At 39.4% G+C, this 131,430-nt stretch overlaps 16 protein-coding genes, 1 long non-coding RNA gene and 2 pseudogenes across 33 annotated transcripts; 10 read left to right on the forward strand and 9 right to left on the reverse strand.

Annotated features, from left to right (window-relative positions):
- Positions 1 to 2,677: 2,677 nt before the first annotated feature.
- Positions 2,678 to 6,151, forward strand: LOC121742026 (annotated as a pseudogene).
- A 1,660-nt stretch (positions 6,152 to 7,811) lies between these two features.
- Positions 7,812 to 9,864, forward strand: LOC121742027. The gene is made up of 5 exons (XM_042135039.1): positions 7,812 to 7,965; positions 8,075 to 8,236; positions 8,679 to 8,760; positions 9,096 to 9,212; positions 9,518 to 9,864. Exons 1-5 carry the CDS (start codon positions 7,856 to 7,858, stop codon positions 9,566 to 9,568), a joined length of 522 nt encoding a protein of 173 aa, XP_041990973.1. The 5' UTR covers positions 7,812 to 7,855; the 3' UTR covers positions 9,569 to 9,864.
- A 386-nt stretch (positions 9,865 to 10,250) lies between these two features.
- LOC121741941 (acetyl-CoA acetyltransferase, cytosolic 1) lies at positions 10,251 to 14,619 on the reverse strand. Its single transcript, XM_042134923.1, has 14 exons — positions 14,454 to 14,619; positions 13,900 to 13,957; positions 13,270 to 13,368; positions 13,007 to 13,180; positions 12,767 to 12,872; positions 12,501 to 12,639; positions 12,255 to 12,332; positions 12,108 to 12,173; positions 11,851 to 11,936; positions 11,615 to 11,714; positions 11,356 to 11,508; positions 11,134 to 11,220; positions 10,886 to 10,991; positions 10,251 to 10,526 (listed from the first exon to the last, which is right to left on the reverse strand). The coding sequence occupies exons 2-13, from the start codon at positions 13,931 to 13,933 to the stop codon at positions 10,902 to 10,904; spliced, it is 1,212 nt and encodes a 403-aa protein (XP_041990857.1). The 5' UTR covers positions 13,934 to 13,957; positions 14,454 to 14,619; the 3' UTR covers positions 10,251 to 10,526; positions 10,886 to 10,901.
- A 5,291-nt stretch (positions 14,620 to 19,910) lies between these two features.
- On the forward strand, positions 19,911 to 20,495 carry LOC121741398. The gene is made up of 3 exons (XR_006037850.1): positions 19,911 to 20,022; positions 20,149 to 20,258; positions 20,385 to 20,495. It is a non-coding gene; the product is annotated as an uncharacterized LOC121741398 (long non-coding RNA).
- Positions 20,496 to 23,711: 3,216 nt separating this feature from the next.
- On the reverse strand, positions 23,712 to 30,517 carry LOC121741544 (protein ACTIVITY OF BC1 COMPLEX KINASE 7, chloroplastic-like). Its single transcript, XM_042134367.1, has 17 exons — positions 27,184 to 30,517; positions 26,954 to 27,097; positions 26,754 to 26,885; positions 26,483 to 26,570; positions 26,312 to 26,405; positions 26,139 to 26,232; positions 25,927 to 25,981; positions 25,741 to 25,832; positions 25,480 to 25,650; positions 25,353 to 25,409; positions 25,169 to 25,252; positions 24,873 to 24,957; positions 24,594 to 24,655; positions 24,440 to 24,514; positions 24,241 to 24,345; positions 24,014 to 24,155; positions 23,712 to 23,936 (listed from the first exon to the last, which is right to left on the reverse strand). Exons 1-17 carry the CDS (start codon positions 27,733 to 27,735, stop codon positions 23,863 to 23,865), a joined length of 2,106 nt encoding a protein of 701 aa, XP_041990301.1. The 5' UTR covers positions 27,736 to 30,517; the 3' UTR covers positions 23,712 to 23,862.
- A 1,455-nt stretch (positions 30,518 to 31,972) lies between these two features.
- On the forward strand, positions 31,973 to 33,906 carry LOC121742234 (nitrile-specifier protein 5-like). The gene is made up of 2 exons (XM_042135320.1): positions 31,973 to 32,099; positions 32,827 to 33,906. Exons 1-2 carry the CDS (start codon positions 32,070 to 32,072, stop codon positions 33,757 to 33,759), a joined length of 963 nt encoding a protein of 320 aa, XP_041991254.1. The 5' UTR covers positions 31,973 to 32,069; the 3' UTR covers positions 33,760 to 33,906.
- A 219-nt stretch (positions 33,907 to 34,125) lies between these two features.
- On the forward strand, positions 34,126 to 36,361 carry LOC121742235. Of its 2 annotated transcripts, XM_042135321.1 has the most exons (5): positions 34,130 to 34,295; positions 34,403 to 34,495; positions 35,499 to 35,569; positions 35,673 to 35,735; positions 35,798 to 36,361. In XM_042135321.1, the coding sequence occupies exons 1-5, from the start codon at positions 34,220 to 34,222 to the stop codon at positions 36,059 to 36,061; spliced, it is 567 nt and encodes a 188-aa protein (XP_041991255.1). In that variant the 5' UTR covers positions 34,130 to 34,219; the 3' UTR covers positions 36,062 to 36,361. The 2 variants fall into 2 exon arrangements, with proteins under 2 accessions (XP_041991256.1, XP_041991255.1); XM_042135322.1 differs by lacking the exon at positions 34,403 to 34,495 and having other exon boundaries at positions 34,126 to 34,295.
- Positions 36,362 to 36,967: 606 nt separating this feature from the next.
- Positions 36,968 to 37,492, forward strand: LOC121810858. Its single transcript, XM_042211574.1, has one exon. It carries the CDS (start codon positions 36,968 to 36,970, stop codon positions 37,490 to 37,492), a length of 525 nt encoding a protein of 174 aa, XP_042067508.1.
- An 8,208-nt stretch (positions 37,493 to 45,700) lies between these two features.
- Positions 45,701 to 46,316, forward strand: LOC121741159 (F-box protein SNE-like). Its single transcript, XM_042133855.1, has one exon. The coding sequence runs from the start codon at positions 45,806 to 45,808 to the stop codon at positions 46,241 to 46,243; it is 438 nt and encodes a 145-aa protein (XP_041989789.1). The 5' UTR covers positions 45,701 to 45,805; the 3' UTR covers positions 46,244 to 46,316.
- A 4,059-nt stretch (positions 46,317 to 50,375) lies between these two features.
- On the forward strand, positions 50,376 to 54,020 carry LOC121742388. Of its 2 annotated transcripts, none has more exons than XM_042135511.1 (2): positions 50,376 to 50,621; positions 51,420 to 54,020. In XM_042135511.1, the coding sequence occupies exon 2, from the start codon at positions 51,453 to 51,455 to the stop codon at positions 53,697 to 53,699; it is 2,247 nt and encodes a 748-aa protein (XP_041991445.1). In that variant the 5' UTR covers positions 50,376 to 50,621; positions 51,420 to 51,452; the 3' UTR covers positions 53,700 to 54,020. The 2 variants fall into 2 exon arrangements, with proteins under 2 accessions (XP_041991445.1, XP_041991444.1); XM_042135510.1 differs by having other exon boundaries at positions 50,379 to 50,621; positions 51,341 to 54,020.
- Positions 54,021 to 54,421: 401 nt separating this feature from the next.
- On the forward strand, positions 54,422 to 56,283 carry LOC121742506 (transmembrane protein 256 homolog). 2 transcript variants are annotated; one of them, XM_042135664.1, is made up of 5 exons: positions 54,422 to 54,669; positions 54,740 to 54,804; positions 54,890 to 54,970; positions 55,057 to 55,100; positions 56,014 to 56,283. In XM_042135664.1, exons 1-5 carry the CDS (start codon positions 54,630 to 54,632, stop codon positions 56,111 to 56,113), a joined length of 330 nt encoding a protein of 109 aa, XP_041991598.1. In that variant the 5' UTR covers positions 54,422 to 54,629; the 3' UTR covers positions 56,114 to 56,283. The 2 variants fall into 2 exon arrangements, with proteins under 2 accessions (XP_041991598.1, XP_041991597.1); XM_042135663.1 differs by having other exon boundaries at positions 54,434 to 54,669; positions 54,734 to 54,804.
- A 462-nt stretch (positions 56,284 to 56,745) lies between these two features.
- On the reverse strand, positions 56,746 to 57,712 carry LOC121741309. The gene is made up of 3 exons (XM_042134030.1): positions 57,571 to 57,712; positions 57,079 to 57,322; positions 56,746 to 57,007 (listed from the first exon to the last, which is right to left on the reverse strand). The coding sequence occupies exons 1-3, from the start codon at positions 57,621 to 57,623 to the stop codon at positions 56,939 to 56,941; spliced, it is 366 nt and encodes a 121-aa protein (XP_041989964.1). The 5' UTR covers positions 57,624 to 57,712; the 3' UTR covers positions 56,746 to 56,938.
- Positions 57,713 to 58,851: 1,139 nt separating this feature from the next.
- On the reverse strand, positions 58,852 to 64,719 carry LOC121741934 (pentatricopeptide repeat-containing protein At1g63080, mitochondrial-like). 13 transcript variants are annotated; one of them, XM_042134917.1, is made up of 4 exons: positions 64,126 to 64,719; positions 61,667 to 64,038; positions 61,390 to 61,526; positions 58,852 to 60,874 (listed from the first exon to the last, which is right to left on the reverse strand). In XM_042134917.1, exons 1-2 carry the CDS (start codon positions 64,547 to 64,549, stop codon positions 61,817 to 61,819), a joined length of 2,646 nt encoding a protein of 881 aa, XP_041990851.1. In that variant the 5' UTR covers positions 64,550 to 64,719; the 3' UTR covers positions 58,852 to 60,874; positions 61,390 to 61,526; positions 61,667 to 61,816. The 13 variants fall into 13 exon arrangements, with proteins under 13 accessions (XP_041990851.1, XP_041990847.1, XP_041990848.1 ...); XM_042134913.1 differs by having other exon boundaries at positions 61,672 to 61,717; positions 61,808 to 64,719; XM_042134914.1 differs by having other exon boundaries at positions 61,390 to 61,489; positions 61,667 to 61,717; positions 61,808 to 64,719.
- Positions 64,720 to 67,375: 2,656 nt separating this feature from the next.
- On the reverse strand, positions 67,376 to 68,396 carry LOC121811415 (chlorophyll a-b binding protein 37, chloroplastic). Its single transcript, XM_042212272.1, has 2 exons — positions 68,191 to 68,396; positions 67,376 to 68,103 (listed from the first exon to the last, which is right to left on the reverse strand). The coding sequence occupies exons 1-2, from the start codon at positions 68,334 to 68,336 to the stop codon at positions 67,452 to 67,454; spliced, it is 798 nt and encodes a 265-aa protein (XP_042068206.1). The 5' UTR covers positions 68,337 to 68,396; the 3' UTR covers positions 67,376 to 67,451.
- A 619-nt stretch (positions 68,397 to 69,015) lies between these two features.
- LOC121742019 (nuclear pore complex protein NUP133-like) lies at positions 69,016 to 76,727 on the reverse strand. The gene is given in 9 exon segments (XM_042135030.1): positions 69,016 to 69,811; positions 69,940 to 70,007; positions 70,247 to 70,580; positions 70,814 to 70,966; positions 72,233 to 72,951; positions 73,087 to 73,286; positions 73,288 to 74,920; positions 75,006 to 75,130; positions 76,443 to 76,727. Coding segments are annotated over 9 exon segments (3,984 nt in total). The 5' UTR covers positions 76,628 to 76,727; the 3' UTR covers positions 69,016 to 69,244.
- A 5,737-nt stretch (positions 76,728 to 82,464) lies between these two features.
- LOC121741240 lies at positions 82,465 to 85,722 on the reverse strand. Its single transcript, XM_042133951.1, has 4 exons — positions 85,568 to 85,722; positions 85,350 to 85,432; positions 83,463 to 83,655; positions 82,465 to 82,785 (listed from the first exon to the last, which is right to left on the reverse strand). The coding sequence occupies exons 2-4, from the start codon at positions 85,404 to 85,406 to the stop codon at positions 82,655 to 82,657; spliced, it is 381 nt and encodes a 126-aa protein (XP_041989885.1). The 5' UTR covers positions 85,407 to 85,432; positions 85,568 to 85,722; the 3' UTR covers positions 82,465 to 82,654.
- A 5,554-nt stretch (positions 85,723 to 91,276) lies between these two features.
- On the reverse strand, positions 91,277 to 95,220 carry LOC121741898 (vacuolar protein-sorting-associated protein 11 homolog). Its single transcript, XM_042134847.1, has 5 exons — positions 94,819 to 95,220; positions 94,426 to 94,599; positions 93,955 to 94,281; positions 92,102 to 93,868; positions 91,277 to 92,029 (listed from the first exon to the last, which is right to left on the reverse strand). Exons 1-5 carry the CDS (start codon positions 95,029 to 95,031, stop codon positions 91,640 to 91,642), a joined length of 2,871 nt encoding a protein of 956 aa, XP_041990781.1. The 5' UTR covers positions 95,032 to 95,220; the 3' UTR covers positions 91,277 to 91,639.
- Positions 95,221 to 121,112: 25,892 nt separating this feature from the next.
- On the forward strand, positions 121,113 to 123,730 carry LOC121741197 (scarecrow-like transcription factor PAT1). Of its 2 annotated transcripts, none has more exons than XM_042133893.1 (2): positions 121,113 to 121,270; positions 122,023 to 123,730. In XM_042133893.1, exon 2 carries the CDS (start codon positions 122,085 to 122,087, stop codon positions 123,636 to 123,638), a length of 1,554 nt encoding a protein of 517 aa, XP_041989827.1. In that variant the 5' UTR covers positions 121,113 to 121,270; positions 122,023 to 122,084; the 3' UTR covers positions 123,639 to 123,730. The 2 variants fall into 2 exon arrangements, with proteins under 2 accessions (XP_041989827.1, XP_041989828.1); XM_042133894.1 differs by lacking the exon at positions 121,113 to 121,270 and having other exon boundaries at positions 122,023 to 122,098; positions 122,226 to 123,730.
- Positions 123,731 to 123,813: 83 nt separating this feature from the next.
- LOC121810859 lies at positions 123,814 to 126,442 on the reverse strand (annotated as a pseudogene).
- Between the last annotated feature and the right edge of the window lie 4,988 nt (positions 126,443 to 131,430).

A 131,430-nucleotide genomic window follows, 5' to 3' on the forward strand; every position in this document is an offset into this window, starting at 1 on the left:
AGATTTGGGTCCTTATAGTGTCGACCCAATAAGAATACGAAGATAACGGGTTGGGTCGGGTCGTGTTCAGGTCGGGTTTGAGTTATACGTTAAGAAAAAAAAAATTTATTTTTTATTAATAAAAAATTTATTAAACTTTAATTTTAGTTATTTTTGTTGATTAAAAATATTATACTTTAATTTTAATTAATTAAAAAAAATATACTTTAATTTTAATTAATTAAAAATACTATACTTTAATTTTATTAATTAAAAATACTATACTTTAATTTTATTAATTAAAAAATACTCCCTCTGTCCCCTAATAGGAGTCGCTCTTTGACCGGGCACGAGTTTTAAGAAATATAGAGAAAAGTTGGTTGAAAAAGTTAGTGGAATGTGAGACCCACATTTTTATATTGGTTTTATAATAAAATGTGAGGGGAGTGAGTTAGTGGAATGTGAGGTCTACTACCATTTATGGTAAAAATGAAGAGTGACTCTTAATGGGGGACGACCCAAAATGGAAATTAGCGACTTTTATTCGGGGACGGAGGGAGTAATAATTAATTTTTTATGAATTTTAAGAAAATATTATGCTTAGATTTTATTAAAAAATTAATTTTTAAAATTATTTAATATTATTATTTAGATTTAATATTACTATAATTTAATTTTATTATTTTGATTAAGTTTAATTTGGTGATTTTATTTTATCGTGTAATATCATGTTTAAATCGTATAATAACATTATATTTTAGTCGTTATCGTGTCGTGTCAAGCTAGCTTACTATCATTAACAGAGAGTTGACTTTTTTAAGTACACGATAACACGCACGAACCCAATACGAACCCGTTGGGTTGGGACACGATAAGAACCCGATGATTTCAGGTTGTGTTGGCTTGGGACACGATTGGGTTGGGTCAATAATGGGTTGACGATAACGACCCAACCCACACAATTTGACAGCCCTAGTACGAGCTATTCATTTTCACCATTAAATCGATATAAAATTACATTTGAGGTCTAATTTTTTGATAAGATGGATAGGGGTAGATTAACGTAAATAATCAAACTAATCCAAAGATTAATTTCCTTGAATGATCATTTATCAATCACTTCTTTATCGGATTAGCATATGAAGATTGAGATTATTAATGACTCGAAAATAATCATACGGAGAGTACTATTATAAGCAAAATAAAAATCGAAATATGTGGCATTTTTCAACTTAAACCAACCTAAGACCCATCTTTCATATTGTTATAGAACTTTAAGAGTTAATTAGAATCACAAAATGTCATTCAAATAATCAACAAATATAGTGGATTTTTACCTTGTGGCAGTAGGGAGGAGCAGCATACTATAAACCAAGGGCCATAAACCCATTATATACCACAAAGCTACCAAGACTTCTCATCTCATCACCTTTCAAATTCAGCAAATACATATCTGTGACCTAAAATTAAGCCCAGTTCCACAAAATCACACTACACACAGTCAGATAATCAGATTACTACCGAATTCAAGAATCCAATTTCATCATCACCATAAAAAATAGAACTGATCGAAGCAACACAAGCTAATCTACCGGTGTCTGATCAGGAGCGAGGAAGAAAACATAGTACAAGAGACCTGCCCAGAAAGCAAACAGCAGAAACGAGAGAATCAGAAACAAGAGATGGGTCTTGCGGGGATTGGGCGTTGAACGAGCTCCGGCGCCGCAATTTCGCCGGCTTGAGGGTTAAAGGAGGGATTTTTACGAGCTCAGAGCTGAGGTCCAAGTGGATAGGGATTGATATTGGGGATTTGGGAAGGAGAAATGAAGATTTTGGGATTTGGGTTTGAGTGGCGGGAAAGAGGAGTTGCAGGAAATAATTTATGTGTTTGCTGCTATCATGTTCGTTTTCTTTGGGGGTAGAAAACATTCCAACAGTTGAAGTATATTTCTAGCTATGTAGTTTTCATAATTGCAATTGAGGCCCTCCAATGTTTCAATGAATTTCAGTAGAGTACATGATAGTTTGATGTTGTAGATACTAGTGTGATTAGATGAAAAACGACCTATCAAATGACTTACACTACATTATTGATAACATATCAATTCATTATTTATAAATATGTTCAAATGGATGATCAATTTTTAAATCACATAATTCTAAAAAAAAAATCCAACAAGCCAATAAGTAGCACAATTTCTTTAGGAGATATTGTATTATTATTATTTCTTATTAGAATGCGTACGATATTAAGAAGATTGGTAAGAAAAAAGATAATGTAATTTACCAATATTTGCACTACTTGGTAGCTTCACATTGAGCATGAAAGGAATTGAAATCACAAATTATTTTGAACGAGCAAATGCTTCAAAATATCATTTCAAGAGAAATCCATACTAGAAAAAAATATTACATCCATAGATAGATGACAAGAAAAGAGTCATAGAAAACATAAACATGTCCAATTTCATGTTCGAGGCAAAGGCAAAGGCCAATGGCAAGGAGCATGAATAAGCATTGTCACGTTCCATCTATAACTTCAAGCTTACATTCATAGTTGTGATAGTAGAAGTCGCTCCAATTATTTTTATGAAATTAAGTGTTGAGAATTGGGCATGTGAAAAGAGGAAGTAACCGAAATTAGCATTAGGTGATTCCCGATGGACGAATGAGCAAATTAAAAAATGGAAGGCTTTAATAAACTGTTAAACTACCAATCATCACTCGAAGCAAGAAACAGATAAGCTAGAGCTATGGCAGGAGCTTCAAGAATCCTGCAAACGACGCTCCTACCCACTTTCTCAAAAAACCCATCTCTCCACACCACCAGATCCCACTCCCACGGCTGCTGCGTCCCACCAACCGCCAAAAGAGGCGCCTTTTTCGACCGAATCCGGTGCTCTGTCGCCGCCGCCGCCGCCGGCGAGAACATCTCCATGGCAGGCGTGCCGTGGGGATGCGATGTCGATTCCGTGGACAACGCGGCGGCGCTGCAGGCGTGGCTGTCGGAGAGCGGGCTGCCGCCGCATAAGATGGGCATACAGAAGGTGGAGGTCGGAGAGAGAGGGCTTGTTGCTCTCAAGAATGTTAGGAAGGGAGAGAAGCTGCTTTTTGTGCCTCCCTCTCTCTTAATCACTGCTGATTCTGTGAGTTTTATTATACGCCTACTTGTTTTTGTAAGAATGGATTATGTGTTGTTTTTTTGTTTGTTTAGTACTCCACTAGGTGTTTGAAGTTGAGTAGCATTTTTATGTGCTGATTTGCTAGTTGGGGAGATATGGTTATGGCAGAAGCATTGTATTCTGACATGGTTTAGATTCTCTCATCTCTGTCCCTCCATGATTTGGATTGAGTGTGTCTCAATTCATGTCTTTTAGTTCTAATTATGGATTCATATGTCTTCTAACATGCTTTCATTTGATCATTGGATGTCATTTCTGAACAACTATTTAGGCGAATTTTGTGCTGATAAGTTCATTGCCCTCTAATCCGTTTCTTTTGTTTTTGTAGAAAATTTAGATCATACATCATTGTTAGTGTATCTAATAAGCTGTCCCAATTGGACATTTACAGATATATGTTTCTCTGTTAGTGGTATTTTAGCTGTTGTGTTTAAGAAACTTGTTCAATCAAAGAAAATGGGTCTTCTTATGAGAGGAAGAAAGATACTTTGATTACTTTAGTTACTTAACTTGTGGCTGCTTTTGCACCGGAGACGTGGCTTTACAGCTGGAGCTGTCGTGAGGCTGGTGAGGTGCTAAAACAGTACAACGTGCCAGATTGGCCACTGCTTGCAACCTACTTGATCAGCGAGGCATGTCTCATGAACTCTTCAAGATGGAGCAACTACATTGCAGCCTTGCCGAGGCAGCCCTATTCACTTTTCTACTGGTAATTACATGCATTAAATCTCCCAAGGCTGCACACTGGGTTATCGCTCAGTTGGTTTCTCTACAGCTGCTCCATGTGATTTCAGGACACGTCCGGAGCTAGACAGATATCTTGAAGCCTCACAAATAAGACAACGTTCAATTGAGAGGATCAACGATGTTACTGGAACGTATGGCTTCCTGCATCAGATGTCGTTTCAGTAACATCGTTGATCTACTTGTTTCCTACAAAATAGATGTCGTTCAATCTTTTTAAGACCTATCTTAACCTCTTGTGCAGATACATTGACTTAAGGGACAGGATTTTTTCCAAGCATCCTGATTTATTTCCTGCAGAGGTACACACTCCATTTTCTCTGTCTATGTTTGTGCCTGGCCAACATTCTTGAATCTGCACACTCCGTTGCTTGTTTGAGTGATTGAAGACATTTTCAGAATTGTTGGTTCTAGGGAGATTTATCCTGAGAAGTGAGTTTCTGTGTAGCATAAAAAGACAGCAACTCCGAAAATCATCTGATGTGAAGCGAAATGTCATCTTCTTTAATTTTGCATTACGTAGTCACAGCTCCATCCTAATATAAAAGGAGATCATGTGATGGTTATGTATACTACTTGCTTCATTTGACTGTTGCTATGTGTTATGCAGGTCTTCAACATGGAAAGTTACAGATCGTCATTTGGCATACTTTTTTCTCGCTTGGTATATCTATACTTTCATGACTTCTTCAAGTAGCTTTGTCATTTATCTATCATCTTGAGAGTTCCTGGTTTACATCAGGTTTGTCTACCCTCGATGGATGGAAGGGTTGCTTTGGTTCCTTGGGCAGATATGCTTAACCATAGCTGCGAGGTAAGGCTAATCCGATGTAGCACGTTCATTCATTCTTGCTAATTTTTGCGATACAATCTCTAATCTCAATGTTTTGTAACGAACTAGGTAGATACGTTTCTTGATTATGACAGATCATCTCAGGGGGTAGTTTTCACTACAGATAGAGCATATCAGCCAGGTGAGCAGGTACTCGAGCTTCAAGAATCATGCCATTGTGAAAAAATAGACCATAAATTTGTGCAAGAAAAAATGGAATATGATGTGAGGTGGTTTACGACTTTATGGTTATGAATTGATGATGCAGGTCTTCATATCATATGGTAAGAAATCCAACGGGGGCTGTTTCTTTCATATGGATTCGTGCCCCGGGAAGAGGCACCAACCCTAGCGACTCCGTTGAGCTGTCTCTTTCCATCAGCAAGTCCGACAAGTGCTACAAAGAGAAGGTGGCAGCTCTCAAGAAGCAGGGACTGTCTGCGTGAGTGTGTTTTTTCATCAGATGCCTGACTAATCTAAAGCACGAAACGTGCCTCGTGACAGAAATCCATCGTGTTTATTCTAACAGGACGCAGTGTTTTCCTCTACAAATAACCGGCTGGCCATTGGAGCTGATGGCCTATGCCTACCTAGCAGTCAGCCCCCCTAGCATGATCAGCCAGTTTGATGAGGTCTTTTCTTGTCTATTTTTCAAAAGATCGGATGTTTTGAAATGTTAGTGACAAGGTTTGTGCAGATGGCTGCTGCAGCGTCAAACAAGACGACATCCAAGAAGGACATCCGGTATGGTGAAATAGAGGAAGACGCGTTGCAGTTCATACTCGATGCTTGTGAGGCCAGCATATCTAAGTACTCCAAGTTCCTTCAGGTTAGTTGAGTCCAGAGACGCGATTTCTGTTGTTGAATGAACGAATGTGTGAGCTGATATGTTGTGGTGGTCGACAGACGAGTGGATCAATGGATTTGGACGTGACAAACCCAAAAGCGTGTTCCTGAAGCAGCTTGCTGTTGATCTGTGTACCAGTCAGAGGAGGATGCTGTTTCGTGCACAATATGTAAGCGTAGCCTTTCATACGATGTTTTTATACGACAAAAAGAAAGAAAGAAAGGAACAAATGATGATGTTTTTGCTTTCTTGATTTGTTTTGAGGCATGAGGTTGTTTGATGTGATGAACTGTTTGATGGGTTGCCAACAGATACTGAGACGGCGGCTGAGAGATATCAGGAGCGGCGAGTTGAAGGCGCTGAGGCTGTTCGACGGCTTGAGGAAGCTCTTCAAGTGAGGTTTTGGCTGCTTCTTGGCTTACATTTGGCTAAAAGGTTGCTTGAGAATTGTTGTGGTTTTGAATTTGATATCTTGTAGTAGTACTGATAAACTTACAGGTTTTTGGACCTAAAAAATGTATCAAAATCACTAAGTCAAGTGTTGATGTTATTTTGTCATTTTGGTTATCGATCATTTGCTATCGCACGCGTGGCCGGATATATCGGTCCGACGGTTCCGGCCAGGAACTGCATTGTACAGATAGTTGGGCCGGTTTGTTGGCCTTGACAAACACATTGAGGCGTGGCCCATGAACACTGAGCATATGAAGAATTTAGGCCCAACCCAGAAAATCATGATCATAACCAACCTAAAACTCGATTCTTTACGATAATATGCATTTTTATTCCAACCGGTCTGAGCAAGTAGGTCAAAACGGGTGATTTTGGCCCAACCCATCTCAAAATTCGGAAAGGTTCGTTTAGTTAGATCCTCCTTTGCAGGGGCGGCAAAATGGGTAGCGGGTAATGGGTAATTCTCATCTCGACCCGCTACCCAACGATAACGGGAAACATGTAGTGTGTTTTAAAGTTTTGCAGGTAGCGGGTATACCCATTAGTTCCGATAATACCCGTTATTATTAGTATTAGCCATATTCCACCTTTTAATGCTCCATCTGTTCTATATTAATAGAGGTGTTTCAAATAGTTAAAGTGGAGAAAAAAAAAGTAAATAGTTATATAATAATAGCCATATACGCACTCATTTTGAAAGATTAAAAATAAATAGTTAGAACCGAGAAAAAATAAAGAGAGATAATAATGTAGAGAATAGTATTTATATTATTATATTTTCAAATTGAATGAAGAAAATGAAATGTCTCTATTAAGGCGGAACAGTGAGAGTACTTTATATAATCTAAGAATTCTTTTAAAACATTTTTATATTCCAACGAACATACAATTGAAAACTCACCGGAACTACCTATAGAGTGTCCCCTCACTTTTATTCTCAATCTATTCAACGTTTACCATCAATATTAATAAATAAATTAGGGAACATTGACGATTATTATGGTTTTCAAATTTTTTATTATGATTTCGGGTCGGGTACGGGTACCCGCAATGTCGGGTACGGGATACCCGACACGGGTATCAGGTAATCCTTGTATGTCGCAGGGTGGGTATTGGGAAAATAAATCTGGCTAAAATAGGGTACGCGTACCCGACTTGTCGGGTGCGGGTTCCCGTGGGTAACCCGTTTCGCTACCCCTACTCCTTTAATTACCCCTCTGTCCCCAAAGAATACGCACTTTGGGTTCGACACGAGTTTTAATGTAAAATTGGGAAAGTAAGAGAGAGATTGAGAGAAAAAGTAATTAAAGTATTGTTAGTGGAGAATGAGTCTCACCTTATTAGATAGAAAATACTTTTTAAAATTAGGAAATGCATATTCTTGTGGGACGGATTAAAAAGGAAATAGTGCATATTCTTGTGGGACGGAGAAAGTATGACACATCTAGTCTCACGTAGTGGGAATGTAATCAAATGCAAACTCTAAATATTGGAGTAGTATAAACTTCAAACTATGATATGGACTATTGAAAAATGTCAACAAAGAGAAATATCAACTCAGTATCAATGGTTGATGTTGTGTTAACATATTCTGACACTGTGCTGACATTTTTTATTATAATTTTATCATCGGTTGACATTTTCTAATGGTCAAGGTCATAATTTAGAATTTGTACAATTAGAGTTTGCATTATATGTAGCATGACTCATAGTATAATTGATTAATTAGTAAAGTGGAGAAAAGGAAAAAATACTACTACTACTAAAATATGAGAGATTAATAGAAAAAGGGACGAGAAATTATTTTCGCCCAAATAAATGTTTAAAATAATTAAAAGAGCCATTTTAAACCGTAGTGTCATATCTCTGTCCCCACTCTCACAAAACCTTTCTCCGGTGAGACTCCGACGCTCCATCTCAAATTCGAGGTTGGTATTCTGTTATTTTTCATCCTTTTCATTTATTTCTCTTTAATGGAATGCGAATTAGGTGTTTGATAAAATGTCTGATTGAACCCCTACATTGTGTTTTTATTAGGACTGTTGATGTAAATACCTATTCCGCACCATCGAAAATGTGGCAGAGGCTCCGTAATGGCTGGTTAGAGATTTTGAACATTCAGAAGTTCAGGAGAATCGTGTCTTACACTGGCTTTTACTGTTTTGCTACGCTGATCAACTTTGCTTACACCAACAACACGTCAGTATTTATTTCCTTGTTCTATTTTGGGGGATAATTTGGAAGTTAGGAGTTGAAAACCGTTGTCTTTAGCAGCTATTGGAGCTCAATTCTATGTTTAGCATAACTGCTATTCTGATCTTGGACCAAGGTGTTTCAGTTTATGCTTATTTGACTTTGATTTAGGTTTAAATATTGTAGTGTGAAAGTTGGTTACTGGTAATACTGATGTGATTGTGTAAATGGTTAAGGTTAATTTTAAAATAGAAGAGATAGTTGTGGAAATTTTGCTCAAGCTCTTCTGCACTTTTTTTTTTCCATTTCTTCAATGTTTTAATTAAGTTCTGATTTTGAAAGTGAAATTCTATCAAGAAAAGAAGCAAAATTGGTGTAATTCGTTTTTTTTACTTCCTTTCTTCTTTGGTGTACTATTATCAAACTTCTTATGTATATGTCTAATTAGGACAAGGGCTGGACACTCGAGGGCTGATCAATTCTATGCATCTTATCCAGCTGGTACTGAGCTTCTTACCGATACTGGGAAGGTACGTCCACTCAGGTTATTAAGAAGAAAAACGGGTTTTTTTCTTTTTCAGTTTTGGTTCTGGGTGAAGGAAGGGGATGTTTGAACTTTGCAGTACTGTTTTCTAGTATATAGAAACGGAATTATGTAGCTTAAACTAGAGGCCACATCAGTGTCTCGAAAAACAGTTTGGCTGTTTTAAGTTCATGTGATATATGTATATTGTGTTGTGCTCCTGTGATTACAGTATCTCAGTTTTATGTATCTGATATTCTGTACGCCGAATAGTATACTGCTTCACTTGGATATTGAGATTTAATTTAAGTTTGGCTAATAGAGCTTTTGATGTGTTTTTAGTTGTATAAAGCTGCACTCGGCAATTGCTTTGAAATAGAGGAGTGGGGGCCGATTGAATGGAGCATTTTGGCTAAACATTTTGAACGGCAAGGGAAATCACCGTATGCTTACCATTCAGTAAGTTGATACCATGCCTCTTTGTACTTGTTTATATATTTGTGTCGTCTGCTTTTGGTGCATACGACCATTAAACAGATATCCATTAGTTAAATTTAAGAGGATAGATGGTTTCATGCATTTTTTTTAAGAATGTTTGATATTGGTGTTCCTCCCCAACTCCACTTCAAATGAATCATTTTGCTTTTTATAACTTGGTGAACAAAAAAAGCAGAAATGAAAGTTCAAATTTCCAATAATTTTGTGGAACAGATGCTGCTTCTCTGATTAAATATTGAGTTTCCTTTTTTCTTGCAATGTTGCAGCAATATATGGCACATCTGGCCTCCCTCGGGCAACTGGATGGAAGCGGCTAGCTGAAGGATGACGAGTATCCAATATGATGATCTCAGGATCATATCTGAGTGACATATGAAGTTGTTTGAGACGCATAGCAACACAAGCCACTGAGAACACTACACTCAGTGTGTGCCCTCTTAGTGCTTAGGGTTGTTACTGCCCTACGTAAGTACGTATTCATACCTAAAACCGAGTTGTAAAAGTGCAGCCTTATACTTGAGTTAGATTTGTAGTTCCCCTTCACCTAATGGTAGATCGATCAGTTTCGCATTGGATTATTTGGTTTTGAATAAATTGATTTAAGTGTGGATAATTTATGGTTCTCCCAAACGAATTGAATGTCTGAAATAGAAAAATACTGCAGTTACTCTTGTAAGTACTTGGTAAGTATACCAAAGAATGTAACATAATTACGAGATTTGTGCATAGAAATCCCAAAGAGGGCTAACATTTTTTTAAAAAAAAAACTCGAGCTTTGGGGGCTCGAGCCCACCCTAGTCCCGAGGGCGTTGTACAAAGCGATTTTGAGCCATTAGATCTCACAGGAGCTAGTTCTTTCCTCTTCAAAATGCTTTTAGCACACAAGTTTGGGACGTCTAGATCTGAAAGTCGCACGTTGCAGATGCCTGAGGGGATTCGCTTCAAGGGTGGATCTTTTCGTAGTATATCTCATATTTTGATTCATCGAAACATTATAAATTGATGAAATAAATTACGAAATATGTTTATTTATTGAGATAAAAGGTACACACCAATATAAGTCAGAAACACACTCACATGTACTACTATCTAACTTAAATTCATTGGCTCAACAAAGATAGGCAACACACAGAAAAAACTCTTAAAAGGATTTTGATCTAAAACTGAAAGATGGTACAGATTAATCTACTTCCCTCTGCTTTCTCCATCTCTTCAATGGTGCTAGAAACCAGGCATAGCTGCTTCTGCTGCCGGTCACATCGTCCGAAACGAAATCTGCCATGTTAACGAATGTTAGTCGACTTTACAATCAGACATCTTTAGCCATACAACAACTGCAATTAACGTATCAACGCAAAAGCTTGGGTCAAAGGGTACTCATATACAGATTTTCACCCGATTAAACAGTCTGACACAACACTCCTCCCCCCTATGGCTTTGTGAATGTAAACTGAACTTGAAAACGAACCCGACAGATTTTTTTTCAAGGTGCGATGAAAATAAGATTGAAGAAATCAACTAGGGGCGACATTTCACCTCCAAGGCCTAAAGGGAGTTCGATGGCTAGCTTTTTCAGTCGTTCAAAGCTACCATTGAAACATGACCAAGTGATGCAGATTTGAGCCAAGGCTTACCACAAACTGGGGAGGATTACACGAGTTCTAAGACGAGGGCCGAGGCGCCTCCTCCTCCATTGCAAACACCACCAACACCATACTTTCCGTTCTTTTGCCTCAAAACCTGAAATGACACGGTTCGAACATCAATGAAAATTGATTTTAACTCAGAAACGAATCAAGCAAGATGCACAAAATCTCCAAGCTGAATGGTCCACGAGGAATTTGTTTTGAATCGAAAGATTAGTTGAGAGAGGATAACATACCCCCAAAAGAGTGACCAAGATACGAGCACCACTGCAACCAAGAGGATGCCCCAGAGACACAGCTCCACCATGTACGTTAACTCTTTCCTGCAAATAATATGTGCATATAAAACTTTAGAACAATGTAATATTTCTATCAAAAACACATACAGGTAATGGAGTGTAAACATCTTTACTTTTATTATATTGTTTTACTTAGTAAATTTAAAGGTTAGAACTCACCGGACTAAGATCCAATAGCTTCTGATTTGCAAGAGCCACAACTGCAAAAGCTTCGTTGATTTCGTAATAGTCTACTTTAGATGCTTCTATACCAGCATTCTTGAGTGCTTTGGGGATTGCTAGAGCTGGGGCAGTCGTAAACAGTTCCGGGGCCTGAAACAATACAATGTAAACTCAGCAATCACAAACTGATGAGCATGCTGCACGCAGGAGATGAGATTGCTCGAGATTCACAAAGAGGACGTATAAGCACACATACATGAGCGGCATCAGCATATCCAGAGATCTTAGCAATGACTCTAAGCCCGAGTTCAAGAGCTTTCTGTCCACTTACTAAAACAAGAGCCGCGGCACCATCACTGAAAAACCAGATCAAATTCATTACTTAATTAATAAATTAAGTTTCAAGGAAATTTGCCCATATTTAGTGCAATTCTACAGAGTCGCGTAACTAAGATTAGCTGTAAAGGACAAAAGGAAATGTGCAGGACGTGCCTTATGCTAGAAGCGTTTCCAGCTGTGACAGTTCCGCCTGTTTCCTTGAAACTCGGCCTTAGCTTCCTCAATTTTGCAGCATCAAACTGACCAGAGAAAAAGGACTAGTCAATAATGAAAATTCATATATTTTACGTATTGAGATATACTGTGGCCTAATGAGATTAACATTGCAATGTTTAATGGATTTATAGACTGTTGAATAATGACTTTTGCTAAAAACAACAAATTTCTGGTAGTATATTTTTAGGTTTCACCTTTCCAAGACCTTCATCCTTGTCAACAATGGTGGATGGTCGTCCTCTCCCACCGGAAACTTCAACCTGAATCCACAAAAAGGACATTTATACAGCAACAATATAAAAAATGAACTGCATCTATAGGTCAATATCCAGTTATCTTACTGGAGTAATCTCCCAAGCAAAGGAATTGGCATCTTGAGCAGCAATTCCACGCTCGAAACTTTGGACTGCGAAATCGTCCTGCACAAAATAAGAAGTGTTATAAACATAATAGTATAATACCAATAGCAATTGGCTGCAAATTTGGGAAATCAAATCAATAAAATATTTCCTTTAGAATGCAAAAACTTGCAGTGGAAGTGAATTTCGGATAATAAAATTTGTGGAGTCGAAGCAACAAAGAAAAACCTGCTGCTCTCTTGTAATGCTATGGTGCTCAGCACATAATTCAGCGCACACACCCATGCCCACGTCGTTGTAAACATCCCAGAGTCCATCTTTCAGCATTCCATCAACAAGAGAGTCGTGCCCAAGTCGAGATCCTTTCCTAGAATATGCCAAGATAAAATGAATAAGTGGCTCATTAGCATGGCAACATTTCTCATTTTAACCAACACTGTTCCATAGAATAAGACTATCAATATTTATTTCCTTAATGTGAAGTGAATACCAACCTCGCCTCTGCGATGTATTTTGGGGCGTTTGACATGCTTTCCATGCCACCGGCCACTACAACGTCATTGAGACCCAACTGGATGCTTTGTGCTGCTAGCATGGTTGCTGCCATGCAAACAGAGAATATTTAATGTCACGAGACTCTCGACCAAAACAGAATACCACCAATTAAGTGATACATTGAAACACGATCAAAATTCTTTAGGAGATTATCGTATCTCAGATGCTATGAAACTGACCTTTCATTCCAGAGGCACAGACTTTGTTGATGGTTGTACAGACTACTGAATTTGGGATTCCGGCACCCAATGCTGCCTGGCGGGCAGGAGCCTGTCCTAAGTTCGCACTAAGTACATTTCCAAAGAAAACTTCTTGTACAAGTGATGGATCAATATTTGCTCTCTTTAAAGCACCTGAAAGTTGGTGGTAGGTAGAAATAATAGATTAAACACCCATAAACTCTGGCATTGAAAGACGCTATTTAATCTGGTTGTCGTCTTACTCTGAATAGCTATAGATCCGAGCTTTGTTGCTGGAACTGATGAAAGTGAGCCAAGAAAACCACCCATAGGTGTCCGAGCAACACCCACGATGCAAACATCTACGTTACAGAAAAGACAAGACAATAAGCTTTTGTCAAGAGTGTAGTGTCAGACAAATGTGCAAGAGTACATCAAATACCAACAAAAAAAGAAGATGCTTTAAGGGTTTGAACTATAAAGGGCCATAAAACAGAAAAGAGAAGCTTTTTGAGCAAGGAAGGGAATGCTATACAAGAACAAGATCAGTTACAAAATACTAATATTAATATGCAGCAGAATGCAGATACAGATAAAGCAAAGGAAATAATACCGATACATATCTAACTCGAGAAAAAAGCCATACTATACATGTCTACATAATTACTATTTTAAAGCACTCTCTTAACACGTAGTAGTATAATGGAATTCTTCATGTCATTGAGCACTCTGTAAACTCAATATGAGATACTTGAAGCTTAATTAATGACTGAATATTGGCAAGTACAAGCACCTCATGATTCGACAAAAAGTGCTAACAAACAGATATGGAAGCAAAATCTAGCATTAGCATGTATTGCAGCTAGTTGATGTTGATGCATACAAAAAGGTACCTTTTGGATTGATTGAAGCAGCTTCTGGTGCCATGATCAACCTTGAGCAAAATTAAGCCTGTTATAAACGAAATTCATCGAGATTAAATGCAAAATTGATACAAATCAAAGAGCGTGAAGCTGCAGAGGTAAAAAACACAATCTTGTGCATGATCCTCAAATTTCTAAAAGATTTAGTTTTTTATCTCTTCACAGAACAAGCATGTTGTTAGCTGTTAGGTAATCAACAATCTTCAAAAGTAGTCAATCAGAAATAGTAAACAACAATTCAAATAACCAGAGTCACAAAAAGCCAGCTGATCTAGTCTGATTTCTCTTCTAACACACACACACACAATAGCACGTATAGATCTCCAACAGAGTAAACAAACGAACAGCTTCAAAAAAACACATTGAATGGTTCGAGAATTAGATCTATCTAAAAACAAGAAATCAAAAGGGAAAACAGACACTGAGAAATTTGCAAGAAACATAAAAGGCCATTTTAAAGAAAATCTGATCCCAGATAAGAAAAAACACTAAAATCGTACACATTTACAGAAACAAATATTTACCTGAAGAATGGAGCAGCCACAAAAGAGTGTAAGCGATGATGGAACTCCAGCAAAGCTCGTTGTCGCCTATATATAGAGAAGGGGTGGCTTGGTGGGTGGGTGGCTTTACTGTGTGTAGTGTGTGAGTTGGTGGAGTTTGAATAGTGACTCAGTTAACCGGCTTTCTTGACTCCACACTCAAACAATCGCCATTTTTTATACTCCTTCAAAATATTATCTTATGATTATCTAATCTAATTATAGAGTTTACGATAAAGATTGGATCTTTGTTTCAAATGTTTAGAGGCCAATTTGTGAATTGGGATTTTAGTATTCCTAAATGGGATTTTTTTTCTTATTTATATGAATATCATATTTATTTGCAGGCAATCAATAACAATTAATAGCTGTAAATTTAGATAAATAAGTTTTCATAAAAGCATCTTTGATGTGATTAAGTGAGATATGGTTGAGAGCTTGAAGTTAATATTAGGGGCATGAGGTGTAAAAGAATTATATTTATAAACAACGATACATAGTTTATAATTCTACTTTTTATTTAGTACTCTTACTACTATATCTTATTCCTAATTACCATAACTGAGCGTGAGTCAGATTAAATGTAAAAATATTATAATATTTATAAACTAAAAGTTACAATTAATTCATTATTTGGATGAGTGGATAAAAAGACATGGTTCATTTTTCATTTTAAAATTAGTGTTTGCTCAGTTAATTTTATACTCCCTTTATCTTATAAAAATAAAATAAAATTTAAGATACTACATATTTTAATGTAAAATTAATAAAGTAAAAAGAAATATAAAGAAAAGTGTGTTAGTAGAAAATAGATCTCAACTTATTAGAAAAAAATAAAATTTCTAAAATAAACTGTTTTTACTTTTGGATGGTGAATAAAAAGAAGAATTTTTAAATAACTGATTCAATATTAAACTCTTGGGATTTGATTTATGGGAAAAGTAAATGTGTGCCTCGAAAAGTTTTGCATAGTTTTTGTCTACTTGCAGTTACTTAATTTAATTTAATAACGCCTACCTTATATGACCTACTCAATTATTTTATTGTATCATGCCACCTCTACCGCATTCATATGACTTTTTAAGTGATCAAGTATTTTTGTAATTACTCCGAATGGTCCATGCTCCATATCAAACTAAATATTTTTTTGTGATACTAGTATATTCATATACAATTAACCAAGGCATTAAACTAAACAACAAATGGTCATAATTACTCTAGCTTTTTAGTCATTAAAATACAAACAAAACTTACAATAAGATTGAAATTCAATTCCCTCTTAATCTCTTATTGGCAAAAATATGATGGAAGTGCTCTTTTTTAACTGCATTAAGAATAAAATTAATTTAACGTGCAATATATACATGACAGAAGTTAAAACATTATATTGGTTGATAATAAAAACTCAAAGTTTAATGTGTTGAAGAGGATAATTTCTCAATACTCCAAAATCAGTAGGAGTATAAATTATTAATACACACGTGTTAAAAAATAAAATTATTGCACATGCAAACAAATCACTAATTGTCTTCAACCAAAGCCCACTATGTTATGCTATGCAAGGGCATTAATTATAACATGTGCGCATATAAAATGATATAGCGTAATAAAAAAACAAAAGAAATGAAGAACAATTATAAAAAATAGTATATTTTAAAAGACTAAGCTACGAATCAATTAACAAAAAATTAATCAGCGCATCTTAATACGGCAGAATGCACACTGCAGACTGTCACGATGCGAGAATGGATCAATCAATTTACTACGAATATAAAAAATAAAATATAAAAAATAAAAAGAAATAATCGAATATAGACACGTGATTTTTAAATCATACCAACCTAACGTTATATTACGATTATTATCCTTAAATTGTAGTAGTACAAATAAATAGGAAAATACAACCGTGGAAAATATATTACTCCTACTATTTGCTATTTATGAAATTATGAACATATTATATGTTCATCTAGTACCGATCGAAAAAAAAGATTTTGTGAGCCTTAAAAATTTAGTACTAGCACATTATTACTATGATTATTTATTTCTATTTTAGAAAGTACAATACGATAGATGAAAAAAAAATCGTGAAATTATATCCACCAAAATAATAGGACAATTTAATTATTATTGCCTATTTCATGTCTTATAAAACAATTATTCATCGTATTTCATAATACTAGAATACTCGTGTCATATAATAGGGGGTAATAAAATAGATTTAACTAAAGACTAGAATATTTATAAAATGGCCAATCCTGATCTAATTCCTCTATATTGATATAAACTAGTATTAACACCCGTGCTATGCACGGGACATAAGTGTTTTAAATAATTAATGCAATATCTAATGAGAATATATAAAATAAGAATTCAAAACATATGCACATTTACAGACACTGAAATATACTCCCTCTGTCCCACAATAAAGGTCCTATTTTGCCATTTCAGTCCGTCCCACAATAAGAGTTTTATTTCACTTTTAGGGCGTGGGGTGGTAGCCCTAAAATAGACTGAATTGGTCACCATCTCTATCTATCATTTGGTACGCTTGAAAACTTGAATGACAATTTTAGATCAAATGTTATTCAAGACATTCAAAACATTAACACTTTATGACCAACATTATGTCCACCCAAGACTTTTTTCATTATATATCAAATTTTTTTATAACAACATTATTAATAAAAGAATATATATAATAAAAAATATAATATAAAATTATATAAATCCAAGATATATTTTTACAATAAAAATAATGTAACGCAGAAATAAAATTAATCATATATACAATAAAGTGGAAAAAAATACCATGAATGCAATATGTCTTTCAACATTCAATTACATGATTGCAAAATTGCTACTACTATCTTATTTCAGCAAATTCTAGAGAGAGAGAGAATCGCACGGTTATATTTAATCTATCTCGCTCTATTTCTTCTTTACTTTCATTAGTCTATTTCTTGTTGGGCTTTGCAGATTTTTGAAGTTGTTTGTTTGGTGGCCTAAACTGGATACACGACTTTTAGAGAATGTGGGAATTGAATAAGAGTGATCAAGATCAGGAAAAAAGTGGCAGAAACTTTCAAAAGAATTGTAAGACTTAATTCTCTACAAAAAAAAACTGCATTCATATTCACATATATTCATATATGGGTATGTTAAAGAAGCTTCTCTAACAAAATATTGATTATGGCAGAAAAACAATTGAAGAAGCATTGAAAAAAATAAAGCAGGAATGAGATGTGGGCTCGTCAGAGTAAAGCTCGGCCTCCGGTATATGCCCTCAGGTACGTAGAAGCTCAATCTCTTGTCTATGTAAACTTTTAACAGCTTTTTAATTTTAAGAGTGCTTTCTTGTTGCTGGTAGTAGCCAGACGCCCGCGACATTAGGGTTTAATCGCTTTCCAACGTGCTTAATGTGTTTCTTATAATCGGCTTCAAGTGTGCTTGCACTCTGTAGTGTTAGCATAAGTGTGTATCAGTGAATATGCTTTTTCTTGAGGGCATTACCTATTCATAAACCCGGACACAATGGACTTTGATGATACAATTATTAACTTTAGGAAGAAGATTATCAATCAAGGTAATGAAGGGTGTCATTCTTCAGTTGGTGCTTTCTGCAATTAAACAGAGGAAGTAATTAAGACACAACATGTACTTATATCTTAAAATTGGTGATGCAAAGTATCACTTCCATTTTAATAAGATTTGTCAAAACCTTTGCCTGATTTTAACTTGGCCTAATTTTGTCAAAGTCTTAAATCATTTAAAATAAATAAAATAAACTTCACAATCTCAACAGAAGATATGTACATCAAACAGTATATAATGGTTATGATTCTGAACACATGCACATCTTCTATATTGTTGATAAAATTTTGCATAGCAAATGTTACACTGATGTCTCATCGGGTAATAAGGTAAAACACGTAAACCTAGATGAGTTTCTTGAGTTGTCAACTGTTGGATGTTTGTTCTCAAAAGAGGGGAAAAATCACACTCATTTTCTATGTACCTTTTAAATAGTTATGTTTTAAATATATCTTACATTTTTCTTCAACTACTTTCTATCATTGTATATTATATTAAGCAAATAAGAATGTCCTTGTACTTAACTTACTCTAAATGGAATATTTTGATTGTCAAGTGCTTGAAGCTCTCATAGAGACGACTTCAACCAGAAGGTCTAATCCTACTAAAAAATGGTACTCCACATGTTTAATAGAGTATTTGTACAGAGACATTTTTCCTCTGGATTGTTAAGCAAATTATTTTAACCCATTTTTAGCTGAGTGCATGCCAGAGGAAGCATTTTCCATAGCTGGTGACCACACCACATTTTGGAAGTGGAAGCCCATTCATTTCGGTATGTTTTCAGATTATTGTACAGTATAGCTTGCCGTCTCAGAATTTTCATTTAGTTTTGTTCATGTTTATAATTTCAACGGAAGTGGATTTGAGATACTATAATTAATCCTTGGTCAAATGCATAAAACTACTACATGCTAAAGTGTGTTACTCATGCAAAAATCATGGAAAAAATGTTTTTTTTTATAAATTTTGATATTTTGGACATTGTGCAGTAATTGCATAATTATAACTTTTAAATGTATACTTTGTTAGTCTCTGCACTGCTCAAATGCTTTACCTGAAATCTGCTTCAATCCTATCATCATTTAAATACCTAATCTCCTCCACCTTTGCAGGTATTGTCATGAGAGGAACACAACACAACTTACACTTAAAGATTGCATTACAATTTTACTATTAAAGGTCAACTCTTTATCTCATTATAGTCATTCCATTTTAAAGAACCAATGTAATAATAATACATCATATGACAACTATTTCGTTTCCAAGAGTTTGCAGGAAATAAGCTTCCAAAGAAGAAAATGGATGGCAAAACAGGAAAGTCAGGCTGATACTGTCAAGATGAAAAAAGTAACAAAAGGTGACTCTATAAATTGCTTTCTGAGATAGAGACTCAATCTAATTTTTTTTTGCAGGAACTGACCTCAAAACAGAAAAATAGTGGTAGCAGATAATTAAAGCAGATTTCAGACAAATATTCATGAGGTAAACAATAATCTAATTAAAATTAATTCAGTACTTTTTAAAAATCATTGGAACTTCAGCAATAGCCAATAGCACAGGAAGAACTTACTCTAGCCAGATATAACATAATCTCAATGGTTTTTGCAGGGTGATATCCAACAATAACAAAAAGCTTCAAAGACAGGAACCAATGTTGAATCATAATACTGGATGAGGTAGCAGATAATTAAAGCAGATTTCAGACAAATATTCATGAGGTAAACAATAATCTAATTAAAATTAATTCAGTACTCTTTAAAAATCATTGGAACTTCAGCGATAGCCAATAGCACATGAAGAACTTACTCTAGCTAGATATAACATAATCTCAATGGTTTTTGCAGGGTGATATCCAACAATAACAAAAAGCTTCAAAGACAGGAACCAATGTTGAATCATAATACTGGATGAGGTAGCAGATAATTAAAGCAGATTTCAGACAAATATTCATGAGGTAAACAATAATCTAATTAAAATTAATTCAGTACTCTTTAAAAATCATTGGAACTTCAGCGATAGCCAATAGCACATGAAGAACTTACTCTAGCTAGATATAACATAATCTCAATGGTTTTTGCAGGGTGATATCCAACAATAACAAAAAGCTTCAAAGACAGGAACCAATGTTGAATCATAATACTGGATGAGGTAGCAGATAATTAAAGCAGATTTCAGACAAATATTCATGAGGTAAACAATAATCTAATTAAAATTAATTCAGTACTCTTTAAAAATCATTGGAACTTCAGCGATAGCCAATAGCACATGAAGAACTTACTCTAGCTAGATATAACATAATCTCAATGGTTTTTGCAGGGTGATATCCAACAATAACAAAAAGCTTCAAAGACAGGAACCAATGTTGAATCATAATACTGGATGAGGTAGCAGATAATTAAAGCAGATTTCAGACAAATATTCATGAGGTAAACAATAATCTAATTAAAATTAATTCAGTACTCTTTAAAAATCATTGGAACTTCAGCGATAGCCAATAGCACATGAAGAACTTACTCTAGCTAGATATAACATAATCTCAATGGTTTTTGCAGGGTGATATCCAACAATAACAAAAAGCTTCAAAGACAGGAACCAATGTTGAATCATAATACTGGATGAGGTAGCAGATAATTAAAGCAGATTTCAGACAAATATTCATGAGGTAAACAATAATCTAATTAAAATTAATTCAGTACTCTTTAAAAATCATTGGAACTTCAGCGATAGCCAATAGCACATGAAGAACTTACTCTAGCTAGATATAACATAATCTCAATGGTTTTTGCAGGGTGATATCCAACAATAACAAAAAGCTTCAAAGACAGGAACCAATGTTGAATCATAATACTGGATGAGGTAGCAGATAATTAAAGCAGATTTCAGACAAATATTCATGAGGTAAACAATAATCTAATTAAAATTAATTCAGTACTCTTTAAAAATCATTGGAACTTCAGCGATAGCCAATAGCACATGAAGAACTTACTCTAGCTAGATATAACATAATCTCAATGGTTTTTGCAGGGTGATATCCAACAATAACAAAAAGCTTCAAAGACAGGAACCAATGTTGAATCATAATACTGGATGAGGTAGCAGATAATTAAAGCAGATTTCAGACAAATATTCATGAGGTAAACAATAATCTAATTAAAATTAATTCAGTACTCTTTAAAAATCATTGGAACTTCAGCGATAGCCAATAGCACATGAAGAACTTACTCTAGCTAGATATAACATAATCTCAATGGTTTTTGCAGGGTGATATCCAACAATAACAAAAAGCTTCAAAGACAGGAACCAATGTTGAATCATAATACTGGATGAGGTAGCAGATAATTAAAGCAGATTTCAGACAAATATTCATGAGGTAAACAATAATCTAATTAAAATTAATTCAGTACTCTTTAAAAATCATTGGAACTTCAGCGATAGCCAATAGCACATGAAGAACTTACTCTAGCTAGATATAACATAATCTCAATGGTTTTTGCAGGGTGATATCCAACAATAACAAAAAGCTTCGAAGACAGGAACCAATGTTGAATCCTAATACTGGATGAGGTAAACGATAATATATACTAATAAAACTTAGATATTAAAAACTAAAGCTGTAACCAACCAGAATAGATAATAGGAATATCTATGGTACCATGAAGGAGAACTCATATCAATGAACACGATGAAAACATGGAATTAAAAAATGAGTGACGGTTAGAAAGTTGAATACATTAGGTAAAACAACACATACTGGAGATCAAAAGAGTAAGCAACTTGAATGCACTGAAAAATCTGGATAGAAACAGAAATACCTAAACTGAAGAAGGTAATATTCAGTTTCAAATTTTGTTGCAAATGATACTATGCAATTCCAGTAACTAAATTTTGTTGATTGATCTTGGTGATTGAAAGTGAAAGGGTAGAGAAGGTATTTATAGGGCAAGGAATGGTGAGCCTACAATTTAAAGAATCAATGCAGGTTCCAAAAAAACACAATAATTGGATAGACCTTCCATATAACAAATAAAAAAATCTGGAATATAGCACATGATAACATATAGACTTAATAAATTCTTGTAGAAAGGTTTCTAATATATATACATATATAACATCCAAATAAGAAATTAATAATAATCTATGATAAAATATAAAGAATGATAGTGGTAAATTTCGGCCCATTTAATTTCATAACCTTATAAACATATAACCTTATTCTATGCCAATTTAACTCCTTGTTTTAGTACTGTACTATATATACAGGTGTCTCTACAATGGTAAGTGAGAGAAAACAAAAGTAAACCATAGAGAAGCACAACCGCCTCTATGGATGGAGAAAAAGGAGAAAGGGGAGGAAACCCTAAATCTAGGAAACGCCAGATAACAGATAATCATTACTCCCTCCGTCCCGGGCTACTCGCTCATTTCCTTTTCGGCTCGGAGATTAAGGAATGAGTGTATAGGAAAGTAAAAAATGACGGTTGTAGGTGAAATTTTTTACTAAAAATGGAAAGAGTGCAAGTAACTTGGGACGCCCAAAAAGGAAATAAGTGCGAGTAGTGCGGGACGGAGGGAGTACAAGTTATCTCCCGCGTGGGAAGCTATGTCAACCTACAATATTCAGAAAGAAGTGGGAAGAAGATAGAAGAATAGAGAAGGTATGTAATAAAAAAAAGGTCTGCCTAATCCATGCTAAAAGACTCTGACATATATTCTTAAATCTGTCGATAATCGACAAAAAAATGAAAATTTGTGCAGTCAAAATTAGATTGCATTTAGTTGTTTCTGTTTCAAGATTTACTACCTTTGCATTTAAAAATTCAATTAAAATATCCCAAGTCTCTTGTAGATTAGGTAATGATATTAGCACTTGGTTCACAAAATCAGATCGAGATTGAGTAAAAATTAATATTTCTTGATTTTCAAATTTTAAAGTTTTTTTTTATATTCTGAAGTTTTAACTTTTGAGCATTACAACAATATTGTACTATAGATCTATTGTTAATTGTGATTCAAAATCGATTTTTTCTGGACATCAATAGGTTATTTTCTAATATTTTCTATCCATAATCTGCTTCTTGATTGCATTCTTGTAATTAATTAGTTGTATTAAAGATGTTTTGTGGTTAAATGATTAATGAATCTTCTCTGTTGTAATTTTTATTAATCATAGTTTGAGGTACTTGTTTAAATGTTGTCTTAAATTTATTGTTGGGATGAACAATTGCAGAAACAATGTGCCTAATGTTTTTTTTTGCAGACACATGTGCTTAGAATGAAGCCAAGAAATGGAAAGATTCATTGCTAGCTTTAGAAAATGAAAGAAAAATATTGTAATAGATTAGTAGATTCAACGGCAGGCTCTTTAAAGGTGTTTCGAAACTTTCTCAAGAAGTTAGAATTTTATTGAACAATACTCAAAATAAAATAAAGAAATAAAAGTTACTTCATCTCTCCATTTTCTCAAAATGACCAAAAGGGTAAGCAAAATAGCTTCACATTTTCCCTCCAAAAAGGTAAAATTGTCCTTTCATCAAACTGTCACTTTAGATTAGTATAGATATCTGAATTGCTACTAAACAATTACCGAATTAAACTGAGAATTTACAATTCTAAAAACAACTACAATAATTAAATCATGCAACATTGACCAACCAAAAGAATGTTATAAATCATCATCCAGCACAACTATTCATCTATTTGTATAAATCTAACAATATGTATGAAAAATATATGTAAGTATAATTCCTCGTAATGCGACTTTACAATAAATTTGTACACAAGGATGGATCAAACATCATATCATTTTCTCAAATTTGTCAAGCCTTTTCACCCTTTGCATAGATGTGATGAGCAGAGTGAGGAAAACACCTACATTTCAAAGAATCATACATAAACAGATGAACTCATTGAGCAAAACAGAGGTTTCATGGCTCTTGAGAGCTCACCTGCAACGACGAAAGATCCATTTGCTATAGCTTCACTGCCTTGATTGACGAACGCGACGCCAAGATTCAAGAAGGTGCCTCCACAGACTGTGTACATAGTTGCCATTTGCAGTATGGTTGCTTTCCGAGCTGCTCTCTCCGACTGCAAAGGTTCACTAGTAGTGTCAAAACACAGAATCGAGCCCAAGTTGGTTCGTCCCTACACAAAGAGGGAGAGAGATAATAACCTCCAGTACTCGGACTCTGAGCTTCAAATCTCCGGATTCAAGCTGTTTCACGATGTCTTCTATGCGTTGGATCCGGTAAGGCATGGAGATCGTCGTTGATCTTGCCTAGACCAGTACAAAAGTTGAAATTTTTGGAAAAGAAATCAGAGTGTTTTGAGTATTTTCCTTTACAAATGAGAACATGAAGGAAGTTTCATACATCATCAGCTTGTTTCCTTATTTCTTGAACGAGCCGTGGTCCAGTTGGGCGTTGCTGTCTCAAGTCTAGGAGCTCCTGCACACGTTATACATACCGTATGAATGATCTTGACGCGTGTTTTACATAGTTGAGGAGATCAGCAGAAGTAACGAACCTGAGCGTATGGTGCAGCAATCTTTGGGAAGGAAAATTCCGGATTCAGAGTGTATCCAATGCCTGCAGCAGAAGAATCTCTGTTAACCAAGCGAAATGTTCAAGAAATCACGAAGCTCATGCTCAAACTTTGAAGTTCTTGCAACTTTGGGCGTATCAAGCTCTACACGAGCAAGATAAGTAGTCGTTTATCTGAAAAAAAGGCTCTCAATAGCCGTGGCTAGCTTGTAACAAGCCAGTTTTCGCCTTTGTCTTCCTATTCAAGAGCACAAGCACTTGCCTTCGAGTGTTGAAAACGCCCTCAGCACGAACGTGAAGGTGGAGGGAAACCGGAAGGGCTGGTCCGTTGCTATTGCAAATAGATCCTGCGAAAGAGAAACAAGAATCTTGAGCAACAATATGATCTTATTTATTCCTCCCTACTGCTCCACCATTGCTCTGAGTTATCTGTCAATTTTCTCTATAAAAGTAGACATCATGCTAAAATTGGCCAAATTTCTGTGTATGTAGCAATTATTGGTAAAAGAAAGAAGAGTACTTTTTTTCAAGTGATGGATTAGGAAAAAGGAAACATACCTCACCAATTGCAGAAAGAGTTTGCTGCTGATCTGGTCTTTGATTCAACAAATTATCCAAGAAGAACTGTACTGTTTTCCTGACCTATCCACATATTGTTTTCATGAAAATGTGATAATCAGAAATGCCAACGTACTCGATTTTCCTATTTGACATAAATCAACCATTGCTTTAAATAGCATACCGATGTCATGTCTCCTGTGGGCTGAAGTGCACCAAGATCTATGAGACCTTGCATCACCTGCACGGACATGTTACGCAAAAATCCCATTTTGCACGACAGTAGGTAAATGATCTAGCAAGAAACAAACCTTTTTTGCATCCTTCTCATAAACGGAATAGAAAAGATCCAACAGCCGCTCCCTTGTGAAGCTCTTGATCTCTCCCATCATGCCAAAGTCATAGTATATGAGGGCTTCATCGACATCAATGGCAAGATTTCCCGGGTGCGGATCAGCATGAAAGAAACCAGTCTTTAGTATCTGAAATGGTTGCCACAATGCAGGGAGTTATGCAGAGAGTTGAAAAGGAAAAAAAGAGGAAAATTTGAAAATTGGCAGCGAGAGGATTACTTGAATCAAGTAGGCTTCAATAGCACGCGAAGAAATTCTAGATCGACTGTAACCACGCCCGTCTATCAGATCCACCTGATTTATCTTAATTCCTGATTGAAATGATAAATGTCAACACACATACATGAGATTGAGGTGACATGGATTTTTAGAGGGAGGTATGAATGTAAAATGAGAGTAATATACCAGGAACATACTCCAATGTCAGCACTTTCATTGCTGTATAATCCCAGTACACCATCTGGAATGAGAAAGAACTATATCCATAGTGAACAACATAACGAACATTGAAACACATTCGAGGAAAAAGATTGGTTTTTAGGCAATGGACCAAAAGTGAGGAAACATGAATTGATTGTATGAATAATATAGCAAAGCTATGAAAGGAGGAAACATACAGGAACTCGGACCCACTTTATATTTCTAAAGTCACGACGAAATCTATCAGCATTCTTTCCTTCATTAACATAATCGATTTCCTCATACAAGATCCTGAAATTACCGAGAATCAATGAATGAAACATGCCACATTTGGTAGTAAACTTATGGTACGTTTTTCTGTGTAGCTTACTTTGCACATTCTTCGTATATTCCGACCCAATCCCTTGTCGGGCCACCAAGAGTTTCACTCTTTTGGAAGTACTCAGCAATTAGCTTTAGATTTTCTGAAGAACGAGAGTGTTACACACATAACGAGTAGCAAAGCTACTTTATCTGATATTATTGAGTAGCTAGCACTCACTAAGATCAATATCGAAGAGCTTCTTTAGCCCCGGTCTTTGGACTTTTACCACCACCGTCTCTTCGTTATGCAAGATAGCTCTGTGCACCTATCAAGACAATCAGCACGGCATGTGAAAATGTGTAATTTTTTTGAAATTTTCTTGATTTTGTAGTTATGTATTGGAACTGGTATGAACAGAAATTCCCTTCAACCCTATTCGTTGCCACCAAACTGCTTCGTTTCACTTCTAGTGTAGACAAAATCGAGACAAGAGAGGAAAATGTAAAGCAAACAGCTGACCAAGGCTAGCAGCAGCTATAGGGAGGTCTTCAAACTCCTTGTATAACATATAAAGAGGGGCACCCAATTCCTTTTCTATGAAGGTCTTTGCTTTGCTTGGTGAAAATGCCGGTACTCTATCCTGAATCACGAGCCAAATAAATTCGACATGCTCAATCGTGAGGGGAGAGATGAACTTGTAAATGGTACCTGCAGCTTAGCAAGCTCATCAACAAATTCTTTTGGAAACAGATCAGATCTCGTTGAGGATAATTGGCCAAGCTTGATGAAAGTCGGGCCAAGTTGCAGCACACATTCCCTTAACCACGAGGCAGTTTTTCGTCTCCTCTCCACCTGTGCTTATACATATATGCATCATGAATCCAATCTGATTACTAGAAAATGATTATGTTATATGTTAACCAATCAACCAACTCCACCTGCTTATCCTCGGAGAAGCCTCCAGTGTACGTCCACTTGGCATTGTCCAAGTAAACATGCGCACGAAGGGAAAGAACAAAGGACCACACATCTATACTCCTCTGGACAGAGTTGTAGTTCTCATTTGCCCAACTGAAGCCTTCATCCGAAGGCAAAACTTTCAGCCCTTCAATAGGCGGAAGCACGCTGGTTCTTGATGTTTTCGGGGGACTCTTCACGAGCTTCCCACTATTTACATTCCTCGTAGAGCCATTCACACCCTGTGATGGACTAACGGACACTGATTTTTCCTTCATGAGCTCAGTCGTTGGCACCATTTTAGTTGCTCGCCCGTTTGTACCAACTTTTGTGGATAACTCTGTCTGCTGCATAGAGACTTGCAACCTACAGAGCTTTCGGGTTTTGAAAAGGGCGTACACATCTTTGTCAAATCTTGAGAGGTCATGGTTTGATATGTTTCCTGAGAAACTAATATCTTCTCCTAATCTTCCTTGATTTGTCCGGTCCCCTACGCGGTAACCACAGCTAAAGGAAGCTAGAATTGCAGCCATTAAGGGTTTAATGCCTCCAACAAAGCAAAATATTTGATCAAACAAAGTGTTAAAAATGAAAGATTGCAATTAGAATCAATTGCTCAGATTAGATGATTAACATAATAGTGTGTAATTAATGATCTTATAATGTACATTGTCTCCTACACCCTACTTAAAGGGTCCTCTATACAATTGAAAGATCTATCCCATTCAATACAAATTAACAGTGTTCTCTTCTCTCTAATATGTCGATTACACCATTTACTACTGATGATGTAAGTGTGAAGGAAGAAGCAGGCCACGATGTGGTGAACACGGATGAAGAAACCAGTGGGGTAGAAGAAGTCGAAGGAATTGACCCCGACACAGGGGGGTACATTCTTCCATACCGGGCCAATAGGGGAGTTCCGCCAAAAAGATATACCCCATAGAGGATTATCAGGAAGGCTCGCTACTCTGTGGCTTGCCTAGTTACGAGTCATCTGTCAGAAATGGCTCAAGCATTTGAGAAGGCACTGTATGAGGAGGAAGAGATTCCACAATCATGGGAAGAGGCTATGCGGCATAAGCACTGGAGAGAGGCAATGCAAAAGAAAATAGATGCACTGATCCGGAACAATACTTGGGAAACGTGCATCTTACCCAAAGGGAAGCGGCCTGTAGGATGTCGATGGGTCTTCATTATCAAGAGGAGACCAGATGGCTCAGTTGAGAGGTACAAAGCATGGCTAGTCGCGAAGGGCTATACCTAGACATATGTGGTAGATTATTCAGAAACTTTCTCCCCAGTGGCCAAGATAAACACAATTCGAGTCTTATTGTCTGTGGCGGCAAATAAAGATTGGCCACTGCATCAATTCGATGTGACGCTTCATAGTGAGCTAAAAAAGGAAGAAGAGGTATATACGGAGGCCCCTCCAGGATTCGCAGCAGACTTCAAGATAGGAGAAGGATGTAGGCTGAAAAAGACTTTAAATGGGTTGAAGCAGTCCCCAAGAGTATGGTTTTTCGCCGGGGCAATGATTAGTTATGGATACAAACAGAGCAACTCTGATCATACTCTGTTTCTGAAAAAGAGAGGGGATAAAATCACTTGCTTAATCATATATGTCGATGACATGATTATCACAGGTGACGACTTGGAAGAGATTGAGAACTTGAAGAGGAATCTGTTTCAGGAGTTTGAGATAAAGGACTTAGGGGATCTCAAGTTCTTCCTTGGGATCGAGGTGTTGAGATCATAGAGAGGGATCTTTTTGAGACAGAGAAAATATATTCTGGACATTCTTGCAGAAACGGGGCTCCTAGAGTGTAAACCGGCAGATACGCCTATAGCAGTTTATCATGGATTGCAGATTAATGATAAAGCCGAGTTGACCGATCGAGGTCGATATCAGGGACTAGATGGAAAGCTCATCTACCTATCGCATACTAGGCCAGACATTGCCTACGCCATAGGGATCATGAGTCAGTTCATGCATAAACCACAGATGGATCATATGGAGGCAACGCTCAGGATTTGTCGATATCTGAAGGGGACAACAGGGCATGGAGTGTTATTTTCTAAAAATGGGAACCTTGAGATTCATGGATACACGGATGCTGATTGGGTGGGGAATCCGAATGATAGGAAGTCCACCGCGGGGTATTTTACCTTTGTTGGAGGTAACTTGGTAACTTGGAGAAGTAAAAACAAAAAGTGGTGGCTCTTTCTAGTGCTGATGCAGAGTTTCGTGGTATCAAAAGTGGACTAACTGAGATAATGTGGCTAAGAAGGTTGATGAAGGAACTTGGTCTCTTTCCATGAAAGAAGTGTAGACTATACTGTGATAACAAGGCCGCCATAAGCATTTCAGAAAACCCGGTTCAATACGATCGGACCAAACATGTCGAGGTGGACAAACACTTTATCAAAGAAAACATTGAAAGGGGAATTGTTGAGCTACCATTTGTTCGCTCAGAAGATCAACTTGCCGACATGTTGACGAAGACAGCCAATACAAGAGCTTTTGAATATGCTTTTTGCAAATTGAGTATTGGAGACCCCACCACTCAATTTGAGTGGGAGTGTTAGAAAAAGAAAGATTGCAATTAGAATCAATTGCTCAAATTAGATGATTGACATAATATTGTGTAATTAATGATCTTACCATGTACATTGTCTCCTACACCCTACTTAAAGGGTCATCTATACAATTGAAAATTTTATCCCATTCAATACAAATTAACAGTGTTCTCTTCTCTCCAATATGTCGATTACACCATTTAACACAAAGTAACCACAAACAATACTTAGTCTAAAATGTCTAAAACAGAATATACTACTAAGCAAATTAGTGCTTCAAGTTGCAACACAAAATGCCCCGATCACAACCAAGGCAAAGCAAAACAGTCCCAAATTTTCTTCTTGTGAGGCACAATCAACATTTGATTACCATGATAGCAAGAACTCTACAAATATAATAACATGTGTAAACTATACTAAATGATAAAAACAATCACCATATAAAGGAAGAAATTACAGCTCAAATGGTGTCTAAATTCATCACAGAATCAAGCTAAAATGCCCAATTCTAATAAAAGGAATCAGTAAAAATCCAACCTTTTTCAGCATAAACCAATGAAGGGAAGAAATTACAGCTCGCAGCTCAAAATTCTTGAAAGAAAGAAAAATGAAGGGATCACGCAATCTCCAGAACTTTGCACTACGCTTTGCTTTGAAAGAGCAACCACTACTAAAACGTTGGACTCATATTGCGTTTGTGGGCTCTTCATTGGTCGGAATTGCATCTGACGTGTTGTGTTTTACTCCTCATAGTGAAAATCCAAATCGTGATTGATATTTGATGCATAGATTCTTTACGTTATTTAAGCCTTGCTTGAAAATACCCAATAACCCAATTCTTAATTTTTTTTCGTCAGTATTATCTGTCACTCAATTCTTGATTTTGGTTAGACCAGCATTTTTGGTGAATAACGACTTTTATGATAAATTTTATTTCTTGTATAAAAATCAATGTAATAATAGTACAAAATAATTATACAAATTGTATAGCATAATATAAAATTATTAAAATTCTCATAAATATAAATACTACTATATGTTTCTCCTTCCATCAATAAAAGTCACTCATTGTTTTGTTACTGAGTGCATTTTTTATTAGTGAGAAACATATATTTTCTCTGGTCTTAATTAGATATCCCATACTTGATTGATGCAATTTTAAGAAGTTATTCAACTTTACGAAGTAAAATGGATAGAAAAAGTTAGTGGGTATTAGTCATACTTTCATATATTAATTTTATAATAATTGTGAGAATAAGTTCATAAGAATGCGGAATCCGCTTACTAAAAATAATAAAAATAAAACAATATTTATTGGAGATCGTTTAAATAAGGAAATAAGAGACATTTAATTGAGGTTCATATTTACTGTTTAGACTTTATATAAGTTATAGTTGAGCCAATTTTGTCCAACTTACAAAGACACTGGATTTCAAAGAGCTCTTATTAAAAAAAACTTAGACCAAAATGAATTGGCCCATATCTTCAATAAAGACCAGACGAAAAAATCATTAAGGCAGCCCAAATGAAAAGAATATAATAAAACCTAAGACAATCATAAACTTTATATTGTGCTCTAAAAAGGTTAATTGCTTGCATTACTAAGCAACCTAATCACCCATTTATTATACGACGAAGGCAGTTCCATGCACGACAATAAACCCCACCAAATATTATTATTAAGTGACATCCCTTTCTTACTTTTATTTTCATCAAATTCAATTGAAAACAAAACTCTCAATCATTAAAAAATTAAAACATAGGTTGGTCATCACATCAAAATATTAGGTTGCTGAGGTGAGTGACTACGTAAGTTAATTGGATTATTAATATAATTAATTTCTTCGACCTTAAAAATTACTCCAGTATATGCCACATATAATAGAATACTATATGGCATAATTAAGTGCATTATTCTCTCATTGATCTTTTTTTTATTTCGTAGTAATATTATTATACATTTGTCAAAATACTTCAAACTACCAAAAACAAATTATTTTCAAAGATAAAATTTACTAAAATAATGAAGACTATATGATGAGTTACAATTTGGGCCAAAAATGTAATTTAAAAAATGGTTTTCAACTGAAAATGTTTTGGAGTTCTTCTTTATTAATTTATTTTAATTTAATTTAAATGAAATAAGACACTCAATTTACCACTCCACTTAAATTAAAATGAAATAAGACACTCAATTTACCACTCCACTATTAAAGAAGTGTCAGCTTTGCTCTTAAAAGCTCGTCTCTCAGTCTGCTGCGAAAAGCGAACAGTTGAATCTCCGAGCATGGCTCTTCCACAAGGCAAATGGATCAAGGTTTTTCCCTTTTTTTGCGTTTAATTTTTCCTTTATTTTATTTACAAGTTTTAGAAGAATTGCGTTTTTGGATTCCTAAAGAATTACTTTATGATTTTTGAATTTTTTTCAGAAACCTGTTGTGACATGAGATTCTAGTTTTTTATATTTTTTTCTGGAAAATTGTTAGCTCTGTTTCGGCCTTCAATAATTTCTTGTTTCTGGGTAGATAACGATGGCTTCTGATTCTGCGGAAAATCACATAGGTTTTGATTTGTTGTTAGGTTTGTAAATGATGGGATTTTCTCTTGACTGGAAATGTGTAAATTTTATTTATGTACTTTCATGGTTTTAGGGTAAGAAATTGTAAAACTCGAAATTGGGTAACTTTACTCTTTTTAGTTTTTACCCTTAGCAATTGCACAGAAAATGGATCAACTAAAGAATTTGCTTTGAGAATAAGTGTAAAATAGGCAATTTGATGTTAATTCTGTAATAGTAGGATTATGGAATCGTGGTTTTGTGGAAAAGTGTGTTTGGAGTAATGATCTGACGTTTCACAACTTTAAAATTTGGAAGTATGTTTGGATGACTGCAGATTTTCATATTGTATGGCAGAAAACTCACTATAGTCATGATAAAATGCAGCTAAACTTGAATAAAAAGATAGTACTTCAAATTAAATGATTTGTATTTACATTGATTTCAATAAAAGTTGGTTTATTACAAGTGATTCCATCATTTGCAGCTGGAGCAAAATGGGGCAGGGCCTGGTGCAAGAAGCTCTCACGCCGTTGCTGTTGTTGGGAACAAGGCGTATGCATTCGGGGGTGAGTTCTCGCCCCGAGTCCCCGTGGACAACCACCTCTACGTGTTCGATCTCACTACCCGGACATGGAAGGTGGCCGATGCCAAGGGCGACATCCCTCCCCCTCGCGTTGGCGTGACAATGGCCTCCATTGCTGAGACCATCTACTTCTTCGGAGGTAGGGACGCCACACATAAGGAGCTAAACGAGTTCTACTCCTTCGACACAGCCACGGACACGTGGACCCTCCTCTTGTCCGGCCCCCCTCACCGGAGCTACCACTCGATGACGGCTGATGGGAGACGCGTGTACGTTTTTGGAGGGTGCGGGGATGCGGGAAGGCTTAACGATCTGTGGGCCTACGATGTTGTGGATAGGAAGTGGATCGGGTTTCCCCTACCCAGGGAGAAGTGCAAGCCGAGGGGCGGCCCGGGGCTGGCTTCGGTTCAAGGAAAGATTTGGGTTGTGTATGGGTTCTCTGGCGAGGAGCTGGACGATGTTCACTGCTTCGACCCAAGAGCAGGGAGATGGAGCTGCGTGGAGACGTCGGGCGAGAAACCGACTCCTCGGAGCATGTTTTCAAGTGTAGGTATAGGGAAGTATATCTTCATTCATGGTGGAGAGATTGATCCAAGTGATTTAGGTCATCTTGGAGCAGGTAAGTTCTCCAAAGATGTGTATGCTTTGGACACTGAGACAAAGGAATGGAAGCGTTGGGACAGCGACGAGCCGGGTTTGGCTCCCGGGGAGCGAGGTTGGTGTGCCTATTCCGGTGGCTGGTGCGATGGGCGCCCTGGGTTGCTGGTGTACGGTGGCAATTCGCCAAGCAACGACCGGCTTGACGATATCTTCTTCTTCACTCCTAGCATTTGATGGGACCCTAAACCCATGGTTCTTGTAATTAGATTTCTTAATTTCACTGTGTGGTGTGTGAAAATTTGGTAGGATTAGATGATGACTGGTTGTTTTGAGGGATCCTTTTGTTCGTATTTGCTATAGCCCTTCGGGGCGTTTTCTATATTGATTCGTGTTTCGTTTCATCAATAATTGGAGTAGAATGCTCATCCCTAAACCCAAGATAACAACAAAGACCGAGTAGTATTTTTAAGTTCCACACCAATCTCACATACAAAATCGATCCAAAAGTTCAAGAAATTTTAAGACGATTACGTAATAAGTATACTATTTTAATTTAAAAAATTAACTATGTTAAGCCCAATAGTAGAACATTATTAGCATAAAGCCCAAATAATATCTACCCACTTTCTCGCTCGCTCGCTCGCCTCTCTTCATCGCCTACTCTCCCTCTCTTTCTCTCCTCTGCACAGTTTCAATGGCGGAACACAGTAGTAAAGACCTCTTGGAGCTGGAGGCCAAGCGAGGCGGCGTCTCTTCCACCTCAAACTTAGGTAGCAGAATCCATTTCTCAACTGATCTATATTCCTTTCTCTCTCTTCAGCTTTCTTGTTTTGCCTTCTTAATGCTCAGCCAAGATTTGCGTGCGCCAATTTTGCAGAATCACTCTTTGTATGCAAGAAAGATCCCACCTTTACTCCTTCTGATGCTTCTCGTCAGAAGCCCACCATGGCTCCTCTGCCCAAGAGCCAATGTATTGAATGATAAGCCCTTTGTGTTTTCTTGGAAATTATCGGCTGTCTTGTTTTTAATCAATAATTCACTTCAGATTGTTGGTGTATTGCCCAAAATTGTAGAAAATATCATTGCAAAATTGCTGCCTTTGCTTCTGTTGTTGACTTTTAACATTCAGAAATCAAGCTCATGTTTTGGGAAAATAAGTTAATTGATGTTTTTAATTAATAATTTACTTCAGGTTGTTGGTGTAGTGTGATGCTTGTAGAAAATCTCATTGCAAAAATGGTGTGTTTGCTTCTGTTGTAGATTTTTAACATTGTTTAATAAAGCAAGCTCATGTTTTGTGAGGATAGGTTGATTCATGTTTTTACTCTGATTATACCAAACACAAAAACTTAGACAAGCTGTTTAGGGTTATGGGTAGCTGCTTTAGGTTTGATCTTAAGTTTCTTGACAACTTATCATCAGATTGTTAGTTTAATGCTCCACCTTTGATTGTGTGATCCGGGTGCTGCAAAAAATGGCATTGCTTGATATGTAGACTTCATGTAATAGGCAATTAATACAAATCAGTTGCATATGATGATGAATTTGATCTGTTTGAGCCTTGAGGTGAGGTACCTATTATAATATGTGGGGCTGAAAAACCGGCAATACTTTTATGCATGGAGATGTATAGATTTGAATGGAAGAGGCTGTTGATCCAACCAGTTGCATGTGATGAAGTGATTTGCTGAAGTTGTTAGTTTTGAGACAAGGGGCCTATTATGTTCACCGGGTGCTGAACACCAGCATTTTTTTGCATGTATAAACGTCTTGTATCGTATGAGGTTTGATTTGTCATCGAAGTTCATCTGGCCGGGGTTCTTGTTTCTTTAAGTGTTTCTACCATTAGATGATTGCATTCTTGACTATTTTGTTTGCTAATTGTGCAACATGTGGTTTCAATAACTGAACTTGTGTGTCCTTGGGTGAAATCTGGTTCAATAGTAATGGGGGAAGTCTCTTGCTACTTGCAGTTCTGGGAAAGGTGAAAGACTTCTTAGGAGTTTTATCAGAATCGAACAAGAAACTGATGGAGGATGCAAAGGCACGATCTTGCTTCCCTTTCTAGTTTCTACCTTTTATACTATTTGATTGTTAGTTTCTCAAACACGAGCTCTGACCGTGGTTCCTGCATCTACTAAATGCAGGAACGCCCCGAAAACTATGACATTGAAGTGATCAGCGGAGACGAGTCTAAATACATCGAGATGGTACTACTGTGTTAAAGTTTGAGACTTTATGGTTATATTTTCTTACTTAATCTTGTTGACAGGATCTGATGTTGGGTATTGCTGATCTTCACACCCCGGAGGCAGTTGCTGCAGCCGAGTCTGCAATGGCCGGTTATCAGCCACCAGCTCGTCTGGAGGAGAGCAGCAGTGGATCAGAAGACGAAGATAGCAGTGATGACGAAGAAGACAGGAATCACAAATCAGATTCTGAAGCCGGCTCAGAATCTGCGAAGCTCAGGTTGAAGGCAGGAGATTCTTCATGTCGAGAATCGAAGAAACGGAAGGCCAAAATCATCGAGCTTTAGGATTCACATTGGCGAAATTTGCACAAAAGTCTCAAGAATTGACATTGTTTCAGCTATGGTTTTTGGTGATGCTGAGTATTAAGCATTTGGTTTGATCATTTATGCTTTAATTTTGAGTCATAATATTTCTTATATATATAGTATCTAGGATTATCGACGAACTTCTTCATTTGTCCGACTCTACGGTGTTGTAGCTCCGCCCCAACTAAGTAGATGATATCTATGTTGAAGTTATATGACATAAAAATGATCTAAATTTTGTATTCTTATCATGTTTTATTTATTTATCTTCTCTGCTAACACGTACTAATTTTTTAAATTGTCAAAATTAATAGAGTTCAACCAACCAAATTGAAAATTTGAAAGTCTAAAACGCCGGTACTAAGACATTTATTATAAGTGTGTGTCGGTTGGAGTTTTGACTATCTTTTACCCTAAATCAATACTACCATCTTTTATTTAATAAATAATACTAGTATTATTGACCATCTTTATAATGTATATTATCTAATTAATGCAAAATATAAATATATAACGGTAACAAAATATTGTTTATGGGAACTAATTTGTTAGTAGTATCTATGGGACGATTTAATCCTCTAAATTTCTAAATATACCCAGATCCCATTATGACTATGATAATTTATTAGTTCCCTTTTACTATGATAATAAAAAAAATCCCTATTTATTGAAAAAAAAGGGAAGAAAATTTCCTCCTAAGTCATTTTATCCCAATAAAAAGAAAAACTGTCTGCTTCTCCTAAGTCCTAAGTCATTGTTAATTAAACCCAATTTCTACTCCAAAATACTTTATACAAACCATTGAATATATATCACTTCACCTGCCACAATTAAAATTGCAACCAAAAGTCTTCGCTCACTACATTCTCTCTCTCAAAAAAAATCATGTCTCATTACGATATTGATCAAATGAAAAACCATTCAGACAGATTCAAATATCTCAAGAAGATCACTCAAATCCTCCTCCCACTCTCTCTTCTCACTCTCTTCCTCTCTCACTCCTCTCTCACACCTCTCTTTCTCCAATCCTATGACTATCTCTACTCCAATTTCAACTTCAACTTCAAATTCAAGCTCTTCACATACACAACTGAGAGGAACTGCATCTTCCTCTTATGCAATGGGATTCTTGTTTTCATCATACAATCATCCGGCCTCATTAGCAAGATCACCAGCTCGAGAACTCGGGCTGAGAAAAGGGGTGTTGAGAAAGTAGATATTCTTGAAGAAAAAATCAACCTTGATGCAGATTTAGTTGAAGAAGATTTGCACATGGAAAAATGGGATAAATGTGATGATGATGATGATGATGATGATGATGAAGACGATGAAGGGATTGATAGAGAAGAGTTGAAAAGGAAATGCGAAGATTTTATCAAGAAAGTGAAGATGGAAATTCAAAGTGCATGAAATCAATTCAATAGTCTATATATGTAGCAATTGATTTTGTTTTTTCTTTATTGGTATTCTATATGAATCTCGGTATTTCTCGATTTTCATATTATTTTATTTCATTAGTTCACGTCAACACTGTATAATCATTACTTATATAGATTAAATAATTCAATAATTGTAGAAGGAGTGAACGAAATTATACTAAAAGTGCAATAATAAACAGGGAGGAACTTTCAAGGGCTGGGACCGTCTGTTAGGGTAGAATTGGTAGATAGAGATGAAATAAAACAATATTATTAGGGCCCCCCTTCATAAAGATTTATTAATGTTCATTTTTTGTAGTTAATAGTATTTGTTATAGGAAATTTAATATGAGTTGGGATTAAGATTGATTTTGAAAAGCAGTTGAATGATATTAAAATTTTGGTATTGAGAATCCTCAATAGAAAAGACAGCCATAGTTGGGAAATTAAGCGAGTGTGGTATATGTGGGAATATACGTACATGCCTTAGCTTGTTAGGTTAAATGTGATGCAATTCAACTCCATTAATATTTGAATAGTAGTAGTAGTAGCTTTTAAAAAATTGAATGATAAAGCTTTGCATATTTATACAATAATGAATAAACAATTTATACAACAATTAATAGTTGCAAAAATAAAACCATATGAAAACACATCTAACAGGGGGAATATCAAGTCTTAAATTAATTACTACTTGTAGCAAATATTTCTAAGATTAGCAAAAGTAAATTTGAGCTGTTAAATTGATTTTTTTTTATATAATAGTACTCCTATCAACGACCAAATTTGTCTGAATTTGGGACACCATATTCAAGTTGATAGAATCCAAATTCACAAGTTGTTATATTATAAAACTATACTCCCTCTATCCCACAAAAATATATGGATGTGTGATATGACACGGAAATTAAAACAAAATTAGTAAAATAAAAGAGAGAAGAGAGATAGTTAAAATCATTGTTTTAAAAACCGGACCGGCAAGCGAACCGGCGACGTTACTGGTTCAAGGTTCAACCTGTCCAACCGGTCGAACCACCGGTCTAACCGTTTTACTGTTGCAAATATATATAAAAATATATTAAATTTAGTAAATAATTTACAATTAATAATATATCACAAAACATTAAACCTTATAGATAATTAGCGATGTATAAATATAAATAATATTAAAATTTAGTAAATATATTCAAATATATATTTAATATTAGTTAGTCTAGATAAAAAATTTAATATTTCATGTATTAAAATAGCTAATATTTATATTAATTTAAGAAAATTTATTTCGTAAAATAATATATAATTAAATACGAATTAAGTACTTATTAATTAGTTTAGATAAGATTATTCATTAATGTCAATAGCTATGGTATATAAATTAAGTATGTAATATAAAAAAATTATTTATAGTACATAATGAATCTTATATGGTACTAATAATAATATAGGTGGTAAGTAGAGCATCATTAAAATATAAAGGATGATAATTATATATATTATAATTAACAATTATATTAAAGAATAATAAAATTAAAATGAATTATTAGTTTTTGTAGATAAAATTAATGGTTAATGTATAAAAATATTTAATGTTTAAATTGTTTAATGAGCCTATGTAGTGGAGTGGTAGAGGTTTTCTTAACTAGAAGAGAGGTCATGAGTTCAACCTCTACCAACAACAAATTTTAAAAAATTTTGAAAAAAAATTAGAAAACCGGTTTCCGGTTCACGGTCCAACCGGTCCGACCGGCTTGTTCCACCGGTTCACGGCGGTTCAATGCAGTGGTGGTTTAAAGGGGTGAACCGGAGCGGAATACGACCGCGAACCGGCCGGTCCGGTCCGATTTTTAAAACATTGGTTAAAATAGTGTTAATGGGTAGTGGAACCCCATTATTATTAGTGTTTTGATTGTGGTATAAGTTATAAATAAATTGATGTATAAAAATAATAAATTGGGATAACTTTTCATATTTGGAAATGCCCATAATTTTATGGGACATGTGAAAATGAAAACTTTATATATTTTTGTGGACTGCAGGAGTATATAGCTAAACTATAATGGGGCAATTTAAAAGTAGTAACAAATATACGAAATAATATAGTAAAATATATGTATAGACTTAATTAATTTATTGTGATGTTTGTAGTAATGTGTTCTATACCCCCTGTTTTTTTTATTGTCTCCTCTATTTTTAATTGGGCTAACTTCACCACTTAGAAAATCCCAAAAGGTAATTCCATGATTTAAAGATCCAATAAATAAAATTGGCCCATTATTTACTAGTTAGAAGAGCCCAAAAGGTAATTCCATTATTTCAAGATCCAATAACTAAAATTGGCCCAATTTAATTATTTTATAGTAGTACTAATAGTAGTAGTACTCTTATTTTAAAACAACCTACTAATATTTTTCACTAAAAATTCTCCCTTGTTTATAATATGCTAATGATAGTGATTTTGATCTACTAAAAATTCTCCCTTGTTTATAATATGCTAATGATAGTGATTTTGTTCAATAAATCACATGTGGTGGAATTGTTGATATATCATGGTGTTTGAATTTCGGTCCGTGTAAGTTTTGGCACAAAATGGTGAATATAAGATGACAATCTCTTAGATGATTAGGACACATCAAACAGTACATATTTTGGCTATATATTGATTTACAAAGTTCTGTTTTTTTTGCAATTTATGATGAAGAACTTTCCTTGTAATTTTGTGGGGAAGAATTTGCCCAAATCAAATGCAGAACCCTTTTTCTTTTAGAGCATCCGCAGCGGTGCTCGTGCCGACGGACGACGTCCGTGCCGCTGGCACGGCACAGCCCTGTTCGCCGCTGGCACGGCGCTGCTCGATGCATCGAGCACGTTCGTGCCAGCGAGTAGCTGACGTGGCATTTCCTGATTGGCCAACGGCAATGCCGTTGGCAATTTCTTTCTTTTAAAAAATATTTTCACACTTCCCAAAAAATTATATCTCTTTTCTCCCCACTTTTAATTTATTTTACAAATTTTCACCTAAAATTCACATTTTCATCTATGAATACCCCCACTTCCACATAAAAAATTTCACACCACACAACACAACACAATTCTCATCTAAATTCTCTCATCTTCTCTTATCAATTCTCAATCTTTCACTCATACTTACAAAAAAAATGTCTGGCTCCGACGATCACCCCTCCGACTCCTGCGGTTGGAACCACGAATGGTTCGGCTCACAACCATTTCCTAGTCCGGAAACGCAATCTTCGGTCCCTCCTCAAACCCAAGGTTCTCAAGTTCCGGGTCGCTACCGGCCTTACCCGGTGGACGACCAAGATGCCTCCGATGGGCGATACGGGTGGGCAACCAAACCCAGATCGGGAGGGAGCGGCGGCGGCTCTCAAACTCCTCCTCTTCCTACTCCTCGTGGTGTCAGCACCCCGTACACTCCGGCGGAGATGGATCAATTATTCAAAGCCTATTTGATTATCTCTGAAGATCCGGAGATAGGCACGAACCAAAGCGGGGATAGGTTTTGGTGCCGCGTCTCTCGCCGATACAATGAAAACCGCCCGGCTGGAACCATCGAGCGCAATGAGAGTATGGTGCGCAATGCCATATTCAGAGCCAACGAAGAAATCCAAAAGTTCCAGGGGTATTACCTCCAGGAAGAGCGATCGGCGGGGAGCGGTAGGAGCGAGCTCGACATCATCAGTGCCGCCTTGGCGACCTACCAATCCATAAATTACAAACCGTTCAAGTACCTCAACGCTTGGCATGAGGTGCGTGTGCATCCGAAGTATAGGGGAGGCGTATCATCCTCCTCCAGCTCCTCCAGCAAACGGTCGAGGTCGGTATCCCTATTCGACGCCGGAGAGGATGAGGTGGCTAGCCAGCTCGCCGAAGCTAATTTGGGTAGCCCCGACGCCGGCCCGAGCAGTTCCCAACGCCGGCCGCAAGGAAGGGAGAAGGCGGCGACTCCATCCGCCCCCGCTCCCGCTCCCTTTGTGCCACCTCAACCCCCCACCAACTCATTGTGGACCCTTTTGGCCCAACTCAATTTGGCCGATAGGTCAAATATGACCCCCGAGCAACTTGATTCACATTTGGCAATGATACGGGGTCTCCGAAGAACATTGGACATTGGGGATAGGGCCAGAGGAATAGTCTTCCACGGGAGGTATTTTTAGCCTTTAATTATGTATTTTTTATTTTTTAGGGTTTTAATTATGTAATTTTAAATTTTTAGTATTTTAATTATGTAATTTTTAATTTTTTTGTAATTTGTAATAGTATTCCGGATATTTTAATGCATTTTAATATTGTGAAAATGTTTTTATTTGAATTGAATAATAGAATAGTGGGACCCTTGAGCATGTCCTTGCGGAAGAGCATGGATGTGGGTGTTGTGTTCTTGCCTAAGAGCATGGAGTAAAAAGTAATAAAAGTGGGTCCGGGCCCACATCCGTGCTCTTTGGCAAGAGCACGAATGTGGATGCTCTTATGCTCTCATGCATTAGACCACTAAGACACAAGCAGAAATATATATATATATATATACTCTATAGGGATATATATATATATATATACTCTATAGGGATATATCTATATATATATATATAGGGATATATATCCATATATATATATATATATATATATATATATAGCGTTATTCTCCTATTCATCCTTTAGATCATTTATTCTTCTTAATATGGGCCGTTAGATCTCATTCATCAACGGTCCATATGATCTGCATTATTACACTATAATGGTGCATTATTAGTCGGTGTGCATTATTCAATTGAAAAGCTGCATTATTACACTATAATGGTGCATTATTCAACTGAAAATCTGCATTATTAAATGACACGTGGCACCAATCTAACCGTCGGATGACAAAATCGTGGGGCTGAGATTAAAAAGAACAAAGAACAAAAGATACAAAAGGAAATGAATACATCCCTATATACATAGAGTCCCATTATTCACAAATCCACTCTTAAAGACCGAACCACCGAACCATACCAAATTAGGGTTTTTAGATCTAGTTTTTTATGGATGAGAGACACAAATTTATCAATTATTTTCGCCTTCATCACGAGCCTCTTTTAATTCATCCGAAGGTAAATAAGTCATACTAACATGTTACGAAGATTTAACTTCATTCCAGTAGGATTATTACTTCATTCCAGTACGTAAATGCGGTTTCGCCGTCGCGTGCCGTTCTTTCTCTCTACAATATCTATCACCACCGCCACAAAGCTGATATGGTGTAATAAACACATGGAATGATGTAATAAATTATTGGAATGAAGTACGTGTAAAAGCATTTGAAGTCCTACTGGAATGAAGTAAAAATCTTATCCAATGAAGTAATAATGTTTCTGAATGAAGTAATAAACGCACTTGAATAAATTGCATTTTTAATGTAAATAAAGTAAAAACTCAGGTCAATGAATTCAAATGAAACATATGTTGAATCATTTCAAAACCTACTGGAAGAAAGTAAAAACATGTTGTAGTTTCAAGGTATTACGTACGGAATGAAGTAATAAACCTATACAATGAAGTAAAATGGGCTTGTAATGAATACCGAAAAATTTACACAGCAGCACATCTCATAAAAAAAAACTAGATCTAATGGCCCAGATTTAATCTCTAGTTCGGTCTTTAAAATTGGTTCGACATTGATCACAACTCTATTTATATATATATATATATATATATATATATATATATATATATATATATATATATATATATATATATATATATATATATATATTTGAGAAGTAATGCCTTTTGATTCTGCAGTCGCATTGAGCTAGGAGAGTAGTCGGAGTAGTCTCTGTCTCTACTTACATATACATGTGTGTGTATTAATTTGTTTCGTTTCCTAAATCCTTTTGTGTTCACCATGTATCTCCTTGTTTCTTTATTTTGTTTCACTTGATTATAATCACCTGCTGAGAGATTATAATCTTTAATTTATGCAAAAAAAAGCTGTATATGTGTGTATATATATATGTAACATTTTATCTTGGGGATTAATATTAGTGTTGGACTGATGCTCGATATTAGGTGCATGCGTTGTTACTCTGATCAATCGTAAGTCAACATAATCATTAAATTTAATCACGATGTATTATAACTCCATATATAGACTTAAATATTTCAAAACTTTTGCTATGGGTTGTGAATCAATTTTCTCTGTCAATTTGACTCTTGTATATTTGTTGGTCGATTGTTCCACTTCTGATTTCGAGGTCCTATATATATGATCAGAAAATTAACATTATTAGATGAGTATATTGAGAGTCGAGATAAATATTCAATATATACGAACATATGATGCAAAAACCTTCGAATAAATACTTTCTAACTCCTAATTAAAAGTGGGAGGCAAAGAGAGAGATGCCCATGAAGGAGATGGGGAGAGAGAATAGATTGAAAGAGGAAAAAATAGAGTTATTAGACGAGAGAATAGAATAGGAGAGATATAGAACAAAACATAAGGTGGAGAAAGAGAGTGTTTGTTGTTTCATTTCTTACCATTTGCATGACACGTATTTGTACCATTATACAAAGATTTGGAAGAATATATCATATCAACGGGAATAAATCAAAATCAAATACTCTCATACCAACAGAAATAAATCAAAATCTGAATTCTAACTATTTAAATTAAGTATGAAAATAAATCATAAAAATAGGATGCATATTCTCATGATACTCATGATTCCATATCCTGTTGCAGCTCATGTATGTTCTACTTTTCGATCGGCCCATTTCATCCATAACAGTCGAGAATCGAATATTAGTTTAATACTTCTAAATTCATTTCTTATTATCGGCATGACACGTATTTGTGGAGTACTCCTACTTTTAAAGGACAAAAAAAGTTTACAAAATGGGAGGATCGATCCCATGAAAATCGAGAATAAATTAAATTCAAATCCTAACTAATTATATTAAATATTGAAATAAATATTAAGATAGAATGACACTCTCAAACATTTATGGGACTTTTCTCTACATATTATAATACTCCTATGTTTTTAATTATAATATCTAAAATTTTGATGTCAAATCACAAGATCGCTAGGCGTCCACTCCACAAGATTTACTTGCAGAAAATAACCATTCAGAAAAGGGTTCATCAGAATCACCAAAAATTTCCTTACAAAAATTAAAATTTATGCGTTTGACTTTTACTCAAATTTGGAACAACAACATAGTACATATGATAAGAGGGTGAGCAAGTGAGATCCAATAAAATAGTGTAAGAAGAAAAGAAAAAAAAAAGGTGGTCACACTTTTTGGGGGGGCCTTTCTAGTAACCAAGAATATTTATATAACAGTCACAAGATTCATAAAATACACACATACACACGCGTGTGTGTGTGTGTGTGCTTGGGAATGTGAGTCCAAGAAACAAGAATCCAACCCAATAGAAAACAGTGAAGGGTTATATGACTGTTGAGAAGTCTTTGTATGTAGGAAGATGTGTTGGAATCTTGCAGGCTCAGATTTTAATGGATCTTTTTTCTCAATCACTAGTAATTTTTAATCTTTCAATTAGATATATGCTTTCTGTTTCATAGAAGTTTGGAATTTTATATTTGTGGATTGGAAATCCAATCAGATGGAGACTGGACTATGACCATTTTATTGCTTCTCTTGCATATGTTTCTATTTGGTGGGATCTCAACATTGCATCATTTCAACATGTATACACAACACACATATGGAGTATATAAAGGAAGGTTACCAGTGTAAGTTCCTCCCACCTAATGGGCTGCTGAGGTACCGTGTTTGAACCCCTCCATAGCGATGTCGGGCCGGGTTATGGGGGCGCCTGGGGTGAGCGAATCACCTTTTTTGTCCCTAAGTATATAAAGGAAGGAAGGTATGGTTTTATATTTGGCACTGGCATAATCACACATATAGATACGACTTTTTGTTAATTAATTAATAAATTGCAGTATGGGAATAAGAACAAAAACATGTAGACTTTGAGACGATCCAATGCAGAAAGACCACCCAGCATACATATAACAAGTCATAACGTTTACTTTTTGACGTAAATCCCAGCTGGAGCAACGGCCCTCTAAACTAAAAAACAAGTAAAAACAACAAATAAGTATTACTTTGAAATACTACTCTCTACCCCTACCCCCTCCCCCAGTTTTACTAGCTAGCTACCATCTTTGTCACCTTCTCCTTTGGCCTCTTCTCTTGTTCCTCAGATGCCTGCCTATATCTAGGACTATCATATTCATATATACTGTATATTTCTCTCTCTCAACAAATTGATATTGATATGGATATGGATATGGATATGGATATGGATACTAAGAAGAAGTGTACAAGGTTCTTCATCAACGACAACATGGACGTCTTAATTGAGATCTTAAAGCGCCTGGACGAGAAATCAATCGGCGTGGCCGCCTGCGTCTGCCGCCTCTGGTGCGCCCTAACCAGAAACGACGCCCTGTGGGAGCACCTATGCTTCCGCCAGCTGTCTCCGCCTCGGGAGGGTGTGAGGACGGTGGTCGCGGCGCTCGGGGGCTACCGCCGCCTCTACACACTCTGCGTCAAGCCTGTGCTCACTCGCCTCGGCAAGAGGAAGGACATGTGGACCACCCATGAGGTCGACCTCTCCCTCTCGCTTTTCTGCGTTGATTATTATGAGAGGCTCTTTCTCGCCGGCGCCGCCACCCCGCCTTCGTCCCTCATCTTTCTATGCAAAGCTGGATGACCCACCTTATATTATTTGTTTCGATATTCTATTTATTTATCAAATTCAATATAAATAATCACATTCAATTCTTCTTTCCTTTTCTCTCTACAACACTTTTATTTATGTTAATGTATCACTTTTATTTCAGAACTAATTAATGCTTCAAACTCTATGCTTACTTTAATTAATAATTAAAATTTAATAGTATCACTAAAATTATTTAGAGAAGAAATCCCTTCCATCATATATAAGTTCCTCCCAATTTTATATTAATATTTACATAAATGAAAATTAATTATACTCCTACTGCACGAGTTCTTCTTCCAAATGTCCAATATTGGACTATTATTAAGTTTTAAAATGTTTGACATCCTAAAAAAAAGGGATGGGATAGAGGTAGTAATAATTTTCGCAATCCAACTCAGTTCTAGGCCACATAAGAGCATCCGCAACGGTTTTATTACGCTGTCCGTCCGTCCTTGTCGCTGGCAAGCGAGCAAGGCGATGTGGCGCGTTTCTATTGACAGTTGACATTTTCTTTTTTTTTTCTTTTTTTTAATAAAAAATAATACCAAAAATTAAAAAAATATATTTTTTCGAATTCTAAAAAATATAGCCGTTTTATTTCCATTTTTTTGAATTTTTTTTGAATTTTTTTAAAAACATTTAATCCCAAAATTATTTATAAATACACACATTCATCATCCATTTGGACGAAATTCGGCCACTTATGAATTTAATTATGTAATTTTTAATTTTTAAGACTTTAATTATAAAATTTTTAATTTTTAGGATTTTAATTATGTAATTTTTAATTTTTTAGTAATAGTATTTTGGGTATTTTTAATGAATTTTAATATTGTGAAAATGTTTTTATTTAAATTGAATAATATAATGGTAGGACCATTGTGCTCGTCCTTGCGGAAGAGCACGAATGTGGGTGTTGTGCTCTTGCCTAAGAGCAGGCAGAAAAAGTGGATCCGGGCCCACATCCGTGTTTGTTGGCAAGAGCACGGATGTGGATGCTCTAACTTACTAAGAAATGAAATGTAGTCCATTTTATAGAAGAGTAAAGGCCATTTTTTGTCCTAAACATATGACGATTTTATGATTTTGGTCCATAACGTTATCTTTTGAATTATTACATCCTGAACAAATGAAAATGGTCCGGATTTAGTCCATTTTGGATGGAGCCGTCAAAAATTGACGGTCAACGCCAATTATGCATGTTTTGACTTGATTAATTAAAATAATTAATTTACCAAAAATTTAAATATACTCCTATTATTTACCAAAAAATTCTCATTCTCATCACTGCTCTCTCCCTCAAATTGAAAATAGGGTATTCCAAAAATTGATCCCCCCTCAAGTCAGCACGCAAGTTTGGGGATCCCCCGTCGCTAAGAACGAACCTTTAATCGAAGTTTGGGGGCTGTCGGACCAAGATGCGAGCCGACTGTTCGAATAGCCGAGAGAACCAGCGAGGAGTTAGGGACTGACGGTAGGCAGCACCCCACGGCTGAAGCACGAAGGACACGATGGCGTTGGCTGAACTGCCACAATCGAGCTTCATCTCTGATTCGCGATGAGGATAGAGTGAGGGCAATTGGAAAAAGAGGAGGGAGACGCCTCACCGCCACACGCCGGTGATGGACCAGACGAGGAGAGAGGCGAAGTAGCGGCTGTGGTGAAACAGAGAGAGTTTTAGCTCACACGCCGGCCACGGTTAGTGCCCCGTTGGAGTCGGTATGAGGGCAGCGAACGACGGTCGGCAAAATTGACAAAAAGGGGTAGAGGAGGAGCGCTGACTTGAGGGAGGAGGGATGCTTCATTAATTTCAGTTTGAGAGGAAGAAAAACAACGAGAATAATATTTTTTGTTGACTAATAGTATATTTTATTTTCTGGTAAATTAAATAAATTAATTATAACTTGTTAATTCAGTCAAAATAGGTTTAATTAACGTTGACCGTCAATTTTGACCGCTCCATCCAAAATGGACTAAATCCGGGCCGTTTTCATTTGTTTAGGATGCAATAATTCAAAAGAAACTGTTCTGAACTAAAATCATAAGATCGTCATATGTTCAGGACCATAAAAAATGGGATGGGATAGAGGGAGTAATATTTTTCGCAATCCAACTCAGCCTAGCGGTAAAGGGTGCTGGATACCGCGTCCATCCTGGAGGTCTCGAGTTCGAACCCTGGGTGGCGTAATTTGTCTTTCCTCCTTGTTATAGGAGTTGATTTGTAATTTCCTCCTTCATATATATGATATAAATATATGAAGTTAATTAAAAAAAAAAAAACTTACTAAGAAATGAAATGTAGTCCATTTTATAGAAAGAAATCCAGCCCAGGCTAGTCCACTTCGGTGATGCGCCTGGGTTGGGGAGGGCCGTTCTGGTCCATGGTGGTGCTAGGTCAGTCTAATCTATTTGACAATTCTAATTTTACTTTGATATACTCCTGCACAAGAATATGCACTCTTTCCTTTTTAGTTCGTCCCACAAGAATATGTACTTTCCAGTTTTGAAATATCTTTTCTCTCTAATAAGGTGAGACCCATTCACCACTAATAATACTTTAATTACTTTTTATCTCTATTTTTATCTTATTTTACCAATTTTGTTTTTAAACCTATGCTGAACCCAAAGTGCATATTCTTTGGGAATGGGGGGAGTATTTAATTTATAATAAAATGTGAGTGAAAAATTAGTGAAAGTCCAAATACTCTCTCCGTCTCATAAAAATATACGCATTTGAAATGACACGAGAATTAATGCATAATTGGTAATGTAGAGAAGAGTTTATACATTATTCTCTTTCTTACTTATCATTTTTCCAATTTAACTATTTATTATCATTTTTATAAAATGAGTGCTGAAAAATTAAAGTGACACCTAATGTGAGACGAAGGGATTATTTTTTACTATGATGGGACAATTGAGGAAAAAATATAAATTTTTTATTCTAGCTTTAAAAGTTATGAGATTAACTACAAATAAAAAAAATTATTTAAATGACATTTATTCCTATTTAGATAGTTGAAAATAATCAAGAGGAGTGAATTTATTGCAATTTGCATTTCTTAAAACTACGGAAGTTGTTTTTTGGCATGTCAACTATTATTATTATAGAGACTTAAATGTATAGTAATAGTCGGTTGGATTCATCGATCGAACAATAAATTAGCTGCATATTCCAACTCTTCATTATTTTATGTTTCCTGCTTTTGTGATCTGGTATTTTATTTTGGATTGTATTGCTGACTGTTTTAAAATAATTTATTGCATTTTTCTATTAAAAAAAACTAAATAGGGTTTACAACAATGTAAATGACCTAATTATTATTGGGCTTTTAGCCCAATAAATGTACTAGCAATTGCCCAATCAACCTCCATTTTAAAAAAATCAGCCCACAAAAATATATAATCACACGAAATTTACGCTATAGTATAAAATTTTAAAACAATTATGTAAATTGAATTAGTGCAAAATATGTGTTGGATAAAAGAGTAAGTTAGAGCTAGGTAAGCTTTTAAGAAATAGTATCATGTTTTTGATAAACTAATTTTTTGTTACTACAGTATCTCGTAATTTTGTGAATATATTTTCCTATGCGTCGACGAAGAATTAGCAAATACTATAACATTCAAAAATTAATTACGAATCTTTTAAATTCCAACTTTGTACTTATTAATATTATTCTATGTAGTATAAAGTTGAACAAAAATGAGCCATAATTTCTGTGGCCCACAACTCCATGTTAACACCCAACAACTTGTCACCACACAAAATGGTAATATTTGCAATTTATTGATATTATTTTATTCTAATTACAGTATGTTGTATAAACCTTTATTAAAAAATATTACGCAATATATATAGGTTTATATTTTAAAAGAAAATAAGTTAACACACATAATATTTTGTACATATCGTGAAATATTAAGATATGTAGCCTTTCTATTGGTTTTTACAAGATGGTAAATATAGTTTAATTAAATTTAATACTCCGTATTTATATTCAATTTATCCCCAAACATTTTGTTTGGTAAGGGCTCACCTTTGGATGCCTCCCCAAAATTAAATACTATACTAATTGTTACTTTCAGACAACTATAATAAATATAATTATGAAAAATACATATTGAATATTATAATAGTACTATTATATAGTTTTGGTTTCATTTTTATTATTCAGTTTTATATTTAATCTATTTATTTATATATACACATTAGCATAATTTTTTTAACTGCTGCGTATAGTTGTAGTTCTACTACTAGTTTAAATAATCTCTCCACAGTATAATTATTTTTTATTTTTATTTTTATTTTTGTTGCTCCGATTTCTGGAGGAATCTCTGCCGTCGGCCGCCGGAATATTCTGCTGAGGTATTTACTTCTCACTGCCAGCTCCGAGTTTAATCTTAAGTGAGCTTTCCTTTTTGGTTTAATTGTATTTCTTTTTTGGTAATTCTGTTGGTGGTGATTTTGAAATGATGCGGTGGATTTCTGTTTGTTCGAATTAAACCTATTTTTGGTGTAGATCTGAAGCTAGTTTTGTAGGATCAGGAGATTCTGTAGTTAATTTTGTTCTGGATTTTTTGAATCTCGCTTAGATTTTGAGATTTTCTCCTTTTGTTAAGTTCGTTGTCTGGGCCGAAAATTGTGGATTTTAGTGAATTTTCGCTGATTTCAAGCTTATATCTTCTGTAATAAAAACATTGTGCTGAATTTTCGGAGGATTTGTTTAATTATGGCGTTGGGTTGAATTTAGCTTGATATTATTTGACTGGGCTGAATTTGGTGAAAACGTAGTTGAATTGAAGCTTGCGTTTCTTCAGTTGTTTGTTTTTGTTAGTTCGAACAGTTCACTGCGATTTTGTGCATGTTTTTTTTCGTTGTGTTTGTTGCGTGAAGTGGATGATTTGAATTTACGATTGATTTAGTCTGATTGGTGCTGGGTGACAACGATTGATAGCTTGAGCAGTGGATGATTTTTCTTCTTTTACATTGGTTGTTGAAGCCAGGATTTTATCATGTTTTGTCAGCTTAATATTACGTGTACAGCTGAAATTTAGTGATTCTTGATCTGTTTTCGTATTATGCAGCACGCAGTCATTTATTCTGTAAGGCCATCGGATCTGTCACCTGGCATATGCTGCTTGTAATTTGTTGTTTTTTGTTAAGGATCTGGGCTTGCGTATTGTAGTCGAACTTGTGATGGGATCCAACACGGAGGAAGCCATTAGAGCTAAAACATTGGCTGAGAAGCAATTTTTGGAGAAAAATTTTGCCGGAGCGCAGAAGTATGCTGCGAGAGCTCAGACACTATGCAAGGAACTGGATGGTATATCTCAGATGGTGGCCACATTTGGAGTCTACAAGGCTTCTGAGGCGACAGCTAATGGAGAACTTGACTTCTATTCAATTCTTGGAGTGGACCCATCTGTGGAGAAGTCCAAATTGAAGAAGCAGTATAAGAAAATGGCAGTTACACTACACCCTGATAAGAACAAAACTGTTGGCGCTGACGGGGCATTCCGACTAGTTTCTGAAGCATGGACACTGTTATCTGACAGTGCTCAAAGAAGTGCTTATGATCAACGGAGAAGTTTGTTTGCTGGGTACAGTGATCCTTCCAAGTTTTCTGCTCATGGAAGACTCGATACATTTTGGACTGTCTGTACCTCCTGTCGTGTCCAGTATGAGTATCTTAGGAAATATGTTAACAAACGACTTTCTTGCAAGAACTGTCGTGGTGTCTTTGTTGCCGTTGAAACTGGGTTGGCCCCTCCAAATGATACTTTCCAATATAACTATTCTTATGCGCCTGAGAATGGTTATGGTCATGGAAACCATGGTCGTGGGGTTGCATACATACCCCCAACAACTGGTTATGGTGCACCGAGTGTGGTGTCGGGACATCATACTGGATATAGATCAGAGTATGCTTCTAATATATCCTTTCAGGGTAGCGCATCTGGAAATTCTGTCGGACTCTCAGACCCTAGTGGACTATCTTCATCTTCATTTATCTTTTACCAAGCCAATGGGGAGGCAAACCCGACAAAAGCTAATGGCAAGCATCAGTCAGTGAAGGCTATGGGTCATATGGTCTCTAATGGGTGTACTGGTCAGTATGAAGCATCGAAACCCAAACGGGGGAGACCTGCCAAGAAGAGAAAAGTGGAATTAGGAATCTCGTATCCAAATGGGCATGACAAAGGTTGTGCAAAAGTAGCTGTAGAACCTAATACAGCCACTGCAAATGGAATATTAAAGCCTGCTGCTAAGCTTCCCTTTGCAGCTGAAACTTTGACAAGGCGGAGTTCTGCTGCTCCTGCGGTTGATGTGAGGCAGTTGTTAATTGATAAGGCAAGAACAGAAATTCGTAAGAAGCTTGAAGAAATGAAGTTGGCTGATGAAGCAGCTGCTGTCGAGGCTGAGAAAAGAAAGGCGCTTGCTGAAGCTGATAAATTACGTGCAGCTGCTGCTAATAAACAATTGGAACTTAAGAGAACTGTATCTATAACAGTTCCAGATTCGGACTTCCATGACTTTGACCAGGACAGGTCTGAAGAATGCTTTAAGCCTAAGCAGATATGGGCCCTCTATGATGAAGAAGACGGTATGCCTCGCTTATATTGTATAATTCGCGACATCATCTCCCTGAATCCATTCAAGATTTACATAAGCTACTTAAGCTCAAAATCTGACACTGAATTTGGGAGTGTGAATTGGTTAGATTCTGGGTTTACCAAATCTTGTGGGAGTTTTAGAGTGTTTCACTCCGAAACAGTGGAGCAAGTCAACATATTCTCTCATCTCCTTGCTAGGGAGAAGGCTGGTAGGGGAGGTTGTGTAAGAATATATCCAAGAAGTGGAGACATTTGGGCTGTATACAGGAACTGGTCACCGGATTGGAACAGAACAACCTCGGCTGAGGTAAGACACCAGTACGAAATGGTTGAGGTTCTTGATGATTATTCCGAAGAGAATGGTGTATGTGTAGCGCCTGTGATTAAGCTGGATGGATACAAGACGGTGTACCATAGGGAAACAGACAAGGATGGCACCCGATGGATTCCAAGAAGAGAGATGCTACGGTTTTCACACCAGGTACCGTCTTGCTCCCTCAAAGTTGAAGGCACTAACTTGCCTGAGGGCTGCTGGGATCTCGACCCCGCTGCAACCCCAGAAGAACTCCTTCAAGGAGAAACTGGACTTCACAATAAGACAAGTCCAGGCCAGACAGCAATCATTTCTGAGATCCGAGGAGAAGAACAATATTCATCTGAAGGAAAAGTGAGCGAAAGTAAAATCTGTGCTTCGACTCCAGACAACTACGGCACACAGGTTGAAGGCATGGAGCCCGAAAGTATCACAAGCGAAGTCCCTCAAGTGGAATGCAGAAACGAAAAAGCTCCAGCAGGACTGCCGTGTGTTGGAACAGGTGCAAGGAGTTAACAAGAGTTGAGGTAATCTGAAAAAAATCTCCATTTTACATATATCAAGTGCATCCTCACAGCTGAACTACAGGCTTGACGGACATGAAAGTGCAAAAGAAAGTAGAAATTGAACCTGATCTGTGTTCGTTGCAGGGAAAGACACAAATGTATAGATTTAAACACAGCCTAGATTGATCCCTACTTTCCTCAAAAAGGTTAGATAGTTGGAGGATTAGAAGCAATCCCTTGCCTTCATATCCATTCAGTAATTTGTAACCTTGATTTTAGAACTGTTTGACTCCTGCTTCTATAGAAATGCTTTATATTTTGACTCTGTTTATGTAGCGTTTGCTTTTTCGCTATCTCTGCGAAATCGAAATCTTGAGAAGTTTTTGGAGTTTTGTGATTTTTGTTCTTGGATTTTTTTGATTAATATTTTCCATCTTGAAAGATTTGATGATTAACTGTTTGTTTAAAGGCTAGTCCTGCAGTTTTCAGCAACTGTGCTGGCCTTTTCTATTGTGTGTTATTTTATCCATTGTAAATAGTACCAATGCAAATCGTGTGTAGGAATAATCGAGCAAGTATGCTATTATTGACTACGAAATTTTCTCATTACAAAATAAAATCAAGAAAAAATATTGAGATTTTGCTATTGGGATTGAGGCATCTCGATAGGTTTTTTTATCACATTTAAAATTGAAGGAAAAAAGAAGCATTATTCAGATCTTGGTATCACATTGAAATGAAAAATTGAAGGAAAAAACCAAGCATTAATCTTTGCTACCAACGTGAAGAAATTGTAGGGTGTTTAATGAAAATAATGAGTGTCGAGTGCAGTTAATAGAAGTCAGACTTTCCCTTTTCTTTTCCCTTTTTCTATTGTTTTAAACTGGACAAAGAACTGAAAAAAAGAAATAAACGAAAAAGAAAAAATCGAAAATCAGAAATGGATCCTCGTCTCTGGCACAAAGTTGCAGCTATCTCAGGTAAACATCTCCCTCTCTCTCTCCGAATTTTTTGTTTGATTGTTATTTCTGCATTTGGAACCAGGTGTAGCTGCTCTAGGGCTCGGAACCTATGGCGCTCATGGTTTCAAGCCAAAGAACCCTTCCTACAACGATGTAACTATGCTCTATTTTTTCGAGTTTTTCTCAGTTATTTTTTGTAATGACGTGATTCATCTGTGCGATTGATTGCGTATTGAAGGTGTGGCGTACAGCAAATTTGTACCATTTGGTTCACACAGCTGCTTTACTCGCCGCTCCTATTACTTCACGCCCTAATATTGTGAGTACCCAACTTCTCGTGTGTGTGATTTGATTTGATTTGATTTTGCATTGAAGTCTTTTATGTGGATTTATTGTTTTTGGTAGTTTGGAGGCCTTTTGACTACTGGAATCCTGGCATTTTCGGGGACGTAAGCTTTCTGTTTCTTGTCGTTTTCTTTCGATGAAGCATAGCTAGAAGCTCAATTTACTATTGATGGATTTGATGAAACGATGAAAGAAATGGTTGATCCATTTTAGATTTTTCAGTTCATATAAGCTTAGATGAATGTATATTAGGAGTTTTGCTCACATTGTAAAATCTATGTACAATATCTTATACTACTATTGAAGTAGGCCAAGAAATAGAGTTCTTCCAGCTCGTTGGTATATCAGTGCATGGAACTCTCTGAGCATGATCTCGTTGAGAATGTTTGATCTTGCAGAATTGCATGTAGGCAAAAAATTCGAAACTTGTGTTGGTGGTTGATATCTAAATGGCTAAAGACTGAACATTTGGGGATTGAAGTTCTTAGGTTATTGCATGAATTGCTCTGGTGTTTTAGGATGAGTCTACCTTATTGTTTGTCCCTGTTCAAATCATTCATTAACAACTCATGAGTTGAGACAGACGAATGGTGTGATTCTATGTGATCCCCGCCACAGATTATTTCCTTCAAAGTTGTGATTTTTTTTTCTAAATTTCATTGGAGATATCTGTTTTACATGGAAAAGCATAACTGCCTGTTGTTTTTTGAAGCATCCCCACAACCTAATAGTTTGCTATTCAGCATGTAACTAAATCACAACGTCAATATTCATATATCAAGAATATAATGACAAAGTATAAGGTGCTGACATATCCCTGACCATGATCAACTCCTGATATATTCTAGTAGACTGCCTTTCTGAAAGATTTCACTCATTATACTACTAGTTCATATTTGGCATTTGTTTCAAAATGATAACTGTAGACAAATCCTGAGATTGGATGACATAACATTTCTTGTGGTTTGGTTAGATTTTCTGTATGATATATATGACTAACAATGGCCGATTTTACAGGTGCTATGCAGTTGCATACCTAGAAGATAGAACATATTCTCGGTTAGCCCCCTTCGGAGGATTTGCCTTCATTGGCGCTTGGGCAAGCTTGATGTTCTGAGCAGTTTCATCTCTCAAAATAACATGTTGTAATTGCTATTTCTATTGAGAAATCTGTCTGTTAGCTATATAATGTACTTTGTATACTGCTTTTTCAGTATGTATTTCAGTGAATAATCCGTGTAAAGAGATTTTTCTGTCATAAAGTTACATGAAGTGTGAATTCATTCATTTTTTGGCAGTACTAAAATTTGCAGTATTTGTTTGGAAAAGCAAGAAAATGACGAGGAATAGCCTTGCTAGACAAGTACAATTGAAGATGCTTACAATTGCAGCAAAAAAGGCGATTCCGTCGCCTTGGCGGCCCCCACACTCCGTCCCGACATCAGGTGAGGGGGTTCAATTAGGGTACGCAGTAGCCCGTCCCAGGCTCATTGCAGCAAGATCTGTCCCTCCATTGCCAACTGCGCTACGCCCCTGCGGGCGTTTGAAGATGCTTACAATGAAATCATACGATGACACGAAACCCCAGCGTTTTGTCAACTGAGCTGTGTTTCCTAGTCCAAATCGACCATTTCATGATTGTTATGAATTGATTCTGAGAAATTAGATGCGAAGATGGAAGAGAGCTTTTTGTTTTAGAATGGTGTAGAGAAAAACCCTCTTTTGATCTACTCAAGGAATCGAGCTATATACATCCGTGAAGAATAAAACTGAGAACTAACTAACTAACCAAATACAACGACTAGTAAGAAAAAGACGGCTAGGATTAGAGCTAACTAATCTATCGAGATCCAACGACTACTGAAAGCCGACACACTCCTCACACTTTACTTCAAATCCTTGAGCTCGATTAAGCTCACTTCATCCGATCAATGCTGATCAATCACATATAACAACAATGATCAATAACCTCAAGCTCAGGGTGTGAGCTCATAGTTGCAAGAGTTATAACCTGCAGGAACAAGGCAGCCATAGTTAATAGAATGTGTGTGTGTGTGTGAGAGAGAGAGAGAGAGGACTGACTGGGGTGAAGAGCAGTGGTATAGGCAGCGCCTCTGAAGTAACAAGAGCCACCTCTGCGCTTGAACTTTTGATAGTAATTGTTGAAGGCAGAAGAAGCATGGGCCCTAACAGTATTGGGCTGAAAGCAGGCCTGGCCCACTTGAATCTTGCTGCAGTTGGCGTTTCCAATACCACAGGCCCAATCCAAAGCCGTTTGCAATTCACTCTCCGAGCTTTGCTCGTCTGCGACCCACCACCACTCCATCTGAACAAAATAAATGGAGTATTAAATTAGTAAGTATTTTCTAAATTTCTTCAAGCAAAAAGTCATTTTATGAAATGAATTCATGCATGCCAATTCATAAAAAATGTAGAGTAGAGTTGACATAAGAAGTTTTAATGGAGAGAAAGAAGCAAATTAAGTGTTTTGAGAAATATAAAACAGAGACCAAATATAGAAATTTTATTAGGGGCCGGGGTGAGAGAAGATTGAGAGATACTCCATGGTGTTACCTGATAGTATTTGTAAATAGTTGGTGATAAGAAAGAGAGCAAGGAGAGAGCATATCTTCTTGAGTGCTGACATGTTATCTGAATGTAGGGAGAAGAGTAGTGATTTATAGGTTGGAGTATTGGAGTGTAGTGTACGCGTGAGCATTGGTCGAAAAAGGCTGCAAAAAAACTTAAAACAAAAAGGCTCGGACTATAAAAACAGATCGCACTTGTTTTGAGCAAGAAAATAGAATCAGATTCTAGTGTGTTATGCATGGCAAAAAAAGAGAATCACATGCATGCTTTAAGAGTTTGAGATGTTTCTAGGCCCAATCATTTTTAGTGTTAGCCCAACAAATCAAACCTGAGCTGTGCCCATTTACACACTAGAATCATTATGTCATCGTAGGTTATCTGAAAGATTTTTGAAGCTAAACAAAGTGTAGCTTTATCATCAAATTCAAAGCGTTTAAGTTGTTTGAAAAAATGTAAGATTATCATGCATATATAAAGGCTAGAAGGAAGATAAATTGGGCTCAAAATGTTGCATCTTTGCAGGTGGTATGTGGAATCAGAGCTGCTCAGATCTTTAAGTTGTAATGAATCATTCACGTTTCCACGGTCAGTATGCCAAGCAAAGGTTATACAGTAGTACAGGATTGTTGTTCAAACTAACCGTTTCATTTTGTGCAGGCCACTGCTCTTATATATCTACTCCAAAAGGTTTATTTTGCAAACATCATCCAAAGAATATCATGTATTGCTGCTTCTTCGTACTACTGTCCTTTTCGATTGGTCATTTTTGGTTTTGAGATTGCACAAAATAAGTACTACTCGTATTAGAGAAGCAACTCACAAATATATGTAAAATATGTTCCATTCTTTGGCAGGAGTAAGAAGCGTAAGCACAGATCAAAGGAGGCTTCGAATGATATGCAAGGATGTCGAGGATAGGGGTGTACATCACATCAACATGTTTAAGTTTGTTTGCTTTGTCTTTTCGATTCTGGAAACTATCGACAACAACAGGAGAAGCCAATACAGGGATGTAGTTTCAGCAAGATGCTAGAGTGAAGCTTAGAGCCGCATTGCATGAAGAAAATCTGAGAATGATTCTGTGAAGCTCATAGTTGATACATATAATTTTGTATTTGTTCAATTTCCTTGTCACCAAATTTGGCTAGTCTTCACAACTTTGCATTTGAGATGCATGAGCATGTTATTTTTAGGTTTAAAATATAGGAATTTGCGTACATGTGAAAAATGGTGCATTTATTCCATCAATTTGAATTACTAGGAGTATATAAAAACAATGTACTCCATTTATATGTTAATAAAGCGTCGCCATTTTTCATTTTTTCAAAACCACCACCTACTCTCCTACTCCTACTATTTTGTCATCTCTCTACTGTCATATCAACAGCATCAAACACAACTTTTTTTACCTTCATTTCTCATAATTTCTTTTATTACATTGTCTTTACAACCACGAAAAGAAAATGAACTCTTGTTTCTAGCAAAAGGGACTGACTTAACCGATTCTAGCACATACCGATCTAAGTTTACGGATTTTGGACAACCCCTCTCAACATGTTTTTTTGCCCGATGCTTGATCTTAGCTTGATAAGGTGTATGTTTTAGCTGTGTTTCTTGCCTCCTATGTACCTCAGAAACTAGCTTCTCTTTATTGTATCAACTTTTTCTTACATAGAGAAAAGAAAGGCTCAAGAAGATAGACAAGCGTAAAAGGAAACAGGAAAAGAATGTGATCTCACATTAAGCATAAATATGCGTATACATATCATGGATTTCTAGAGACGAAGAGAGGTATCAACATCAGAAATTTCAAAGAAACTGTGAGGCCCTCTAACAGTTTGTTGGTGTCGGAAATGTGGCGTGTGATGACTATGGGAGGAAGAGTTGAGCCCAAGTGCTAGAGGGTCTTGACAAGCAGCGTTGTTTGAAGACAACGTTGAAAATCTCGTGACTGAAAGGTCACGGCGAAGATTGGTTTCTTGAGGCATTAGTTTGAGATTCTGTGTCTCTTCTCTCATCTCCTTCAATCTCTGCAGCTGCTTAAACCTTTCTTGAAGTAGCACTATTGATGAACCAACTATTGCTGGATCCTTGTGTTGCCTCCCCATTCTCCCTGTTTCTCTCTCTCTTGCATGGTGTGTGTTTGTGTATGATAGTGTATATATAATAAGAGAGGGGTTTTATTGTTTTTGCTACTGGTTTTGGAGGTTATCAATCAGCCTCTTGATTGATTCCAGTGTGACGAAATGAAGGGGGGAATTGGGCGACTGCGCAGTAAAGTCCAAGAAGGAAATGCTCGAGAGAGTAGTGAAATAATCTAGAGAGAGGGAGAGAAGTTGGTGGAGGGAAAAGGAGTTGAAGGTATGGCTAAATGTTGAGGGGAAGAGGCCAAATGGGAATGTACATAGTAGTTGGAGGGATATGTTTATTGGAATATGAGGTTGTGTGTCGGCTTGTTTTGAGCATTCTAATCACGCCATCATTGATGGTTCCATTCTTGTTGTTATCCTGAGTCATCAATGATGATTTTGATTAATTTAATAGGTTGGTAGAATAATTTGTATAATAACTTTGAAACATATCACAATTCGCAATTCGATTCTTTATCTTGAATTTTAGCCCCCTTTGCTTAGTTGATCCATTGAAACAAAATGTGGCTGCCTGCTTGTGTACAAACATATTGAATGTAACACAGAAATCGAACAAAGAAACAAGACATGGCAAACATTTTCTGCCATGCTATCTTTGCCTTGATGAGAAGATCTGAAAGAAAAACTCAGAGAGATACAGAGATCAGCCAATTATTTGCAAGTGGCTAAATGTGCCTAACAAGAATGTAGAAGCAACGTGAATTTCAAAATTCCCACCTGCTTCACAAAAGAATCATTCAAATTTACATGCTAAAACTAATGTGAGCTCTAGAGAATACAAGGGGTGCAAAAGTCAACCAAACATGAGTCCCAAAGAATTGTATAGCGAAAATCCAATGAGTTAGGGAAGCCATTGAAGTTTTTCCTATTATGAGTTGATTCAACTGGTCGCAATTTGCAGTCATGAATATGTAGACATGGCTCTAAAACTATACATACTGTACATCCAAGCTGTATGCAAGAGCCTGGATGAGAAACGTCTGGTTCGACATCCATTAGCACCACGTCGTATGCATAGACAGTTAACAAGTGATGACAATAGCTGCCAAATGTTACAGGCTTTGAGTAATTCTGAAATACCAAAATTTTGCCATCAAGTCCACAAGATAGATTCAGGATTCAGTACGCACACGAACACCCTAGTTTTGAAAAAACAAGATCCAAGTTATTGTCCTGAAATAGCATTAAACCCAATTTCATTTGTCACCCAACCAACCAAACTTTCAATCTTTGCATATAAGTGACAGTTAATTGGTATATCTAAACAAGTTAAAAATCTTTTACTGTGTGCATATTAATCATCAAATCAGTAAATACACGTGCACACAAGCATCAATGGGGTACATTAGATTGTATCCAAGTGGTGGAGTATATGATCTGAGGCAAATCTCATGCATCCAATGATATTGCACCCAATTATTAAGTGACACGTTTATGACATTAGATGGTTGGCATTTTCTTTATCCTTGCCTAATATGATGTAACCTTTTGCTCAAATAGTAGAGTTCGACAATTAAAAGCACTTCTAAGAGGCAAAGCAGCAAATTGTGCTATTACTTCGTTTTTATAATGGCTACTTATAAATGTTTTATCATTACCAAAAAATTTAGTTAAACATTCAAATACAAAAGCAAATGTAAGGACAATATATTACCTGAAATTATTGGTTAACCGAGCAACCAAGTCATATCTCTCTTTTTTAGAAAGAAAAATTGATCAGTGAGATCCCAAGAATCGGGCAACTCCATAGTATCCTGTGAGCAATGTATGGCATATATGACATTTGGAGCCCTAAAGAAGCCAAAAAACAAACAGATACTAAAACAACAAGATTACTGCAATGAAATTATGAAACTTGTGTTGCTGAAGCTGCTATACTAGAACACGGAAAAGGAGCTGACAGAAATATTTTAATAGAATAACATAATTACCTCACCACTTATTTGATAGTAATTTGCAGCTTAATATCCTTCCACGAGATGCTGCAGAAAACCCACCCTTGTTGAGAAAAGATAAGGGCTATCAAATAAGAATGTATTTCCCATGAAAAAAAATGTTTTCACTATATCAACCATGAAATATTATCCTGGGTTTTGGTCTCCTAGGACTTGCAATCCATCAGAAAGTTGGTTCTCTGAGATAGATTTGTCGGTATTAGACATCTCCCTCGCTAGCATTTGATGTGTCTGGTTGCTAATAAGGACATTCTTTGAGTTCATTGCATGAAGAAAATTCAAGCATAATTGTGATTCCCCGCCCTTTAGTAGGCGGTCAATCAAGACAGTCCAAACAATCTCATCACCATTCCATTGTTTCTCAAGCATGCCGTTGAACACCGTTTCAGCCTCTTTTGTCCGTTGTCTTGAACAGAGAGCTGATATAAGATCTGCATAAACTGATAAAGGGAGGTTGGAACCCCTACGGTTAAGCAGATTAAGTGTCTCCAGAGCAGTGTCTACTCTCAAATTCTTGCAATAAGCTTTGAGGAGAGAGCAATATATAGCCTCATTAGGAGCCTGCTCTTTCTCCTTCATAAATTTCACCAGCTGATCTGCCTCGTGGCTTCTGCCACCATGACAGAGACCATCAATTAAGATGGAAAATGTATCAATAGAAGGTTCACAGCCAATCTCGGACATCCTAACTAGTAGATTGCAAAAGGTATCAACTGTAACTTCTCTTTCATCGAAAATATGACCAGGAACAGTTTCATGTTGCGCTGTGATTTTTTCAGCAACTGTCTGGCTCTCCCTCTGTATCCCTTTGAGCAACACACTGTAGGTCCTGTAGTTTGGGGTGCGACCTGCATTTATCATCCGATGAAGCAGAGAAAATGCATGATCTAGTCTACCTACAGATACAAAGCCATCGATCAATGAGGTATATGTGACCACATCTGGATATATTTTTTTTGTCATCACCTCTTCAAGCAAGATCTCTGCCTCATCCACGCGGCCTTCCCGGCAAAGACCATCGATCAATGCACTGTAGGTATACAAGTTTGGCAAGCAATTCTTTCTCTCCATTTCACGGAGAACCTTGAATGCCAGATCTAACCCCCCATCCTTGCAAAGACCATCAATTAGAGTTGTATATGTAATCACATTGGGAAGCAGACCATCTTCTGCCATGTCATTGCATAGTTTCTCTGCTTCAGACAGCCTATAAAGCTTAGATAGACCATTAAGAACAGCATTATAGGTCTGTATATTAGGATGGCAACCACCCTCCTTCATCCTCTTGAGCAAAACTAATGCATCTTCAACTTTCCCTTTCTTGCAGAGACCATTAATTAGAGTCGCATAGTTCACCAAATTTGGGCTCAGACCTTCCTGCATCATTTCCTCAAATAATGCAGAAGCAACATCAAGCCGATCTCCTTTGCAAAACCCATTAATGAGTTCCGCATATGTATACTGGTCAGGTTTACATCCATTTTCCTTCATCACCTCCATCAACCTACTGGCATTATCTAGATAACCGCATCCAATGTATCCTTTGATTAGCGTGTTATACGTGATCGTATTGGGAGGGGGACCCAGCAGCATTTCACGAAATAGAGTCATTCCCCGTTCAACATTTTTTATCACACAGAAACCATTGATCATAGCATTATATGTTTCTGTTTTGTCCAAATGACCGTGACGTTCCATCCACTGAAAGATTTTAAAAGCAGCATCGACATTTCCTCTTACACACAGTTCATGTATCAGAGCATTATAAGTGACTGTGGTAGGAACCAATCCATCTCTCACCATCTTGTGGTACAGCCCTTTTGCTACCTCAAGTTGGTTAGATTTTGCCAATCCACTGATAAGGGCCGTGTATGTCAGCACATTGGGTACAGTACCCCTCTCTCTCATGCTTGCAACAAGAGAAACCACCTCATCTACACGCCCATCTTCAAGCAATGCTGTGATAGGAAGAGTGTAAGTGTAAACTGTAGGTCTGATGTGATTCTCAATCATCTCCTCGATCATACACAAAGCCTCATCAACCCTTCCATCATTGCATAAGCCATTAATAAGAGTACTATACGTCACTGCATTGGGATCAATCCCTTTCTTTACCATCTGATCAAAAACAACAAACGCTTTATCCAGATTTCTGTTCCTACAGTGCCCTAGAATTAACGACGTATAAGTGAACACGTCAGGAAACATTTCAAACTGATATAGCTGAGACAAGATAATCTTAGCCTCCTTCACCTTCCCCTTCTTACATAGAATATTGATGATGGTATTCAAAGTTAACAAACTGGGGTTGATCCCACTAGCCAAAATCTCCTTATACACATTTAGAGCTGCAACAAGCATATTAAATTTCCCCAATTGAATCAAAAGAGAATTAAAACTATATAGACTATAAGAAAGGCCTTTACTAGCAATACCATTCAAGAAATCAACAACCCTTCTAATTTCCCCCTCGTCTCGACAAGCTTTAATCATAAGAATCCTCACATGGTCAGCAGGCGCAAAATTCTGATCTTTAACAAGCTTATTCAACATGGACATATAACAGCACATATCATGACTGTAAAAATGCCACTTAGAAAGCCAATAAAAAAACTGCAAAACAGAATCGGTGCTGGCGTGGGTTTCAATGATTCGAGCGACGTGGAAAGGTTTGAGCTTGGGTGTGAGGGATTTCAGCTCGGAGCTACCGCGCCATGGGATACGCGGATTGGATAGTATTTCACAGACTAGTTGGACTAGATTTGGAGAGGGATGATTTTGGAAATCGGAGAAGCTGAGGAGACGGCGGGTGGATAGTAAAACCGGATAGGGGAAGTGAGGCTTAAGGGGTTTTAACATCGCGAGAAAGAAGACCGCGGGAGGTGGAGGTGGCGGCGGCGAGAGAGTTCATGAATCACTAATGCGGCGGAGGAGAGGACTGCCATAAAATACGGTGGCGCATTGATGGATGGAGGGACTGGCGAAAGGGGCAAACCGAAGCAAGAAGAGAGAGAGAGACGGAGCTAGGGGTTTTGTTCACAGTTGAGTTTAGAGAAAATTGCATTTGTAGGCTAGTTTGCTTTTAAAATAACGAAAATGTACCCATTTTGTTATCTATTTCATATATGAGAAAAAACCGTCAATGCTAATGGTGTGTATATAAGTAAAAACGTCAATGGTAATGGCGTGTCTTTAAGTAAAGACGCCAGCGTGGATGGCGTTTTATACTGTCTTCGTATTTCACCCGTATTTTCTCCAAATACAGTTTAAATAAAACACGCCAACCTAGTTAGCGTATTACGTAATAAACGCCAACACAGTTGGCGTATTACTGGAAAGTGAAACGTGTGAGTCTCTGGTCTCCATCGTTCAATTAATGTGGTGATAAGATGGTGGTCAATGTCTTTCGGTTGACCACACCTCAACATCCCGCCAAACTCCATCTCGTCAATTACAGCCAAAACACGCGGATGTATGGGAACATCCCAAATGATTCCTTCGTACCTTCTGCAGCGTACATCTTCTGATGGCACTCCTGCCCATATGTTATTAGAGACGTGTTGTCTCTGCAGATATAATACGGAGGGGTCCTCAGGACCACATAAGAGTCTTCGGCGAGCACTTGAAGATGATGTCATAGTTTACCTACACAACATTCACAATTCAAAACATTAACAATTTTAACTAAACAACAAATATCAATTCACCTACGTCAATTCATCAATTAACTAAACAACATACATCAATTTAACTACATCAATTTATCAATTAACTAAACAACATACATCAATTTAACTACAAAACATTAACAATTTTAACTAAACAACATACATCAACCTAAACAATTTCAATAATTTATACCCTAACTAAACACCAACATCTCAACTATTAATCCACAATAATGCTATTCAAACAAGTCAATATGCTTAATAATAATTAAACAATTCAAACTAAACAATATACATCAATAATTTGTCACTAGGGTTTTAGGTTTATAAGCCAAATAAAACCCAAATAAACCAAAAACCACATAAACCAAATCAATTTGCCCACTTTTTAAGCCATAACAACCCTAAGGTTTAGGTTTTTAATCAAATTTAAACTCTAGCTAAACAGCAATATCTCAACTATCTCAACAATACACAAATTCACTTAAACCCTAACAATGCAACATCAATTTCAACTCAATTCACAACCCATTACAAACCCTAGCTAACTATCCAACAATTACTCTAATAATGTAAAAGATAAGCACACTAACCGAAAAAAATATACGAATTTGGGGAAAACAAGCACCGCTTGATGAATGGACGGCGAAATCACGGAGAGGAGGGCAAAATCGCGACGAGAGGGGCGCTGCTTTGGATGAGTTTTCGCGAAGTGTGTGGTTGGCGTTTATTCGCGATCTGGATGAGGCTGCTATATGATTCTGTGTAAACACGCCACTCGTGTTGGCGTCTTTACTCTCTAATTATAACACGCCAACCTCGATGGCGTCTTTACCAAAAGACGCAATTCGTTTCGGCGTTTCTTATTTCCTAAACACGCCAACCTTAGAAGCGTTTTTCATTTAAACACGCCAACTTGAGTGGCGTGTTTTATTTAAACTGTATTTGGAGAAAATACAGGTGAAATACGAAGACAGTATAAAACGCCATCCACGCTGGCGTCTTTACTTAAAGACACGCCATTACCATTGGCGTTTTTACTTATATACACGCAATTGGCATTGGCGTTTTTCCATATGTGGAATAGATAACAAAATGGGTACATTTTCGTTATTTTAAAGACAAACTAGCCTAGAAATGCGATTTTCTCGTTGAGTTTAGGGAGTATTTTATAGTATGAAATTGTATTCCTAAAATTTGATGTAAATATTACTATAATGATTTTCACACTTTTTGAACTTTTTCTTTGTCTAAAACACCCTTGCAATACAATTTTTCTAGTGACATGCTACACAACCATATTTGTAATACTATTTCTATGTAGCATAACCTTTAAATTTGTATTTATTTGTCTAACTAACAAAAAGGTTGCATAGTAAGTATGTCACTAGAAAGTTATGTTTTTTTTTTACTGTATTTGTTTTTAAGATGCACAATCAAGATTTAATTGAAAGAATCTAGATTAATACAGAGACATATGAGTAATTCCTTTTACCTGCTTTCATTTGAAGCATGTAAAAAATGTATTGATATTCGGCATAATGCAGTTGTTTTGATATATTTTGGAGTTGATTGTTCGTATGTGTAATTATAACCATACAGTTGGTAGTTGAATGCTCCCAGTAAACCCTAAACCCTAACCTAGCTTGTGGCTGTGTGTTCATGATGTACTAGGGTCACATATAGGAATTAGGATTCCATTTTACTGTCAATTTGGTTCAACTTTTAATATAGAGGAAATTTTCAAATAGGATGAGTGACTCATAGTTTCTGCTGCAACACTTCCTTCTATATGCTTTTCTTGTGTTGTCGGAGTATAATACTAACATTCGTAAACCTTTACAACTCTCATTTGTTTTAACAAATTCATGTGGATTAGCTAGCCTATTCAAAATTCATTAGATGCTATTGTTGTAATGTAAGTATTCTATACGAATGCATTGTGTGTGGATTAAGTTCATATTGGCCTCTTATGTGCTACTGTTATTTTTTACACACTTAAACTAAAGGCAAGAAATTTAAGACCATAAAACATATTCACTCATTTTATTAAAGGTACAACACATGCTCCACAGTTTACAACACAAGTGTGCTCATTTGCCAGGGACAAAGTTAGTGGCAAAGGCCCAAGCATTGTTGGCAACTGGATCAGCCACATGATCATAGAGGTTCTCAATTGGGCCTTTTCCGGTCACAATGGCTTGAACAAAGAATCCGAACATGGAAAACATGGCCAATCTTCCATTCTTGAGCTCCTTCACCTTTAGTTCAGCAAAGGCCTCTGGGTCATCGGCTAGGCCCAACGGGTCGAAGGCCCCACCGGGGTAGACCTTATCAAGGCCTTCCCCGAGTGGGCCTCCTCCGACTCTGTATCCCTCAATTAAGCCCATAAGGACGACCTGGCTGGCCCAGATAGCCAGGATGCTCTGTGCGTGGATCAAGTTAGGGTTCCCCAAGTAGTCAAGCCCCCCCTCGGAGAAGATTTGGGACCCGGCCTTGAACCAGACTGCTTCTCCGAACTTAACTCCATTCTTGGAGAGGAGTTCCGGGAAGACGCAACCCAATGCGCCAAGCATGGCCCAGCGCGAGTGGATCACTTCTAGCTCCCGGTTCCTAGCAAAGGTCTCGGGATCGGCCGAGAGCCCGGCCGTGTCCCACCCGTAGTCACCGGGGAATTCCCCAGTGAGGTACGAGGGGGTCTGCTCCGAGAATGGGCCCAAGTATTTGGGCCTGTCCGGTCCGTACCTGTGTTATCAATCAAGACCAAAACGTTAGTGGTTCGATATACTACTACTAGTACAACTATAACAAAACAAATTAACAATCAATTACCAGATACTTTGGGGGGCGCTCCTGACGGTACGCCTCATGGTGAAGCGGCCGCCGCCGACGTTGCCGACCTTGCGGGCAAGCTCATTCTGTGGCTTGAGGGCTGCCTGACCGGCAAACGCAGATTGTTGGATTGCTGAAGTTGCCATTTTTGCCTCTGCTTTTCAAATTAGTTGGTTGTTGTGAAATTGTGATGGAGGAGCTATTGTAGAGAGATGGTTATATGGAGAAATGAGATGACATTTTGGATCACAAAATCTACACATCAGCATGACCCAATTGGTCAGTTTTTGGGATCAAGATTTCCTGCCAGATTTTTCCCAAGTGAAGCCGAGGCCTTCATTTCGCCACCTGGCACTCAAGAATCCCAAATCTATCCAATTCAGCATCTGTCAAACACACACTATACACACATATTTCACACCCTACAATCAGACACTGGACACTTGGGAACATATATGATACACTCCCTCCGTCCCACAGATATTGTCCCATTTTTCCATCCCTCCGTCCCACAAATATTGTCTCATTTTTCCATTTTCATCCGTCCCACAAATTTGTCCCATTTCACTTTTTAATAATTTTTATAATGGACCTCATATTCCATTAACTCATTCATACTCACATTTTATTATAAAACTAATATATAAAAATAGGACTCACATTCCACTAACTTTTTCAACTCACTTTTAATTATATTTCTTAAAACCTGTGTCCGGTCAAAATGAGACAATCTTTGTGAGACGGAGAGAGTATTAATTAAGTATAACCTCTCTCTCCCTCTCACACCACACACTGTGAAACTGAACAGAGTAAGTGAGCAACTAGTAAACCAATAGACAATTGGCAAAGCTCTACATTTCAAGAAACAACTTTGAATACATAATCTTGAAAATCCACTTTAATGAATTTCTGAAACCTGCAACCATTTAATTTTTCATTTAATGCAGTATGTCGAATATCGGTAATGAATCAAGTGAAGCGCCCTTATCACGGTGAAAGAGACTAACTGATTCAAACTACAGAAACCTAACAATTCATCTATAGTAATACTGTTTCACTCTGTTGGGGAAGATCCTTCGCAGTCCATCACAGATGGGGGAGCGTTAGAAGCATCCCACTCGCTCCCAACCATCAATGCGAACAGCATCAGCTTGCCGGCTTCTGGATAGTCCTTGTGCTGCATCAGGACAGCTTCGACAGATGAATTCGCGTACTTGGAATCTGGGTCGTTGGGACTTTCTAGCCTCAGGGGGAGAACTTCGTTAAATCCAATTCCATCAAAAGTTTCTGCATCAGGTCCATAACACTTGCTGGAGGCTTGAAAAAGAACGGTTTTCTTAAGTACCTCAATTGTCCTCTCATCGCTCCATCCCTCAGTTATGGACCTTTGATAGAGTTCTCCCCAATTGTCTTGATTTGCGGCATTCCTCCAGCAGTCTTCTAATAGGCTAGTATTATTTCTAAGAAATGAGGCACTGGTCCATAAGAAAAGATCAAAGGCTCGCAATGACGGCTCTGGATGTTGAATTCTAAGACACAACTCAATGAGATCTATAGGAGGAAGAAGTTTTTCACCAATTGATTGCTTTTCTTCATCAGGTAGTAGCGTCAATATCTTTTCCTGTAAGAGAGACAGTAGTATTATTCCAATGACAGATTCTATTTGTCAGTTTTATCGTCGAGGAACTATCTCAAAGGTAGCCTCAGAAGGGTAAAAAATTTATTAAAAGAGTATGGTTACTAGCATACCTGTAGCTGTAGAATGTTTAGATCTGCATCAATCCGCCTGACCTTCAGCTCATAGCCCACATCTCTTGCTAAAAATTTTCAAACATCAAAATTTCAGGTACATGAAAACAATTACAGAAAGTGGTGCCAAACAGAAACCACTCTACTAAATTTATGACTCCGGTTTCAATTCCTAGAAATCCCACACTAAGAACATTTTTAAGGGTGTTAATCTGTCAAAGGATACCGTCTAGTGGCAAAATTTTAGGCAACAAAATGATGATTCATCTCACTGGAGAGAAGTACAAATAAATACTGTAAAATGTACCTGCCATTGCCGATATTTTTGCAAGATTCAGAAAATGCTTTCTACTTGCCAAACTTAATTGACGCCTTGAGCCAGTTGCTTCAGTACCCTTCATAATGGAAACTGAGCTATCATCCTTAGAAAGAGATAATGCATGCAAAGTCTCAGAAGCTGAGGAAAATTGATGAAGAAACACTTCATGAAGCCACAGAAGATCAGGATGAAGCTTCAGAAATGTAGCTAACTCATCTGGAAACTCCTCACCCAGTCTCATAAGCTTTGAAAGTTGTTTGCTTTCATATAATTGTTTGAAGACAAAGCAACTGAAACCACCCTTAGGCCCCATGCTTTCATGCTACAAAAGAGAAAATTAATTTAGATGAAAATCACGGGAGAGAAGATGATTGAGAAGATATTTAAATGCCTGAAAAAATACCCAACGTGCCACTGCATGATGATATGACAAACCAAAAATTTATACACATCAATGGAAAAACATTCGTGACTAGTTCAACCAATCTTTTGATAATGCAAGAATTGTTGCTGCACTGCAGCAGTACCAATACTAGAGGTGCTTCAGATTCATACCATGAGATTTTGGAGGAGTTCAGAATCATCAAGGTCACAGCATATACTCCACACAGTTCGATAGGCCTCATGTCTTTTTGCAATTGATAATAACTTTGAAGAAAGTGTCATTAGAGTATCATTATGCTGCTCTTTGTTTTCTTCAGCTGAGTCCTGTAACGTAAAAAGGTGAATGATCAAGGATGAGATTCATTTTCTCTGTACTCTCAAGGTGTGATAATATCAAGCAAGTCTGAGTTGCAGAGCACGATACTCTGTCTAAATGTTAAATCTCATCATGAACACTTTCGTGTAATGAAACTGTGGAGTACTTCAATAATCAACAGATTTAGACTAAAGGCCCATTTTGGTCCTTAACATATTGCGATTTTTGGATTTTGGTCCAAAACATTATCTTTTGAATTATTCGGTCCCTCACAAATAAAAGCGAGTCACATTTGGTCCATTTTGGACGGTTCCGTAAAAAATTTGACGGAAACATGCCGGCTTCCGACTCCCGGTGTTCTGCCGCTGCTGCTCACCGTCAAGTCGTCGTCTCGCCTCCTCTCCCTCTCCCTCACCCCCGACCCCTCCACCGACCACCTCCCCCTCGCCCTCGCCCTCGCCGTCGTCCAGGCACCCTACGCTACGGCTGCCTCCCTCGCCACAGTTCCACCTCCTCCTCTCAAATCGTGGCTGCGGCAACTCCGGAAGGCGTCGTCGCTAATTTTGCCGGAGATGAAATCGATCGGATACACCCCCGATTGCGGCACCTGCAATTACCTATTTCTGACTCTTTCGAAAATCAGTCAATTCGTCGTCTCACCTCCTCTCCCTCTCCCTCGACCCCTCCATCGACCACCTCCCCCTCCCCCTCGCCGTCGTCCAGGCACCCTCCGCTACGGCTGCCTCCCCCTGCAGTAGTTCCACCACCTCCTCTCAAATCGTGGCTGCGGCAACACCGGAAGGCGTCTACGGGGGATTGATTGCTGAGTTGAGCGAGGCGAGGAAGGTGGACGCCGTGGCGGAGGTGGTGAGGGAGATGATGTAGGAAGGGGTGAGGCTGAGGGATGAGACGGTGACGACGGTGGGTGAGGCTGAGGGATGATGGAAGGTGGACGCCGTGGCGGAGGTGGTGAGGGAGGTTTGGGTTTAGGGTTTCCGTCAAATTTTTTACGAAACCGTCCAAAATGGACCAAATGTGACCTGTTTTTATTTGTGAGGGGCCGAAAAATTCAAAAGATAATGCTTTGGACTAAAATAAAAAAATCGCAATATGTTAAGTCCAAAATAGGCCTTTAGTCACAAATTTATTACCAAACATTATAGCAATTGACAAAATCCTCCTGCATATAGGTCAAACTCTTACTAGCTGTAGAACTTTTATACATATGTAACAGGGCTACTGCATAGAAAGTAAAGAGGGGGAATAAATATAACCTTCAGTTTGGCTTCCACGAAACTCTTCACTTGCTTGTAGAGGGCATCAAGAAGGGCATCTCTGCGTGTCCAGTATTCTTCCAATAGAGTCCTAGGATCTTCCTTTCGTTCAGCTTTTGCTGTGATAGCATTGGAATACGACTCAAGTAATACTTCAGAAAGTAGTTCAAGGTTTGAGTAGAAATCAAACTTTTCAGAACCATCAAGGCGGTTTGCTTCATTGAGCAACAGAAGCATGAATGATGCAACACTCCATAGCCCATTCCATACAACAGTTTTGGAGTACCATGGCGTCAACCCTTCAGGAGGAGGGTACCACAAGTGATATTCACTCTTATATTGAAAGGCTGCATGGAATAACATCACGCAAGCACTTGAGAGTTCACAAACTCTGCAAAACTGAACAGGTGCCGGCATATCTTCGCTGATAATATACTCTAGCTGCCTCTCTAAGCAATGAAATACCTCCTCAAGATCCGAAACCTTGCTATAGAAAACTTCAGCGTTGTCCCTATCCATCAAAAGAACTGTGTTTCGGCGGGCTCTCTGACCAACCAACTGGATAAGATCCCAAAGAGCTCCAGAAGTATGGGTATCTGAACTATAAGAGGATCCAAGTCCAGATGTACTCTCATGGCTAATAGTATTCTGCAGTTCTCTCATTTGGATCATGCCAGCAAGCTTTTCTCCATGTTCCATGATAATCTGCATAGATTCTCCTGGCATAGACAATTTGATAAGTTGAAATTATTAGAAAATCGGAGACAATTCAATGGCAGCAGCACTGAGTGACAAGAGCAATATCAAACGCAAAAAGAACCAGAAAATATTTTAATTGGAAAAATTATTCATACTTTGCCTGGAACACAATTCTTCATGGCACTTGGATAATGCAAGGAACTGAAGAAACTTTTGGAGCTTTTGTTGCTTCTCAACAAGCTGTGCTGACGCAAGAGATAAAGCAATCTCAGGGCCTCTAGTTGTTGTCCAATGTTTAGCTAGTGTGTCAACAATTGATTTACTTATCCTGGTAAATACATTCGTTCCACCCTCTTTCAAATGCCCTTGAATTTTTCAGTTTGTCAAGTACACCATCAACGTGCCCAGATAACAGAAACTCGTGGAAAAGTTGACTTAGTAAACCTTCTGATTCCTCATCTTGTGGGCTTCGGCGGGAAACTCCTGTTAAGCCTGGCCTTTGCCTGTCACCTGCATCCCAAACTTCTGAACTAGCTCTTCTTGGTGCAATATTACCAGGAACAGGAAAGTTTCTTCTCTCATCCTGCAAAGATTGAGCATTGGAACTGCCTTTACGTGACAGGCTTCTTTCAGGTGGTTCAACACCACCAAGTATAACTGCCCTCTCAGGTATTGCCCAAACTCCAGCTTTCTCTGTGAGTACTACCCACGCTCCATCTTCACTGTCATCCAAGGAAGGAAAAACCGAAGCATCAAGAACTTTTCCTGCATCATGAGGCAGGTCAAACTGATAGAGTTTGGTTGAGCTCCTCCAGTAATGGGAGACCGTTGCAGTACCATCGCCTGAAAGTATAATAGCAGAGCCAGCTGGCTTGCCACCTACCTTTAGTCTCATGAAGAACAAAAAATCCTCATCCTCTACTCTTGCTTTAGGTACAATCACTTGGATAGGTGCTTTTTTCTCCAATACTATTTCACCTAGCGGCTTCGTAATATCAACACCAGACTTATATTGCATGGTCAGTAGAGAGTACTCAGTGTAGCTCGAACTGGTGACCCGATCCTTGCAGAATATAGCAACGAGAACAGTGATTACTTTGCCATCAGCATCAATATCCATATCAAGAGGCCAAATTTTCTTTTGGCCAGCAAGGTCCTTCTGGATACCAAGATCACCATCGGTCCCAATTATTTCATGTGACCAAAGCTCTGATACATTAAACTCTGCTGAAAGTTTCAATGTAAAGCATTGTATCTCATGATTAGTAAGTAGAAGGAACTGCCTTGTAGTATCATCTGATGAATGATTAAAAGTGTGCCAAGTCAACGACCTAGGGTATCCCTTACTAGTCACAAGTTGACTACTATCAACTCCAGGAGAAAATGTACTTGACATCCCATGCTCAATATGGTTGGGCTCGATACCAGTTGGGGTGCATAGGAATCTCCAGATTTGACCATCAGAACTACATGCTAGAGCAATGCAGCTGTGGGTGGCAGAAGGGATAGCTGAAGCAATCAATGAATTGATGGAACTCAAATTTCCAAAATTGTTGCCAAATTTGTCATTCTGCCACTGTTTGCTTAACTTCGATTGTCCATTTTGACGTAAATAAGTTGCTTCAAACTCAGAAGAAGCAACACAAGAGAGTGGTGGAACCACATTAGCATTATATATATCCGGCCAGAAAACTACAGTGCGAGTCTTCTTATTGCACATTACAATTCCAGCAGGACTAGGCTGTTGAGTTCCCTTGCTGCCAGTTTTCTTTGAGCAGTGCCAGTTGACGAGACAAACTAGCCAATTATTATTCTGAGAACAACCTTTTCCCATCTCTCCATTTTCTGATGTGACAGAATCAAGGTCAAGGATGATGCATTTTCTTGAAGCAGAAGCTATTAAGTGATTCCATATGAAGAGTTTGTTTCCACAGACAATCCAAGCAAAAGTTGTAGCCTTGTCCATTCCACCAGAGATGGATGTATCAGCTGACAGAAGGCTAGTATTAGATATCATAGAAATGAAATAAATCAATAACAATATGTATTCAGGGACTAAGTTTGCTGGACAAACCAGGAAAATGGTTCTGTGACGACATGATTTGAGCATCACGTACTTCTTGAGGGAACTCCCCAACATAGACAGGCTGGACACTGTCTGTCTCGTCTCCCCTGTCACTTCTTTTTGCAGGTGGGATTCTGAGTATTAATAACAATGTCAATTTAGTCAGTTAATGAATATCATGAGATTATTGTTCCCTCAGCTAGCGAATGAGAAAAATATATAGATCGGGCTTCCATACATTTTACTTCATCTAAAATTAAAAGACAAGCCAAATTTTGATATGCCACTTAAATGAGTACATAGGGAGAACAGTCTTTGGTACTAAGGGCATCATTAACCCCGGCCCGGTTTCAGGCCCCAAGTCCCCTCCACGTCAGCATTCCCCCAAATTTGAGTCCCAGGCCCCAACTCCTCTAACCATGCAGGCCACGACCCGGGCCGCAACTAATAATTGACACTATTCACAACTTCAACCCATTTGACTCGTAAATGCAATACGTTGAACAATTCAAACCGGGAAAATAAATTGTTCATTCGAAAAAAGAAATTACAAATCCTAGAACAAAAAATACAAATGCAAAAAAACTAAAAATTATAACATAAAAAATGCAAAAAATACAAAAAAACTAAAAATTATAACATAAAAAAATGCAAAAAAATACAAAAACAATTAAAAATTGGATCTGCCGCCCCTCTTCTTCCTCTCCCCCTCCCTCTTCTTCCTCTTCCAAATGCAAAAGAAATCAGAAAATTGGGCTCCGTCACCCATCTCCCTCTCCCTCTTCTTCCTCTTCCAATTTTTGGCAAAAATTGCAGCTCCGTCCCGTCCCGAACCATCTAACGCGAGCCCGGGCAGGACCCCTGACCGTTCCCAGGCCGCAAATGCGGCCCCGGGACCGGCCCAGGCCGCAACCCCCCCCCCCCCTCGGGCCGGGACTCGCGATTTGCGGCCCGGCCCATGGCGTTAACGATGCTCTAATAAAATTTCCAAGTCCACACTCCAGCCTTGCGTTTCTAACAAACATCCAGTTTAAACTAAGAAGTATGGAGAAAAGATAAAGGAGTAGAGCATAATGAGTAAATCCACATAGACCCACCAAGTCACATTGGAAAATGTTTTAAATATAAAAAGAAGTAATTTTATAAGGTGAATGCTGTAAGGAATCAGGCCAACAGCAATTTTAGATTGTACAGAGATCTGAAGCTCTTCTTGCTGTCTTAAACTGGGTAATAAATGTGAACACTGAGTTAAATCGTTCCCATGCTTGAGAAAATATACTGGTCCCATCAGCATTATAGCACAGCGCAAATACAATACAAAGATAGAGTATCTAATTATTTTGAGTTATAGTTAGGTCACACAGCTCTGAAGTTGTAAACTAATGACATCCACAACAAGCGACACTAGCAAGGCATCATTTCTAACAACAGAAACAGTTGAATTACCTGGCCAGAACGGAAAGGCGAGAGGTCCAAGGGGCAGGGGTGCCCGTGGCCGGGCGATTGACGACGGTGGGGCTGTCGAGCAACGGCCTCCGGTTATCGGCGAGCGGCGTGGAAACTTCATCTCTCCGATCAAACACATTTTTACGAGCACTTAAGCCTGATTTCTTCGCTGGAGGAGAGAACATTGCTCGTGATAGAATCTCAGCAGTTGGGAGATTGTGAATAAGGTTTAGGGTTTTGGGGTTAAAACGATCCCGGGGTGCTGCGCTCTAACGGCGACGTTTCAATTCAATTACTGTTTCTTGCTGCGGTAGAATTAGTACGTATTTACGTGATCAATGATTTAAGTTAGATCAGATTTAAGTTAGATCAGTTAGATCATCACAGCATCTGCAACGGTGGACGGACGGCATCCGTCCGTCCGTGCCAGCAGTACGGAAGACGTCGTCCGTCGCTATGCTCGCACCGCTGGGACGGTGCTGCTCGATGCATCGAACACGTCCGTGCCAGCGACATAGCCGTTGCATTTGAATTTTTTTTAATCAGTTTTAAATTTTTTTAAAAAAAAATATTTTCCCACTTCCCAAAAAAAATATATCCGTTTTCTACCCTTTTCTACCCACTTTTGATTTTTTAAATTTTTTTCCCCAAAAATACACATTTTCATCTATAAATACCCTCACTTTCACACCACACTACACAATTCTCATCTACATTCTCTCATTTCCTTTCTCATCTATATTCTCTCATCTACATTCTCTCATCTCCATTCTCAATCTTTCTTCCACTCATACAACATAACAATGTCCGGCCAAGGCGATCACCCTCCGGGCTCCCACGGTTGGAACCCCGATTGGTTCGGTTCACAACCGTTTCCTAGTTCGGAAACAGAATATTCGGCCCCTCCTCAAACCCAAAGTTCGGGCGTTCCAGGTGGCTACCTGCCGTACCCGATCAATGACCAAGATGCCCCCGAAGGGCTATACGGGTGGACACCCAAACCTAGAGCGAGGTCGACCGCCCCCTCCCAAACTCCGACTCATCCTACTCGCGGTGTCCGCACACCGTACACTCCGGCGAAGATAGAGCAATTGTTCAAGGCGTTCTTGTCAATCTCCGAAGATCCGGAGGTTGGCACGAACCAATCCGGCGATCACTTTTGGTGGCGCATTTGTCACTAGTACAATGAAAACAGGCCGGAGGAAACAATCGAGTGCAGCGAGAGTATGGTGCGCAACGCCATCTACAGAGCCAACGAAGAAATCCAAAAGTTCCAGGGGTATTACCTCCAGGAAGAGCGGTCGGCGAGGAGCGGCCGGAGCGAGGTCGACATCATCAGTTCCGCCATGTCGACCTACCAATCCATGAACTACAAGGCGTTCAAGTACCTCAACATTTGGCAGGAGACGCGGTCGCATCCGAAGTATAGGGGAGGCGTAACATCCTTCTCTAGCGGCTCCTCCAAACGGTTAAGGTCGATATCCCTATCCGTCACCGGCTCCGAAGACGTGGTTAGCCAACTCGCCGGAGCTAACTTGGGTAGTCCCGACGCCGGCCCGAGCGGTTCCCAACGCCGACCGCAACGAAGGAAGAAGGCGGCGGCCAACCGCCATCGCGCCGTGACTCCATCCGGCAATGCTCCTGAACCCGCTCCCGGTCCCGTGCCCTATGCGCCACCTCTACCCCCCACCAACTCGTTGTGGGCGATTTTGGCCCAACTCAATATGGCCGATAGGTCAACTATGACCCCCTCGCAACTTCGATCGCATGAGGCATGATATTGGGCCTCCAAAAACAATTGGGGTAGTGCCGCCGGATGAATAGTCTTCCACAGGGATATTTTTAGCTTTAATTATGTAATTTTTAATTTTTAGTATTTTAATTATGTAATTTTTAATTTTTAGAATTTTAATTATGTAATTTTTATTTTTTAGGATTTTAATTATGTCTTTTTTATTTTATTTGTAATTTGTAATATTATTTCAGTTTTTTAATGAATTTTAATATTATGGAAATGTTTTTTTTAAATTAAATAATAGAATTGTGGGACACTTTTACTCGTCCTAGCGGAAGAGCACAGTTGTGAGTGTTGTGCTCTTGCCTAAGAGCAGGCAGAAATAGTGGCTTCAGGCCCACAACCGTGCTCGTTGGCAAGAGCACGGTTGTGGGTGCTCTCAGCAATGGCGCGGAGCTCCCGGCGGAATTCCCCGCGGAATTCCCAAAAACACCTCATGCCACGTCATACGGACTTCCCACTGCACTGCCACGTCATACAGACTTCCCACTGCACAGTGGCGGAATTCCCGCAAAATTCCCGACGGACTTCCCACAATAAAAAAATCACAAATTCACAAATTAAACAATTTCCGGAATTAAATAATTAACGAAATTAAAATTTCGACTCAAATAGGGAAAAAAATTCCATTGAAAAAAGAAAAGTAAATTTCACCAAATTAAAAAAAATACATTTCAATAATTTAAAACTACATCAACGACGACCCCTCCGCTGCCATACTTCTTCAATAATATCGTTTTGGAGTCGAACATGGGCTTGTTTTTGGCGCATGTCGGCAAATGCACGGACTCGATCGACTTCGTCATGGGGTATCCCCATGCGTACATTACTAGTGGCCACGCCGTGGCCACGTTAGACATCTGATCGTCTTCACAAAGACAGGCCACATAGGGTATATCTCATCCGCCAAATAATAGCCCATGTTGTGCTGGTTGCCGTTGGCGATAAAGTTGACGGCCGGACCGACGCCCATGCACTGGTCGTTAAAAAAGGGGCGACGACTGGAGGACGTTGATGTCATTGTTCGACCCTACTACTCCAAAATAGGCATGTCAAATCCACAACCGGTAGTCAGCTACCACCTCAAGGATCATCATAGGATTCTTGGACTTGAAACCAGTAGTGTACATCCCTTTCCAGGCAGCGGGGCAGTTCTTCCATTTCCAGTGCATACAATCTATGTTGCCTAACATCCCCGGAAACCTGTATTGATTCCGGTGTATATCCAACAAAGCCTGACAATCTTCGGGGGTAGGCTTCCGAAGATACCTATCCCCGAATATCTCCATAACGCCCTGACAAAAATACTTCAGGCACTCTTGAAGGGGCTGGCAGCGGAAGCGTGCGTTCAAAACGGATCACATGAATTTGATCTATTTAGCTGATTATTTAGACAAAATCTATTCGCGTAATTATCACATGTATCATGCTCATAACTTGAATTAAAACATGCTTTGGCACATAAAATTCCTAAAACATGCTTATTACGGAATTAGCCAATTTACCTCGTTGATTCAATCAAGAATCGATGATGGCTTGCTCCGTCTCCACGTGAAGATCTTCAATACAAGACCTCGGATCTTCTGACTGGTGTCCCGGACTATACGCTGATATTTGTGTGTGCGAATCTCACCAACGTACTAGGACTCGAATAATGGAAGACAGAACTCAGCTCACGGAGGGAGCACAATTTTCGAAAACTCTCTCAAGATGGGGGGGACGAAAATTTTTGTAAAATAATTGTTGTGTTTTCTGTCTCCTTTATTCTCCTATTTATATAAGTCACATATTGGGCCCAGTCAGGGATCTAAGGAAGAATCTGGAACAGACCTCACCCAATTAGCTTTTTACTAATCAAATTGAACCCACAATTTAATATAAGCTTATATTGGAATATTACGAGCAGCCACTACAGAAGTAATATTGCACTGTCTTCCAAATCCGAAATTACAAGTATTCCGGGTTTCCTTTAATTGTATTTGATTTATTTCTCGCGCTTAAGATGGAAACATCCATTAATTAATTAATGTCTGCTATAGACTTAATTAATTAACATATTTCGAATTCCAAGAGTGGACTTAGCAAGAAACTCTTATTTATTATTCATAGAGTAATCAAACTCCAACTAGCTAGGTTCCGAATAATAAAACCTCGTTTCGAGCTCCTCTTGTGGATGTTATCAAACGAGACTCTCCTCGCGCACGTTTCAACATAATAGCAATCCTAGCACCTCTAGATAATGATCACCACTACCCAATATACCTGGATCGTTGGGTTACGAAAAACACGCACCTTTGGTAAGTCAAAGTAGTGGATACTCAATATCGTATGCTCAATGCTAACGTACATTGATTAAGAAATTAATTCTCAAGACCTCGTCTTTCAGTAGATAGCATAAAGACTCGTCTTGCTGTTAGATCCATTCAGTGCTATACCACACCAACGTCATCTTATTTCAATAAGGTTTAGAAATAATCGGACTGACATTGCAACCTTTCGCGATAGGTAGTCTAGGCCTATCTAGGTTGTGAAATTCTTATTTTTCTTTGTTTAGAACTGACCGTGTTACCTTAAATTGGACGACGCCCACAACCGGTCTACTAAAACAACGACTTAGACTTTGTTACGTTTGCTCATACATTTAAATATGCAATAAACAACCATTAAATGTAAAACATAACAACATTATGACAAAAATAATCTGTTGCATTTATTGGAAAATAACCATTAGAGTTTTACAGTATCCAATCACTCGAAAGGTGATTTCTAGTATACAAAACCCTAACAACTCTCGGGCAGTCGTCTCGCCGATGTAGAGGTACTCATCGAACATATCGGCCGCGCCTCCGTATGCCAGCTGCCTGATTGCGACAGTGCACTTCTGAATCGGCGTGTGGTTGGGTTTACCAGCCGCATCCTCCCGCACCCTGAAATACCCGTATCGACGCTCCAAAGCGCCCACGATACGCAGAAAGAGCGGACGATGCATCCTAAACCGTCGCCGGAATAGGTTCTCCCCAAACCGTGGCTCCGGTGCAAAGTAATCCGCGTACAATCTATGGTGGGCAGCGAGGTGGTCTCGGGGTACTATACTGCGACAATGGATGGGTCGAGGCACCGCCGGCATAGAGGCCGCTTGTTCCTCCCTCTCCGCGGCCTCCCGCACACGTGCGTGAATCAGTTAAATCATGTGTTCATAATGCCCATCACCACCACTACCACTACCGGCCATTACGGATATATAAATGAAATTTAGAGAGAGAAACTTGTTAATACAAGTGGTGCGAATGAAATGAAGTTCAACGAGTTGTATTTATAGAAATTAAAAAAACATTTAATTCAATAAACGGGAATTCCGCACGGACGTCCGTGGGAGTCAACGCAATGGCGGACGTCCGCACGGAATTCCCCGCGAAATTCCGAGGAACGCCGCGGAACTGCGAATTCCTCGACGGAATTCCGTATCCGTGCATACCACGCACAATGGCGGACATCCGCCACGGAATTCCCGCACGCCGGTGGGAATTCCGCGGTGACGTCCGCCACTGCTGATGCTCTTAATGCGTATTTACGTGGAGGAATGATATCTTGCTCAAGTCTTGTTTAATGTATGTTTAATGCTATTCATTTTGATTTACATATTTAGTTTGGTTCTAATACATTAAAAAAGTTATTGAAATTTTTATGTTCATAAAATTCATATAAAAACTAAAGTTTTATTTATTATTTTATTAATTTATTTGAAATTATAGAGAAAATAAGCCAAACGAGCTCAATGTATGTTTAATGTTATTCATTTTGATTTACATATTTAGTTTGATTCTAATACATTAAAAAATGTTATTAAAACTTTTATATTCATAAAATTCATATAAAAACTAAAGCTTTATTTATTATTTTATTAATTTATTTGAAATTATAGAGAAAACAAGTCAATCGAGCTTAATGTATGTTTAATGTTATTCATTTTAATTTACATATTTAGTTTGATTCTAATACATTAAAAAAATGTTATTGAAACTTTTATAATCATAAAATTCATATAAAAACTAAAGCTTTATTTATTATTTTATTAATTTATTTAAAATTATAGAGAAAACAAGCCAATCGAGCTTTAATTTTTATTAATTTTGTGAACTTAAAAATTTCAATAATATTTTTTAATGTATTAGAATCAAACTAAATATATAAATTGAAACGAACAACACTAAACGTGCGTCAAACGAGTCAAACGAGAATGTGGTGCTGTAGCATATCATTTCTCATAGTATAAATATGTCGTTTCTTTAACAAATCCCAAACAAAACGAAGAAGACCGTGACAAAGACTCCCCAGAGAATAACCATCTTCCAGCAATGCAAAGCAAAATTTTTAAAGACAATAACGGTACAAGCATATACACACAAGCAAATCTACATCAAGATTCCAGCTTCAACGACACCACCCGAGACTGCCTGTTCCGCTTCGCAGCCTTCACAAATACCACCGACAGACAAGCCGGGGCCCACCATGGCCGCTGTACCTTTTGCTCTCCTTTCAAACAGGCCACTGTAGGATAAAAATCAGTCAAGATTTGCAATTTCATACCATTAAAAATCCGTAATCGATAGTAACATCACCAGAACAAGCAAATTTATCGCTAGTAAGAGGAACGAGGCAAAAGCAAAGTAGGATCATAGCTTGTAGCACGATGGATTCTCTATAATGACCAAGCATCATGTCATGGAAATACAACTTATTGATTATATACCATTTTTTATGGTTGGTTATAACATAAAAAAAAAGTTGAAATCATACTAGCGATGGCCAATATATTGATCATCATCCATCACATTTAGCAAGGGTTAATGGATCGAATGATCATGAGAATACCTACAAAATGATGGTATATAAATTCTTCCTACGTCACTCTAACATTGTTTATACATTCCCCTCCAGGTAGTATGCAAAAAAAAATGGGGATTATACAAAGCAAATGAATAAGTACCAGCATTCATATTCCATTTCCTATGTCATTAGGTGTCTTATGAAATTCTCAGCATGGAATTACATATTGGTTACAACTTATAACACGATTAGTTATGTGATGATTGAGATCTTATCAGAAAATACAACCAAACAAGAGACAATTAATTGGACAAGCAGCACAATGAGCTTAAACTGAGTTTTAAAGAGCAATACATACACATACACATGGAGGTAAGAAGGAGGGAGGGGATATGGACCTTTTATTCGTCTTAACTCCTTGCACAATGTAATAAAATCCCCCCATTTCATGTGGCACTTCCGTATGAATCGGAGAATCTGTTCAGTTGTAAACATTGACATCCCTTCCAAATACTCCCCATTGACACCATTTTCTTTGAATATTTCACGATAGTTACCAAGATTTATTTCTTCCAACCACAGCCCAACATCCTACAAAGCAGAGTCGTTCAGAGTGAAAATCCATCAGAAAGTTGCTTTATTCAACAATACTTAAATTCCCTACATCAAAAGACACGCATTCTTGCTTTTATGCTCAGCAAAGTAGATTAATAAGTAACAGCAGTTTTATGACTTGCTAGTTCGAACAAGTTGGAATGGTTTGAAAAATGTGCTAAAATCTGAGCAGTTTAGAAGGCTTTAAACACGTTGTTAACGGAGTTGATAAGGGAAAGAAAGAAAGGTTTTCGGGTGAATAATATAGAGGAAATTTCTAATCACCAATATACCAAAATAGGTCAATTTCGGAGTAATGGATGTACTATACTATGCATTCATCCGAACATTTATTATCATGGTTTCCATCTTCTAGTTCTTCCATCCAAAGGCAAACTACAAGAAAGAAAACCTGGGAGCCTTTACTCTTTCTCCATGCTTTGTAAAATAAACATACTTTAGCCTTCATGGCCTAGACTAGAGAAAACCTGGGAGCCTTTACCCTTTCTTCAAGCTGTGTAAAATAAACATACTTTTAGTACTTCATGGCCTAGACTAGAGTTGAAGCAACCTATTTTAGGAATCACAAAGAGACTCTAGACATTTATTTTACATGTCAATGCAACAAGATAATGACAAAGTACGCATAACATGATACCATAACAATAGATAGAAAGATCCAAAGAGAAAGCACAGTATCACTGTAGTTGTGTAACTCCATGGCTCTTCAATGACAGCTAAAATGAATAACATGCATCAGGGACCACATTGCCAGACGTAGTGCACATACACTTTTTTTGAGAATTGTGCACATACACTATTGATGTCCCAAATGCATGTCGTAAAAGCATGCATACAGATGCCTCTGTTGGGCTACACATATCAGATCAGTGACCAACAAAGCTTATCTACAAGGCAAGTATCCTTGAACAGTGTTTTCCGGGAGAGTAGAAGTGATCGGCTCCTTGCACATTGGTCCCTATATTTTGTACAACATCATGCACTTACTAGCGATACTCTTTGTGCTGAGCCAGTACAATCTGAAATCAAATTACCAATTTATTTGCTACAAAAGGAATACCAAAAATCCATTTATAATCTACAATGCATTTCCATGGAGGCTCTCCTCGCCCAGTTATATCCCAACTTCCTTTTAGAAGATGAAAGGAATAAGAAGGGGCCTTCTCTCAGGCTAACATCTAAGCCAATCTGCGCTTATCCAAGATTCCATATTCGAGCAGACACAGCCTTCACACCCAAGTGACATCCAACAACCACAATTGGACACTCAATTTCCCAAAAGTGCCTTACTGAAACAACTCATAGAGAAGGGCTCACAATTAGCCCCAAATCAAATGCTTATTTGGTGGGCTCATTCAATCACACTCAACATTCAAACCCAAATTCATACATTTGGCAGAAACTAGGACCAAAAGATTACAAGTACTAACACTCTTAGCTAAAATTAAATTACATAGTTCTATTCAGCAAACCTCCGATGAACAAACTCAACAACCTCATAAATCATCAAAACTCTCCCTTTCCAGTAACCAAATACCAGAATTTAATCAGCAGAAACATTTACACTCCAACAAAATACACGATCCAAAGAAGATAAACACAACAGACAAAAAGGGAAAAAAATTCGGAACCCATCAAAAGATAGAGCAACAAACAAATTGAAGAATTACCTCAACCGTCCAAATAAAGAAATCCAGAGGCTCTGGCTTCTCTTTTTCTTTGCTCATGTCGCAGAAAAAAATTATCCAAGGCCCTTTTTTCAACAACAAAAGGAAAGAAAGAACCAAAAATGGAAAAAATTTCAAATCATAGCAGTAATAACATTTATCAACTTATATAGCAATAGATTACAGTTGATGTCAATAATTGCAAAGGGCAAAATCCAAACCTTTGAATTTACGGGGCAATCAAAGGCTCTGGTTTAGTAGGAGTACTACATTCGGTGATGAGTGTGAGTGGAGAGAAGAGAGGAGGGAGGGAGGGAGGGAGGGACTTAACTGGAGTTAGGTTTGGCCTACTAAACATAGGTGATGAGTGTGAGTGGAGAGAAGAGAGGAGGGAGGGAGGGACTTAACTGGAGTTAGGTTTGGCCTACTAAACATAACTTACCTAAGAGCATCTCCAGTGGGCGGACATCCCACTAGGACATCCACTAGGACATCCCAAAAATACCTCCTGCCACGTCACTAGGACTTCCCATCCCACTGACACGTCACTAGGACATCCCCTCCTATGTCCGCCCTTCCCACTAGGACATCCCGCAATAAAAAAAATCACAATAATTTAATTACGTAAAAACGGAAATATAATTTTGACACGGAATACGGGAAAGCAAAATACGGGCAAAAATACATATTCATAAAACATAAAAAAAACATAGTTAGAAAAAAGCAAAATACATAGTCATTCAAAAAAAGAAAAATACATAATCCAACATCCCCGGCTCACTCCGCGCTGTCCTCGTCGCCCGTGCCGTCACCGTCGCCCGTGCCGCCCCCGTCGTCCCCTCCGCTAATCTCGGCGCCATCATCTCCAATTGGGGGCATCCCCAAATCGCGCCGACATCCATCGATGACATCCTTCAGCATCCTCTTGTACATCGGATCGGTCGTGCTATGCCACCTATGCATGGTCCGGACCAAGCTTGTCGTTAACTGCGCGCGGGCGAGGCGGTCGATATCTTCTTGGGGAGCAGGGGCCTCCGATTCGACCTCGAACGACCCGCTACCGCCGCTGGTTCCCCTAGCCCTCCGCTGCGGGCCTTTTGCCCAACCGGGCGACGACGACGGCGAGAGTCTGATTGCGGTAGCGGGGACACTTCGTCGGCTTCCGGGAGCTCGTGTGAACCAGCACTGCTGCTGTATTCACCGGAAGCGTTGATCTTCGTCCGCTTCGCCCAGCCCGATTCGACTCCCCCACAAAACTTTGGGGAATCCTTCACCACGAGAAAGGCCTCCCACTGGTCGAATTGTTTGAATTTCAAGGCTTTGTCAGGGTACTGAGCAAAGGCACGGTTCCGGACATCCTCCTCGGACATACCGTTGCTTGCCTGGCGGAGGTTGTTTTGGTAGAGGCCAGCAAATCGACTAAGCTTAGGCCTCAACCGCTCCCACTGTTTCCGGCACTGTTCGGGAAGGCGACGCTTCGCCCCAGCCGGTTTGTGTGTGTGGTAGGCTTCAGCGATCCGATGCCACAGTCTGTCAATATGCTGGTTGGCACCGACATAGGGATCCTCGACAATTGCAATCCAAGCCTTCGCAAGCGCGACGTTTTCCCACTGGCTCCAGATCGTCCTCTTTCCCGTCTCCTTATCCTCCTCCTCTGCCACCGTTCGTGAGGAAGACCCTGGGGCTTTCCCCTTGCCCTTGCCACGTCCCTTCCCCCTGCCCCCGCTCATATCATCGGGCGTCTGCCTGACTGGAGATATCCCCAACTCCTCAAAAGAGAAAGTGTCTATGCCGGTGAACTGAGTATCCGGAACATAAGTGGAAGGGGTATCAGTAGACTGCATATCCACAACCGGCCGATAGACATCGTCCGCTAGTGGTTCAGGGCCCCTGCCACCCCCTCCCACATGCATCATCCCCGGCATCATCCCCGGCATCATCATATTTGGGGTCATGCCCCCCATCCCCATCCCCGGCATCATCATATTTGGGGTCATGCCCCCCATCCCGGCTGCCCTGGGCATCATACCACCCATACCACCCATCTGTCCCATCCAATTGTACATATAAGGGGACATCATCCCACCCATGCCCCCCATCTGTCCCATTCCCGGTATCGTTGTCGCATTTCCGCTAACGTTTCCCTCCAGGTCGATGGGAAACGCCGGAGTCTGCGACTCGCTCGTGGCCGGGGAGTTCCTATCGTTCTCCATTAAAAGTAGAAATGAAATTTGTAGTAAAAGAAGAGAGAAACTTGTTAACAACAAGTGGTACAAATGAAATGAAGTTCAACGAGCCGTATATATAGGGTTTAAAAAAATAAAAAAATTTCGGACGTCCGAGCGAGACGTCCGACCCTTGCCACAGTGGCGGACGTCCGCCCGCCCGTCGCAGGGACGTCCGAGGACACCCGACGTCCTCACGGGACGTCCGTATCCGACCCTAAACACCACAATGGCGGACGTCCGGGTCGCCCGTCGCGACGTCCGACAGGATGTCCGACCGGACGTCCGCCATTGGAGATGCTCTAAGAGCATTAGCGGTGGTGCGGATGTCCCAGCGGACATCCTGCGGACATCCAAAAAACACCTTCTGCCAAGTCATACGGACATCCCACTGCGGATACCACGTCATACGGACATTCCACTGCACAGTGGCAGACATCCCCAAAGATATCCCGACGGACTTCCCACATTAAAAATTCACAAATTAAACAATTTATGAAATTAAAATTTCGACACAAATACGGGAAAATGAAACCACTTTATTTAAAAAAAACATACTTAATTAAAAAAAATACATAATTATTAAAAAATTTACATTGTTAAAAAAAACCGCTTTCTCACTCCTCGGATTCCCCGCCGCCGCCGCCCCCTCGTCGTCTCTCTCTGACATGTTTCCGAACCCCAAATCACGTCGCATACTGTTGATGATATTCTTAAGCGACCGCTTGTAATGGCGGTCGGTCGATTGACGCCATTCAACCATTGCACGTAACAAGGTTTCGTGTGCCGCGATGCGGGCGAATGAGAGGTTCTCAGGATCGTTTTGGGTGGGTGCTGCCGATTGGGCCTCACCGGATCCGCTGGTGCTTCCCCTCGCCATCCGCGCCGCGGACTTTTGCCCAATCGGGCGACGACGGCGGCCCGACGATGTGGGCGTCGGGAACTCTGCCTCGGGGGGGGGGGTCGTGGGAACCAGCACTGCTACTGTACTCCCCGGAGGCGCTGATCTTCGTCCGCTTCGGCCAGCCAGATTCAACACCCTCAGTGAACTTGGCCGAAGTCTGCACCACAAGATAGACCTCCCAATATTTGAATTCCCCGAACCCCCTGTGCAGTGTCGATGAACTGATGGTGAGACAGGAGCTTCATATCATCGGCAGACATGCCGCTGGTTGCCGAGCGGAGGTTGTTTGTATAAATGCCGGCAAATCGGCTGAGCTGCCTCCTCAGCCGCTCCCACTGTTTCCGGCATTGCTCTCCGTTGTGAGGCTTCCCCCTAGCGGTTTGAACTGGAGGTAGCTTTGACTAATGCGCCACCACATCCTGTCGATGTGCTGGTTAACCCCGACGTACGGATCCTCCACCACACTGATCCACGCCTTCGCCAGCGCGATGCACTCCTCCATGCTCCAGACGGTCCTCTTTTTCCCGCTGGACCCCTCCCCCACCTCAGCGGCCCCCGCCCCTCCCTCTCCCTGCCCTCCCCTTTCTCTCTGTCGCCGTTGGTGCGTCAGTGGGAGAATCCCGGATCGGAGATAGCCCCAACTTCTCAAGTGAGAACGTCTCGATGCCAGTCAACTAAGTCTCGAGAGAAGTACTCGGCAGGTTGTCTGGCGCCAGTAAATTCATATAGGGTCGATAGACGTTGTCCATCGGCGATTGCATCATCCCCTGCCTACTCCCCCCACAGCGCCAGGCGATCCCTGCATCATCCCCGACATCATCATCCTGGGCATCTGGGGCATCATTCTCGGCATTTGGGGCATCATCCCCGGCATTTGGGGCATTCCGGGACTCGCCCCGGACATCTGGGACATTTGGGGCATCATCTAATACCACTGCAGGTACATGTTGTAGTACCCGGGCATCATCCCGCCACCGTTTGAGATTGGGGCATCATCCCCGGCATTTGGGGCATCGCGGCGGACATCGGCGTACTACCGGCGATGGAAAAATAAGGCGTCTGTGACTCGCTCGTGGCGGGGGAATCACTGTCGTGGTGCTCCATTGTTCTTCGAAAGAAAAAGTATTTTAGAGAGAGAGAGAGATAATCATTAATACAAGTGGTGTGAATGAAATGCAGTTCAACGATACGTATTTATAAAATTATTAAAAAAAGAAATTAATGCAATAATCGGGGCGTCCGCGCGGACGTTCGTGGGAGTCAACGCAATAGCGGACGTCCACACGGACGTCGCGACGGATATCCGCGGAACGCCACGGAACTCCGGTGTCCGCAGCGGATGTCCGTATCCGTGCCACGCTTGCACAATGGCGGACGTCCCACGCGGACTTCCGGCACGCCGGGACGGGCGCCATTGCTAATGCTCTAAGGCCATCTGCAATGCTGTCTCTTATCTGTCTCTTAACCGTCTCATCTCTTCACTATTCATGGGCCCCACTGTACTTTTCACCCCATCTCTTAACTAAGGGACATCACATGTATCTCTCCATCTCTTAACCATCTAATCCCTTAACTATTCATTGAATTTCTTTTTTTATTTTTATTTCCAACAAATTCAATTAATAAAAACACACTTCATTAAATAAAATAAAATTACAACTTAAAATTCTAAAAAATAAAAAACCACATTAATAAAATCCTGAAAACAGTAAAAAAATGCATAATTTAAAATCTTCCGCTCACTCTCTCTAAATTCAAAATCTCAAAACTCAATGAAGCAGAAGAAAGAGTTGTATAATGACGATCATGTGCATCTACTGGTTGCCAAATTTTGCCCAAATGTGCTCCATTAGATCCTCCTGGAGTTGGGGGTGGGCGGTAAAACTCAAAAAAAAATTTTTACCATTGAACGGTAATATCACAGTTTTTTATTTTTAAATTTTTTTTTATCAAAATCGAATTTAAAAAAATTTTATTTATTGCGTCAGCATGACGACGCCCACTCGCAGGCCTGCGAGTGGGCGTCACGCCTAGCGGCGCTGGCGCGTGGCGAGCTGTCTCGCCAACTCTTCCTCCGGGACGAGACGCTCGATGAGACGAGACCGAGAAGGAGGGCTGCATCGCCGTCTCGTCTCTTTGAGACGAGACCGAGAGGATAAGAGACGCGTTGCGGATGCTCTAAGCTACTAGCTTTTGGTTTTGTTCTTGTCAAATCGAATTTGCCCAATTTTGTTAGTGCTCACTTCGTTGTTCCACAGTAGTAGAGGCATTTCTTTCCGGCATGGAGATTAAGAAAATTGTATTAATAATCCCTCCGTCCAACAAAAATATGTACTCTTTTCATTTTTATCTGTTCCATAAGAATATGCACTAACAATACTTTATTTACTTTTTCTCTCTACCTCTCTCTTATTTTATCAATTTTGTATTAAAATCAGTGTCAAACCCAATGCGCATATTCTTTTGGGATGGAGTGAGCATTGTTGTAACATGGATCAACTAAATTTGCGTTTTATTAAGAAAAAAATGCTAAAAAAGAAATTAACAACTCATAAACTTGCGTTTCTTGCTTTGGCACAGCAAATCCTAGTGTGTGTGGCCAAGAAAGGGCAAGTAATAATTTGAAGGACGGAGTGAGATGGCGGAATTGATTTTTTACCTCTGATTGAATCAATCCACGACTTCTTTAGCAAGCCACTTCAGGCCCATTTACTTTTGTTTAGACCACACCAGTGAAGGAACTTATAATTATAGAAATGCACAAACATTCCAAGAAAAATGCACAAACATTCCAAGAAAAATGCACAAACAAACCTTCCTCACAACAATCCAAGAAAAATGCACAAACAATGCATCGCAAATACAATGTTCCAATAAAGTTAATTGGTGGCAAAATAATAATAAAAAAAGGACTCAGCTAACCACAAAAGCTAAAAATACGAACATATGGAATCTTCTGGGAACCCATCTATCCAATATATACCAAAAAGTTGTTGGACCAAATCAAGCACCAACCCTCTAAGAAGAAAATTTTGGCCAAGCTGGCGCCTTTGCGAAGTTCAAATTAAATAGACCATCAAGCAAAAATGTAGATGATGTTCAGGAGCCATGGCGCGAGATAGAGAGATTACTGAATCATTTGCAGTTAGACGTGAAGAGGGTTCTCAATAGTTGCCGTTGGAATACTCATTGGTCTGGCTAGGAGCTTCAATGGGTCCTTTGTTAGTTTTGCTGATGATTCCCTTACCAAAATACTCAGCAACAATGGAGAAACCGTCCTTTGAATTTCTCACTTGCTGGAAGAAGTAATCTTGGCTTTTGGAATTCTGCTCTAGACTTCTCTTCATCTCTGAAACAGCTCTATACTCGGGAGCACATTCTGGACATTCCTTCTCGTTGTCACCAAGACATCGTTGGTGGAACGAGTGCATGCACATGAAGTGGACAGTGGGGAGGTCAAGTGTGAAGGTGCAAGCACTGCACTTGCTAAGCTGGAAGATCCTTGCATTTGTTCTGAGATCCTGGATTTCTTTTCTCATTGATGACGTTTCCTCCTGTACAAAGACAAATCAGTATGCATATATCTTGCATCCAAGTTAACTTATCTTAAATTGCTTAAAATGTACCTGATACTTTTCAATAGCTATATGATCCTCCTCAATCATCTTTGACTCCTGCTCAAGCTTTCTAGCAATATAGTCCTTGATCACAGAAAGTGTGAGACATGGATTTCTAGATAAAGTTTGAAGAACTAAAATCGGAGGCAAAATATCATCCCTTTCTACATAAGTCAAAACTTCTTTAACTTCTCTAGAACAATCCTCTCCAAGTTCACCAAAGTACTTCAACAGACGGGCCCAGAGAGAGGGATCACCACCCTTACCTGAGTCCCCCAGCCTCTTGCAGCATGCAATTAAACCTTCATGATCATGTGCCTGCATATAGCAGGCAATCACCTCCTTATAAAGTTTCAACTTCTCATACAGATACAAAAGCCCTTCATTAAAAGAGTTCATCTCACACAGAATTATTGCTAGATCAACATCATATTGTGGCTGCTCCTGCTCAGATGGCCATGCACTTTTAAGCAAGACCAGCCCCTTTTGACGTCTCTCATGGCGATCTCTCTCCAGGGATGCATCATCAGATCGTATCTTCCCATTAGATTGTGTTCTTGACATCACAACAGCACTGGATTCCCTATCTGCTGTAGGTTCAGCATTTTCACTGCAGCCAGTTTGTGCAAGAGATGGAAAGTCCAAATCGTGAGACAAGTATAACTCCAACAGGGTGTTATGGATTTCAACTTGAGCTGGAGAATCCTTCACTTTGTTGGTGTAATTTTCTAGGAATTCCATGAGTGATTGCGGATGAATCACAAAAATATTGATAAAATCAACAGGAGATGGCAACATGGCTAGAAAGGATGAGGATCCCCCCCTTGCAGATTCTCCTTCTTCAGTACAAAGCCTCATCAATATTTGAACTGTCTCCTTCGGCTTGTGTTCTATGAGAATCTTTCCATACTCTTTAACAGTCAAACCAGCTTGATTTGGCTCGAGGCTATTTATATATTGCAATGCTTCCTCATATCTGTCTAAGCCCTCAAGTAAAATCTTCAAGTACCATTCATGTCTCCCAGTTTTCTTGGCAACATACATTGCATGCTCATGGTAATTGGCAGCTCGACATACCTTTATTGCAGTTTCCACATCAAACTTATGTTCCCCAACTCCATCTTCACTCTTTATGAATATATCCAACTTCTCAACATCTTTCAGTTTGGTATAACAGTTGAGTAAGAGAGTGGTGTGATCTTTGGAAGCAAGACCCTTCTCATGCAACTTTTCCAAGTAATTTGTTAGATTGTGAATTCTCTGCGCATCCAAAAACTTCTGTATGACGTACGAAGGTTCTAGATGCCCAATGGTATGGATATACTGAGCCATAGCTTCGTCGTAACTCTGTTTGCTATATAAATGATCACCATACTTCCTTAGCACTTCTGCAGTTGCCACAGCATCAGCTTGCTGGCTCTGGACAAGATTAATAGCCACTGGGTAAAGGTTTTTCTTGAAAAGCATATCCAACTTGCTTTCCATATCCTTCTCTACAACAAGAAGAACTGATTTGTCTGTCATAATGAGTAATATATTACCCCATTCACAGAGCATGTGAGAAACTTCTTGAACCGCTATACTATGGGCTATTAAGCGGTTCTTCAGGTCATAAATGATGAAAGTATATTTCCCAGTTCTCTGATCAGCAATAACACATAAGAGATAACCACGAAACCACCCAACAAGTTTCTTCTCTCCCTCAAAAGCCCAGCATGGGCCTCGGCCATCAATTTCATAGAAATAGACAGCTTCGGGCCGACCAATGATCAATTCCTAATCCAAAAGGAGAAAGGTTACAGATAAAGTACGGCACAAGCATAACTAGCTAACATATTATACATACAAGATGAGTAGCCTACCGAGCGATCAGTCATTGCCACACTTCCAGCTTCAGAACCTATGTAATCAAGTGTTTGAGCAGTAGGTGTTTGAGCTTCCACTTTAAACAAGCTCACTGAGCTCGGAGTGACAGCAAAGAGTTGAAAGGCTTGTCCGTCCACACGGAAACCAATACCAGTAATCGGAGAATGTACTTTTCCGGGTTGACCATTCTGAACCTCAAGCTTGAAGCGCTTGATCCGTTCACGGGCAATGTCACCTTGAATGCAATAAATACAGCCATTCTCCAACCCAAGGGCGATAAATATTATTGGAGGAGCCTCCTCAAAAACTAGAAAAGACGTGATCTGTAAGAGAAACATTAGGAGAATTCTCCATAAGCAGCCATACATATTGCTATGCAACCAATTGAAAGTGTGAAACAAACAAGTTGCATCAGTTCACACTACACATATAAACAAGCCTAGCACTAAAGCTGCATTATTATGTACCTCTGCCTCAGAAAATTGGTTGGTAAATATTCGCAAAATCTGAATGCACTCTGGAGCTGAAGTACTCGACCCTTCTTCTTGTCTTTTATCGAGATCGAAAACCTTCAAGCACACAGCTGCTTTCTGTGGAGGCAATTGTTCGTCCTCTCCAACTGTCACTAAGAAGTTCCGTTGCTGATTCAGCAGTAAAGCCATAAAATTTTGCCCAATTAGATAGACCACTGGAAGACAACACTAGAAATACAGAAAAAAGAGCTATTCTAGCTCCACTGCTTCAGCATTCCATTACAGAAACAATTAAAGCGGTCCATAAATTGGGGATTATCTTTAAATTAGTCAAAATCAGAAAGACGAATCCGCATACATACAAAAAGAAGCGAAAATAGGTCATACCTTAAGCTGCTGGAGGAAGAGAACAGAAGAGGAGTGAGCCGGGAACGAGTAATTGTGCTGGAGGCCGCGATCAAGGAGTGAGACGGTGCCGTCGCGGCAGCCTAAGACGATCCTACCTCTGCCGCTGGAGCAGCATCGGATTTCGCCTTCGATCTCCTCAGGGATTTTGGTCTTCTTATCCTCGAAGAAGTCGAATTTCCGCCACTGGTACATTATTTTCGATTATGTAACTCGAAAAAGTGAGAGTACATCACCAATCACGCGGATCTATTCGTGGAGGTGGCGCCGGCGGCGTTACGCCGGAGCTATGGGCGTTGCGAGATTACAAGATCGCCCTCAATTCTAGTTGTGATCGACGGTTGATTTGATTCGATTTGTTATTTCAATGGCTGTAGGAAAAGACATGCGAGATTAAATTAAGACGGATTAATATGAGATTATTAGGATTGAATCATACAATAATTTACAAATTAAATGGAGAGGATTATATTCTATATTTGGGCTTAATTGGGCCTAATATTTATGTTGATCGTAATTCCATTATCATTTGTTAGGCCCAATTTTAAGCTGAGAACAGTATGAAAAATGGTGCATCCAGCAGTATTAAATACTAGTATTTCGCATTAAGATTATTTTTCGTTAGAATTTTATGGGCGTTTTTTAAATATTTCTTGCTTCATTTCCATTTGTTTTTTTTTTGCAAGAAATGGTTTTGGATTCTTGCTTGAAATTCTTGTCAAATATTTTCATTTGTATTCTGTGAGTTTGAGCTCAATCTGACAAATATTTCTTGATTTTTTTGGTGGGTTTAAGAGCACCCGCAACGCGGGCCGCGTGCCGTTCCGCCGGAACGACTTTGCAGCGGAACGCGTTGCGGAGCATGGTTTCGTCGAGGTTCCGTTCCCATGCCGTGCCGGGTGCCGACGGCACGACTCGCGGCACGGTCTGTGCCGCCACGCGCTTCGGCAACGTGGCTCTCCCCCGCGTCGTGCGTGACGCCCACTCGCCGGCCTGCGAGTGGGCGACGTCAGGTGCTGATGCAATAATTTTTTTTTTAAAAAAATTCGATTTTTATATATAAAAAAATTAATGGTATTATTACCGTTTTTTTTTACCGTTTTTTAATTTTTTTAATTTTTTTATTTTCTTATTCCATAAATACTCCTAATTCATCCTCATTTCACACACAACTACACATCTATTCTTCCTAAATCAACTTCATTTCCTCTCCAATTTTCATATTCAATCTCTTCACAAAATGTCCGGCGACGGAAACTACAGCGGTGGCGGCTCCGGTGGGTGGGATCTCAACGCGTTCGGCGATTGGGAGACCATGTACAACACACTTGATGGTTCCGGTTCGTCGACACCGGGTGGGTACCAACCACCCACTTTCGATGTGGATGCATACGCTCGACCCTCCGCCTCGCGGCCTTCTCAGGGATTGTCCCAGATTCGGGAGGATATCCCCGTTGAACCCACCCAGGGAGGAGGCCGAGGCGGTGGAAGCTCCAGGGCTGCGTCTGAGGCGGCCGAGGAGGAGGAGGAGGAGGAACCGGAGGATCTGGGCCGGCATCCGTACAACAACGAAGAAACAAAGGCGGTGTACAACGCCTGGCTCATCGTCTCGTACGATCCCATCGTCGGGAATCAGCAAGCCGCCAAGTGCTTCTGGGAAAATGTCCGTGATGTCTACCACCAGACTAATCCGAAAGGTGCCCGGAAGCGCAAATATACAATGCTCCGTGCTCACTTTGGCCGAGTCGACTTACAGGTCAAAAAATTCTGCGGCATCTACTCGGCCGAAGCGGCGCACTACCAAAGCGGAGCTTCGGGCGCCGACATTCTGAGGGCGGCTTTGCGCGCCTTCCACCAGGACACCGGTCTACAGTTCAAATTTGTTGATATTTGGCAGCTCGTCAAGGACGAGGAAAGGTGGGCCGGCGGTGTCCGCTCTAGCTCGGGCTCAACCTAAAAGCTCACGAAGCACAGGGCGAGCGGCAACTACTCGTCTGGTGACACCGGGGAGGGCAACGAGGGTGAACCGCAGGTGTTTGCGGGTACGCCCAGCGAATACGGGGGATCCAGCCGTGGGCGCCGTCGGCCGCAAGGGACGAAGGCGGCGAAGGCGGCTAGAGCGAGGAAGGGCCGAGGCGAATCAAGCCAGCCGGCCTCGGGATCGGGCTTGCGGGGAGGCTCGGACACACTTATGGTGGCGTACATGACCGCCACAAATGGCGGACACTTCCCGCTTCTCGTACGCCCAATTCGCGGCCTGGTGGAACGGAATTGTGCATATGGCAGCACAACTTGGCCTTCCGACTCCCCCTCAACCTCGACCGCCTCCGGAGGATGATTAGCCGGCGGAGTAGTTTTTTTATTTTCTCACGTTTAATTGTGTATTTTTTATTGTGTGTTTTTTATTTTTTTTAGGATTTTAATTGTGTGTTTTTTATTTTTTTAAAGTTTAAGTTGTAATTTTTTTTAATGTTGTGTGTTTTTTAATAAAGTGTGTTTGTTTTAATTGAATTGAGTTGGAAATAAAAATAAGAAATGAAATTGAATGAATAGTAATTTAAGGAACGGTTAAGGAACGGCTAAGGAACGGAGGGTTGCAGGTCCCGTTCCTTAGTTAAGGAATGGAGTAAAAAAGTACAGTGGGGCCCGCAAATAGTAGTTTAAGGAACGGTATAGGAACAGCGTTGTGGATGGCCTAATGATTTGGATTTGCATCATCTCTGCATTTTTCATCGATATATGCAACTTTTTATAGTTGTGTTTCTGATCAAATATCATAACTTTACGCAGATGCATTCTTGATTCATGGTAAAAATTAAACAACTTTTATACTCATGATTTTCCGTTCTGTATCTGATCATAGATCACATCTTTATGCAAACTGCATTCATGATTAATTTATGCTATGTACTAGTACTAGTTACTCCACTTTTTTTTATCTGATATCTTGATTTTCAGTTCTATTTATGATCAAATAACTTAACTTTATGCTACTTTTTTTATATCAGATTTTCAGTGATCAAAGATCTCATCTTTATTCAAACTGCATTCTTGATTCTTGCTATATTTATGCCACCTTTTTCATCCAATTTCTTATCTGTCAAAACATTAAACATCTCATCCATTTGGAAACTGTATTGTTGATCCCAGTGTATGAGGCATGCATTTTTATGACAGTATAATGGTTGTGTGATCATCGTGTTCCATTCGGCCACTCGAAATTATAAATATACACAGTGGAACATATGCACAATGTGCTTAATTTAATGCGTTATAGAGTGGGAGAGTACTTTTGAAATTTAAGTATTTAAAAATTAGACTTATGGGTGGGCCTTGGCCTAAATATTTGATAATTAATTTGGGAGATTTATTTACTGTACAAAGTATAGGTAATTTAACAATTCAAGATCCAAAAAAGGCTATATGCCTTGGACTCTTGCGTATCTTTTTGTATTACTACTTCGACATTAACTTTTAATGAAATTTTTGCATGAATATATATGATCAAAAACAATTTAAAAATAAAAAATTACTCCATAAGACTGATAGTTTCAATTGTTCAGCCCTATATTTTTCAGGGTCTTTAATAAAACTCATAAACCAACTTGATCATTTATTGCTTATTATTACTACTTTTTCATACTACTCCATATTTTTCGACCTCCTAAAAAAATAGTACTATTTTTTCGACTTGCATATACGCAGCATATTAATAGTAGGTCATGAATATGCCAAAGATTAATTGCGAGTTTAATTTTGTACAACTTGCTTTTTCCCTATACTGTAGTACTATCTATTCATTCTAATTAACCAATACGTATAGTGCATTATCTCATAGTACATTATCGCATCTACATCTATACATACCATTAAGATAGTATATTTTTTAAAAATAAATTAGGTAATACATGTACTATGACTAGAAAAAAGTGAATATAGTATTAAAAGAACTTCTTAATTAATGGCATGTTTAATTCAGCTAGGGTTCTTCAAACTTCAAATAGGAATTATGTACCGTGCTAAAGCAATAGTTCTAGGATTAGACTTCCATAATGATTTGACGTTTTAGAGCTTTCGGTTTCAATATTAGTAAGTACGGTATATTTTAATCTTTTTATATACTCCAGGAGTAAAAAATTACCTTAGCTTAACATTATTAAACTTAAGTTAGCTTGGATATATGTATGACCTATCTCATTCCCACCTTATATATATTGAAATACTACTACTACTACTACATGTTATCAAACATGCAATTGGTGTATCGTTTAATGCCAGCCTCGCCAGAGAGAGAGAGTTGATAGTGTAATAATGGAGTGCTCATTTCAGTTGGAAGAAGCTCGGCTAGAAAGGAGTTCGGTAAGCTCGGCTTACCGAGCTGGAACTAGCCTGGAACTAGACGAGAAGAAGAAGGCAGAAGTCGGTAAGCTCAGCGGTAAGGAAGCTCGGTAAGGAAGCTCGGTAAGGAAGCTCGGCGTTGAGCTGGAATGAGCCGAGAAGGAAGAGTTCGGTTGTAAGCCGAGGAAGGAGTTCGGTCTTGAACCGAGGAAGGAGTTCGGTCTTGAACCGAGAAGGAAGAAGCAACCTAGCCGAACTAGCCGTTGGAGCAGCAGTTAGTTAGCTGAGATGTAGCGGTTATTCTTCTTGCTTTCTTGATTCTTCTTGTAGTTAGTTAGTAGCAGTTGCTACTTGATTATAGAGCTTTAAATAGCTCACCGTGTATGTAGTTTAGAGTAGAGTTTAATCAATAAAGAGTTTTCCAGTTTTCTCTCCAAGATTATCATCTTCAATACTCAAAGTGTGAGTGTGTGTGTTTTCTGCATTGTGTGATCTCATACAACAGTGAGTGTGTGTGTGATCTTATTGAGTGTGTGAAAGCCTTGTGTGTGCGAATCCTAACAAGTGGCGCCGTCTGTGGGAAAGGGATATTGAAGCTGATTTGCAGAGGATCAAACGGTTTCAGAGATGGCAGCAAGGCTTGATGCAGAAAAGTTCACAGACAAGAATGATTATGGCCTGTGGAAGATGAAGATGAAGGCGGTTTTAATTCAACAAGGCTTGGCGGCAGTTCTTGCAAAACCAGAGGAGAAAGGAAAGGCTCCAGTGCTTGATGAAAAAGCTCAGGCAAAGATGGAGGAAATGCAGCTCAAGGCACATTCTGCAGTGATTCTGTGCCTTGGAGATAAGGTCTTGAGGGAAGTTCAAGAAGCCAAGACTGCGGTGGAGATCTTGGACAAGTTAGATGAAGTTTACTTGGCCAAATCCTTGGCTAACCGGCTGTATCTCAAGAAGAGGCTGTATGCCTATAGTTTTTCTGGAGATAGGTCCATCATTGAGCAGCTAGAGGAGTTCAACAAGATCATTGATGACCTGGGATCTGTTGATGTCAAGATCTCAGATGAGGATAAGGCCATTCTCACCTTGAATGCCTTGCCTAGCTCGTATGACCAGCTAAGTGATGCAATTATCTATGGAAGAGATAAACCTATCACCTATGCAGAAGTCTAGTCAGCCTTGATGGCCAAAGAACTCCAGAAGACAGCCAACAGAGGCTCTGCAAGCTCCAATGTTCAAGCTGCAGAGGCCTTGAATGTGAAGAAGTTCAAGAAGCAGAACTTCAAGAAGAAGTTTGAGGGCCCTAAACCCTCAAGTTCAGATGCTCAGAAGGAAACCAGAGCTTGCTATTGGTGCAAGAAACCTGGACATTTGAAGAAAGATTGTCATGCATGGAAGAGAAAGATGGCCTCTGAGGGACACAATCAATCTGATTGTGTGGAGAGTGCTGATCCCCCGGCTCAACTCATGAATATCAGTGATAGTGGGGTCAGCCATAGGTGGATAATGGACTCGGGGTGCAGCTTCCATATGTGCCCAAATAGAAGCTGGTTTCATGATCTTCAAGAAGCATCGGGTACGGTTGTTCTTGGTAATAATCACATTTGTCAGATCAAAGGAATAGGGAAGGTAAAGCTAAGCCTACAAGATGGCTCTATAAAGATCCTAACTGGGGTGAGGTATATTCCAGAAGTAAAGAGGAACCTCATCTCATTGGGAATGCTGGAACAGAAAGGGTTCACCATATTGATGAGTCAAGGAAAATTGTTTGTGAAATCTGGAGATGCAGTGATGATGGAGGCTGACAGAGAGCATATTCTCTATTATCTGAAGGCTAAGGCTGTTGATGGAGAAAGCAATGCAGTGTCAGATGATTCCATAATGCTATGGCACAAGAGATTGGGCCACCCAGCCGAAGGAAACTTGAAAGAACTCATCAAGAAGGGTCTGATCTCTGGAGATTTCAACAAGATGGACCCCTGTGAGCAGTGTATACTTGGAAAGGCTAAGAAGGCACCCTATCCTACAGGTATTCACTCTTCTACAGCCCCTTTAGACTACATACATAGTGATCTTTGGGGGCCTTCACCGGTGTGTTCAATTGGTGGAGGAAAGTATTATCTAGCTATCATTGATGACTATACAAGAAAGTTGTGGGTATATATTCTTAAAGAAAAATCTGAAACACTCACAAAGTTCAAGATATGGTGTAAGGAGGTTGAGCTAGAGAAGGGTAGAAGTGTTAAATGCGTAAGGACAGACAATGGCCTAGAGTTCTTGTCTGCTGAGTTTGATCTGTTTTGTAAAGAGAAGGGTATGAAGAGGCACCGGACTGTTCCTGGTAATCCTCAGCAAAATGGTGTTGTGGAAAGGATGAATAGGACAATCCTAGAGAGGGTGAGGTGCCTACTTCTTGGGTCTGGTTTGAGCAGCAGATTCTGGGGTGAGGCTGTGTATACAGCAGCCTATCTCATCAATAAATGCCCATCTACTGCCCTGAAATCTGAAACTCCTGATTACATGTGGTATGGAGCTCATAGTGACTACTCAAAATACAAGGTGTTTGGGTGTGTGGCCTATGCTCATGCTAGGCAAAGTAAGCTTGAAGCTAGGGCTCTGAAATGTATCTTGCTGGGGTATCAGAGGGGTGTTAAGGGGTATAGGCTCTGGTGTATTGAGCCCGGTAAGCAGAAGGTCTTGGTGAGTAGGGATGTGGTGTTCTTGGAGGATCAGATGCCATACCTGAAAGATAAGCTGGACTCCAGTGAAGATGAGGGTGATTTCTTCAAGGTGGAGCCTGTGGGGGTTGGCCTAGGAGCAGGTGGAGTTATTGACTCAGGTAGTGAGTCTGATTCAGATAAAGAAGAGGCTCCAACTCAGGGCAACCAGGCTGGTGAGTCTATATCAGACTCTATCAGAGACTATCAGCTTGCAAGGGACAGAGTTAGAAGAGAAACAAGGCCACCAACAAAGTTCTCTGATGTTGTGTATTATGCTCTGTGTGCAGCTGAAGGTATTGATGGTGCAGATCCACTCACATATAAAGAAGCTATGCAGAGTAAAGATAGAGAAAGATGGATTGAAGCCATGAATGAGGAAATAGAGTCTTTACTCAAGAACAAAACATGGATTTTGGTGGACAAATCCAAGCTGAATACAGATGGAAAGGAGAGGAAGCTGATCAGTTGCAAGTGGTTGTTTAAAAAGAAGGTAGAAACCACTGATAAAGACAGAATCAGGTTCAAGGCAAGGCTGGTGGCTAGAGGCTTTACACAGCAGGAGGGAATCGATTTCAATGAAGTGTTTGCACCTGTTGTGAAGCACACTTCGATTAGGATTCTATTGGCTGTGGTGAATCAGCTTGACTGGGAGCTACAACAGCTTGATGTGAAGACAGCCTTCCTCAATGGAGATCTAGAGGAAACTATCTTCATGGAACAGCCAGAGGGCTATGTGAAGATTGGAGAAGAAGGCAAGGTGTGCCTGTTACAGAAAAGTCTTTATGGACTTAAGCAAAGTCCTAGACAGTGGAATAAGAAGTTTGATGCACAGATGAAGAAGATTGGCTTCTCCAAGTCAGAATATGATGATTGCATCTACATCAAGAAGGCAGGCAGGACTCCCGTTGCCTACCTATTACTCTATGTGGATGATATGCTACTTGCAGGGCCTTCTATGACAGAAATTCAGAAAGTTAAACAAGATCTGAAGTCAAGCTTTGAAATGAAGGATCTAGGAGAGTCAAGGAAGATCCTAGGCATACATATTCAGAGAGATAGAGGCTGCAAGAAGCTGTGGATGCTGCAAACTGACTATATTGAGAAAGTTTTGCAGAGATTCAAAATGGAAAATGCAAAAGCTGCATCAACTCCTCTGTCCCAGAGTTTTAAGCTATCAAAGGAACAAGCCCCTAAAACTAAGCAAGAGGCTGATGAGATGGAGGCTATCCCTTATGCTAGTGTGGTTGGAAGTGTTATGTACACTATGATTTGTACAAGACCAGATTTGGCTCATGCTATCTCAGTGACTAGCAGATACATGGCAGACCCGGGGAAGGAGCATTGGAATGCTCTTAAGTGGATATTGAGGTACATGAAGTCAACTAAGGACTGGGGGATTGTGTTCAATGGCTGGGAAGGTGAATCTGAGGAGGTTGTGCAGGGCTATTGTGATGCAGACTATGCTGCAAACCTGGACAACAGAAAGTCCCAAACAGGTTATCTTTTCACCATGTTTGGAACTGTAATCAGCTGGAAGTCAGGGTTGCAAAGTGTTGTTGCTCTCTCAACAACAGAATCAGAGTATATAGCTCTCACTGCAGCTGTACAGGAGAGTTTTTGGATTCAGGGAGTGATTTCTGATTTTGGTTTTGACCAAAAGACAATGGTGATTCATTGTGACAGCAGCTCAGCTATGTGCTTGGCTAAACATCCGGGTTTTCATGAAAGGAGCAAGCACATAGACATAAAGTTGCATTTCATTAGAGATGAGATTGAAAAGGGGAGAGTGAAGGTGATTAAGATTAACACCTTGCACAATCCGGCTGACATGCTAACAAAGTCTCTAGGTAGAGACAAGTTTCATCATTGCAAGAAATTGATCAATGTTTGTGCAAGAACTGAGATGAGCCCTCAGGTGGAGAATTGTAATAATGGAGTGCTCATTTCAGTTGGAAGAAGCTCGGCTAGAAAGGAGTTCGGTAAGCTCGGCTTACCGAGCTGGAACTAGCCTGGAACTAGACGAGAAGAAGAAGGCAGAAGTCGGTAAGCTCAGCGGTAAGGAAGCTCGGTAAGGAAGCTCGGTAAGGAAGCTCGGCGTTGAGCTGGAATGAGCCGAGAAGGAAGAGTTCGGTTGTAAGCCGAGGAAGGAGTTCGGTCTTGAACCGAGGAAGGAGTTCGGTCTTGAACCGAGAAGGAAGAAGCAACCTAGCCGAACTAGCCGTTGGAGCAGCAGTTAGTTAGCTGAGATGTAGCGGTTATTCTTCTTGCTTTCTTGATTCTTCTTGTAGTTAGTTAGTAGCAGTTGCTACTTGATTATAGAGCTTTAAATAGCTCACCGTGTATGTAGTTTAGAGTAGAGTTTAATCAATAAAGAGTTTTTCAGTTTTCTCTCCAAGATTATCATCTTCAATACTCAAAGTGTGAGTGTGTGTGTTTTCTGCATTGTGTGATCTCATACAACAGTGAGTGTGTGTGTGATCTTATTGAGTGTGTGAAAGCCTTGTGTGTGCGAATCCTAACAGATAGCATAGAACAAACAAATGATGTCTATTTGGGACCCAAGTGAGTTAGCAAAGACTTCAACTTTAGAGACAAAGACAGAAACCATCCAACTACTATTACTCTTATCTCCAATTCTTTACTTTTATCTTCTCGTTAATTTTCTTGTGAAAGCTAAGACTTTTGTCGACCACCATATTCAAATTCAATTCTCCACCGTCGATTATCATTTCAAGACAAAGGTTGTACTAGTTGTATATATACTCTTGAACTAAAATAATGCTTCAGATTCTGGTATTAATTGCCTAAAGTTGTCCGAATATATACTTAAGGAGATGTTCAAATTAAATCTTTTTAAAAGTGAGAATCGATTGAGCGAATATATAAAGTACTAGGAGTCATTCGTTACAATTACTTATAACATATTCGTCGTCAATTCAAAAAACTATATATATATATATGTATAGAGAGAGAGAGAGAGGGGAGAGGGGGGTTGAACTTGAGAGAGCGTGGCCAACATAGGGAGTTACTACTACTAATTTGTAATGAGAAGGCACGCTAACAAACTACATAGTGATTCAAACTAAAGTACAGACAAAACTAGTTTGCAACTTGCATCGACAAAAGTCTTATTCATATCATATATTTATGTGCACGCGCACTAATTTAATTTAATCAATCAAATGGGACTAAAATACTAAGGTCTGTGACCAACATAAAAAAAATATTATCCATCCGCATGCAATTATTGAATCGAGATTCTTCAATATATTGAGGGTTACAAAAAAAACAATTAATATTGCATATAAAGTTAATAATTCAGTTAATGGTTTTTTTTTTCTATATATGAAGTTGGTTTGTTTAGCTTAATATAGATTTTACTCAATTAAAACTTGCTTTAATCCCATCAACGACGAACTTAATCAATCTAGATTCTTATTTTAACTACTTAGAGTCAAATTTCTCTTTTAATATATAATTCTATTTTTATATATTTAACGTCCTCTTTAGTTAAAATGTAGATAAACATCTTCCAATTTAATAATTGCCACTTACATGGAGCTTTTTGATTTATGTTCCTTGCTACTATAAAAAAAACCATATTCATTGCTTTTTGGTACTCTCTAATGCAACACTACTCATTAAAATAATCGATATTCACATCTTTTTTAAAGTCCAATAATATTTATTAACGTCGGACATTCTATTTGATCAATTAGTTGATTGAGTATGAAAAGGGATTTAAAGATTGAAGTGAAATTGACAAAATTATGAGTTTGTGTGGGACATTGGTATTTGTTAAATGGGAGACAAACAAGCAACACAATTCCCTCTTTCCTAAACTCTATTTGCTTTGATCCCTTTGCAATTACATTGGGAATATCGTTTGTGATTCGTAGGACATTTTCGATCATCACAGTTATATTATATTTACATTGTTTACTTCCTAATCGTGTCATCCTTCACTAGAGATTATTAAATTGAACATGCATTTCAAATTGAGTTAATAAATAATTTATATGATTGTTTGTAACTTGTAAGAGCATGCACAACGGTGGCGCCGGGCCCCGCGTCCATCCGCGCCGCTGGCACGTGGCGAACGGCGAATATTTTTTTTTATTAAATTTTTAATTAAAAAACCGATTAAAAATTTTAAAAAAAATTCACTTCCCAAAAAAAATATATCCGTTTATTACCGTTTTTTACCACTTTTTTATTTTTTTTATTTTTTCCCCCAAAAATACACACTTTCATCTATAAATACCCTCACTTTCACACCCAAAAATTCACATCAAACTACACAATTCTCATATTCATTCTCTCATATTCATTATCATCTTCATTCTCTCGTATCTATTCTCAATCTTTCTTCCACCCTACAACATAACAATGTCCGGCCAAGGCGATGACCACCCGCCTTCTCACGGTTGGAACCCCGAATGGTTCGGTTCACAACCGTTTTCTAGTCCGGAAACGGAATATTCGGCCCCTCCTCAAACCCAAAAATACACACTTTAACATTATGGAAATGTTTTTGTTTAATTGAATTTTAAATTGAATTGTGCTCGTCCTTGCGGAAGAGCACAACTGTGGGTGTTATGCTCTTGCCAGAGAGCAGGCAGGAATAGTGGCGCCGGGCCCACAACCATGCTCACTGGCAAGAGCACGGTTGTGGATGCTCTAAGATTCCACCATACCACTTAACTTTTAAGTTTTAAACTCCAGTAACCAAACTAAGTTACTAGAATTTGTAATCACGCAAGTTTAAATTTATTTGAAAAGTGATTAGTACAGAAAAGGGCATAATTATATCTAATCAATTAGTATGTATTATAATTGTTGGAATCGTGTTTGGTCAATGGACTTTGACCAATAATAAATGTGACGAGACACTTGATTTTGTAAAATTAAATGCAATAGCGACGATCTACTTTCAGAATAGATAACCGTGATATATTCATTTTCTCCAAACCTATTCCCAGTGAGTAAGAAATTAAGAATTAAAGTTTGTCACAATCATGAACTATAAATGAGCTATGAGATAAAACCAAGGGATTAATTAAAAGAGTTAATTATCTCACATTGGTAGAGAGATCCTTATTAAACATGTATTTAATAAGATGAATTATTACTTGTAATAATTATCGAAGACTAAGATGAACGGTAGAGCCCACACGCGTATGATGCCTCACCGCAAACCGTGAGGCACGCTCTGTGCACCATGTCTTGTGACCCGTGCTCAGTGCACCGTGTCCCATGACCCGTTCCCCGTTTGCCGGGTGCCATGTGTCAAAAGGTCCACGATGGACCCGACACATAGCGGGTGCCAAAAGGTCCACGACGGACCCCGACATATAGCGGGTCCCAAACGGTCCATGATGGACCCCGACGCATCGTGTGCCAAAAGGTCCACGATGAATCTCGTCGTGTAGTGTGTCCAGATGCATCATGTCTATCCAGTTCTCGTAACGGCTTGTAACCCCCGGCAGTTACAGTCGAGCCATCATGGCCCACATAATGACTGTTGACTCCATCAATGCCCAATTAGTGGACTTGACCTATAAATAGACATGTATTCATTGCATTCTCTAGAGAAGATGGAGGCGTTTTATCTTTGGAGACGACACGTCAATCCGAGAGCACTACCGGAGTGTATCTCGTCTTGCGGAAAGAGGACTCCTCGACTCGGCCTATAACTTATTTACGGTTTACAGTTTTGATTATTGTTTTTGATGGATCCGCGAATTTCTGACGTTAGTAAATGCTGGTAGAGAATGAAAATTACGACACGGTGAATTTACGTGGTTCGATTTACTGAGGTAAATCTACGTCCACGGGAAGAAGGGAGGGCAAGATTGTATTGCTTGATCTGGGATTACAGCTTACAACACAGACTTGCTATCAGATTTTATCTCTAGAGAGCTTAACCCTTTTCTATCTGATCTAAGTTCTATTTATACATTGAACTAAGGTCGTGGTTTGCAGCCCCACTAACAAGATCGTGGGTGAGCAATAACTGCTCAATAACTGCTTCGTACCACTAAATAGATCGTGGGTATAGCGGAGGTCGTGGAGGCCTTTCATGAGTCCACTAACTCCTAGTTCGGTCGAATGCTGAGACCGAACTGCTGGACTTTACCGATCAGCTCTTGCCGATCTGAGAGGAGAGCTTGACTGGTCGGCTTTTACCGAGCTGTAGGCTGAGTCCGAACTCTTTGGTGCCGAACAGATACTCTTTCTTGGGCTCTGGGCTGATGGGCCGTCACTATTATTGGGTTTGCCATTAGGGTTTAGTTCGTACCCCATCACTACCCCCCCGAAAAGCGGAGTGAATCACTTCGGCGAGGTGAGTCACTTCGGCATTCTGGATAATGGTAAGGGGGAGGCTGACGTCAGGGGACGTGCCTTGCGCGTGCCTGCATTAAATGCGACAGTAAAATCCGGCCGTTGAATCCTGAAAAGGTGGGATTCGAAACGGCGCAACGATCTCGAAATCTTTCCCGAATCTGATAAATATGCTCCTTTTTCCTCATTTGAACACCTTTGCTGTTGCGTCTTCTATACTCTCTCTTTCTCGAGAAATTTTCTTCCGCTTTCAAGAGCTTCTTCAGACTTTCTTCACCTTCAAAAAGTAAGAAAAATGTCTTCTTCTTCTTCGGAGTCGGGTAGCGGTAGGAAAGGGGATAAGGGGTCTTCTGGCCGGAAAGAGTCCGGGGAGAAGACCGTAGAGTATTTCCCTAGTATTTTGAGTAAGGATACTGTGATATCCCTACCCGAAAAATACTTTTTTCCTGGGGGGAAGGCGGTGGTACCTGACGGTGATCATAGGGCTGACTCCCCGCCGGAGGGGTACGCCACCGTGTACGAGGCCTGCTTAGAATGCGGGCTTCGTTTCCCCCTCCCTTCTGCCTTTATAGATTTACTAGATTTTTTTCAGCTTCCTTTAGGCCAAGTGACTCCGAACTCTTGGAGGCACTTGTCGGCCTTCGCTGCCGAACTCCGTAGGTTAGGAAGGGATTTGTCTTTGAAGGCGATCCTTAAATTCTTTCAATTTAAGAGGAAGGGGTCTTGGTTTTACTTGATCCCTTTACAGCCCTTTAGAGCCTTTTGTAAAACGAAGTGGCCGAAGTGGCAAAATCGCTTCTTCTACTATGATAGGACCGCGGCTCCTAGTTTTCCCTGGAGAGGGCCGGAGTCCGTTATCCGTCACCCTCGGCCTGAACCGTTGGACGAGCTCGATGGCGAGCTCAACAAGATTCCCATAGTTAGGAAACAATACACGGAGTCTGAGCTCGTCAAGGGCGACGTCGTGTTCGACATCTCGTCTTCGGACGAAGAGGCCGAGGGTGAGGATTTCTCTTTATCTTTATGCTCTACTGCTTTAACGAAGAAAATCTGACTTTGCTTTCTTGCTTTTTGGCAGTGTACATGCTGAGTAAGGCTAGCCGCAAATCTTCGGAGTCCAAGGAGCCGGAGAGGCCGAAAACCACCAGCTCGGCGTCTGATGCCGAGAGGACTCCGAAAAGGCAAAAAACCTCTTCGGATCCGAAGAAGCCGGAGTCGACTTCGGCAAAGGGGAGGGGGAAGGCCCAGAAGCCCCCGAGAGCGCCAGAGAAAGACGTGGTCTTGGCGCCTCCTTCGGAACATATCTGTGAGCCGTTTTTATGGCCCACGGACTTCGCCGAGGTGAATTCTCTTCTTGATTTTCTGGCCTTGCTTTTTTCCTGTATTTTTTGTGGCCCCTTTGTTGACTTTTTTCTTTATTCATTTTCAGAGGAACGATATGCTCTCCAAGCTCGTCGCCGTCGAACTCTCCAAAGCGTCCAATGACTATGCCGAGATGCAGAGGAAGTTGGCGGCTGCTTGTCATCGGGCCGAACAGGCTGAGGCTAACTTTGAGAAGGCCAGAGCTGCTAGGATTTCGGCCCAGGATGAAGCTCAGTTTGCCAAAAACCAGCTCGTCATCCAGCGAGAGCAGACGAAGCGGAGCGATGCTGCCGCCGTGGCTGCCCAGGGGGAGGCTCTCCGTGTTTACACGGAGAAACTCTTTTTGAGCAGCCAGTTCTCGGCCTTTGTCGGTAGTCTGGTAAGGCTAATTGCCGATAAGGGCGAGCAGGGGGCCGACGTCGTGCTGCCTCTGTACAGCCGAGAAATAGCAGCTCGGCTTCAGAATCTGCCGCTCCTTGAGGAGCTCGCTTCATCTTCGGTCCTGCTTTCTGCAGACCGAGTCCGGAGTTGCCGAGCTGATCGGGACGAGAACCTGGAGGCTATCTTTGCCTCCGTGGGACCCGTTTCACCCGCTTCGACTTATAACGGAGAGGGTGAGGCCGAGCCGCCGGAGCTGGAGGCCGAAGTCGAGCGGGCCGGGCATCCGGAGAAGGAGGCCGATCAGGAGGCGGAGGCGAGGCCGGCAGGAGGCGAGGCCGAGGCTGAGGTAGCTCAGGAGAAAGAAGCTGAACCAGACCAAGGAGCCGGAGACGAAGCTGGTGAAGTATGATTTCGTCTCCCTTCTCTTAGTCTAGTTTCTTCCTTGTAAAATGGCCTTGAAGCCCTCCTAGTGTAAAAAATTTTCCTTGTGAATGAAAAATTCTCTACACTTGTCTTCGTATAGCTTTTCGTACTCGCCTTTATTCCTGTTGTATTTTACTATCTGCTCGGTACATCTGCCGAACTAATATAGCTGCTTTGTACTCAAGGAGATGGAGATACTTCACTGGAAACGGCTGTACTCTTCGGCTTTAGACGAAGCTGAGAAAAGAGCTATAGCCGATCAGACGAAGAATGACGAGCTTCTGGCTCGTTTAGTGAAGCTGGAGGCCGATAATAAGGACTTAGAGTCCGATAAGAAGGATCTGGAGGCCGAGCTGAATACGACCGTTGCTGAGAGGACTGCGTACGAGGATTACATCCGTGTGCGCGGGGGATTGACCATATCAGATGTTCAGAGTCGAGTTGACGAACTGTGGGAGGAATATCATGTACTCCGGAGGAACAATGCGCTGGAGAGCTCGGCTTGCCAACAAGTTGTGAAATCATTACGGCGCTGGGCTTCTCGGTACGACATTGTTCTTTCTCGGCGCCCCTCCATAGAAAGATTCCTTCGGCATGTCGTGCCAACAGATGCTCGCACTCCAGATCAAGCCTCTGGTTCCCTTGTTCAAAATCCTACTTCCAGTCAACAACGAACTCCGGAACAGCCGGAAACGTCAAGACGAGAACGGGCTCAGGAGCAACCGGAATCGTCAAGACAGGGACGGACTGAAATTCGCCGAGGAGTTGTGACTATGAGCGAGCAAGATCAGCAGATGATTATTGCAGAGACTCTTCATCGCCGAGGTGTTAGGACTTCTCGGGCTCGGGGAAGAGGCGTTGGGTCGAGGATAGCATCTCGTCGACCTGCTTATTCTTCATCTGCTCGGAACAACCGAACTCGGCTTCCAGAGGATTTTGCAGATAGGTGGCTTAACTTCAGCAACCCTGGACAGTAGAATAGTCCTTTGTAATAGCGTAACGCCATTTTGTAATGAAAAATTCTCTACACTTGTCTTCGTATAGCTTTTCGTACTCGCCTTTATTCCTGTTGTATTTTACTATCTGCTCGGTACATCTGCCGAACTAATATAGCTGCTTTGTACTCAAGGAGATGGAGATACTTCACTGGAAACGGCTGTACTCTTCGGCTTTAGACGAAGCTGAGAAAAGAGCTATAGCCGATCAGACGAAGAATGACGAGCTTCTGGCTCGTTTAGTGAAGCTGGAGGCCGATAATAAGGACTTAGAGTCCGATAAGAAGGATCTGGAGGCCGAGCTGAATACGACCGTTGCTGAGAGGACTGCGTACGAGGATTACATCCGTGTGCGCGGGGGATTGACCATATCAGATGTTCAGAGTCGAGTTGACGAACTGTGGGAGGAATATCATGTACTCCGGAGGAACAATGCGCTGGAGAGCTCGGCTTGCCAACAAGTTGTGAAATCATTACGGCGCTGGGCTTCTCGGTACGACATTGTTCTTTCTCGGCGCCCCTCCATAGAAAGATTCCTTCGGCATGTCGTGCCAACAGATGCTCGCACTCCAGATCAAGCCTCTGGTTCCCTTGTTCAAAATCCTACTTCCAGTCAACAACGAACTCCGGAACAGCCGGAAACGTCAAGACGAGAACGGGCTCAGGAGCAACCGGAATCGTCAAGACAGGGACGGACTGAAATTCGCCGAGGAGTTGTGACTATGAGCGAGCAAGATCAGCAGATGATTATTGCAGAGACTCTTCATCGCCGAGGTGTTAGGACTTCTCGGGCTCGGGGAAGAGGCGTTGGGTCGAGGATAGCATCTCGTCGACCTGCTTATTCTTCATCTGCTCGGAACAACCGAACTCGGCTTCCAGAGGATTTTGCAGATAGGTGGCTTAACTTCAGCAACCCTGGACAGTAGAATAGTCCTTTGTAATAGCGTAACGCCATTTTGTAGGGTAGCTGAGTTGTATGCCGAACAAGATTTGAAAAATGAAATTTTGTTTTCGCTTCTAACACTGTATTTACAGCTTAGCGAAAAAATTTCATCGTACTTGTCCTCGGTCTTATGAAGTAAACTTCTTTGACCGAACTTGGTCCTTGGTCTGATGAAATAAACATCTTTGACCGGACTCGTCTTTGGTCTGATGAAATAAACATCTTTGACCGGACTCGTCTTTGGTCTGATGAAATAAACATCTTTGACCGGACTCGTCTTTGGTCTGATGAAATAAACATCTTTGACCGGACTCGTCTTTGGTCTGATGAAATAAACATCTTTGACCGGACTCGTCTTTGGTCTGATGAAATAAACATCTTTGACCAGACTTGGTTTGTGTTCTAATTTGGCGATTTTTGTCGCCGGGATCGAACTTTCCCTTGTCCTAATTCGGCGAGTTTTATCGCGTGGATCGGACTTTCCCAGTTAACCGAAGTGGTCTTATGCAGTAAACCTCTTTGACCAGACATGGTCGTCCCCGGTCTTATGAGGTAAACTTCTTTGACCGAACTTGGTCGTCCTAATTCGGCGAGGTTTATCGCGTGGATCGGACTTTCCCTTATTGCAGTTCGTTTCAGACGAAGTGCTTGTTAAGCTGAATCGCGGTCTTGTATCCTCCTTGGAAGCTTGGACTCACAATCGTTGGCTTATTGCAGTTCGTTTCAGACGGACTGCTTGTTAAGCTGAATTGTGGTCCTATATCCTCCGTAGAAGCTTGGACTCACAATAGTCTTTAATAATCGATCTAAAAAGGGGATCAGTCTTTAAAGAACGATATACCTTGGTACCATTTGTAAGAGACGACAAGCACATAGAGACAAAACACATAGGGAAAAAATGAAAAAGACGAAAGAAAAAAACTTTAAACTTTTTATAAAACGACAAGTAAAAGGTACAAGTAAAAAACAAACAAATAAAAACATGTACCCCTATGACCGAACTAGACACAAGACAGACTGACCGGACTTTGTCTCTTACAAGTGGAACTTCTTGAGGTTGGAGACGTGCCATGTTCGGGGTACTTGTTCTCCTGACATGTGAGTCAATTTATAAGACCCTTTGCCGAGGACTTCTGACACCCGATATGGACCCTCCCATGTGGGCTCGAGTTTGCCCAGCTTTTCTGCTCGGCTTACTTCGTTGTTTCTCAAGACGAGATCTCCCACTTGAAATTGAAGCTTTTTCACCCTTTGGTTATAATACCGGGCTACTTGCTCCTTATACTTGGCTGCTTTTATGCACGCCAATTCTCTTCTTTCTTCGGCGAGATCTAGTTCTGCTCTCAGTCCGTCGTCATTCATTTCTGAGGAGAAATTTAGAGTTCGGGGACTGGGTACGCCGATCTCCACCGGAATTACGGCTTCAGTGCCGTACACCAGACTATACGGAGTTTCACCGTTGGAGGTTTTGGGTGTAGTTCGATAGGACCATAGGACTTGAGGGAGATTTTCTACCCATTGTCCTTTGGCTTGTTCTAACCGAGCTTTTAACCCTTTCACCAGAATCCGGTTCGTTACTTCCGTTTGTCCGTTTGCTTGGGGATGGGAGACCGAAGTGAACCGCTGTTGAATGTTCAGCTCTTGGCACCAATTCTTGAACGTCTTGTCGGTGAACTGAGTCCCATTATCCGAGATGAGGATGTGGGGTATGCCAAATCGGCACACTATGTTCTTCCAGACGAAGTCCAATGCCTTTGAGCTCGTTATCGTAGCTAATGGTTCAGCCTCCACCCACTTCGTGAAGTAGTCCACGGCAACGATAAGGAATTTCATTTGCCGAGGAGCTTGAGGAAGTGGTCCCACTATGTCTATGCCCCATTGCATGAAAGGCCAAGGGCTTTGCATAGTGTATAGATCGGTCTGCGGCATCCTTGGGACATTTGCATGAATTTGGCACTTCGTACACTTCTTGACGAGCTGCACTGCCTCTTGTACCATGGTTGGCCAATAATATCCCCATCTCAGAACTTTTTTAGCTAAAGCTCTGGCTCCGATGTGGCTACCGCACGATCCTTCATGAACTTCTCTGAGGATGTAGTCCGTCTCTTCTGGTCCTACGCACCGCAATAACGGCTGGAGGTAAGACTTTCTAAAGAGGACTCCTTCATGAAGTTCGTACCGAAGTGCTCGGCATGTGATCTTCCGAGCTTCTCTCTTATCCTCGGGCAATTGTCCTTGATCCAGATACTGCAAGATCGGCGTCATCCAGTTCGGCGAGCTGGATACTGAATGTACCTCGGCTTCATCAATGCTTCGATGCATTAATTCTTCCGCCTTTGAGTTCGGATCTGAGGCCAACTTACTTAAGGTATCTGCTCGGCTATTTTCCGCTCTGGGAATGCGGATTATTCGAAAATAGGAGAAACTTCGGCTGATGCTTCGCGCTTTGTCCAAATACTTCTTCATTCTCTCGTCACGAGCTTCACTTGTACCCAACATGTGATTTACTATGACTTGTGAATCACAATGGACTTTGAGAGATTTGACGAGCAGACTTTGCGCTAACTGGAGTCCGGCCAGGAGGGCTTCGTACTCGGCTTCATTATTAGTAGTGGGGAATAGGAACCGAAGTGAGTAGGTTACCTCGTGTCCGTCGGGAGCGACAAGTAAAATACCAGCTCCACTTCCCATCTTGTTTGAAGCTCCATCTACGAATCCGCTCCAGCAGTCCGGCGGCTCTACTTCGGATTCCAAGGGCTGTGCTAGTTCGGCATTGGCAGAATTCTTCTGTTCGGCAATAACAGGAATTGCTTGATCGAACTTCGCTTCTGCAAGAAAATCTGCCAAGGCTTGTCCCTTGATGGCTTTCCGAGGTAGATATTCAATTGTGTGCTCTCCCAACTCTATAGCCCACTTGGCGATTCTGCCTGATGCTTCTGGTTTGGTCAACACTTGCCGAAGTGGCAGATCAGTTAAGACGCATACCTTGTGAGCATAGAAGTATGGCCGCAGTCTCCTTGCTGCATTTACTAATGCCAGAGCAATCTTTTCCAGTGGTTGATACCTGGTTTCTGGACCTCTTAATGCTCGGCTTGTAAAATAGATGGGAAGCTGCTTTAGGCCTTCTTCTCGTACAAGCACCGCGCTGATGGTTTGATCCGATGCCGCTAAGTATAAGAATATTACTTCGGCTTCGGTTGGAGCAGAGAGAATAGGAAGCTCGGCTAGATAACTTTTGAGTTCGTCAAAGGCCTTTTTCTGCTCGGCTCCCCACTCGAACTTTGGTGCCTTTTTCAACACCTTGAAGAACGGCAGTTGCTTTTCGGCTGCTTGGGAAAGGAATCGATTCAGTGCGGCTAGACATCCGGTTAGCCTTTGCACGTCATGTATGGACTTCGGCATTGCCATGTTCTGAACGACTTGAACTTTTGAGGGGTTTGCCTTGAGTCCGTCCTTTGAAACCCAACAACCCAGAAACTTTCCCGAATCTACCAAAAAGGTACACTTTTGGGGATTAAGTTTGAGGTTGGCTTTCTTGAGCACGTTGAGAGTGGACTTGAGGTTGTGCTCGTACTCCGAAGTGCTTTTGCTTTTGACGACTATATCGTCAACATACACTTCGACCTCCTTTCCAATCAGGTGCCGAAAAAGCTTGTCTACCATCCTTTGATAAGTGGCTCCGGCATTCTTTAAACCGAATGGCATCTTTTTATAAGCGAAAATGCCGAAATCAGTAATGAAGGCCGTTTTTGAAGCGTCAATCTCATCCATTAAAACTTGATGGTATCCTTTGTACAGATCAAGAAAACAAAAAATTTCAAAGCCTATCAAAGCTTCTACTTTTTTATCTATGTTCGGAAGGGGATAGCAATCTTTGGGACAGTGCTTATTTAGATCGGTGAAATCTATGCACATCCGCCATCCTCCTTCCTTTTTCTTGATCATGACAGGATTGGCCACCCACGAAGGATACTTCACTTCGAATAACACATCCGCCTTCAATAATTGACGGACTTCGTCATGGATGACTTGACTTCGTTCTGCCGCAAAGAGTCTTTGCTTCTGTTTTATCGGCCGGACTGAAGGATCAATATTTAACCGATGAGTGATTACCTCGGGGGGCACTCCGGTCATGTCCAACGGAGACCATGCAAAGACGTCTTTATACTCCTTGAGGAGCTGGATGGTTTTTTCCCGAAGTAGGGGCGTTCCCGCGAAGCCGATCTTAACCGTTCTGGATGGATCGTCTTCGTACAGCTGAACTGTCATCGAGTTCGGCTCCGGTATGACTTCGGTCATCGCCTCTGACTCCGGCTGCTGTGATTGCTATGCTTGGTGGTGCCGATCTGACTGCTCGGCACTTCTAAGCGCAATTTGCAGACATTCCTTTGCTCTCTTTTGGTCACCTCGGATGACCGCTATCCCTCCTTTAGTAGGGATCTTGATGGTGAGGTGATAGGTGGAGCAAACGGCCCGAACTGTGTTGAGCCAGTCTCTTCCCAGGATGACGTTGTACGGGGACCGAGCTTTCACCACGAAAAACTCAATCATCGTACTGGAGCTAGTAGGCGCTTTCCCCACCGTGATCGGAAGGCTGATAATACCTTCAGGGCGGGTGTCCTCCTGGGTGAAGCTCTTCAGGGGAAGCGGAGCCGGACTGAGCCGAGCTGGGTCCACTTCTAGTTTGTCGAAGCACTCTTTAAAAAGAATGCTAACCGACGCTCCTGTATCCACAAACACCCTGTGGATCAGTTTGTTTGCCACTCCGGCTTGGATGACAATGGCGTCTTGGTGAGGAGAGATGGCCGGGACGGGATCAGCAGCCGAGAACGTAATCACTTCGTCCTGCTTCAGCCTTTTATGCGTTGGCTCCTCTCGATTGGAGCCTCTGCGTTCTGACTTTAGGGACGACTTGGTCTTCCCGGCAGGGAGCGCGTCAATAGTCTGGATTACTCCATCATATTGCGGCTCGTCATCGTCTTCGGGATCCGGCTGCCTTTTCGGATCCTGAGGAGCGCAGTTCGCACCACTCTGCTTTTTATTCTTCTTTGGCTGCTTACTTCGGTATTTTTTCAATGTCCCTGCCTTCACAAGAACATCGATACCTGCAGCCAAGTTTCTGCACTCCTCAGTATCGTGACCGTGGTCTTGATGGTAGGAGCAGTAGTTATCCTGTGGTCGGCGCGCGGCTGATTTCGTCATCCGCTTTGGCTTTTCGAATAGGTCAGAGTGCAGTTCGAAAATTTCCGCTCTCGGCTTGTTCAGCGGTACGAACTGAGCGGGCGGCTTCTCGGGATTGAGACGAGGTCCCAATCTGTCTTGCACCGGAGCCCTTTGAATTCTTTCAAATGGAGTCCGGCGAGGATGCCCCTGATCGCTATGATCGGGCTTCCTTCTGTCTCCTCGGGACGATGAGCTGTCTAACGACCGTTTGCGACGGTCTGCCTCATCGGCCCGGGAGTACTGGTCCGCAATGTCCCACATTTCCTGAGCTGTCTGCGGACCGCACTCAACGAGCTTCCTGTAGAGAGCTCCGGGCAGGATTCCATTTTGGAATGCCGAGATGACAAGCAGATCGTTGAGATCGTCTACTTGCAGGCATTCCTTGTGGAATCTTGTCATAAAGTCGCTAATTTTTTCGTCGCGACCTTGACGAATGGAAAGCAGCTGAGCCGAAGTGATTCGGGCTTCCGCTTTCTGAAAGAACCTCCTGTGGAAGGCATCCATTAGATCTCGGTAAGATCTGATGCTGCCCTGGGGGAGGCTATCGAACCACCTTCTCGCGTTCCCGATGAGCAGCTCGGGAAACAGCTTGCACATGTGGACCTCGTTGAGACCCTGGTTCGCCATGTTATATTGATAGCGCCCCAAGAAATCGTGAGGGTCCACGAGCCCGTCGTAAGTCATCGACGGAGTTCGGTAGTTCTGTGGTAGGGGAGTTCGGGTGATGTCGTCCGAGAACGGAGTCTTCAGTGCTCCGTACACGGCGAATCCGATATCTCGTCGGTATGGAGGAGATTGAGTTCTCCTGTGATTCCGGTACCGAGGAGGAGCTGGAATATGTGGGGGACGGGGATTCTTTCTCCTGGGAGATGCGACACTACTGCGGTAGTGACTTTCTTGTGCGGAGGGGGAAGGAGAATCCGTCGTTTTCGTCTCCGGCTGCTTTTGGCTTTTTCGCAGGAAGGTTAAGAATTCCTCCTGCTTTTCAGCCAAAAACTGCTTGACAGCCTCATTCAAATCGGGCTGCTGGGAAGACTCAGTGGGACGATTTTTGGAGCGGCTTGTTCCTTCGCCATGAGAACTGGTGGTGGATTTATCCCTAGGCTGTTTTCCCGACCTATGGGATGGATTGGCTTCCTCCTGGTTCTCACGGGCTGGAATACGGGTATTCTGCGATCTGGTATGCATTTTTTGGGTGGAAAAAATGGATCAAAAATTCGCTTTATCACAAATTTTGTTCTCTGCTTCCCACAGACGGCGCCAGTGATGGATCCGCGAATTTCTGACGTTAGTAAATGCTGGTAGAGAATGAAAATTACGACACGGTGAATTTACGTGGTTCGATTTACTGAGGTAAATCTACGTCCACGGGAAGAAGGGAGGGCAAGATTGTATTGCTTGATCTGGGATTACAGCTTACAACACAGACTTGCTATCAGATTTTATCTCTAGAGAGCTTAACCCTTTTCTATCTGATCTAAGTTCTATTTATACATTGAACTAAGGTCGTGGTTTGCAGCCCCACTAACAAGATCGTGGGTGAGCAATAACTGCTCAATAACTGCTTCGTACCACTAAATAGATCGTGGGTATAGCGGAGGTCGTGGAGGCCTTTCATGAGTCCACTAACTCCTAGTTCGGTCGAATGCTGAGACCGAACTGCTGGACTTTACCGATCAGCTCTTGCCGATCTGAGAGGAGAGCTTGACTGGTCGGCTTTTACCGAGCTGTAGGCTGAGTCCGAACTCTTTGGTGCCGAACAGATACTCTTTCTTGGGCTCTGGGCTGATGGGCCGTCACTATTATTGGGTTTGCCATTAGGGTTTAGTTCGTACCCCATCAGTTTTGTTATTTCAATTCAATTTATTGTACTTTTATCTTCATTCTTCATTCTTCATTCTTCATTCTTCATTCTTCATTCTTCATTTGAGTTATATTAAAACCGGTTAATGTATCTTTGTATCACATTTAAATCAAAGAAGACTAACAGTAATCATCATATCCATATAGAACTATACATCTGTTGATAAAGTACTCCGACAATATTAATCGTACAAAAGATTTATTTATATTTATTCAGCACACTTCTCAATCCACGTTATTATCTTGAGTTGAATATTAAACTTTTTATATTTAATTATGTGTCCTCAAAATTAAATGAACGGTACAGATATAGAGAAATTAAATATATTAGTAGTAAAAGAAAGTGAGAGGTGAAGTGGAATGCACTTGTTCCTACGTCATCTCTCTATCCTCTTGTCACTTTATATAGACACCTTTGCCCTTTCATTATTTCTTTTACAAGATTAAGAAATTTTATGGGAGACGCATAGAATTCTTTTACAAGATTAAGAAATTTTATGGGAGACGCAGAGAATAGGACAAATAAAAAGAAAGTAAAGTAGGTGATGAGATAGAATAAGAATGATTGAATCTTTTGTTATTTGTCGAAAAAAATGACTTCATCTAGTTAGGACATCTCAAAAAAGAATACAAATTAATTTAATTGAGACGAAGAGAGTATTAATTTTTAGAATATCCCAAGATAAATGAATAATTTTTTGGCATTTTCTATTTTACATGGTTCGCTTTATTTTATTCTTTTTTTACTTTGATATCCTCCATTTAACTAATAAAATTTTATTTTTTAAAATCTCGTAAAAAAAATGGGTAAGAACCCACGGGAGTACTACATAGGAGTAGGGATGTCAATCGGGCCGGCCCACCGGGTTTCGGGCCAACCCTACTCGGGTTGGGGGTCAATCGGGTGCGGGCTAATCGGGTTGAGATTTTTTCGGGTTATAAAAGTTCAACCCTAACCCTAAATGCTCGGGTTTCGGGCTGGCCCAGCGGGTTAATCGGGTTGCTACCGATAAAATTAACATACGATTAATCCAATAAATAATGACGAAAATTAGTTATATTTATAAAATATAAATATTTAGTTATGATAAATTTGAGATTTATACTTAAACTCAAACACAAACATGATCAAATACTAATATTTGAGATTTGTGTAAAATAAAACATAAATTTAAATATTTTAAAGCATGTTTTAAAACATGTTTATAAATTTAAATATTTATTAATGAATTAGAAGTTTTTAATTTATTTATTTATTATTATATTAATAAAAATTTAATATATAATTTATATGTTTAATATAAAATTGAATGTTATTTTTTTAGTTATCTATATTATAAAAATAATCAATGAAATTGTCCAATTCGGAGTCAAACAAATAGAACAATAGAAATTTTATCGGGTTTTCGGGCCAGCCCATCGGGTTTTCGGGTCTGACCCTAACGGGTTGCGGGTTAATCGGGTGCGGGCTAATCGGGTTGTAATTTTATCGGGCTAGAAAATTTCAACCCTAACCCTATAAATTTGGCGGGTTATTCGGGTCAGCCCACGGGTTGCGGGCTGCATTGACATCCCTACATAGGAGTATGTATTTCATTAGCACAATTATTTTAAGAAGTATCCGCAGTGGCAATTACGTTAATTCACCAAATTCTGCAGCTTCTTTTAGCTCTTTTTTTTTTGTAATAGTATAAAATTTCCAGCTCTCTAATTTCCTGTCGAGTTCAGCAACCTCTACTCTCTCTCTCCAATCCGCCATCCCATTTCTCTCTTTAAGAACAACTGTTTCTAGGGGGTGTAACTACATTGAATCGAAAGCTCACAAACTTGGATTCTTCGAAGAGGTTGGTTTTCGTTAAACAGGCGTTTCGAATATTAATCAAGATTTCCAGTTTCTCGAGTTCCTCTGTTTTCATCTGAATTTTACTTTCCAAAGGTTGTAATTCGATTGATTGTATTCCCATACAACAAATTCAAGTTTTCATTTATGCTTAATTAGTTTTGATTTTCAGGAGAAACTAGTTGAGGAAACAGTAAAGTTGATTTGAATAAGATTAGTGATCATAGAGATTGAATTCTTGCATTCTCTCACTCTTCAGCTGGATTTTAGCCTGCATTTCACACTGGGATTTGTTACATTAGTTTTTCTAGGGTTGTAGTGTAAAAAGATGTGAGCTATTCAAAATTTCTTGTATTTTCAGTTGTTTGACTTATGTCAACTTATGTTTTTCTATGGGAAGAAGGTGGAAGTCGTTTGACCCCATAAAATTTTGATCAAAGTCTTGCCGCTTTTGATGCTTCAAAGAAATTAGGGAGTTTTACCAAATGAAAATTTCTACATGATTGATCAAATTCGAATTTCTAGCCTGCTTCCTTTAGTGGACTCCACCAACATTCTCATTCGCCTATAAATAGGGCAGTATGGAATCCAGAGCTTGTTAATCTCAAGTGTGAATTTGTTTTAACTTTCATGCAGTGTTCTTGGATTTGATGGTGTATAATTTTTATTGAATCAGTTAGTTTTGTAGATGGGTAAATAGTTTGGTTGCTGTGATCTTGATTGCTAATTCTAGTTTCATTTTCTGGATTTGTGCAGTTCTATTTTGATTGAATAAGAAGGGCTTTTGAGTGGATTCTGTGTTAGGTGTAAGATCAAACATGTCTAATACATGGTATTGTCAGCCTCTTAGAAAGCTAGAGGGCTACTCCCTTCAACATTGTCAGCCATTAAACAGCCCTCAGGTATGGAGTTACAGCAACATTGCTAATGGTAATGGCTGCTCGATTCTCCTCTCTCAGGACCGGTTTTGTACACTGGAGTCATCCACTCTGACTGCGGATCACTCAGCTTCAACGGTCAGCCTGTCTCCCAATGAGAGCTCATTGTCTCATACAGACTACCCTGCTGGAGGTCTGCAGATCAACGAGGAGGAAGACGTGAGCGAGTTGAAGCACAAGCTCAAGGAGCTGGAGACTGTGATGTTCGGGCCGGATATTGATTTTCTTGAAACCTATGACGATTCTGTGGCAACTAGGTTAGCATCCGCGGAGATAGACAGCTGGAGGCAGCTGATGGAGGTGATCCCGCGAGGGGACCTCAAGCAGCTGCTTACAGCCTGTGCAAAGGCCGTGTCAAACTGTGATTGGTTGATGGCGCAGTGGCTCATGTCCGAGCTGCGCCAGCTGGTCTCGGTTTCTGGTGCACCAGTGCAGCGCCTGGGGGCATACATGCTGGAGGGGTTGGTGGCACTGATGAGCACCTCCGGCAGCTCCATCAACAAGTCTTTGAAACTGAGAGAGCTTGCTAGCTTTGAGCTGCTGTCTTATATGCATATGCTGTATGAGGTGTGCCCTTATTTTAAGTTTGGTTACATGTCAGCAAATGGTGCCATTGCGGAAGCAATGAAGGATGAGAATAGGGTTCACATTATTGATTTCCAGATAGGTCAGGGTAGCCAGTGGATACCTCTGATTCAGGCGTTTGCGGCCCGGCCTGGTGGACCGCCACATATCCGGATAACGGGTGTGGACGACATTACCTCGGCCTATGCTCGTGGAGGAGGGTTGAACATGGTGGGGAGGAGGCTAGCTAAGCTCGCTCAAGCCTTCAAAGTTCCCTTCACATTCCATGCTGTGGCCGTGCCAGCGTGCGAGGTCAGGGCAGAGAATCTTGGGATCAGGGCTGGGGAGGCGATGGCGGTGAACTTCGCCTTCATGCTGCACCGGATGGCCGACGAGAGCGTGAGCACAGAGAACCACAGAGACAGGCTGCTGAGGATGGTGAAAGGGCTTAACCCTAAGGTGGTGACACTGGTTGAGCATGAGCTCAACACCAACACTGCTGCTTTCTATCCTCGTTTCGTCGAGGCGTTGGATTATTACACGGCGATGTTCGAGTCCATTGACGTTACACTCAAGAGGGAGCACAAGGAGAGGATTAATGTGGAGCAGCACTGCTTGGCAAGAGATGTTGTGAACATCATAGCCTGCGAGGGGGCTGAGAGAGTCGAGAGGCACGAGCCACACGGGAAGTGGAGATCGCGCTTCACTATGGCCGGTTTCAGCCCTAACCCGTTGAGCTCTCTGGTGAATGCCACCATCAAGACACTGCTTCAGAACTACTGTGATAGATATAGCCTTTCAGAGAGAGATGGAGCCCTGTTTCTTGGCTGGTTGAATAGAGACTTAGTCGCTGCTTCTGCTTGGAAGTGACATGAAGACCTAAGCTTTTTACCTTATTACTACTTAAAACGCGCAAATAACTGTACTACATTACTATTACAAGAAATCTGGTCTTCATTTCACTCTCTTAGCCTGTTTTAGATTCCCAATGCTCAAGCTTTACAGAATAATAACAACAGCATTATCATCAATGGCAAATAATATGTACAATGGGTAATCTACACTACAATTTATAACTCACATGAACATATTTATACAACATAAACAAATTATTCCACAGCCTGGGTCCAACCAATCAACAAGTTAAACTACTGAACTGTTACAACGATCAATCGTCGAGCTAGAAGAAGTGTCCGCCCACCACCCCAATAGAATGATATAGAAAAATATGTCGCTGAATACAATCACGCTGATAACAATTTTGAGTGATGTAACAAGCATCTTAGAGTTGATGGCAAGCTCAGCTTGCAATAACACGAACAGCCATTTCAAGTGAAACAGGGCTCTTGTCTTTGGGTTTGGAACTAGACTCACCATTTGGGCTAACCATATTATCATCATCACCTCTGGCTATGACAGTCCTGGAAGTGGGAATGTCATGGATGTGATTTCCTTCGTACGTAGTAATGACTAACTTATGATCATGTGAGGCTCTTTCGACATGTTTCTTAACCGGGCAACCGGTGTTCGAACACCTGTAGTAACTCCTGCACAACATAAGGAGCTGAGATTAGGTGAAAAGCTACCTAACAGCTTTGTCAGAAATTGGAACATGTTATTAAAGAAAGCAGATTTTGACTCTCTTCTATAGATAGTATTTGATGCAAAGGTCAGCATGATTTACATCAAGGTTGGGTAAGGTCATTACACAATGTGATGCTGCAGAAATGAAAAGTTTAGTTACCTAGGGTTCGGATTGCCTTTTACCAACTTCTGCCCATATTTACGCCACCGGTATCCATCATTAACCAAATCAATCTCACTCAAAGTTTGAACAACATGCCGTGAATCAGAACTAGATCTATTCATTACATCACCATCTGCAGAACTTATGCCTCTTTTCCTGTTGCAGAGGCAAGCCAATTAGCATAAACAGTAACTATTACTGATTAATAGAGTATATGATATCCGAAGCTTCGTAATGAACATACTGCCGTTTGGGATCAGGGAAATCTTCTAGATCCTTAGTATCGTTATTTGAACAGGAAACTACTCCTGACAAACCACCAGCACTTTTTCCAACAGCTGATTGAGGTGAGAGTTCTGCCAATTGATCTGAACTGACATGCTTGGTGATCGGCACAACATTGGCTGGCAGGTGACCACAAAATCAGTAACTGCTGATGGTACGAAATACAAAACATTAAATGATATTCACAGCTACCTTTTGATGTAGATGCAATGGACATCTCTGGCGTTCTTACTTGAAGAGTATTAGTCACCTGGGGACTCTGCTGTGGTTTCTGATGATGATGATTCCCAAGGTACTTGATGTCTGATTTACACCCATCATGTGATTTCTCTACTTGTTTTTTAGCCTGGCAATTGGGATAAGTACATTTGTAATAGCTTCGAACAAATTTATTTCCTTTTACAAGCTTCTGTCCATACTTTCTCCAGCTATAGCCATCATCTAATCCTTTGTCTGGTGATTTGGAGGGAGCACTTCCAACATCAGCACGTGATTCCTGAACTACAGAGTCGAGGTTTCGTCTAGGCTGCAATTTCTCCACTTTTTCAAACTTCTTAGAATATGCATAGCTCTCTTGACCATGTTCAGATACAGGCACTCCCATGCTCAAACTTGAACCTTGAACTGACTCGCCTTTAATGTTAGCACCTTTTTCTTCGTTGCCCAATAATGCATGATTGCTATCACGTATGCACTCTCTAGGCTGTAAATTGTCAGGATGATGTTGTTCTTTTGGTAAAGCAGATAGCTTTTCGGAGTGCCCCGAACTGATGGTCACTTGATCATGTTGGGAACTACAACCTCCAGCATCTGGGTACCGCCTGGGCTGCAATTTCTCCAAAACTTTTACAGGCTGAGGGGACTGAGTCAGCATCTGCTCGTTGGACTGGGATGAAGGCACCCCATTGACACTTTGTATGGCCAGTGATTTACCTGCTACCATCTCCCTCTTTTTAGAAGTTCTTTCGACATCACATATCAAAGATGTTTTTACTCCAACATCAGGGCTCTGGTTTGAGTGCAAATCAGTGGGTTTATCCTTTAGGCTTCTAGAAACACATCCAATAACATGAGAGGCTGGATCAGATTCTTGTGAGGGAATGCATGGACTTGAATTTGGTATTTCCATCGAGATATCTGAGTCCTTTTCATTTTCATTCTTCCATGACCAAATTCCCTCTTCTCCATGGGTTTCTGGAAAATCATGAGTGCCACCAGAGGTTTGTCTCTGATGGATATCATATTGTTTATGTTTGGTTACGAGGGAGGCCTTATCACAAGATGATGTACGGTTTACTGTATCAGAACTCTGTTTCTGAGATACATGACTTGGTTCTTTCTCAGGCACTATGCAGGAATCTTTCTCTTGCTTGACATTAGGATAGATTTTTGTACGCTGCATGTCGCTCATTATCTTCTCAGAGGGCAAAGGGTATGCAGCCTCTTTACTAGAATTTGATGTTGCCAGCGGCTATGTTGGTGCTAGAAGTATTCTCCAGTTCACCTGACAACTATACTGGAAGTTTTGATTTATTGATCTGATTCTACTTCTGATGCAATTCTTTTATAATAAACTGCACCCATCAAGTCCTTCCCTTATAGTACCTGATAACGCAGTAAAATCATCCACCCATGACAGCATAATAATCTCCCAGACTTAAGAGGTTGGTAAGAGAAACGTTGCTAAAGAAGCCATCATGGACTCAAGAAACAAATTAGACTAAAAATTATACTCCTAATATTTGGGAAAGCAAGTCAAGATTGACTATCAAAGAAGAACAACACAGGCAGTATTGGAATAGCTGGACGAAACATATAGCTGATTATCACTGGTCACCCGAAAAAGGAAACTAATATTAATATCTTGAATGATAAGACACCAAGCCAACAGCAAAGAGAACAAAAATCAGAAAAGACATCCCGCACATGTACAAAGATATAGTCACTGACAAACATCCTGATGGTCATGATATTAAAAAAAACATGGAAAAATACTAAGCTTCGATCAAGCAAATAAGCTAAACATAGGATATTAAATCTTTGATTACTCAAAAATACTGCAGCTACAGTGAAGGGCTAAGTTTGACCTGAAACAGTTGAATGAATAAAAATCAAAAGAAAAGTAAGTCACAATGGTATTGAATCCATGAAAATTGTTTTAACCAGGAATTTATAAAATGATTCCGAAAAAACTCAATTCACAATGAAAGAAAGAAGTTGCAAAGTTAAAACAGTTGAAGTAAGCATTTACGCAAATACATAAGCTGAAACAAACCAAATTTCTCTCATACGCACAAAAAAGCAAAGAATTCAAGGTACAACTGGGAGAAAATAAACACCTAAATCTGAAGGCGAGAGGCGTGAATTAGAAATAGGACGATGATTAACCGAAAATCGTCAATCTGGAGGGTGGGGCAATTGAAAGGAGAGTTACCTGAGGTAGTATCATCCACGGCGGCGGCGATGCGGTGGCGGAAGAGGTATTAAGGTGGTGGAAGTGGCATAATTCAGCAAGGGAAGGAAAGCAGAGGAATTGACTTGGACCAAGTACCATGAGAGGGGAAGTTGAGGTGGACCAAATTACACATTCTATGCGTACACCTTTTGTATCTATAGACTAGAGCCTATACAAACAGTTATCTGCATCTATATTTCCATTACTTATATAAGTTAAAATATTTTAACACAACACATCTTTTAATCATATTACTAACTAATGTTTTAAAAATCAAACGGGTGAAGTTACTGGTTCATGGTTCAACCAATCAGGCCGATTTAACTACTGGTCGAACCGTTATACTATTATAAATATATTAAATTAAATATATAATGCACACATATGTAATAAATGATCAAATATAATTCATAAAAAAAAACATTAAACCTTGTAAATAATTAGTTATGGATATAATATATATTATAACATTATAACTTAAAATGTCACTAAATTTACACATTTACATATAAATTCATTGTTAATAACCAAATTTTCATAAACAAAATACGTAAACATAACAACAAATTATAATAATAAATACAAATCATAATATTCAATAATTATTAATTATAACTTAAAGTATAATATATAATGAAATAAGTAAAATCTTTTTCTTATGTAAGCACCACATGTCCAGTAGCAAAATTTAATAAAACAAAATTTGTCTTCCCATATACTCCACCTACCCCCACACGACACACCCATATATTTAAATCCCCTAACCCTAATTTTACTCCCTCACTCCGCCAATCACTTCACCTCACCTCAGTTTCTTTCTTTCTCAATCCCTCCCTTTCTCATTTTACTTCTCATTCCCTCTCATCTTGTTTTACTTCTCACCTCAATACAGTTTCTCTCTTTCTCGTTTTACTTCTCATTCCCTCTCTATCTCGTTTTACTTCTCAAACCCTTTTATGTTTTTCAGCTTCTATTTCTAAAATCATTATATCATCCTCTAGATCTGCTCTCATGGTTGAAAGAAGGGTGCAAAACAATATTATAATAAACATTTAAATATAGATAAACCGGTTTCCGATTTTCGGTTCAACCGGTTTGGCCGGCCGGTTTTACAGATTCTGTGCGGGTCAACCTACAGACGATTTTTAGAGGCAAACCGGACCGGACTACCTACTGATTCGCGGCCGAACTGGTCGGTCCGGTCCGATTTTTAAAACATTGTTACTAACTGGATTTCGTTTCAGCGCAGAGTTGTGGAATTAATAAGATACTCTCTCCGTTTTTAATTTCACAAAATTTATAAAAATCAAAGCCTGATTTGTTATTTTATTAATTTATTTGAAATTATAAAAAAATAGCAAATTGAGCTTTGATTTTTATGAATTTTGTGAAATTAAAAATTTCAATAATATATTTTAGAGTAAAGGCCAAAATTGGTCCTGAACATATAGCCATTTTACGATTTTGGTCCTAAACATTATCTTTTGGATTTTTTGGTCCTGCACATATGGACATTTGATCATTTTGGTCCTGCACATATGGAAATTTGATCATTTTGGTCCCCCGTCAACATTTTCGTTAAAAACTAACGGTCAACATTATCTTTTGGATTTTTTGGTCCTGCACATATGGATATTTGATCATTTTGGTCCAGCACATATGGAATTTTGATCATTTTGGTCCTCCGTCAACATTTTCGTTAAAAACTAACGGTCAACGGCCGATTTTTGACTAAAACAATGGGTTGGGTCGGGTCGTGTTTGGGTCGGGTTTGGGTTACACGTTAAGAAAAAAAATAATTATTTTTTATTAATTAAAAAATTATAAAACTTTAATTTTTAGTTATTTTTGTTGATTAAAAATATTATAACGACTAAAACATGATGTTATTATACGATTTAAACATGATATTACACAATAAAATAAAAAATTACCAAATTAAAATAATCATTTTTAATCAAAATAATAAAATTAAAGTATATTAATATTAAATCTATATAATAAAATTAAATAATTAAAAAATTATTTTTAATAAAATCTAAGCATAATATTTTCTTCAAATTCATGAAAAAATTAATTAAAAAATACTATACTTTAATTTTATTAATTAAAAAATATTAATTAATTTTTTAAGAATATTATGCTTAGATTTTAAGGAAAATATTATGCTTAGATTTTAAGAAAATATTATTTTTTTCTTAACGTATAACCCAAACCCGACCCAAACACGACCCGACCCAACCCATTGTTTTAGTCAAAAATCGGCCCTTGACCGTTAGTTTTTAACGAAAATGTTGACGGAGGACCAAAATGATCAAAATTCCATATGTGCAGGACCAAAATGATCAAATGTCCATATGTGCAGGACCAAAAAATCCAAAAGATAATGTTGACCGTTAGTTTTTAACGGAAATATTGACGGAGGACCAAAATGATCAAATGTCCATATGCGCAGGACCAAAAAATCCAAAAGATAATGTTTAGGACCAAAATCGTAAAATGACTATATGTTCAGGACCAATTTTGACCTTTACTCTATATTTTAACGTGTTAGAATTAAACTAAATATGCAAATAAAAACGAACAACACTAAATGTGCGTTAAACGAGAGAAGTGCTTAGATAAGGTATGTAGCGTCTAAATTTTTACCGTAATATTAATTGTGGCCCTCGTTCTTTAGAATTATTTGCACACGGATCTTAACTTTAATGTAATACGATTGAAGAACGGTTTTTATTGTCCAAAATAGTCTTGAATTCTTAAAACGCATTCTTTTTTTTGTGCAAAATAATTTTTTTATATTATGTCAGAATTTAGATATAAAAAATATAGTTCACTGAAACCACATAAGAATATACTAGTACTACTATTAAATATTGACTTCACATAACATATTACTCCCTCCGTCCCCTAATAGGAGTCGTTCTTTGACCGGACACGAGTTTTAAGAAATGTAGAGAAAAGTTGGTTGAAAAAGTTAGTGGAATGTGGGACCTATATTTTTATATTGGTTTTATAATAAAATATGAGTGGAGTGAGTTAGTGGAATGTGTGGCCTACTACCATTTATGGTAAAAATGAAGAATGACTCTTAATGGGGGACGGCCCAGAATGGAAATTAGCGACTCTTATTCGGGGACGGAGAGAGTACAATTTACACTGACACCACAACGAGCAAATTTTATGGTGTATTAGAATTGAATATATAAATGAAATTTGGTTCCCTCTAAATATATTTTAGTATAGATTTAACTATGAGCACAATATAAATTTTATTTTATCTTAGTAGTATTATGTTAAAAATATACAACAATTTTTATAATTTAATAATTATTTATTTTATAAGAATGGTAATAGGTTTTATTTGTTATTTTCATATATTAAATAATATTCATATATATATATAATTATTTGGGAGATTTCATTTTTTCTTATAAAGAACTAATTTTGTAAATTTAAATTTAAACATAAATACTCCATAAACTAATAAATAATTAATACTATTATAATTTTCAAATAATTTTTGTTAATTTTAAATACAAAATTAACATACACAAATATTTTTCAGCACGAAGGTTCAGTGAGTTAAATTTTTGACACCTACACAGGGATGTCAATGTAGCCCGTAACCCGTGGGCTGGCCCGAATAGCCCGCCAAATTTATAGGGTTAGGGCTGAAAATTTATAGCCCAATAAAATCAAAACCCGATTAGCCAGCACTCGATTAACCCGCAACCTGTTAGGACCAGACCCGAAAACCCGATAAAATTTATATTATTTTTATTTTTTTTACTCCTAATTCGACACTTCATTGATTAATTTTAACTAAAAAAATAACTTTTAATTTTATATTAAATATACCAATTATATATTAAATTTTTATTAATATAATAATTGATCAATAAATTTAAAACTTTAAATTCACGAAATATCTCAAATGTTAGTATTTGATCATGTTTACGATTGAGTTTAAGCATATATCTCAAGTATATCATAATTAAATGTTTTACATTGTATGAATATTAGTAATTGTAATAATTATTTATTGGATTGATCACATGTTAATATTATCGGTAGCAACCTGATCAACCCGTTGGGCTAGCCCAAAACCCGAGCTTTTAGGGCTAGGGTTGAACTTTTATAACCCGAAAGGAATCACAACCCGATTAACCCCA

This window comes from Salvia splendens, chromosome 7, assembly GCF_004379255.2.
Source record: "Salvia splendens isolate huo1 chromosome 7, SspV2, whole genome shotgun sequence".
NCBI classification, from domain to species: domain Eukaryota; kingdom Viridiplantae; phylum Streptophyta; class Magnoliopsida; order Lamiales; family Lamiaceae; genus Salvia; species Salvia splendens.

Excerpts from the sequence above, each read along its gene's own strand:
- LOC121742027 (XM_042135039.1), top strand. The coding sequence starts at position 7,856 with ATGTTTAAAATAATTAAAAGAGCCATTTTAAACCGTAGTGTCATATCT. Across the intron at positions 7,966-8,074 it reads CGCTCCATCTCAAATTCGAG|GACTGTTGATGTAAATACCT; the intron begins GTTGGTATTCTG and ends TGTTTTTATTAG. Across the intron at positions 9,213-9,517 it reads CACCGTATGCTTACCATTCA|CAATATATGGCACATCTGGC; the intron begins GTAAGTTGATAC and ends GCAATGTTGCAG.
- LOC121741941 (XM_042134923.1), bottom strand. The coding sequence starts at position 13,933 with ATGGCACCAGAAGCTGCTTCAATCAATCCAAAAG. Across the intron at positions 12,640-12,766 it reads AAATACATCGCAGAGGCGAG|GAAAGGATCTCGACTTGGGC; the intron begins GTTGGTATTCAC and ends GGCATATTCTAG. Across the intron at positions 11,937-12,107 it reads AGGATGAAGGTCTTGGAAAG|TTTGATGCTGCAAAATTGAG; the intron begins GTGAAACCTAAA and ends TTCTCTGGTCAG.
- LOC121741544 (XM_042134367.1), bottom strand. The coding sequence starts at position 27,735 with ATGGCTGCAATTCTAGCTTCCTTTAGCTGTGGTTACCGCGTAGGGGAC. Across the intron at positions 26,571-26,753 it reads CTAGCCTTGGTCAGCTGTTT|GTGCACAGAGCTATCTTGCA; the intron begins GCTTTACATTTT and ends TTGTCTTGATAG. Across the intron at positions 26,406-26,482 it reads GCTCTTCGATATTGATCTTA|AAAATCTAAAGCTAATTGCT; the intron begins GTGAGTGCTAGC and ends CTCGTTCTTCAG.
- LOC121742234 (XM_042135320.1), top strand. The coding sequence starts at position 32,070 with ATGGCTCTTCCACAAGGCAAATGGATCAAG. Across the intron at positions 32,100-32,826 it reads CACAAGGCAAATGGATCAAG|CTGGAGCAAAATGGGGCAGG; the intron begins GTTTTTCCCTTT and ends CATCATTTGCAG.
- LOC121742235 (XM_042135321.1), top strand. The coding sequence starts at position 34,220 with ATGGCGGAACACAGTAGTAAAGACCTCTTGGAGCTGGAGGCCAAGCGA. Across the intron at positions 34,496-35,498 it reads TCCTCTGCCCAAGAGCCAAT|TTCTGGGAAAGGTGAAAGAC; the intron begins GTATTGAATGAT and ends TGCTACTTGCAG. Across the intron at positions 35,736-35,797 it reads AGTCTAAATACATCGAGATG|GATCTGATGTTGGGTATTGC; the intron begins GTACTACTGTGT and ends TCTTGTTGACAG.
- LOC121810858 (XM_042211574.1), top strand. The coding sequence starts at position 36,968 with ATGTCTCATTACGATATTGATCAAATGAAAAACCATTCAGACAGATTC.
- LOC121741159 (XM_042133855.1), top strand. The coding sequence starts at position 45,806 with ATGGATATGGATATGGATATGGATATGGATACTAAGAAGAAGTGTACA.
- LOC121742388 (XM_042135511.1), top strand. The coding sequence starts at position 51,453 with ATGGGATCCAACACGGAGGAAGCCATTAGAGCTAAAACATTGGCTGAG.
- LOC121742506 (XM_042135663.1), top strand. The coding sequence starts at position 54,630 with ATGGATCCTCGTCTCTGGCACAAAGTTGCAGCTATCTCAG. Across the intron at positions 54,670-54,733 it reads CAAAGTTGCAGCTATCTCAG|GTGTAGCTGCTCTAGGGCTC; the intron begins GTAAACATCTCC and ends ATTTGGAACCAG. Across the intron at positions 54,805-54,889 it reads AGAACCCTTCCTACAACGAT|GTGTGGCGTACAGCAAATTT; the intron begins GTAACTATGCTC and ends TGCGTATTGAAG.
- LOC121741309 (XM_042134030.1), bottom strand. The coding sequence starts at position 57,623 with ATGCTCTCTCCTTGCTCTCTTTCTTATCACCAACTATTTACAAATACT. Across the intron at positions 57,323-57,570 it reads CTATTTACAAATACTATCAG|ATGGAGTGGTGGTGGGTCGC; the intron begins GTAACACCATGG and ends TATTTTGTTCAG. Across the intron at positions 57,008-57,078 it reads TACCACTGCTCTTCACCCCA|GTTATAACTCTTGCAACTAT; the intron begins GTCAGTCCTCTC and ends TTGTTCCTGCAG.
- LOC121741934 (XM_042134913.1), bottom strand. The coding sequence starts at position 64,549 with ATGTTAAAACCCCTTAAGCCTCACTTCCCCTATCCGGTTTTACTATCC.
- LOC121811415 (XM_042212272.1), bottom strand. The coding sequence starts at position 68,336 with ATGGCAACTTCAGCAATCCAACAATCTGCGTTTGCCGGTCAGGCAGCC. Across the intron at positions 68,104-68,190 it reads AGCGCCCCCCAAAGTATCTG|GTACGGACCGGACAGGCCCA; the intron begins GTAATTGATTGT and ends TTGATAACACAG.
- LOC121741240 (XM_042133951.1), bottom strand. The coding sequence starts at position 85,406 with ATGAGCAAAGAAAAAGAGAAGCCAGAGCCTCTGGATTTCTTTATTTGG. Across the intron at positions 83,656-85,349 it reads TCTTTATTTGGACGGTTGAG|GATGTTGGGCTGTGGTTGGA; the intron begins GTAATTCTTCAA and ends TCTGCTTTGTAG. Across the intron at positions 82,786-83,462 it reads GGAGTTAAGACGAATAAAAG|TGGCCTGTTTGAAAGGAGAG; the intron begins GTCCATATCCCC and ends TTTATCCTACAG.
- LOC121741898 (XM_042134847.1), bottom strand. The coding sequence starts at position 95,031 with ATGTACCAGTGGCGGAAATTCGACTTCTTCGAGGATAAGAAGACCAAA. Across the intron at positions 93,869-93,954 it reads TGGCAATGACTGATCGCTCG|GAATTGATCATTGGTCGGCC; the intron begins GTAGGCTACTCA and ends CTTTTGGATTAG. Across the intron at positions 92,030-92,101 it reads TAGCTATTGAAAAGTATCAG|GAGGAAACGTCATCAATGAG; the intron begins GTACATTTTAAG and ends GTCTTTGTACAG.
- LOC121741197 (XM_042133893.1), top strand. The coding sequence starts at position 122,085 with ATGTCTAATACATGGTATTGTCAGCCTCTTAGAAAGCTAGAGGGCTAC.